The 144,179-nt window shown below is 41.0% G+C and overlaps 6 protein-coding genes and 2 long non-coding RNA genes across 8 annotated transcripts; 6 read left to right on the top strand and 2 right to left on the bottom strand.

The window, feature by feature from the left end:
• Positions 1–736: 736 nt before the first annotated feature.
• On the top strand, positions 737–3,104 carry LOC119898549. The gene is made up of 3 exons (XR_005443590.1): positions 737–1,048; positions 2,189–2,283; positions 2,807–3,104. It is a non-coding gene; the product is annotated as an uncharacterized LOC119898549 (long non-coding RNA).
• A 375-nt stretch (positions 3,105–3,479) lies between these two features.
• Positions 3,480–5,824, bottom strand: LOC119898548. The gene is made up of 3 exons (XR_005443589.1): positions 5,247–5,824; positions 4,360–4,501; positions 3,480–4,253 (listed from the first exon to the last, which is right to left on the bottom strand). It is a non-coding gene; the product is annotated as an uncharacterized LOC119898548 (long non-coding RNA).
• Positions 5,825–34,166: 28,342 nt separating this feature from the next.
• Positions 34,167–38,432, top strand: LOC119899322 (GRIP domain-containing protein RUD3-like). Its single transcript, XM_038713849.1, has 4 exons — positions 34,167–34,347; positions 34,810–34,911; positions 35,004–35,757; positions 36,427–38,432. Exons 1-3 carry the CDS (start codon positions 34,197–34,199, stop codon positions 35,711–35,713), a joined length of 963 nt encoding a protein of 320 aa, XP_038569777.1. The 5' UTR covers positions 34,167–34,196; the 3' UTR covers positions 35,714–35,757; positions 36,427–38,432.
• Positions 38,433–67,845: 29,413 nt separating this feature from the next.
• Positions 67,846–102,485, bottom strand: LOC119899324 (CD209 antigen-like protein E). The gene is made up of 6 exons (XM_038713851.1): positions 102,291–102,485; positions 87,495–87,602; positions 87,220–87,405; positions 69,982–70,121; positions 69,769–69,869; positions 67,846–68,804 (listed from the first exon to the last, which is right to left on the bottom strand). Exons 1-6 carry the CDS (start codon positions 102,436–102,438, stop codon positions 68,663–68,665), a joined length of 825 nt encoding a protein of 274 aa, XP_038569779.1. The 5' UTR covers positions 102,439–102,485; the 3' UTR covers positions 67,846–68,662.
• A 1,199-nt stretch (positions 102,486–103,684) lies between these two features.
• LOC119899323 (asialoglycoprotein receptor 1-like) lies at positions 103,685–106,894 on the top strand. Its single transcript, XM_038713850.1, has 6 exons — positions 103,685–103,908; positions 104,236–104,349; positions 104,432–104,656; positions 105,252–105,397; positions 106,173–106,273; positions 106,686–106,894. Exons 1-6 carry the CDS (start codon positions 103,722–103,724, stop codon positions 106,852–106,854), a joined length of 942 nt encoding a protein of 313 aa, XP_038569778.1. The 5' UTR covers positions 103,685–103,721; the 3' UTR covers positions 106,855–106,894.
• A 5,578-nt stretch (positions 106,895–112,472) lies between these two features.
• On the top strand, positions 112,473–122,782 carry LOC119899318 (probable ATP-dependent RNA helicase DDX5). Its single transcript, XM_038713846.1, has 13 exons — positions 112,473–112,660; positions 114,079–114,259; positions 114,475–114,571; positions 114,719–114,852; positions 115,366–115,431; positions 117,741–117,882; positions 118,025–118,185; positions 118,445–118,617; positions 118,765–118,875; positions 119,003–119,064; positions 119,163–119,222; positions 120,679–120,900; positions 121,951–122,782. Exons 1-13 carry the CDS (start codon positions 112,620–112,622, stop codon positions 122,406–122,408), a joined length of 1,908 nt encoding a protein of 635 aa, XP_038569774.1. The 5' UTR covers positions 112,473–112,619; the 3' UTR covers positions 122,409–122,782.
• Positions 122,783–124,068: 1,286 nt separating this feature from the next.
• On the top strand, positions 124,069–128,939 carry polg2 (polymerase (DNA directed), gamma 2, accessory subunit). Its single transcript, XM_038713848.1, has 8 exons — positions 124,069–124,975; positions 125,578–125,683; positions 126,431–126,536; positions 126,909–127,091; positions 127,472–127,609; positions 127,700–127,780; positions 127,979–128,070; positions 128,188–128,939. The coding sequence occupies exons 1-8, from the start codon at positions 124,480–124,482 to the stop codon at positions 128,351–128,353; spliced, it is 1,368 nt and encodes a 455-aa protein (XP_038569776.1). The 5' UTR covers positions 124,069–124,479; the 3' UTR covers positions 128,354–128,939.
• A 434-nt stretch (positions 128,940–129,373) lies between these two features.
• srp68 (signal recognition particle 68) lies at positions 129,374–143,854 on the top strand. The gene is made up of 16 exons (XM_038713847.1): positions 129,374–129,461; positions 129,902–129,968; positions 130,710–130,823; positions 131,142–131,337; positions 132,220–132,302; positions 132,403–132,512; positions 132,647–132,726; positions 132,832–132,972; positions 135,869–135,967; positions 137,909–137,973; positions 138,301–138,454; positions 138,796–138,890; positions 139,263–139,392; positions 141,464–141,539; positions 141,657–141,709; positions 141,819–143,854. Exons 1-16 carry the CDS (start codon positions 129,374–129,376, stop codon positions 142,044–142,046), a joined length of 1,779 nt encoding a protein of 592 aa, XP_038569775.1. The 3' UTR covers positions 142,047–143,854.
• The last annotated feature ends 325 nt before the right edge of the window (positions 143,855–144,179 follow it).

Here is a 144,179-nt window from a genome sequence, read left to right as displayed (position 1 = left end):
TGATACCTTGGAAATCAATGAGGACACCCCTGTACAGTTAGAGACTGAAAACAACATTGTTGTTCCAGTAAATGACTTTATTATAGATCATACCATGAACAGAATTCAAGAAACAATAGACCCACTAATTGATGACAGTAACCATGGCATACAATTATTTTTAGGCCTGGTAAATTTTATTAGCGAACAGTAAGCTTCTTGAGTGCCAGAACCCTGTTGGATGTTTTGTAAAAGATAAATTGTTAATGTCTGAATTTATATAGCGCTTTTATGAAAAGTGCTAAACAGTTCACAATGGCTAACATTTGAAAACTAACATTTTAATTTGTTTTCATATCATTATCCATGGCATTAATTTTCACAAATAACAAACTAAAAAAACTCCCAACTACTCAGCATTAGTCACGTTATTTTATTTAGTTGAACAAAAAGGAATCTGAAGGATAAAGGAAATTTTATGAATTTTATATGAATGCATTGGTTTGAAAAACAAAACAAAAAAAAGTTCTGGCTTATCACTGAAAAAGCCAATTCAATTTTCAAACTGTAATAGTTAGTTAGTTAAATGCAATATTTTTTTAAACAAACACAAACAAACAGTAGCTCATTTGTTAATATAACTGAAACATCCTCAACAGCATTGTTTCCTCCATTATTCTCTACCAAAACCCTGTGTATTACCTACTGCAAAGTCCATAGTCTCCCTAAAATCCTCATACGTGTCAAGCAGTAGCAACTTAAGGCAGTTGATGCAGGTGTTTGCCATAGGCAAATGACGTCTGGAGCTGACAGACTGATCATGCAGGAAATCAATTGATGGTTGAGGGGAGAAGCCAACTGGAGGGATGACACTTGCACCTGTTACCTGTTAGCTTTGATGGTCCCTCTTTCTCTAACACACACAAAAACAAGCAAGCACACACCAAAGAGAACAATGAGAGTTTACAGCAATTATACCAGTAAAAGGTAAAAGTACCATATAGAAAGCTCCAAAAAAAGGAATGAAAGACAAAGAAACAGAAAAAGGAAAGCACCAGATAAAAAGGAGGTAAGGAGAGACTGAGTGAAAAAAAACAGCGTATAAAATGTTCCAAAAGGTATGTAATGGAAAGACAATTCTATACAGGACAAACTGCAAAAAGAAACTTAGAGTAAAGAAGATAGAGGAAGGGAAGATGAGCAAAATATAAAGAGTAAAAAGTAAAGAGTAAAGAGTAAAGTAAGAATAAATTAAAAAAGGGGAAAAAGGAAAGAAAGGAAACAAGAGAAAATACAGGAAGGAACAGAAGTTGACAAATTAGCCAGAAAGTTGAACTAAAGCAAAGGTTAGTGGAAAAACCAAAATCATTTTTATTCATGTTCTGAGAATAATAAATTTTCATTACAATTAGTACTCCAAGTATTTTCTCCTAACCCAGTATTTGTACACAAAAACAAAAGAGACAGTTCCATATCTACAAGCGGCAATATTTACCTTCAACATCCTGCAGGTAATCTCACCAGAAGGGAACAACACGTTCCTCTGCCCTTCTCTTGTTGCTTCCCACAGCAGACAGCCGGATGTGGAAAAGGTGATCCATTAAGTCAGCAGTGAGTGGGGATGGTTCGTGACACATTAATCTAAAACTGTCCGGATGCATGCAGATTGCATCCAGGACACCAAGGGTCTTTAGTCCCTCCCTGAATCTATGAAAATGAGACACATTAAGAGACATATAATGTTTGACCAAACGCAGAATAAAAGCTATTAAATCAAGATTCCAGCAAAACTTACAATGACATCTAGGATGGCAAAATATGTAATATGTTATGTTTGATTTGAGAAACCAAAATAAATCTTTTAAGACTTGCCAAACTTAATTTTAAATCCAGTTAAGTCCAAAAAAGCTAGCAATCAGAAGAACCAGGAGAAAAACTACATTGAAGTTATTGTTGTTTAACATTTTGCGTAATATGCCTCAATGGTGAAAATTGTTATTGAAATGTGTGCAAATAGCTTATTTTACAGCATACTTCACAATAGTAATGTGTTGTTTGGAACCTGGTTTTCTTTGAGTTGACTTTAGAATACACAGTGGCTTTTAATTAAAAATACAGAGTACATGTGCAAATGTTTTGTTGTACTTTAAATAAAATGCTGCTTATTTGGTTTCTGTATTATTACACAAACCTTTCAAATGCCCCGCAGACTCTGTGGGCCACCTGAAACATGAGAATATCTTGAAGCAGCAGGTCTCTGTATTCAATGGATTTCACTGGCCTGAGACACCCAGCATTTGCCAGGTAATCTTGCAGTGGTTCAGTGGCATGTAACAGTTCATCCAAAGACGTGCATTCGGACACCTTAAAACACCACACAATAGAAACAATTAACTTAAGCATAGTTCAATAAGCAAGAATGCAAACAATGTGTAAAAATTCGGCAGGTTTTACTTGATTTACTTGACTTGTTTTTCTGCTAGAAAACACCACCACAAAACTGTTTAGGTATTGATTCTACTGTATGATCATTCTGAGATCTGCATGTTTTGGTGCTTTTAAACTGTATTGCATTATACAGAGGTGTTTTTGTTATTTAGCTTTCCATCATTGAAATGAATGGGGCCGAAAAAATAATAGAAACAACTATCAGACTAACAATACATTTCAGTAACAGCAGGTGAATGAACGCCTCTAAAACAGATCAAAACCTGAACATTAAAAATGTCATGAACATAGGATTCTTTTAGCCTACATAAGTTTTAGTGAGGTGAAACAGGAACCTGAGTGTATATTTAGATCATATTTACCTTTTTAACCTTCTCAGGTAGGTCTGTATCGCCCTGTCTTCCAAGACAGGCTTTATGGAGGAATTGCACCCAACTAGACGAGAAAACAGCATTGGTGCAATGAATCCTGGTGGAGGACCGCCATGGACAAGACTTATATCAATGGCCCGGCCAGCATCAAAGTATTGAATATTATAATATTTTGCATTCTTAGCTTAAAGACAATGTATTTGCCTATACTTTATTTACTTTATTACCAATTCATGTAGAAAACCAGATAATTCTGAGTTCACTGACTTTCTTACCACTGTATCTGAAATGACTGCACTGATTAAATCAATGTCATATTAACCACCTACTTACACATGACTCTCAAAACTGACCATTATAGTCTTGTTATGACCTGGCTCAGGAGGCCACAACAAAAGGGAGACACACCATGGTAAAAGTTTAACTATACGTTTATTTAAACAAAATTAACCAAATTAAGAAGTATTTCAAACTAGGTATGTAGTCTGTGGTTTCAGTAGTATCTGGCAGGATGATGGTTGCATGGATGTATGTGTGAAGGTGTTGTAGCATGCAAACAAGACAAATACCACAACGCAACAGTCCAACCAAAGAAAACCAAACTAAATAGAAAACCAGAGAGAGAGAGATTTTTAACAAACTTTTATTACAAAATCATTTCACAGTATATTTACATTACAATATGCATAAATATTAAGAGCAGCCCCAACTCACAATAAATGTGCAAAAAACAAGTCACCTTCAAATACAGAGCACAATGCCTCATTGCAACACCAAATACCTTCAAAGGTAATGAGATCATCCATATGCTTGTAAAAAGCAAAATCAATCAATATAATCAGAATTTTGCTCGATTTTCTTTTTTCTACTACACACATTTAAAACCCAAAATAAATAACGCTGTCGAAAAAGTTTCATTACACCTCCGAAAAATACTTTCTAAAGACAAAAATAAAGTCAATAATGTGTGTGTGTGTGTGTGTGTGAGTGTGAGAGAGAGAGAGAGAGAGAGCCCACACCCACTCATGACCATCACAGCCTGGTTTAATTCCTCATCATCAGATGAAAGGTCCGAGATGGAAGTCATGATCGAAAGGTAGGCAGCATAATCGTCATTGCTAGTTGATGGAGTCTGGTCCTCTGTGGTAACACTATCTAAGTGAATGACACTGGATGCTTGCTGTGATGCAGAGGGCTGGTTAGCTATGGTGGTGAGATCACGGGTCGCTTGCTGTGCTGCAGAGGGTTGGTTAGCAGTCATGGTATCACGGGTATCTTGCTGTGATGCAGAGGGCTGGTTAGCTCTGGTCCTTCTTGTGAACTTCTTGTGTGATTTGATTTCTCCTGGCCCTCGTAGTTATACGACCACAGGTCTGACTGGCAGTAGAAGTGTTGTGGTTACTAGATGCTGATGTCAACCTCCACACAACTGTCCTCTGAATCTGTGCTGTCAAACTAAAATTCAACAAAAAAAATATGTATTTAAATGTTAGGGTTAAACCCAAAACTGTATCCTCTAATTGAGACAGAAACTGCATCATATTATTTTTAAATAGCTTACCGGAAATGGAAGATTGCTTGATGGCCGAATGTACACCACCTTTGATCTGAATACCTTGTGAATCATAAAGCCACTCAGGTCCTGACCCTCACGCAACTTTGGTGAAACCAGTTTCTTTCCACATGCCATCAAAAGTTCAATACTGAAGAAAACAAAAACAAACAATAAATCAAATTAAATTATATTCAACTCAAAGCAGGGTCTAATTAATCACCAATTTATAATTTATATATTGGTATGACATTTGCCACCTTCCAACTCAAGGGGATGACTGCCTGCGTGATTGATAAATTAATAAGATGGGTCACAGGCACCAAGATACAAGATTTATAATGCTTCAGAAGATTGGTATCAAATCCATTTGTTAGTCCAAATTTATCTGTAATTTCTTTCAGTTTCTTTCTGTCACTTTTGTTGTCCCAATTTACATTTAAGTATCCCATTAGAATAACCTCATTATTAAAGTCACAAAAACTCAGAAGTGCTTTAAGTTGATCATAAAAATCTACTTTTGCTGAAGGCGGACGATAAAGACATAGAACAGTAAATGACATTTCTGCTGAGAGTGACACTTTAACTCCAACACATTCAATTGGTATTTCATTAGGCCACATTATTTGTGTACATTTTAAAGAGTCCTTCATATACAGTAACACCCCTCACCCCTTTCCTTGATGCCTATCCTTTCAAAAGACATTGTAGCCTTGTAATGATACCACTTTCTGAAAGCCCTAAGAAATCTACATTTGAGTTAATGAGAAGATGCTCTAATTGTTCCCTCTTAGGGGCCATACTGCGTATGTTCAGATGGCCACCTAAGAGCTCTTTGTTTTCACACTGTGGATCCCATATAGTCCTGGCTTGATTAAGAGTCTGGAATAACTTACACGATCGATGTTTTCCTTTCTGTACACATGGGTATGATGGGTTGTGGTGACATACTAAGCTCAGTTGTTATAGGGTCCTGCAGTGGTGGTGTTAGCCCAGAGAGCTGCTGTAGCTCCGTTAGCCTTGGTGGTATTAGTCCAGGGAGCTGCTGCAACCCAGGTAGCAGAGGTGGTATTAACCCAGGGAGCTGATGTAGCCCAGGTAGCAGAGGTGGTATTAACCCAGGGAGCTGATGTAGCCCAGGTAGCAGTGGTGGTATTAGCCCAGAGAGTTGCTGTAGCCCAGGTAGCAGAGGTGGCGTTAGCCCAGGGAACAGCTGTAGCTGTAACACAGGACTTAAAACAGGTCCAGGATTTTGCTCAACATCACCAGCCAGAAGTATTATCATCAAAAGATTCACAACCCCAGGGAATGATCTAGATGCTGTTTGATCTTGGCCTAGCATGTCCACAATCCAGGATTCTTGCATACAGAAGATGTTGGCTCCTCTTTGCTTTGAGTTAAGTTATCCATTTTCCTTGGACATGTTAAACTCAAGAGGAGGTAGAAGGAAAGGAGAAGACCAGACAAGCATGGCAAAATCCAAGGGTTTTTGATATATTTTTGTGGCAGACACACAGGACCTGCAAACACTGTGGCTGCACCCTGGCGGCCATCTTGCCAGAGACAGACTGCTACCAAAGAAAGCTAATCACTGAGTTTGCAGGGTGTGCAGAACTTCACCTGCCTTCCAGCTTCTTTCTATGGCACTATAGCTGCTAAAAACTCTCAGCTTCCACCATATCCTGTTATGTGATATGTGTCAAAACAAAACTCTTCCATAACAAATCTGTGGAGTTGTAAACTTTTTATTTTCCTTTGCTATCTTCGCCAGTGTAAAATACTTATGTTTGTTAAGTAGAGTAAATATTTTTAATGCAGCCTGTAGTTCTCATAAGTTATGTAGGCATACTTATGTGTGAAACCTGGTGAGCATTAATGAGAGTCAAAAATGATCTCTAGCTCTTGGGCTTTCAGATCGTTTAATGCTTTTTTGGGTTTAATTCTGTTTAGTGAACCACCAGGGAAAGGCAGTGCTCTGTACTGTTTGTACTTGTGTAAAGTAAAATAAAAGTGAAGTTCAATCATTTAGTTTTTCTCCCTGGTACTCATCTTAGGACCTCCCAGATTTTCCCCAATACCTGGAAGATGTAAGCCTGTGCAAGGTTTGAGGACTGATGATAGTATCAAGGCCGGTCCTAGTCATCTACCATCCCTCTCTGTTCAAATAAATGCCGGACTGGCAGGAGAAAGCAGAACACCACTCCTGCCTCCGGCACCAGAAAAGGGCCCTGTTGTCACTTTCAGATATTTACATCATGATTTATGGTAAAGCACAGCTTGTAATTGTGGCTCTGCTTTAGTGCATAAGGAAATTGAAATACATGGGTGACCTGTACTACACACAGCTCCAACCTGTCCACCCTACATTTAGTACCAATCATCTGCACCCTCTTTACAGACAACATCTCACGTGTGTAGCCTGATACTTAAGGCTTTCAACGTTAGAAGAAAATAAAGCATTTAAAAGTCTCTTTTTGTATTGCATTGGATGTATTTAAAAAAGTTAGAGACAAAACTTGAGTATTGAGGGGGGGGGTCTGCTATTTACTTGGTCATCATATCTGTTTCTTAGAAGCTGAGTGTAATATGCGATGATAACTGGATCGAGTTAATGTTCCTGATCATTTGGTGGGTTATGTGTTTGTTGCAATTTGTTTTTCAAAAGTATGTACAGCACTGTCGATGTGGTTCTATCTTTATCCTTGCAGAAATGTTGCAACATTAAGACAGTGTGAGGGATGTGTGTGGACAGATTCAATGCTGCGTGTTGCTTGTTTTGTGGGACATGTTTGATATGTTAGGAAGAAGAGAACTCAGTCCTGCTCTGAGTCTGCTGATTTGTATCAGATGTGAGAAAATGTCATTAGAAGTTGCTGTTGGTATTCTGTGATGTGACAGAGGGAATATCCAGAAGGTTTTTCTTCTGAGGTGTTTGTGAATGAAAGGCTTAATGTCCAAATAAAGCTTTGTGTTCATCTGACTGATGACCCCTCAGATTGTTAACTGGCAGTAAAGGCTGCTCTGGAGAAGACTGAACAAGTGTGTTTGGGGATGTGTTTATGTAATGTGTTTAGGGGAGTTTGGCCCCAGTCCCCTTTAGTAAAAGGACAAACAAAAAAACTACCGTGTTTGTGTATTGATAGCTAGCTGCTTAATAACACTGATAAAACTAAATATTAAACGATGGTTCGAGTTTGATAACGAGGCTAGCTGTTTAAATTTAAGCTTGTATATCACTGAATTAGTTAGCCTGTGTGGTTATCCATTTTCTTGTTGTGATGGGTAGACCTTTCGGCCTAGTAATGCCACAATCTAGTTTCACCCTCTCATGGAAGCTCCACCCTGCCTCTCCAGTAGCGGGCACACACCTGGAGACAATTACCTCATTAAGAGTTGATGTTCAGGGAGCATTCAGGATCTCTCTTGATGCATTGTGTTGCAGTGTGATAAACAGTGATAGAATCAAGACAATTGTAGAGGCAGCCATAGAGATACTGGGGATCACGGAAGTTACAGCTGAACTGATTCATGAGATGTTGAACCTGACTAATTATGATGGATTATGATAATTATGATGTCTCAAGGTGATTAGTCTCATTATGGTATTTCATATCCTCCACTGGAATGCCAGAAGTTTAATTGCAAATGGACAAGAGTTCAAGAAGGTTGTAACTGATCTGGAAGTTAGACCTGATGTTATGTGTATACAAGAAACTTGGTTAAGACCACATTTGGATTTTGTCCTGCCAGGCTACAACTCGGTTAGAAGTGACCATACAGACACTAATGGAGAAGTAGTTGAAGAACTAATCGAGGAGAGATCACTTTCGTGCCTTAATGATGGAAGAGGTACCAGGGTTAATGTTACAAGAAATTCAGTTTCTTGTATAGATCTTACTTTAGTCTCAGTAAATATGAATTATTTATGTGAATGGAACGTAAAGAATCATAGCAACATAAGGAGTGATCACTTTCCAATATTGTGTTCCATGAACTTTTATATGTATGATCAGGAAGGTTATGTAATAGAGAGATGGTGTTTTCATAAAGCTAACTGGGAAAAAGTCTGAGAACTTTGTACTGAGTATTCTGAAAGAATATTGATGGAGGGTGATGTAAATAGCTGCGCAGTAGCAGTGACTTCCATGATTATTAATGCTGCAACAACCTGCATCCCTAAGAGCACAGTGAATGAGAAAAAGAAAATAGTTCCATGGTGGAACAATGAATGTAAAAATGCTATAAAAGACAGAAATCATGCATTCAGAATTTTAAGAAAGCATTTGAGCCAAGACAATCTGATTGACTATCAAAGAAAGAGGGCTATGGCATGGAAAATACACTGCTCAAAAAAAATAAAGGGAACACTAAAATAACGCATCCTAGATCTGAATGAATTAAATAATCTCATTAAATACTCCTTTCTTTACATAGTTGAATGTGCTGACAACAAAATCACACAAAATTATTATCAAATCTATCAACCCATGGAGGTCTGGATTTGGAGTCACAGTCAAAATCAAAGTGGAAAACCACACTACAGGCTGATCCAACTTTGATGTAATGTCCTTAAAACAAGTCAAAATGAGGCTCAGTAGTGTGTGTGGCCTCCATGTGCCTGTATGACCTCCCTACAACGCCTGGGCTTGGTCCTGATGAGGTGGCGGATGGTCTCCTGCGGGATCTCCTCCCAGACCTGGACTAAAGCCTAACCCAACTCCTGGACAGTCTGTGGTGCAACGTGGCGTTGGTGGATGGAGCGAGTCATGATGTCCCAGATGTGCTCAATTGGATTCAGGTATGGGGAAGGGATGGGCCAGTCCATAGCATCAATGCCTTTCTCCTGCAGGAACTGCTGACACACTCCAGCCACATGAGGTTTAGCATTGTCTTGCATTAGGAGGAACCCAGGGCCAACCGCATCCATATGACCTCCATATGGTCTCACAAGGGGTCTGAGGATCTCATCTCGGTACCTAATGGCAGTCAGGCTACCTCTGGCGAGCACATGGAGGGCTGTGCAGCCCCCCAAAGAAATGCCACCCCACACCATTACTGATCCACCGCCAAACCGGTCATGCTGGAGGATGTTGCAGGCAGCAGAACGTTCTCCACGGCGTCTCCAGAATCACGTCTGTCATGTCACGTCTGTCACATGTGCTCAGTGTGAACCTGCTTTCATCTGTGAAGAGCACAGGGCGCCAGTTGCAAATTTGCGTATCTTGGTATTCTCTGGAAAATGCCAAACATCCTGCACGGTGTTGGGTTGTAAGCACAACCCCCTCCTGTGGACGTCGGGCTCTCATACCACCCTCATGGAGTCTGTTTTGAGCAGAAACATGCACATTTGTGGCCTGCTGGAGGTCATTTTGCAGGGCTCTGGCAGTGCTCCTCCTGCTCCTCCTTGCACAAAGGCGGAGGTAGTGGTCCTGCTGCTGGGTTGTTGCCCTCCTACGGCCTCCTCCACGTCTCCTGATGTACTGGCCTGTCTCCTGGTAGCGCCTCCATGCTCTGGACACTACGCTGACAGACACAGCAAACCTTCTTGCCACAGCTCGCATTGATGTGCCATGCTGGATGAGCTGCACTACCTGAGCCACTTGTGTGGGTTGTAGACTCCGTCTCATGCTACCACTAGAGTGAAAGCACCGCCAGCATTCAAAAGTGACCTGGAACTGAGAAGTGGTCTGTGGTCACCACCTGCAGAACCACTCCTTTGTTGGGGGTGTCTTGCTAATTGCCTATAATTTCCACCTGTTGTCTCTTCCATTTGCACAACAGCATGTGAAATTGATTGTCAATCAGTGTTGCTTCCTAAGTGGACAGTTTGAATTCACATGAGTGTGAGTGACTTGGAGTTACATTGTGTTGTTTAAGTGTTCCCTTTATTTTTTTGAGCAGTGTAATTAAGTCATCCAAGAAGAATGCATGGAGGCAATTCTGCCCCTCCATTGGTAGAGAAGTTAAATTGGGTGACATTTGGGCAATGATCAAAAAGATGAGTGGGAAAAGGAAATCAGATGAAATTCCAGTGCTGATAGATGGAGTACACCTGGCAATTACAAATAAGGAGAAAGCTGAGCTACTAGGTAAGATGTTTGTAAGTGTACATAGTGGGAGTCATTTAGATGAAATACATAAACAACGGAAAAAGGATATTTTAAGAACAAATAGTGATGTAACTAAGAAAAAAGATAATGATGAATCGGCACTTGACATGGACTTTTCATTAAGAGAGTTAAAAATGGTCCTAGAGGGAAGTGGACATACAGCTCCAGGGGAAGATCAACTATGCTATGCTATGTTTAGACAATTAGCAAAAGAAGTCTTGGAAATTATGAGATGTGTATGCAGGAATCATGTTAAACAGGTTGAAACAAAATGTAAAAAGGTTCTGAATCTCATGAGGTCAGTTTCTGGTTACTAATGGGGAGCAGATAAACAATCACTGCTAGATATTTATAGGGCCTTAATACGATCGTGTATTGATTATGGATGTATGGTATATGGAGCAGCAGCCAAGAGTATTTTAGAAAAATTAGACAGAATACAGTTCAGAGCTCTAAGACTCAGCATAGGTGCAGTGAAAACAACCCCTACTAATGCACTGCTGTTAGAAGCTGATGAATTGCCATTATATTTAAGACGTTCTAAGTTGTATTTAGCATATTGGGTCAAGTTAAAAGGATCTGGAGAGGAACAACCTGCAACAAAGGTTCTGTGTGACTGGAATATACACAATAACTGAAAGATAAAGGATTTGGCTGGAATATTAATGCAGTAGCAGAAGAATACGGATTAAATAACATAGAATACGGACCAATTACTGTATGGGGTAATGTTCCTCCGTAGATATTTCCTATGCCCAATGTGGACTTGAAGCTTCTAGAGAAGAAGAATTAATTAATTAGAATTAGAACCTTCAAAATAAACGTAGCCCATGTGACATGTAATTAGAAAGGTGATTTTAGACTAAAGCTAAACTAAAATAACGTTTTTTTTAGTAAAATTAAAGTAGCACTGGGTGTGAAAAAAACACTTTAGCTAACTGAAATAAAAACAATAACTAATAAAATAATACCTGTTAGGCTGTTGGGGAGAATTAAACATTTGTAAGGCCATTGGTGACCTGTAACTTCAGATTAAGACAAGTGAACTAATTTTATATGTAGCTTAGGACAGCAGTTTGCCTATTTATTTAAGTTTACATCATTTAGTTCATGTTTTAGTTTTTTAACATACAGTCCCTGACAAAAGTCTTGTCGCTTGTGTACAAATTGACCTGAAGTGCCACTGAAATATATTTCTAATCAAGATTTATTTTACAAGAAATGGCTCATTTTAATCCCAACAGCTTTTGTAATAATGTTTCAGTGCAAAACGAAACTGTCAAAAAGTATTCTAATATTCACAGCTTGGTAAAGCCCATTGAGTCAATTTTTGCAAAGACATAAGTGTTGCCGCCTTGTCATATGAGCTTCACCTGTGACTAATAATGGATCAATTAGGTCTCAGGTGTGTATAAAAACAACCCCGGTACACTAGACCTTCACATCAACAGCAACTAGACCTCTGCAAACATGCCTAAGATTCACCCTGAGACTAAAGTTTTGATTATCAAGAGGCTGAAGACCAGATCCACTGCTGATGTGGCAGACACCTTCAATGTGTCTCAGCGTCACATACAGAGGATAAAAAAAACATGAAGACACTGGAGACATTTTTGACAAGCCCAGGTCAGGCAGACCCCGCAAGACAACTGCTCGAGAGGACCGTTTGTTGGCTTGAAAATCCAAGGCCAGCCCATTTTCCACTGCAGCAGAGCTCCACGAGACCTGGTCACCTGAAGTCCCTGTGTCAACCAGAACAGTTTCTTGGATTCTGTCTCGAAATGGCCTCCATGGTCGAATCAGTGCCCAGAAGCCAGCACTAAACAAAAGACAATTGAAAAACCGTGTGGCATTTGCCAAGGCCCACAGCCTGCTAAAAGGATGGACGCTGGAAAAGTGGAAGAAGGTGGATTTTTCAGATGAATCTTCTGTTGAATTACACCACAGTCGCCGCAAATATTGCAGGAGACCTACTGGAGCCCGCATGGATCCGAGACTCACCCAGAAAACAGTGAAGTTTGGTGGCGGAAAAATCATGGTCTGGGGTTACATCCAGTATGGGGGTGTGCGAGAGATCTGCAGGGTGGAAGGCAACATCAATAGTCTAAAATACCAAGAAATCTTAGCTACCTCTTATATTCCCAACCATAAAAGAGGCCAAATTCTGCAGCAGGATGGTGCTCCATCGCATACTTCCATCTCCACATCAAAGTTCCTCAAGGCGAAGAAGATCAGGATGCTCCAGGATTGGCCAGCCCAGTCACCAGACATGAACATCATTGAGCATATGTGGGGTAGGATGAAAGAGGAAGCATGGAAGACGAAACCAAAGAATATTGACGAACTCTGGGAGGCATGCAAGACTGCTTTCTTTGCTATTCCTGATGACTTCATCAATAAATTGTATGCATCCTTGCCAAACCGCATGGATGCAGTCCTTCAAGCTCATGGAAGTCATACAAGATATTAAATTTGGATCTCACAGCACCACTACTTAATTTGCTGACATTTTTGTATTTGCAGTAAATGTGTTCAATTTCTGTATCTGTTTAAATGATAAATCTTTTTTCAGTGAAACTAATTTATTTCAGTGCATTAAATGTCATTTGGGAGGGTTTTAGCTTTTCATATGAGCTATTTCTAACACCAATTGATTAATTAAAAGTCAGGTTAATAGCAGGTGTTTCTACAAAATAGATAAGCAACAAGACTTTTGTCAGGGACTGTATTTATAGGCCTTCTTGCTATGTGGAAGCTCCACCAGCAGAGGTCACTCTGCCCCCTTCTGTGGCGCCAACAGGCAATAAGGTTTTGACCTTTTGACTTGTGTTTATATCAAAGAGAAGGCTGGCACAGCTACCAGAGGAAGCTAATCACTGAGTTTGAAGGGTGTGCAGAACTTCACCTGCCTCCCAGCTGCTCTTTCTATGGTGTTATAGCTGCTAAAAACTCTCAGCTTCCACCATCTACTGTTATGTGTCAAAACAAAACTCTTCCAAAACAAATCTATAAAGTTGAAAAAATTTTCCTTTGCAATTTTCTCCAGTGTAATATACTTGTTAGTTAAGTAGATTAAATATTTTTAATGCAGCCTGTAGTTCTCATTAGTTATGTTGGCCTACTTGTGTGTGTGTGTGTGTGTGTGTGTGAAACCTGCTATCATTAATGTCAAAAAGCATCTCCTCTAGCTCTGGGATCTTTTACTGCCTTTTTAGGGTTTAGTTCTGTTTGATGAACCACCAGGGAAAGGCCGTGCTCTGTACTGTTCATAACCGTGTAAAGTAAAATAAAATGTTGAGTTTTTCTCCTGGTACTCATCTCAGGACCTCCCAGAGTTTCCCCAATACCTGGAGGATGTGAGCCTGTGCAAGGTTTAAGGACTGATGATAGTAACAAGGCTAGCCCCAGTCACCTACTATCACCATCCATCGTCAACAGCTTATCCTGTGTACAGGGTCGCGGGGACCTACTATCACTCTCTCTTCAAATAAATGCTGGACTGTCAGGACAAAGCAGCACACCACTCCTTCCTCCAGCACCATAAAAGGGCCCTGTTGTCACTTTCAGATATTTACATCATGATTTATGGTAACCACACCTTGTAATTGAGGCACTGTCTTTGTAAGTAAGGATGATGTCAACTTATGTCTTTTAATAAACATTTATATCATATACAGTAGGCTTTTATGTACAACAGTACAGTGAAGCAGGGCTCTGCAGTGCAACTCCTTCACTTGCATACACCCTTAAATGATTTACAAGCATAGTGTGTGAGTGAAGACTAAAACCTACTGTAAATGTTGTTATAATGTTAATGTTTTATTATACTAATAATCATTTATACTAGTTCCTCCTTCAGGCTGTGTTTAGAGCCTCTGCAGTGGACAGATGTAGATTTAGCCAGAGCCAGGATGTCATTGTGCCGATACAGCTTCCTCCTGAGAGCAATACATTCTCCTTGTTCTGTTTTGACTCTGCTTTACAGATGTTATTGATATGCTTTAAATAATGTTCACAAATCTAGTTTACATAGTGTGGCGTGGGTTGTGTGTGCATGTGGCAAAATCAGTATGTTAAAAAGCTTTAACATTTGTAGGCCCATGTCGAGCGTTCAGATCCAGTGGTTTTTATTTCCATAGGCCTCCACTGGTTTTTACATCATACAATTGTCATTGCACACAAGGAGATGGAGCTCAGGCATATTATAAATGTATATAATATCATTATAAAATTATTCTGTGCTACTTGAACATTTTTGGACTACTGTCCTCCTTAGAAAGGTTAGCATAGCGCTACAAGCAAATAAGCAAGCTTGGGAACAGATCCATGATATAATGTCTCATTTTAACCTATGGGATTTAATTTTTATAGAGCATTTCTTTACAAGAGACACATGCGTTTCGACTGGAAAGGTGATTTATGAAACATCAAAATTTAAAAGTCAGGTTTTGGGCTTAACAAGATGTTAAGGTCAACTAAAGTATTTTCTGCTTTCTAACTTTGTTTTTTTGTTTGCATTTGTGAGTAAACAGTCTTACAATAACTGCCATAACATTTTAAATATGGCCTCACCAGACTGATGTCCCGAGAACATGTACTCAGCATTGAGTGCCTGTTTTTAGTAATGTAAAGACCCATCCACCTGTAACAGAGTCTCATAAAAAGAATCCACATTTAAAATCAGGACACAAAAATCAGCAGTGGCTATATAACCCTCAACTAATGCAGCAAATCATCCACCCAGGTCTGACTCCACCTCATTCAAAGACTGGACATTTAAGGCAAATCAGGGTATCAACCTCCACGGCCATCTCTGCGGTGAACTCAAAACAGGCCATGCAGTCTACAGGGGTCTTGGCGACAGGTGGCTTAAAATGCCTGTAATAAAACCAATTTAAAAAGTGTTCACAAAAGCAAAAACAGTTCTGCATCAGCCTCGAGACAGATCATCCAAAATCCTAACCTGCTCCCTAACCACACACAACACAATGCATCAAGAGAGATCCTGAATGCTCCCTGAACATAAACTCTTAATGAGGTAATTGTCTCCAGGTGGGTGCCCGCTACTGAAGAGGCAGGGTGGAGCTTCCATGAGAGGGTGAAACTAGATTGTGGCATTACTAGGCCGAAAAGTCTACCCATCACAACAAGAAAATGGATAACCACACAGGCTAACTAATTCACTCATATACAACCTTACATTTAAACAGCTAGCCTTGTTATCAAACTTGAACCATCGGTTAATATTTAGTTTTATCAGAGTTATTAAGCAGCTAGCTATCAATACACAAACACGGTATTTTTTTTGTTTGTCTTTTTACTAAAGGGGACTGGGGCCAAACTCCCCTAAACACATTACATAAACACATCCCCAAACACACTTGTTCAGTCTTCTCCAGAGCAGCCTTTACTGCCAGTTAACAATCTGAGGGGTCATCAGTCAGATGAACACCAAGCTTTATTTGGACATTAAGCCATTCATTCACAAGCACCTATGTTTGTTTGCAACAATTTGTTTGCTGAAAAGTTTACAACTCCACAGATTTGTTTTGGAAGAGTTTTGTTTTGACACATAACAGTAGATGGTGGAAGCTGAGAGTTTTTAGCAGCTATAACACCATAGAAAGAGATGCTGGGAGGAAGTTGACGTTCTGCACACCCTTCAAACTCAGTGATTAGCTTCCTCTGGTAGCAGTGCCAGCCTTCTCTTTGATATAAACACAAGTCAGAAGGTCAAAACCTTATTGCCTGTTGGTGCCACAGAAGGGGGCAGAGTGACCTCTGCTGGTGGAGCTCCCACACAGCATGAAGGCTTAAAAATCTTATATGTGTTCAGAAACTAAAATATGAATTAAATAATATAAACTTAAATAAATAGGCTAACTGCGATCCTAAGCTACATATAATAGTTGTCCTAATCTGAAGTTACAGGTCACCAATGGTCTTACAAATGTTTAATTCTCCCTAACAGCTTAACAGTTATTATTTTATTATTTATTGTTTTTATTTCAGTTAACTAAAGTGTTTTTTTTACACCCAGTGCTACTTTAGTTTTACTAAAAAAAACGTTATTTTAGTTTAGTTTTAGTCTAAAATCACCTTTCTAAGTGCATGGTACATGGGCTACTTTTATTTTGAAGGCTTTACCGGTTACTATCCCTTCCAAAAAAGGAATAGACCACGTGACTTCCGTTTTTGGTTTATAACGAGATACGTCTCGGGTTACGTATGTAACCCTTGTTCCCCGAGAGACACTGTGTCGGTGACAACACTATGGGAACGCCCCTGGGCGTGGCAGGGCTGAACTATGAATGAAACTACTCCAATCCTATTGGTGTTACTAGAACGGTATTGTGTGACGGCGTAACCGGAGGGGGTATATAAGCACGCCGGCACATAGGACACATTAGCCCTTTCTATGAAGCAAGGCACTCCAGGCGGGGTGAGGTGTGGTGGACCGACGCAGTGTCTCGTTCCCCTTCTCGGGGAACAAGGGTTACATACGTAACCCGAGACGTTCCCCTTCGAGGGAACTCGAACTGTGTCGGTGACGACACTATGGGAACGAGATACCCACTTAGGCCACACCGAAACCCCGCCTGCCCCCAGCGTGCAGACTAGGAGGAGAGCGCACGGGTGCCGGGTGCAGAAGGCAGGTCCAGACTGTAAAACCGGATAAAAGTGTGAGGGGTGGCCCAGCCAGCCGCATCACACAAATCCTGGAGTGACGCCCCTGTGAGGAGGGCCCTAGAAGCCGCCATGCCTCGAGTAGAGTGCGCCCTTACGGCCATAGGTGAAGGCAAACTGCGCACCTGATAGGCCAGGGAAATAGTCTGAACGATCCAGTTGCTGATGGTGTGTTTAGAAGCGAGGAGCCCAGCCTTGGGGGACCCAAAACACACCAGCAACTGGTCTGCTTTCCTCCACCGGGAAGACCTCAGTGTGTAAATGACAGGGCAGAGCAGATGAAGTCTCCCGTCCTCCGCCGTCACATGAGGTGGGGGATGAAACGCCTGCAGCACCGTGGACCCTGCCAGTCTGGCCGGAACTTTAGGGACATAACCTGGACAAGGGTGCAGGATGGCCCTGACCCTCCCTGGGGCAAACTCCAGGCATCGGGAAGACACCGAAAGTGCCTGGAGATCCCCCACCCTCCTCAGAGAGGTGATAGCGAGGAGAAAGGTCATCTTAAGGGTCAGGTGCTTGGCCTCAGCCAACTCCAGGGGTTCGAAGGGGGCCTCAGCCAGCGCTTCGAGAACCACTGCCAGGTCCCAGGTGGGAACCCTGGAACAAGTCACGGGTCTCATCCTCCGGGCTCCACGGAGGAAGCGCACGACCAACGGAAGCCTTCCCAAGGGCCCATCACTCAGAGGGGCGTGGAATGCTGCAATGGCAGCCACATATACTCTGCGCGTGGACGGGGAGAGGCCTGCGGAGAAACGGTGCTGGAGGAACTCCAGTATCACAATTACCGAGCAGGTAACTGAGTCCACCGCCCGTTCTCTGCACCAGGTGGTGAACACATTCCACTTTAGGCCGTACATCCTTCTTGTGGACGGGGCTCTGGAGCTGAGCAGCGTTTTGACTGCTCCTGTCGTCAGACCCGCCTCTAAGAACTGCGCCCCCTCAGGGGCCAGACCCATAGCTGCCACAGGGCGGGGTGCAGGTGAAAGATCCGGCCCTCCGCCTGGGACAGCAGGTCTCTCCTCAGAAGGACCTGCCAGGACGGGCCCTCGAGGAGCGATATTAAATCCGAGAACCATACTCGTGCCGGCCAAAACGGGGCTACTAGTAGTAGGCTGACGCCGTCCTGGCGGACCCGCTTCAGAACCCCCGGGAGCAGAGCGACTGGGGGAAACACATACAGACGCAGCCTCGGCCACATCTGTACCATGGCATCCAGCCCTAGCTGGGCTGGGGGTGATAGGGAGAACCACAGGGGACAGTGTGCCGTCTCTCGGGACGCAAACAAGTCCACATCTATGGGGCCGAACTCTTCGCATAATAACTCCACCACCTTGGGGTGGAGTCTCCATTCCCCGGGCCTCAACCCCTGTCTCGACAGCAGGTCTGCTCCTTGATTCTGGGTCCCAGGGATGTACATCGCTCTGAGGGACAGCAGTCTCTCCTGGGACCACAGGAGGATCCGATGTGCCAGTTTGCATAATGGGCGCGAGCGCAGATCCCCCTGGTGATTCAAATAGGCCACCGCTGCCGTATTGTGGGGACCGCGGAGGGAGGGCAGAAAACTCCTCAGAGCTCTGAAAACCGCCAACATTTCCAGGCAATTTATATGCCAAGAGAAATGATGCTCCTCCCAGGAGCCTCTCGCGAAGCGGCCGTCCATGACCGCGCCCCATCCCGTGAGTGAGGCGTCTGTCGAAATAATTGTTCGGCGACAGATCGCTCCCAACATGGGACCTTGGGACAGGAACCAAGGCTTCCTCCATACAGACAGGGAACGAAGGCATCCGCTCGTAACCCGTATCAGACGGAGCGGATTTCCCCTCGGGGAGAATCCCTTGGATTTTAGCCACCACTGCAGGGCTCTCATGTGCAGTAGTCCGTAAGGTATTATACTGGACGCTGCTGCCAGAAGACCCAACAACCTCTGAAAGTGTTTTACAGTGATGGCGCGGCCTAAATGCACTCTGGTCACTGAGGATAAAATGGACTCGATGCGTGCGGGAGACAGGTGGGCCCGCATCGTCGTTGAGTCCCACACCACCCCTAGGAACGCAGTCCGTTGGGCGAGTATCAGCACGCTCTTCTTCGCGTTGAGCCGCAGCCCCAAACGCAGAAGGTGGGCTAGGACGACATCTCGATGCCGAACCGCTAACCCTCGAGACTGGGCCAGGACGAGCCAGTCGTCGATGTAGTTCAGTATGCGGATGCCCTGGAGCCTCAACGGAGCCAGAGCTGCATCCATGCATTTGGTGAACGTGCGGGGAGATAGTGCTAGGCCGAACGGAAGAACCCGATACTGGTAAGCAGTGCCCCCGAAGGCGAACCTCAGGAACTTCCTGTGAGAGGGATGGATGGAGATGTGGAAATAAGCGTCTTGCAGATCTATCGTGACAAACCAATCCTCGGATTGGATGTGACTGATGATGGCTGGGATGGTAAGCATCCTGAACCTGAATCTCCTCAGAGATTGGTTCAGGGACCGCAAATCCAAAATCGGACGCAATCCTCCGTCCTTCTTGGGGACCAGGAAGTATCGGCTGTAAAAGCCGGCTTCTCTGACTGGCAGGGAAATTAATTCTATGGCCCCTTTCTTCAGCAGAGAGCGGACTTCCTGTCCCAACACCTGGCTCTGTTCTGCGTGTACTGTAGTCCCGACCATCCCGCAGAATCTGGAGGGGCGAACCCGGAACTGCAGCCTGTAGCCATCTACTACTGTGCGGAGGACCCACGGGGAAATGTTCGCGAGGCTTCGCCAAGCTTCCGCGAACTTCGCCAAGGGTGTCCCGCGGGAATCCCCGGTGGCGCCCTGAAGCGGAGGACCGCCAGGGAAGGCTCGCCGGTGAACCACGGTTTGTGAGCCCAGTCGTGCCGCCGGCTAGCGCGTATCGCTCAAATGCCTCTCCCTGAGTTTTGGCGTGCTGGAACCTGTTGACGACAGTATCCACTTCCACTGCTTCGCCAAACAGGCCAGAAGGCGAGAGGGGCGCATCCAGGAGAAAAGCCCTCTCCTTCCCCTGGATGCCTGATAGGTTGAGCCACAGATGGCGCTCCGTAGCTACCAAAGCCGCCATGGATCAGCCGATGGAACGGGCCGTTTCCTTGGTCCCACGGAGAGCCAAGTCCGTCGCTCTACGGAGCTCCGTCAGGTCCTCCTCAGAGGGACCTCCCCCTACGTCACAGTCCCGAAGAAGATCGGCCTGGTATGCCTGCAAGACAGCCATCGTATGTAGGCTGGCACCAGCTCGACCCGCTGCCATGTAGGCCTTGCCCACCAAATCGGACGTCATCCGACACTGCTTGGTGGGGAGCACCGGCGTCCGGAGGGATGAGGCGAGGTTGGGAGCGAGGTAGCTAGCCAGTGCCTCCTCACTCGTGGCATCGCTCCATAGCCGTGCTGTCTGATTCCCGTCACGTTGCCGTAGTCCAGCCGGGGGGACGTAGACAGCCGCGCAGAGAAGGGTTTATTCCATGATCTACACAACTCGTTGTGCAGATCCGGAAAAAATGGTTGGGGCCGACGCGGGGGTGGCGCTCGGTGTTGCAGAAACCGCTCATCTAGTTTGCTGCCTGCCGATGGCTGCTGCACCGCCTGTGGCCAATCAATGTGCAGCTTGGCCACGGCCCGCGTCACCACTTCCAACAACTCCTCGTATCCTGGCGAGGGCTGATGACGTTCCGTTTCCTCTATGCTAAGCACATCTAGCTCCTCAGAGCCAGATCGTGTCAGCCTTTCCGGACTCGCCCCTTGAGTGGGAGAAACCGAGAAACGGGCTCCCGATCGGGGACGAGGGGAGGAGGATTCCGCGGACGAGGACCGGAAAAAGGCCTCGGCCGTTCCGGCACCCTCGGCGATCTCGCGTTGTGATCCCCAGGATCGGAACCGCAGGGCCTGTGCCACGAGGGGAGCGCATCCGACCATCCTCTAGGAAGAGAGCTGCTCGAGACCTCAGCACCCTCAGGGGCAGGGCCTCGCAATGGTCGCAGGCAGCCCCCTCGAGAGCCGCCTGAGCATGCGACATCCCCAGGCATGAGACGCACATCCCATGGGTATCACCTTCTGTGATGAAACGCTCACAAGGGAAGATACACTGTCAGAATCGCTTCGACATGATCTGCTGCTTCGTCTCGATGTCAGGTAGGAAAATGGAGCTTCCAAACATAGCCAGAGTGCCTGCTGAATAGAAAGAAGCTAATGTGTCCTATGTGCCGGCGTGCTTATATACCCCCTCCGGTTACGCCGTCACACACTACCGTTCTAGTAACACCAATAGGATTGGAGTAGTTTCATTCATAGTTCAGCCCTGCCACGCCCAGGGGCGTTCCCATAGTGTCGTCACCGACGCAGTTCGAGTTCCCTCGAAGGGGAACGAATTGACTGAAGTTCACAGACTCTCTTCATTATTTGTTCCAAAAGGAATAACGATAAAATGAATCACCAAAAACGAAAAACGGGCCGTTTTAGTTGGTTTTTCGATTTTTGATTCTGACACCAAAAACGGTTATTTGGTTTTTCGTTTTGAAACAAAAAACAGATAAATGGTATTTTCGTTTTAGAATTACAAACGAATTACGGATTATCCAGAGATACCCAGACCCAAAATGTCATTATTCATTTATGAATCTGATCCAAGAAAACAAATAACGGTTTGTTTGTTGTACTTTTGATTTTATGCTCAGATCAAAAATAGGAAATGAAAAGACAGGCCAGTTCTGCCGTAGTTGCCATGTGTGCCAGATAGCAGGAAAGCCAAACCAAACAGTCCCTCCTGCCCCGCTACATCCTATTCCTGTAATGGAAGAGCCATTCGACCGAGTGATAATAGACTGTGTGGGTCCGTTACCCCGCACCAAGAGCGGAAACCAATATATACTCACCATTATGTGCGCGGCAACTCGTTTTCCCGAAGCAATTCCCCTTCGTAATATTACAGCCAAAGCTGTAGTTAAGTCCCTCACCAAGTTCTTCTCTACCTTTGGTCTTCCACGCGTAATACAGTCAGACCAGGGTTCTAACTTTCAGTCCAACCTCTTTAAACAGGTGCTCGGCACATTAAATATTAAGCATGCAGTGTCCTCGGCATATCATCCTGAGTCCCAAGGGGCTCTGGAGCGTTGGCATCAGACTCTCAAGTCCATGCTGCGTAAATATTGTTTAGAAAACCGAACGGATTGGGATGAAGGGGTTCCATTTGTTTTGTTTGCAGCACGTGAAGCCGTTCAGGAGTCTTTGGGCTTCAGCCCTGCTCAGCTCGTGTTTGGGCATACCCCCCGTGGCCCGCTTAAAACGTTGCATGACCAGTTTATGTTGCTCAAATCGTCGCCGGTCAGTAATGTATTGGATTATGTCAGCCACTTCCGTGAGCGGCTACACATCGCGAACACACACGCTAAACGGTCCTTAACTAATTCACAGAGAGTGATGAAGCGCCACTATGACCGTTCTGCTGTGGCTCGCTGTTTTCATCCTGGCGATTGGGTACTGGCGTTGCTGCCCACGCCGACGTCGGTGCTATCTACTAAATTTACGGGTCCATATGAGGTCCGTGAACGCCTCAGTGACACAGACTACATTCTCAGTACTCCCGAGCGAAGGAGGAAAACGCGCGTTTGTCATATCAACATGCTCAAAATATATCAACCTAGAGAGGATAGTAAGCGCTCTGTAGGTGGACCTGGTCCTTCACTCGTTACCTCGCCTCCCCAGACCGCAGCACTGATCGTAACTGATCCTGCGCTCTCCCCCGACTGTGATGACCTGCGGCCGCGTCACCCAGTCCAGTTAGGCACTCGACTCCCTAATTCAGAGGCGATAACAGAGTTGCCGTCCCAGTTATTACATTTACCTGCTGAACATCGACAGGATGTAATCAACCTTGTCGACAACTTCACCTGTTTGTTCAGTGATGTACCGACCAAAACGACTGTAATACAGCATGATATTGAACTGACTGACCCGCGCCCCATAAAGCAACATCCGTACCGGGCAAACCAGACAAAACGGGAACTGATGAAAGGAGAAGTGGAATATCTTCTTCAGAATGGTTTGCTGAACCCAGTTCTAGTTCATGGAGTTCACCCTGCCTTGTTGAGGCTAAATCTGACGGCTCACCTCGCTTCATTACTGATTTTCGTAAGGTGAACTGCGTAACTGTGCGTGATTCGTACCCCTTGCCGAGAATGGAAGACTGCGTTGACAATCTGGGGAATGCCAAGTTTGTGAGCAAACTGGACCTGTTAAAAGGTTACTGGCAAGTACCTTTAACTGACCGTGCTGCAGTTATTTCAGCGTTTGTTACGCCGGACAATTTTGCACAATATTCTGTCATGGCGTTTGGTATGTGTAATGCTCCCGCTACCTTCCAAAGACTAGTGAATACTGTGTTATCTGGAGTGAGTAACTGTAACGCATATTTGGATGACTTGATTGTGTATACAGACACGTGGAAGGAGCACCTACGCGTCTTGGAACAGGTCTTCAGTAGACTCGCCCAGGCCAATCTAACATTGAATTTAGCCAAATGTGAATTTGGAAAGGCGACCGTCACCTATTTGGGTAGACAGGTCGGGCAGGGACAGGTGCGACCTGTTGAAGCAAAGATCTGTGTAATTTCACTGTGCCCGGCCCCCACTACACGTAAAGCGCTGCGTTCGTTCCTGGGAATGGCAGGGTATTACAGAGCTTTCTGCCGTAACTTCTCCACTGTTGCTCAGCCACTAACTCGTTTACTGAGCCCCAAGGTTGATTTTGTGTGGTCTTCAGACTGTCAAGCCGCGTTTGATAGCCTCAAGGCGCTCCTGTGTCATGCACCTGTGCTTGCGGCTCCAGATTTCGCCAGGCCGTTCAAGCTTGAGGTGGATGCCAGTGCGGTAGGGGCAGGCGCTGTTCTCTTACAGGAAGATGTAGAGGGGATCGATCACCCAGTGTGTTACTTTTCCAGGAAATTTAACAAACATCAACTTACCTATTCCACCATTGAAAAAGAGACACTTGCCTTGTTGTTGGCCTTACAACACTTCGAGGTCTATGTTGGGTCCAGCTCCCTGCCGATTGTGATTTACACTGATCATAACCCCCTGGTTTTTCTCTCACGCATGTATAACCACAATCAGCGCCTAATGCGTTGGGCCCTGATCCTTCAGGACTACACCTTAGATGTCCGCCACAAGAAAGGTTCAGAGAATGTGGTGGCTGACGCCTTGTCCAGGTTACAGTGAGTGTTGGCGTGTTGAGTTGTGTGTCACCCAAACATGGAGTTTGTGTTTATGGGAGGGGGTGTTACAGCTGCCGCCGCCCCCCACCTGTATTTGCCTGTGCTTTTAAGTAGGCTATCTGTTATGCTGAGCAGGCTGTGCAAGCCCACGCGGAGGATTGGCTGCACAAGGAGAGAAGGTCCCGCCTACTTTCCAGTTACCATGCCCTCGATTGGTGCGGCATGCTCTACGGGCCAATCAGATGACGACCGTGACGACCACCACCTGCTTAAAAGCCTGCCGGGTCTGCCATTCCAGGCAGCAATCTGACCTGAGTTGCTTGCCTTGGGAACGCCTGTCATAGAGCTTATAGTAGTGTTTTGTAACCCGTGCTAGACTTTGTGTCTTGACTTTGTGTGTTTCACTGTGTGAAGGTAAGAGAGTGGGCCAGGGCTAAGCTTAGCTATCACTGACACCTTTCTTGCACACACCATAGTTGTTTTATGTTAGTTTTCATCAGGCTCAGGGGTGCTGTGCGTTTTGTGTTGTGTTTTTCAAATGCCGTAGGTTAGTGAGCTTTTGGTTTATTCTTGTTTTGTTAGTATCTCTGTAAGCAGTAATCCTCCTTTTGAGGATCTCCTTTTGTTATAATTGTTTGTTGATTTCCACAGCACCCATTGGCCCATCCTCTGTTTGTGCTCCACTTGCATTATTTCAAATAAATATCCTTCCAAACCAACAACATCTGGTTTATGTTTATGTCCCTATATCCCTAGACACCTCGGGACGTAACAATGACCTAAGTTGCTTACATGAACTATAAGCGCAGAGTGTGGTCTAAGAAAATAGTAACAAAGGCAAGCAAAATTAGAAGTGAGACTTAACCACACGCTCACACCTACACTCAACATATCAGCCTAGAGACAGAGAGACAAATAAGTCGCACTAGAAAGGTCAGACTCACATGTAGTTAGTTGTTTTTCTTTGCTTGATGTCTGATGAACACAAATGCATTTGTTATAAACTGAGGCTTCTGACTACAATTGTCTCTGACTGCTTAATAAACCAAAATGTATCAGCCCCCCCTGCATATATATTTTTTTAATTCTTGAGTCGTACTCTGATATATGTTCTTGTGCAGTAAGAACTGTAATATTGTAAGTTAATTTAGGTTACAAGTAATAAGGATCACTCAGGCACTTTGGGCAGAGTATGGGGTCCTTTGGGTCAGGCACAGGACAGTGCACACATCACTCAGAAGACGTAAACAGCCTGCTGTAGCCACAATGTTCTGCTTATGTGCTTGTGTTTCTGTATACAGGTGAGCAAAAGTGGTTAAAAGATGAGTAATGCCAAAATGATATTTTTATAGGGGTTTTGCAGTTAAATGAGACAGCATGTCATGTTAAACAGTAACAGAGCCGGCACATCCTATACGCTCACTACGCACTATGCGGGGCTCGGCCTTTCTGTCTTGTCAAAAGTGAAACCGAGTGTCAATATTTACAATTTAAAGAAAGGATGAACAGGAAGCTATGCCTCTGGGCACGATAAGAGAAAAACTCAATGAATGTGAACTGCAGGACCAGCAGTCAGGTAAACTTTTCTCTCCTCTCAAACTTTGATTACATTTATTAATTTAGGTGACGCTTTTATCCAAAGCAACTTACAATTGCTATACATGTCTGAGGTCGCACGCCTCTGGAGCAACGAGCGGTTAAGTGTCTTGCTCAGGGGCACAATGGTGGATGGGTCACAGTGGGGGATTGAACCCAGGCGTCTTATCCATTGCGCCATCACCACCCCGTAATGTTGGTTAATGTGCAGCTTCAGTGAATTGCTCGTCTGTTTGTCTGTTACCCAGCTGGGCAGCGCATCTCTCGGTCTGTCTGTGTCTTGGTTGTATGCCAGATTTTGTCTCTGAACATTGTTAGAGTGAAACACAACTAGCCTATATGTTACATTGGATAAACGGCGACGGGCAACGGTGTTTATAAACTGTAGCACGGAAAATATAACTGCGTCGCAAGTGAACGTGTTCATATGCGTGTGCACGAAATTAAACTCGTGCATTCTAGCAGCAACATCTATGCCGACCTATACAGCCTATGGTGCAATACAGGGATGTGATGCCACTCCTCACAGGCACACGTCATTTTGGTATTTGTCTCTCAGTCAAGGTTTACAAATCTGGACTAATGCAAGATGGAACGCAGTGACATTGACTATTAAAATGTCGATTAGCAGGGCAGACAGGGCAATATGGATGCACATCTCTTAGTAGTATCATGTATTTAGTAAATCATAGTATAAATAGTATTTTCCCTTTGAAAATGTATTAAAGTAAACCTGGGGAGCTAGTTTGCCTGATAATAATAACAGATGCCTTTAGCAAGTCACACAGACCCAGGTGAAACACAGGCAGCCTCAGCCAGAGATGTACAGCCTGCATCAGATACAAACAGCTCAGACCCTAATGGAACAGTTGCTGCTCCATCAAATGACCCAGCAGATTGGACCCCAGTCTTAACAGACTTAATGAAGACTGAGTTAGTGCACAGAGGTCCATTCAAACCAGCACTGGATTTTCTAGAAGAGGTTTCCATTCAGGCGTAATAAAGAGACAGACTTACGTTTCAAAGGAGGAAAGATTGTAGTGAGAGCACTGAAGTGTCATGTGTGACTGTGTTGCAATGGCAAATTGTTTACACAGCTCACAAGTCAAGTAGGTCTGATCATCGCCAATCCAGGGCTCAACAATAAGGACTGACTGACCTGCAGCCTCTCTCCCTTGTGTCTCTGCAGAGCAGATGTCATCTGCAATTTTGGTTCAGACCAAACTGAAAAGTCAGAAAGTCCGGACCTAACAAGGTAGGTGTGAAAGCCCTCTAAAGTCACTCAGTATGTTGATTTGAGGAATATGATTTACTTACTACATTTTAGATTTGTTTCCAGTAAAATATTAGTGACTTTGCTGTTGTAAGTTACAGCTCTAGAAACAACATTTTGTTAACATTAATTTTATTTAGTTATTTTTTTAATATATATATATATATATATATATTTTTTTTTTTTTTAAAGGCAATTATTTTGTAATGAAAACAAATTATAAGAGTATCGATAAAGAACCAATTAGGAGTATAAATACAAGTGTGTTAATAAAATCCTAATGATACCCATCCCGACTTGTGGGAAAATGTCCAGGCCCATCTCCATGTCCTGCTTTTAAAATCTGGCCCAATTGAATAGCCCTAAATGTAGCCTACTTAATCAGAAGCACAAAAAGCAAGCACTTTACCAAATCAACAAAATCTAAACATGTCAGCAAAATCAGGCAGGCAAAACACTCCCGCTCTGACACTTCCCATGTCACCCTAAAATTCAGCCAGGAGAATGACAAACTGGACAGTGAAAGTGTCCTATGTAGAACTACTACATGGCTACTTGCTTTTGGCACAAGGGTCTACTGCGCATGATTGCGCAGCTGTCACGATCGTGGTGTGGAGGCAGGTTGGAGGACCCAAACGCAGGACACAGAGCGGAGCAGGTATAGTTCAACAAAGGGTTTTAATATAACCAAAAGGGAGCACACTTACAGGTGAGTGGCTGAATAACAGAAATCCAAAAGTACAGGGAGACAAGACATGAGGCTAATGAGGCACAGGGAGGGGGGAGGGAGGGAGAGAGAGAGAGAGAGAGAGAGAGAGAGAGAGAGACTGGGGTAACAGACATGACAAGGGTTACCGAACACTAGACGAAAGACAAGACAGACCCCCAAAACCCAACAGACCAAAATAACACTAACTAAACACAAAAGTGCAACACAAAGGATGGCCAACCGGCAGAGCGTGACAGCAGCATAACAAGCAGTTCAATGACGTAAAGCAACAGTAGAAAAACCTTAATTATTGTTGCTGCATGGCTGCACAAACAAAAAGTCCTTTGGCTCAGTGTGTTAGTCTGACTTGGATTGTGACTCTGACAAAATTAGATTAAACAATTAGCCCACCTACAAGGCTCTCTTGCCGAACACCAACATCACTGATGGCAAAATAGGTGTTTTAGATAGAGCCCGAACGATTTATCGTTTTGCAGATATTAAAGGCTGATATAAGCTATTTGCAGATATATCTGCATCGGCGTTTATAACAGCCAATATGATTAATAAAAAAGAGAAACAGAGAGTCGGATCCTTCCCTCGTGTCATGAGTGTTGCATAGTTTGCCCACCAGAGGGCGCGCTGCAGGTCCTCTGTTAACAACACTGCAGCACCACAGAACACAACATCAGCTGACTGCAGTCTACCCAGCTCAGAGTAGTGATAAAAAAGTCACTCTTTTCACAGACTCGAATCATCAAATCTCGTTTTCATTAAAATGAACTAATCTTTTTTTTGTGTCATTTCGTTCATTTTAACTCTAGTGGGCAATTTACAGGGAAGGCTGCCTGGCTTACTTTAATTGACTAAGTATAACGCCACAATGGCCAGTCCGCCCCTGGTGGTGGAGGCTAATGTTACGCCGACAGACGTGATTGTAGATTTATTCTGAAACAGTACGGCACTTCTAGTGAACGGTCCTCTCATTTCTCCCTAGTTCATTACTTGTAAATACTATTTAACATAACTGACAGCAGATAACACTGCCCGTTGCTAAATTAGCCCCAATGCCGTGTTTATCACTGGAGAAGCAGTAATGTTAATGAACAGTTAAACTATAGTGTTTGACTTACTCTAAATAAATCTGCGAGCTGCTTGTCTGTAGTTACAGTCGGCGTGTCAGAAATTATTAAACCAGAGCGGACTTGTGAATAAACGTGAGCTGTACAAGTATCTAACACGGCTTCCTGCCTAACAAAGTTAGTCTTCTTTTGAATGTGAAACATTAGTGTTGCAGGTCCTCCTTGTAGGCAGTCATTCAGTATTACATTAATTAAACAGCAGCGTTTCCTCTGCGTCACTGTACCATAGACGACATGTTTTAGAAAGTAGTCATTGTGACAGATTACATGTAAGGTAATAACTATTGCATGACAAAAATATCTATATATATAATTATTTGCCTATGTATGTTCTTTTATATTGCATTTTGTCATGGTATCTTGGTATGGTAACAACATTTTAGGGATAATCTTTGTTTATGCGTTTCTTAAAATAAGGGGGAAAAACAATATTGGCCGATACATCGGCTATAAAAATCTCAAATATCGAAATTGGTATCGGACTTAAAAATCCCGTAACGGTCGGGCTCTAGTTTTAGATTCCCTGAAATCTTCTTACCTAAATAATATGGTCACATCTCTCATGTGCAATGGGATGTCGCTGGATCGTAACGTAATTTTTGGGCCTATATGGAACCCTCAATGCAGGCTTTGGTCAGCTTTACTGTTCAAACTCTTGGTGTGTCCATTTGTGGCCAGTTCATTCTGTTTTGGTCTGCAATGGTGCAGACACATGAGACAGGTGAAGCAGTCCAGGGCAAAGCACAGTAACCCGGAAACAAAAAGGTGAGTAATCCATAAGTCCAAACTGAAAGCATAAATCTATACAACAAGAGAGGCACGAGGAACAGTGGTGAAACATGAGACACTGGAAACAACGCTGGGTGAAACAATATTGAGACAGATTAAATTTCTAAGGCTACATTCAGACTGCAGGCCTTAATACTCAATTCCAATTTATTTTCCCCGATTTTTTTGTTTGACAGTTAACATTATTGTTTAAATGTGGCCCATATCAGACTCCAGTGTGAACTGTCCACGGCCTGAAAGTGACCCGCATGTGCAGAAGAATAGCACAACATCACACATACCAGCACAGAGTCTGTCTGTAAAGATCAGATTCCATGTGACTTGGCCTGTTCACACTGTTATAAAAAGATCAGATCTGATTCACATATGAGCAAAGAAATTGGATTTGGTCACTTTGGCCTGCAGTCTGAACGTAGCCTAAGGGGGGTGGACATAACGAGACACATGTGAAACACATTAGGGTAGGTACAAACAATCAACCCAGACACGCAAGGACAAGATGCAAAAGCAGACAATGACACCAGGTACAGAACAATGAATAAAAGAAGAAACACTGAAAACATAAAACACCAAAAGGCCAGAACTGTTACAACAGAACACGTACGAGTCACAGTAAGAGAGCAAGCTGGCAGTCTTTCAAAGGCAGCATGGTTGGAAATGTAAGGCACTACAGTCTCAGGTGGAACATCTCAGCATCCTTCAGACCTCAAACAATCTGCTTAGGGAGAAATGGATGGTGGTGGAACTGAAATGGAAGGACGTCGGTCCTCCTTTAGAAACGCCCCAAAACAGCTTGTTTTGGCCCGCATGTATGGTTCATACACTGAAAAGAATCATAGACCCATTTTGTCATGTCAACTTACTTCTTCTTTTTAACTCAAATAGCTAACAAAGTTTTGGATTTTGAACTCAACTGTATGAGTTTTAGAAAGTTAAACTTGCATTAATTCATTGTGTTGACTATTTGACACTTTTGTCGTGTTGACTGAACTTGCGTATGTAAGTTATCAGAAAACAGGGTTTAGCAAGTACTCGGTTAAAACGAGTATCTGGTACAGATACTTTCTATGAGTATCATCAGAGTAAAATGTGTCAATATCTGTTTTGTTATAAACTATAAATATATGAATATAAAATCAATTACTATTCTCTGAAGCTCAATTCTGAGGCTGTTCTGTAAATGGTTTTCTAATAAATATAGCAAGTTCTGATAGAAATTTCAGGCTTAAATAACTTCCAGTTAATACCACCCACTTATAGATTAAGCCCCGCCAATTCTGAGTACAGATACAGAAAATTTGGTGTTCTTGCTCACCCCTGCTAATTATACACTGCAGATAAGTCATATATTCTAATTCCAACCAAAATATAGACACTTCTGTGGTAAACAAGACTAGTGCCACCGGTGGAAAGGGTTCCAGACAACAGCCTTAAGGCCCTTTCAGAAAGGAAGTGACATCTGCTACTATTTTGAACTTTGACTGCGGCGTGCACAGGCGCACCAGCAAGCTACCCTGCCCCGTCACAAGTCATTGAAGATAATAGCACAGTGGTGCTGTTGTTGTGGTCTGTCTTCAAGGCCCTTTATAGATGTAAACTGAAACAAATTTGGAATTTAAGTCCCTTAACTTGAAATGGAAAGTAGTATTAGTTTGGTTAAGTTGCTTTAACTTGAAACTATGAGTTAGAATAACTCAAAGTTGTTCATTTAACTAACATTGGGACAACTAGAACATTGTAGTTATATCCACTTTATGAACTTAAATTTATGAGCTGAAACAAATCCAATCTTCAAGTTGAGTTATCTGAACTTAAAAATGTGAGTTGAAGGGGTGTAGAATTGTATGTTTGTTAGACAAGTGAAAGCAAGTTTCCTTGAATTGACAATGTAATATAGATAGTTGTTTTAACTCACAGTATTAAGTTCAAACAACAAATTATCATTAATTAAACAAATTGTATAACATAACATCATGAGTTGAAACAAAGCTTTTCTTAAAGTTGAGTTTACTCACATTTTTAAGGCAGCAATTGAACTTAAGTATTTAAGTTGAACCACCTAGATAATTTTTACAGTGTACCCACCCTCACATTAATAATATGCAATCAGAATAGCAGAGATCATTTGTTCAGTTCAGTTATTACCATTAAAAGAAGGACTCCCTCCAGATGTTCAAGGAAAAGTACAATTAAAGGTGTAGCAATGTAGAAATGTGGATGGCACAGTGGAAGTTGCATGTGGAGTGGGGTTGTTCACCTAGCTAGCAGAAGTTATAGCTGGTAAATTGGACCGCTACAGATTAGAAGAGGCTTCAGGCAGGGGCTGGAGGTGGCTGTAACTGGAGGTTTGATCTGCATCTGTCTGTCAATGACCCCCCACCCCTACATACAGGAAATATAATGAGGTTAAATAACAAACGGCAACGGCGCCTGTATGTAAAAGCATAAATAATGTAGGAGGAGGTAATTGTTACAGTAATGATTCACACCACATACTGGACTTTCCCGGCTCCATTAATCAATATAAAAACAACATCGCACATAAAGGAATTACAGTGCACTGTACATAAACACGCCTTTAACCAAGTCATACAATTTTGTACATGTACAACAGTTATTGGTGGGTTTGTAGCTTAGTGTGTTGAATATGTTATGATTCTAGTTCCTTTTAATATAAAAAAGCTGCTGTATGATACTGTGAGAATTGTGAGCATACTGATTGCACTATATTTTATATTTGTAAATGCTTTGTGCTAACTCCAACAGAGGGGGTTCAGTTTCTGTTGGGTACACCAGGGCATGCATTTGGGTAAAAGTGTCCACCAAAAGGTGCAAGCACACCTGGCTTTTAAAAGGGAATGGGAGATAACACTCTCGATTGGTGTATTTTGCATGTTACACCCAAAACACACCCATGACCAATTCACAGACTTATGTACAAACATTTTGAACCATGTGCTTGGTGCACTGACCATTTTTTCTGCCGTTAAACTAGCAAAATTGGAGTTGGACACGCCCCAAACCCAACTGCGCCAAGAACTTTGTGCCGTGTGCTTCTATTGTTAAAATAGGGTCCAGGATGTCTTAAACAGCACTGTTTAATGAAGCTCAGCTGAGGAGACATGGTATCAGCTGGACAGAGTTTGGACACAGCGCAGTGCCAAACCAAGTCTGACGATTGCCTATTATATATATCTTTTGCCTTTGCTATCCCTTATAGTCTATGCTTTATCCCATTCAAGGTCATTCTTAACTAGCCTAAATATGTGTAGCCATAGCAGACTCTTACCTAAGCTCTATTGGAGGCTGGAGTTTACAGTACATCCATCCATCGTCATCCGCATATCCTGCGTACAGGGTCGCGGGGGGCTGGAGCCAGTCCCAGCTGGCATCAGGCAAAAAGCAGGGTACACCCTGGACAGGTCGCCAGTCCATCGCAGGGCCACACACAGGACAATTTAGGGTCACCAATCAATCTAGTCTGCATGTCTTTGGATGGTGGGAGGAAGCTGGAGCACCCGGAGAGAACCCACACAGACATGGGGAGAACATGCAAACTCCACACAGAAAGTCCGGGGCAACCGGGGTTTGAACCCACGCACTGTAAACCCCCAGCTAACCCACTGCTAACCACTGAACCACTGTTCCGCCACTTGAGTTTACATGCATAACATAAATACTATGATATAATACTATCTCAGATCACTACTATTTTGATACTACCTACATTGATTAGACACTGACAGAAATCAGTGGTTAAATGTGCTTTTTTAATCATAATTATTGCTAGGGACAATTCAATAGTCGCAGAATATTTGTAAGACCCTTGTATCTCCCTTTAAGGAGCTATACTTTAAATGATTTTACTGTATTACTTGGAATCTGTATGGAACAGCTTGTCTGTCTTGTTGTGTAAACAAGCAGAAGGTTATTTGCCATTAGATTCTGGTATCATGTTAGAGAATTTGAATAATGAATGATGTTACCAGCACTGTGTCACCTATGTGTAAACAAGGCAGAACATGCTTTTCTAACATCATCAAAAGTGCAACAGACTGCAGTTGTGAACACTGAGACAGACAGACAGAATGAGATTTAAGAGATTTTGCAACATAGCACTAACCAAAATAGAAAACACCATCATGCAGCTGCAACTTGTAGGCCAACAGGTAATGGTGGTCACCTAAAATATTTCACACCACCAGCCCTTAGTTTCCTGTTAAGTAGAGGGTGACATGCACATAGAAAGTAACTTGTAATTTCAAAAGCAGACTCTGCAGACTTCAGACACCACAGGAACACAGCATACTGTCAGAACCGCTGACCATCATGGATCAACCGTTGGATATCTATGTTAATGTACAAAGGCAATCACGTAATCCCAGCGAGACGAAAAGGGAGATACAAAGTTCACAAAACATTTATGAAAATGTGTTAATCCACACTGCGGACACAAAAAGAGCTGGACCTGCACTCTCAGGTAATAAACACACACAAATAAGTTTAAATGTAGCTACACTTCATTTTGTCCACACAGACACACTCAGACAAAATATACTATATTTTCAAAAACAGCTTGTCTAAAGGGATACAAAACCTAAAATGACTTATGTGACAAACAGTAATGTGGAGGAAGACAAACAGCAAGCGACAACTTTCTATTAATGGTTTTAACTAAACAACAGAGGAATGCCACAGTGCATGAAGAAATTACATACAAAGCCATGCAAATGTATGTTTGAATATAAATGTGTCAACTTATACAAAATATATGTTCTATACTTGTGGAGAGTTGCATTTCAATGGGTGACTTTTGCTCATTTGAACATCATCAAATTCACAAACCTCCCTACTTGTGGTAACATTATACAAGTACCCCAAATATTGCTGACTTTTTATTTGACATTGATATTAAAACAAATGACAAATGTTTTACCTTCAGGTGCTAAAGATGGAAGGAAGAGTTCCTGCAGAGTTGCTGCAGTGTGTCTGGGTCTGCTGTGTCTTCTCCTCCTGACCATTCTTGTAACTCTGGTTTTCCTATGTGAGTACTTTGTTAGCATGCTTATAAAGCAGTATGATGATAATACTGGTTGACAGTCTTTTTATATTTGTTTGTTTATGTGTCAAACACAGTTACCGTGAGCAACTCTGAGCAGAAAATGAAGATGGTCCAGTTACAGACAAGTTACAACAACCTGACTAAAGAAAGAGACCAGTTACAGACCAGCTACAACACCCTGACTAAAGAAAGAGACCAGTTACAGACCAGCTACAACACCCTGACTAAAGAAAGAGACCAGTTACAGACCAGCTACAACACCCTGACTAAAGAAAGAGACCAGTTACAGACCAGCTACAACACCCTGACTAAAGAAAGAGACCGGTTACAGACCAGCTACAACAACCTGACTAAAGAAAGAGACCAGTTACAGACCAGCTACAACACCCTGACTAAAGAAAGAGACCGGTTACAGACCAGCTACAACACCCTGACTAAAGAAAGAGACCAGTTACAGACCAGCTACAACACCCTGACTAAAGAAAGAGACCGGTTACAGACCAGCTACAACACCCTGACTAAAGAAAGAGACCAGTTACAGACCAGCTACAACACCCTGACTAAAGAAAGAGACCAGTTACAGACCAGCTACAACAACCTGACTAAAGAAAGAGACCAGTTACAGACCAGCTACAACACCCTGACTAAAGAAAGAGACCAGTTACAGACCAGGTACAACAACGTGACTAAAGAAAGAGATCAGTTACAGGCCAGCTACAACAACCTGGTTAAAGACAGAGACCAGTTACAGACCAACTTGGCTAATGCTGCAAGGAAGATTTGATGCCCTGACAAAAGACAGAAATGTTCTTCAGAGAAAGCTTCAAGGTAACTAGAAATTGTGGTGGGACTGCTTGTTGATGAAAAGCTGACGCTTGCATGTATTGCTGCACAAATAGCTTGGAGCTGCATTGCTGACTTAACTTAAAATGAAAGAGCAGCAGAAGGTGTATGAAGAGTTGCAATAGTAGGAGAAATAAAGGGTGTAAAATATAGTGTAAGCAATTAAAGGTGTTCAAATGAGAGTTTTAGTGAATGTGCTTAAATGATCTCAAGTGTGTGGAGAAGGAGTTGAGGTGTCATACAAGTGTCCTAGTTGGAATAAGGGTAAAAGAGCTTAGATCTAAGTCCTATAAAAGATGCATTAGAGGCCTTCGGTCAATATTTTGTCAAACATGACTTTCCATCAGTTTGTCATTAATAGTAACTGGCTAACCATTTTTGATTTCATGATTATATTTAAAAAATTAACTCAACAACTGACAACAACAAAAAAAAAATGGAAGGACAACAACAACATGCAACACAAATATTTTGTCACATTCTAATGTAGAAACAAGAGAAGTTTGAGATGATACAATAATATCACAATTACAATATTGGTTTTCCTGAGGGGAGATGGCTGAAGGCCTTTTTCACAGTAGACATTTTGACTTGTTGTAGTAGGAAAATCACACGTGTTACTAGCAATGTTAACAATGACTCTGTTCTATTCAGGTGTCCCAGAAAGATGTGACGGTGAGCGGGCGTCCACAATACCAGCACCCTGAAACTGATGGAGCTTAATAGAAGTCAGAAAGTTTAATTGGAATAAGTGAAAAGACCTGCTCCACTTATTTAAATGTCCATCAGGTGGCACTGAATCATTTAAGCCATAAGTGTGAATAATTGCTGGCCTTCCTATAGCACAGTCTGTTTTAAAATGTGATGTTTGATCAAAGTTCAGTGCAGCATTTCTGGAGATATTTCAAGCCCATAGCAATAACAAGAAAAATAATATTTCCTTTTGTTTTCAGTGTGACACTCAAAAATGTACAAACCCTTCTATATCACATCCAGGTCACAGGCACAATGTGGAGCAGTAAACAGACTGCCTACAATACCGTATTTTTTAAATTGTATTATCCAATAAATAAATTTAGGTGTGAACTTTGATTTTCTGCACTGTGTTGAAAAAGAAGGATGCTTGTTGTCTTGAGTGAGAAGATTTATGTTGCAGTATTTTCTGTTTTAGACACCAGTATGTGATTTTAACTGTATGTGTCACACATTGCCTGTCTGATCTGTTTAGTTTCATTATCCGACGTTTTTGTTATCTAGTCCGTTGTAGTTTGGTCTCGTCCTGTTTGTTTGTGTCTTGTTGTGGAGTTTGTCTATGTTGCTGTCTTCTGCTTGTTCTTTGTAGTTGTTCTGGTCTGTCTGTCTGATTGCCTCCACCTGGTCTTGGTCCCGTTCTGCTCGTTACCTGGTGTTAAATGTTTGCTTGTTCTGTTCAGTCTCTTTCTGGTCATTGTAGCTTGTAGTGCTCAGTCTGGTGTTGTGTGTAGCTTGCTGTTGCTCTGTCTCAGTCTCATGTGGTGTGATAGAATTCTTTTGTTCGCCCTGCTTGTTTCCTGTGGATTTTGGATTTCTGTTGGATTAGCTGTTCTGTTGGATTGCCTCATTTTGTTTGGACTTTATTTTTGGAAACCCTCAGCTCAGCCACTCTGCCTGTAAGTGTGCTCACTCTTAGTTGTTTAATAAATATCACTGAACCAGTTACCTGTACCAGTTAGCCTTTGGGTCCTGCATTTGGGTCCTAAAACCTTTCAACTACACTACCACCAAGTATGAAAAAATTTGAGGTTACTACACCTTATGGAGCTTGCAAATGGAAACAGTTGTTTTACCTATTCTAAAAAAACAACGATGTAAAGTTGAGAAGAGGATTATGCTGCAAGGGAGATGTTACAGACTAGTAGTTATTGTTAGGATTTCACTAAAAGGATTTAAGAGCAGACACAAGCCAGATGTCAAAAACACAGGCAGGTTTATTTTCAATGTGCACAGAGAAAAACAGATGGTTGGGGATGGGGCGGAGAACTCGAAATTCTGCGGGGATCAGTGAACCCACTGCTGGACCTGAGAGCGGACAGTATCAGGAACAAACAAACGGTTTGGCCTCACTAACCCTAACATCCCTAACACCCTAACAACTATTGGGATAAGCGGCCACACAAAGCAGGTTATCTATGCAATAAATATAGTCCCAAATGTATTGTAGCTGTGTGGAAAAAGTGTTGTACTTGTACTTTCAAATGTGTGAAAATAACAAATCGATTTAATTTTAGTTACACATCTACAGTATCTGACATGGATGAAAACAATTCAGAGAACTCAATTGTATGCGTAAATGTGTCCAAAAAAGGTTTACAGGTACGAATTTATTCTACCTACAGACCTACAGTTACAAGTAGTTTTGTCCCACATTTGACACATTCCCCTCCAGGGAAGCACAGATTATTAAATAAATTAGAATTTATTTTAAAGGACCATGCACTGATACGGAGCATTTCCTTGTCACTGAACTTGGTCAGGGTGTCTGTCAGATTTGGGATTATATGTGGGAGATAGCATGAACCTTCAATATGTTATGTCTTCCCGGAGAAGCTCCTCTCTGGCAGATCAGAAAAGGATGCACACACCATGTCAAGGAGGTTCACATCTGTCTGCACCCACCCTAGATCACCAGAGTCGTCAAATGACATGACATGCATATCCGAGTGAATTCTTTTCTGTTAAAGTAATTTTAATCAATTCACAACATATATCACTTTATTCCACAAAACCCATTTTGTGTGAATACATTGTCACTACATTATAATGTGGTGTTTTTTTTTTGTTTTTTTTTATGTTTTGGCATCAAAACTCCCAAAATGTCAGGTGGTGCAACTGTCCGTTCAAATAAACAGATGAAGAAAATATTTTAAATTGTGTTTTAAGCATATTAAATTCAAAATAAAATACTGTGGCATGATTTTATGTTTTAAACAATTCAAATAAACCAAATTTTACAAGTTGCTGATATAATTGAAAAACCTCTGTCCAGCAATTTGCATGTTTTCAATTGTCAGGGTGGCACGTTTGACACATGGGACATATATTCCGAAGTGAAAATTTATTAACAGGTTATTGCATTATCCAGAGGACCCCAAGTAAACTTTGTCTGAGTGAAAAGGTTTGTAAATCCCTTTCAAATAATGATAAAAATACCTATGTTTAACTTACAGTCAGACTGGTTCACTTTCCATGTCAGGTGGTACAACCAATGTAATACTTGAAAATGATTAATTTATCATAAAACCTTTTGTTTAATCAAAACAACATATGTATGAACTTGCTAGCAACAGCAAAAGTTAATACAAGTTTCATATTATAAGCCTCTTTCATTTGAAATAAGTTGTAAAGTCAGGTGGTGCAACCTGTATGTCAGGTGGCGCAACTGCAAGGAAAGTTATTCTAAAGTGACTAATGTTTGGATTGATAATAAATTTGTTTCAATTAAGAATGTTTTACACTCTCTAAACTTTTACATGAGAATAGGGTGTTTACTAGCTTCAGAAGAACTGCGTTCAATACTACCAATTTTAATAAGGCACCAAAAGAAAAAAGAACTCTAAACAGAATACAGTGAGTTCACTTGGGTAACTCAATCCAAAGCTCCCACGCTAGGATACTTTTAAGAATAGAGAAGTTTAATTTAACATAGCAATCCTTAAGTGTGTCCACTGTGCAACTGTATTATCTAGTAAAATACAAGTATCGGATCGGGACTCGGAATTGTCAGATACTAAATATTAAATGTTTCTGATCTGGGGCAAAAAAAAAGTGATCGGAACATCCCTATTTATAGTTATCTGAGGAGGAAGATAGAGGGAAAACTGTGAAACTCCCAATTAGCCAGTGGTCCAGAATAGAACAGCAAAAAGTGAGGCAACAGTGGAAGCAAAACCAGTGAAAGCACAGGGAGAGGAACATTAAAAACATTGGTGTTCAATTACAATCTAATATAGTGTATCCATTGCACTGTAGCCTATTCCAGTTGTAATAATACATTTTTAGAAGCTTTATATGTCATTATAAGTCACGTTAGCTCGCAGGCTAACGCCGAGCAGTTGCTAATGTTATCCAATGCAAAGTTGTATCGCTTTCCACATTACTTCACCAACTAACGTGACCCATATTACTATCCTGTGTACCACTGTTGATTTCGCCTGCACGAAAGGAATGTAACACTAAAAAGCAAATGTGGAGCAATTTGTTTACTAACGTTAGCCAGAACCAGCCAGCTAACACTACAGTAGCTCTGACCTGCCGCTGTTTGCTTCATAATATTCAGTTTAGGTTTATTGTGGTTTTACCAATACTCAGGTACATAGCTTCTCCACCTCTCAGTCGCTGTAACTAACCTGACCCACATATTATACAATACTGCAACTTCACAGCGACAACAACCCAGAGGAAGAGCCATGCACTAACACTACAGTAAAGTTACTTACTGCGGTCTTATTATTATAAAGTGTGACACAATCTCGTTATAATATTCAGTCCAGCTCACCAATACATTTAGCTGTGCTGACATTGCTGAGCTTCCGGGGAAAGATACAGATAATAAAGATGGTTACTGAAAGCAGCAGGCGAGCTAACAATGTAGCACGTCGGCTAAATGCAGTAAATGTACAGTGATCATGTAACGAGCATGGATTAGTTCCATAACCTGCAGCAGATAAAACTATTACTGTAATGTTGCTGTAGGGGTTTACCTGAGTTTCCAGCATATTGTGTGAAGCTGTCTCCCTGCCTGTCACTCTGCCTTTTTCCAGGAGGATTGCGCCAATATGCGGCTAGCTGCGCTGAATCAAGTAACTGTTGAGAATTATTTTAGAACATTACTGACTAAATTATTCCACAAAGTCAGATTTTTGGTTAAAATAGCATGATCAGCAGAGGGCATGCCTAGGACACAGAGAGGGGGAGCATTGCAGACAATTAGACATCAGTCAAGAAACAGTCATCAGTGATTATCCTTAATCAATATTAATAATCATTGTTAATCATTTTAATCAGTTTTATAATCTTTAATCAGTATCAATAAGTAATCATTCTTAAATCATCATTCTTAATCATTTTCTTTTTACCTAGATGTGCTTTCGGTTTTTACTTATAAGTAGTGAACTGTAGTCATGAACACAGAAACAAGCTCACTGTGGTTAGATCCTTGAGTGGGAGGAATGACTGCAGGAAGAGGCTGCAGATGGTTTGCCTTATCCAACTGTCATCTACTGTAGATTATGACCATAGGCGAGGCTGCAGGTGTGCAAGATCTGCTGACACTGTGACAGTGCATGCTTTGGTCTACTGTTATCTACTGTTATGATTACATGAGGAACTGCTGATGTGTTAATCTGCTAATATTAAGACTACATGCTTCATTACTGATTAAGGGGTTTGATTGTCAACTTCCAACCTCTGGTTATTATAGCCAGTGTGAGCTTTGAGTGAATTTGCTTATAACCTGTGTGAACTTGCTGAAGGAATTCTTGCTTTGCAAAAAAGCGTCAGACGCTTTGCAGAAAAGCAACAGAGGATGACCAAAAAACCATCAGATACTTGATAAAAACACGACAGAGGGATAATAAGCAGAAAGCAGAAAACAGCCAGCATAACATCAAGATTGCTGTAAGAAACCAAGCATTAATGAAAAATGCAACTTTACTTATGTTATTCTTATATTAATTATTTAAAAAATGTATTTAATTGTGTGTCAAATTAAGCATGCGTAACCTTTAAAAAAATACGGTGAGACTGAAGTTGAAATGTAAATGATGAACTTCTTATCCAAGATGTAGAAAGTCAACAATACAGTAATAAATGACAGCTGGGGAACAGTGTTAATTGGTAAAAAACAACACAATAACAGAGGAAAAGAAGTTCAAGGAGGGGGCAAACCAGCCGAGAGAGCGAGACACAGACAGACAGACTGACTGCCCGCCTTCATCCTCTGGCCTGCTGGGATGTTGTGCGGGTTTATCTGTCCTGTTTTGGAATAAACTCTTTTTGCACCGACTCTTGACCGTCTCCAGAGAAGTTTGATTGCAAATTTATTGACTATAATAGAAAGCTAATGGAGTATTTTTTGACAAAGTTTATGAAGCTGTCGAAGGTGGGGACCAGGCTTAACATCTCGCACATCTGACCCAACATAACGTTACGGAGCCGGTGTTGATCTGCCTCTGAGACGGGAACGTTGAAGTAACAGAGCCTGAACATGTCTGAGTGAAAAGCCACAGCCTGCATGCTGGTGTTCCTGCGTTTATTGCAGGATTTCTGTATGAAAGTGGTTGCGTTTCGGATTATGCGTACGAGCACACGCCTGGTAGCAATCTTAAAAGTGCACCGTTGGTGGCCACTGGAAACTCCATAATGCCCCTTTAACTTTAACACCTGTGTGATTCTCACACCAACGATCTGGCTGACCACTTCAATCATATTTGTTTGTCATCACTATATACTATTGCACCAAGTGCAATAATACAGCTAGTAAGCATCGCTGGATAAACGACAGCATTCGCATGTCCATTAACTCAGTATGAAGGATTTATTATCAAACTACAATAACATGGTTAAGGATGCGAGAACACACATTTTTCTGAACTCATTACTGCACATAAACACAAACCTAGATTTTTATTTAAGACTGTGGATCAGCTGGTATCCCAGCCCCTCCTTGTTCCTCAGTTATAAGATCAGATAAGTTGAAATTGTTGATGTCTGTGAATTGTTTTTATCTTATTTTACTGATTGTGTCAATCAGAGACTCTATTACCCCCTCTGCCTCTTTCTCAAAGGTCCCTCACCAACAACAAGATAGTTTTAACCAGTTTTATCCCATTGACTTGTCTGAGCTTTTAAAAACAGTGTCACAGATGAGTGTCTTCCAGCCCACTTGATGTAATACCAACAAAGTTTTTACTGAAAGTAATGGATTCTGTCGGGCCCCACTTGATTTCTGTTTTTAACAGCTCCCATCTACTGGTTGTGTCCCTCATTATTTAAAAAAGGCTTGTTTGAACCCACTTTTAAAAAAAACCTGATTTAGATCCCCCTCACCCTCAAAATTTTAGACCAATTTCCAAACTACCTTTTTGTAAAAAAGATTTTAGAAAAACTAGTGTCCAAAGTTTCAATCTGGTTTCTGCAAGTGTTTTTCTTGCTTTTCTCATGTATTTGTTTTTGTGTTTTATTTCTTTGCACTTGTTAAAGAACTTTGTAACTTTTTTTTTTTAAATTGCTCTATAAATAATAATAATTATTATTATTATTAATATATTATTATAACTGATGGGGGGTGTTTGCTTGTGGGAATGTCTTGCTGATTTGTTGCCCAGTCCAGCCCTGCAAGTCACAGTAATGAATTATTGCTGAACCACATGCAATTACTGGATATGGAACAAATGTGGATTTAATCATTTGCAAAACTTTATTGAGCTAAGTATTGGAAAAATTGCAAAACATACTTATTTAGAAGTGAATTAGAATAAGTGATGTAGAAATGAAGCATTTTCTATTTTCTTTAATCAGCAGACAAGATTCTTCATGCTGATATATTTGCAACAGAATATAACATCAAAACATCTCTAAAAAACAAAACTGACTGTTAATATAAATGAACTGAAAGCAGTTAATCACAGAAATATATAAATTAAAAAATATAGAAACTTCTATATGGGAAACAAAGAATAAAATGTGACAACTAGATGCACTTTAAAATGAACTGCTTACAGAAATATTCACGCAGTTATAGAAAACCGTCTATTTATTCAGTCATACTTCATGTATAACAAAAAAACATTAAGCAGATGTTTCCCCAGCAGTTTTCAGAACATGCAAACGTGACTACTGCAACTACTCTGTAGTTAAGCAGGTGGTTATACCCAATAAGCTGGTTACGGTTAAAGTTATGAAAAAGGTTGGTGATAAGTTTCCTAAAACTGAGTTAATTGAGTGCCTGGACAGGACGGGACTCTGGTCACCAGCATGAATGTCAGACGCGTTACAACCCATCCACCACCGCGACCTCACCACATACTCACTTTACACCTCACTATCTAAAGAGCACAATGTTTTCTCCATTGGCACTAGATATTGGCATTGGATGTCAATTGTTTACTGCAGAATGGTCCAATTGGATGTAACTTCAGCAGCAGCTCATAGGCACAATTACATATCAGTCTTTACATTCAAAGCAGTGAACCAAGCTGAATATTTCTACAGTTATGTTTGTTAATGAGACACTTTGTTTATACAGCAGCTTGCTTAGCATTGTGTTAGTAGTGTTTGGCAAGTTTAGCTGAATCTGAGAAATACAACACAGAGTAGCTCCCTGCCATTGTCTTGTCGGTTTGGATGTTGAGTTATAAAGTCAGTCTCTTCTCACAGATCCAGAAATTTTGAAAACTGTACCGTTGATCATTCCAGACATTTTCCAAATTGAACTTTATTTCAGCACAGTTTATTTCTTCCACCATTTGGCTCCCAACTGGCCCAGTAGCTGAAAGCAAAACAAAAAATTTAATTTTTTCTGAAAGGAGGACCAATTTTTTAACGCACACCAGGAAGTATTTCATAGACAGCAACACCTTTCAAATTTTAACCCAACATCAACTCAAAATCAGAAAGTTAGTGTTTTACTAAATGTTATATAGATATGTTGTATAAATGTATTAATCTATAAAAAATAAATAAATGTCTAATCCGGTGTGTAATTTCACTGAAAGAAGCTTAGGGTTTGTATCAGTAAAACTATATATCAACAGGATTAAGCCCCTGAGATGTATCATCTCATTTTCAAGGGGGTCCCTAAATGTTATGTTCAGAGAAGATGTAAACACACAACATTTAACTGATTTAATTAGCATATTTATGGTAGGAACGATGTTTATTTTAAAGAGGTGATATTATGTTTTTTGGCTTTTTCCCTCTCCTTTATTGAGTTATCTCTCTTTTTTTGTGCATGTAACAGGTTTGTAAAGTGAAAAAGCCCAAAGTCCAGCCCAAAGGGAGTTCCCATCTCCCACAGAAAGCTCTGCTCTGAACCGCTTGAAAACAGCTCGTTTGTAGTCCAGCCCTTCACTTCCTTTACTTGTGACATCACAATGAAAACGCCTCATAAAGCTTGCCAAGCGGCTAGTGGGGGTCAGGCACGCCCTCAAACCAAGCTAGTCTGAGCGGAGGCCCTTTGGCTCGACTCGCCTTTGTTTGGTTTTCCATTGAGATAAGCTGTACCTGTACCTGCTTCCAGGTACTTTTTTTCGTATCACCTCACCTCCGTCGAGATTCCAAGCGAGCTGAGGGATACTAAAATGTAATGTGAAAACACGACAGACTGCTGACTGGTCAGAGAGAATATTCACCATTCACTGCATCATCAAATGCGTGCACCAGACAGAGGCCAGCAACAAAGTATTATATTTTACAGTTTTCGTATGGAATTTCATCACTAAATCCACTTCTGAGAAGTTTTGAGGTGAGAAATCAGCTGTGTAGATTTCGAATATTGACAGTTTTACGAAGTGATGGCGGAACAAAAATGCTTGAATTGAGTTGAGGAGCTCCGCAAGTGGCTGCGAGGGAAGCCTGTGCCAACCCATGGGAGGAGCGTGTGAGGCCGGCCAGCCGCCCGCTCACAGAGCCCTCTGCTCCCGCCGTCACACAGACCGCTGCAGCAACAACAGCAGAGGAAAACACAGCTGGAAGGTTTTCATACCGCTTATCTGTCTTTACATTCTGAGTAATATTTAAACGTTTTAACTTAAAAAAGAGAAAGCTGTGTGGATCGCTGGTGTGTGTGTCGCATTGAACATTACGTCGCGGCAATTGTGTGTGGCGTCGCTATGACAACAAGCTACGTACTATCTCTGGGTACTGTCTGCAATGGAAAACGGAGCAGGGCCGAGTAGAGTCGAGTCTATCGATTTGCGCTATGGTAGCATTTTTCGGCAAGGCAGCATAGATCGTCAGAACACCGGTAACAGTTCAACGTTTAGTCCTGATGGTAAGATGTGGAACAATGATGTGGACTTGTGAGCAACTTATACCATCTGCTAGGTTACGGTCGCAGTCTGAAGCGGCTTTGATTTGGTCACACTACCTTGTTTCTTACAACCCGCCCTTCTCTGCTTCTGATTGGCTAGTAGTCCTTACCTGGGAACTGCGCATGTGCAACTCTCAACAAAGATTTTGTACGATGCATCACTCTGTAGCTCAAGAGCAGAGCGTACAACACATAGGGTGAAAATAGGAGCTGCAGCAATGTGCAGTATGAGAAAAATGTTGTTTTTTTTTAATTAAACCTGTTCTGGTCCACCCATAATTAAGATTTTGAACCTGAAAATGAGAATAATACCACCTCTTTAATTATGTGAATAAATGCAAGAAACTTCATTCTCTTTTTTTGTACTGTTGCTGAAGAACATCACAGTTTGTCTAAAGACATGTCAGTAATGCTAGTTAATATCAGTGAATTTTGTGTTTTTGGAATAGGCAAATATGCGAAAACATTTTTCTAAATATCTAAGAGAATTACTATTCTGAAAATATTTTTGTAAAGCCACTTCATCAAGGTTTGAAAAATCAAGATACTATTTTGTAGCCAGACTGTAGCTGTACAGTTTTGCTGTATTGAGCTGGGAATGAGCCGTTAACATAACATCCACAAATAAGCTGTTGACATGGACAGATTGTGTTTTCTGTGTCATGTGAGTATATACAGTACACACATATGTGTGTGTGTGTGTGTGTACAATTGACTGTACACTTTCACAGTCAATAACAACTGTTTAGTCAATAAAAGCACAGGTAAAGAAGTAAGAAGCTGTGATAGAGAAAAGCAGCTCCACACAGCATCCATCAAAGGTTGCTGAGTGAGTGAGCAATAGACTACAGATGAAGAATTTTCAACCACAGCGCCAATTATCAAAATAGATGAGGCTGAGGCCGAGATACTCTGGCTCTTAGTTCCAACTATAGGTAATGCTTACAAAATGCTAGATCATAAGGCTCCCATAATGTAGCTGAATACAGCGTGCCATGGCAACAGAAAAGTTAAGTTAGGTGTGAACCTTGTGATCAGCGGTTCCCATCCACCCATTTTCATGTCCCCTCTTGCTCTATGTCAGTCATTCTAATCCGTGTGCGCCTCTGAAAATTTCTTGTGAAATCCTTGTTGACCTCTAGAAACATCAGCATCACTACAATACAAAGAGCTTCATGCAATCCTTCATTTCTGTGCCATTGTATTTGTTCAGTTTTTCACTCTCTCTTTCTCCACCACACACACACACACACACACACACACACACACCCCTGTTCTTCTTTGCTGTTGATAATCACCAGGTCTGTAATTTTTTTCAGACAGTCAGCTACTGTCTTACACCCATCGTAGTCAAATAAATCCCAAGGCATTCCCAAGCCAGATGATATATATAATCTCTCTAGGTGTGCTGGGTCTACCCCGTGGTCTCCAACCAAAACCTCCAAGGGAAGGCAGCATTAAGGCATCTGGGTAAGATGCCCAAACCACCTCAACTGGCTCCTTCTGACACAAAGAACCAGCAGCTCTACTCTGAACTCCCTCCAGATGTCTGAGCTCCTTCCCTTATTTTTTTAAGGAAGAGGCCTGCCACCCTACAAAGGAAAGTCTGCTTGTTTCCGAGATCTCATTCTTTCAGTCATTACACAAAGCTTGTGACCACTGATGAGTGTTGAAATGTAGATCACCCTTTCAGCTCACCTCTTCACCACAACCCATTGATAAAAAGACACTTCTGCACACTGGAAAAGGCAGAAGCAATGCGTGTCGTGGGGCAACCAATAGTAGCCCAATAGTACCATCATAGAACCCCATTCATTTTCAGTGGCATACTCTTCTCCTGTATTTTACCATTCTCTCCCACTGTCCTGTTTAAATATATTCCCATAAATCCCATATTTTTAACCTTTTATTTTTAACGGGGACTGAAAATTTCCCTTATTTTAAAATTCCAATGTAGACAGGTATGCTGGTACGTTGATAAAATGATGAAATGTATAGATAGTGTTGAGTTTTAAAAAGTTACAACAAACTTAATGTATTTCAGTGTTTGTGTTTTTCTTCAAATGTAAAACTGCAGGATTTTAGGCCAGGCAATTGCATTAGAATGTTGATTAAACCATTGTTTGTATCCTCTTTGTAATGTGAAGAAAACTGACACCTCTTTGTTTAGTGCCAGAAGGACTGTTTTGTTTTGACTGTTTCATTGACACTTAAAATGGGATGTCAACCATTTTGGAGACAAGCCCAGTTGTTCTCTATGATTAGTTTAGAGCAAAAGACTGTTTATTCCTGTAGATTGAAGGGGGGTTTCACGTCTGGGATCGGTGCTCTTTTGTTCGACCAAAAGGTAGAACAGTAAGGTACACCCTTCCCAATTGGGTGACGAAGAAGTTAACCAAACGATCAATGGCTATGGACCTAAGCCATTTGGAGGAAAATGGACCCGCCCACATACCTGGAGGATATTAACAATTTATTTTCTGAGAATCAGGACTGTAAGCTGTGGATCTGGGAGGAGAAGCAGCTTTTCAGTCGACTGCTGGAGGCGGCTTTAGCTCAGTCTGTTAGGACTTGACTGAAAGCTGTAAATCTGAAAGGAGGACCAACTTTTCAGTCCACTGCAGTGTTATTTGTTTGTTCTGTAATGCCATCTCTTTATTCACAAATTTTTGGAATTAAATCTTTTTGTTAATTTTCATTGGACTGAGCCTCTCCTTTCTCAAGGAGAAAATCTTCAAAATCTGAAAAAAACACAACAATAGCTTGTATCTTGCAAGTTTGTTCCTTGGTTGATTCAGTCATTACACACATCGTTTGTCACGGACAGGTTATAAGATCAGCAGTATAAATTTGGATCATAGTAAAAAGAAAGCATACCTGCAGGTAGTGTTGGGCAGTAGCGTTGCTACAAGTAGCGCCGTTACTAGTTTAACTAGCGCCGTTACTAGTTTAAGTAGCTACATTTCTCAGTAGCTTTGTGGTAGTGTCGCTATTTTCTGAATCAAACAGCTTTTCAGTAACAGAGTTCTTTTATTGGCCGAGTAGCGCGGTAGCTTCCACACGCGCCACATTTTCCCAAGCATTTCTGAAGGATCAGTAAGTGATGCCACCGCCACACACGGACCTGGATGTGCAGCTGGCATGCGCTTCCGTGTGACGGTGACATCGCGTACTGATTCTTGGGCTGATGTCTGCGACTTTGCTGCAGGAGAATAAAGACACGCGCGATTGAGTTTACTTTCAATTGTGATAGTTATTGTAACACCTCTTGTGAGAAGGATCAGGGTCCAGCCTGGACAGCTCGTCCTCTAGTGAGGAGGAAACTTTGATATGTAGTGGCAGAAACCAGTTTCCATGAGATGAGATCTCTCTCTCTCTCTCTCTCTCTCTCTCTCTCGCCCATTGCCATGAATGTTTAGGTTGCAATGTTGCCAGAGCACAAATTCACATATATAAACAAAATATATATAATTATTAATAATGTGATAATTAAGTTAGCCTACTTTATACAAACAACAATGGTTCTCCGTCTGTTGCATGAGGAAATACATTTAGCTGCAATGATATGGCAGTAAGTAGGAGAGTTTGTGTGTGCCTGATTTAGTTCTCTCTGCACACACACTGTTTGGAGCATGTTTTTAGTATTTCTTCTATTGCTACTGTGGAATGAAGTTAGTTCAATATAAACTAGGCCTTTAGTTGAAGTCGAAGGCTGCGTTCGAAAAGTCTTTTTTACTTAGGAAGGTTCCTGAGTGAAGTGAATTTGAAGTATTTCAGTGGCAGCCATGATAAGAGCTGTTCGAATTCTCTAAAAGCTAAGGAAAGGTGCCTCAATGCTTCCTTTCATATCTCTTTTAGCATAGGGTACACCTGACCATCCTTTACGAAAGGAAAGGAGAGAATGCCTGCCCAAAATTCAAACACACCACAACATTTAAAGCGGCGCATGTTCTCAAACTCAAACGATAAAATCCATCAACCACATTTAGCAAGATCCTTGCAATACAGACGCACATTATGATACTTTAATAAGACTCACAATTACCGTCTTTCTTTCTTTTTGTTTGTTTTCTTTTGGCTATTTTGTAATCTAATACTGTTTCAACACCGATTTATGTTTCAGGTTGTTGAAATAAGCCAAGTCTTTTCTCTCTTATGCCATAACTGTCAACAATAACTGAGACCCATGCGAGTCTTGTAACATGATCAAAGTATGGATAATGTTGCAGCGTGTAGCCTCACGTTATGTACTGCAGCCTTCAGCAAATTAATACTTCAGTCACAGATGCTGACACCCTCGCCTTAATAAAGACAAAGATCAAGCTGGATAACCTCTATAGTAGGCGTTTCCCACACTGATTTATTTGTGGCGGCCCGCTGATTTTCGATTGATTTTTTCTCTCAGCATCTCCTCTCGCCCCACAGCTCGCTCGCTCTCTCTCTCTCAGCACAGTTATGCTGTCATTCTGTGGGAAACACTGTATTTACATACAATTGGGATTCATGTTGATAAATAGGCCTGTGGGTGGGCAGGAGAGGGAGTGTGAGCAAGCATTCTCAATGTGACAACCCTTATTTAGTGACTGGTAGGCTACCTTATCTGCCTTTTTGCTATCTTGGTTATTAAGTAATAAATTTCACTGTGTTGTCCACACAGGAAAAGGCCGCAGGAGACCGAGGCTCCCTTGCCAAGTTGACATGTGTTTGAAGTTAAATAACTTTTTATAGATGACTTACGTCTTTATGGCAAGTCTCGTCACTCTGCAGCCATCTTGGTAATACCTTTATTTCGGACTAACAAGATCGGGGCCCTGTAAATAAATGGTGAGAGTCACTGGGACATAAAATCTGCATGTATAGAATCACCCGTAAAATCTGATAAAACATGCTGTAAAAGTTTGATGATTTTGCCCCAAAATAGGTTTAAAAAGTGTTTTTCTCCACATGCTATACTTTTACTACACATGAACAAGGTTTCACAACACTGACTTCATTAACGGCTCTCTCCAGAGTGCCGTTGACATGGCCATGGCCATGAACTCATCCCTCCGGAGTGCTTGATTAAATGCTATGCTAACTGACGTTATGGATACAGTCAGCATATACCATATACGTTTATAGAAAATAAATTAACAAACACTCACAGCACACTGGAAAAAGGAAGGACGGGACAGGAAACTGTGGGATGAATTATTTTAGGTGGCCACTTACTTATTTGGCCTAAACATTGCAGCTACATGATGGTGCTTTGCATTTTGTTGAGAGCTATGTGATACATTTATAATACACAACTGTGTGTAGTGGCGGTAGAAATACAAGAAAGAAAGAAAAAAGACATATAGTTCCCAGACTTTGACACACTTAGTTTAGCATTGTCTTCTAAAATGTATGAACACATGCAATTTCTGTTGTAACAGTACTGCACTAATAAAAGAGAAAAGAAAATAACCTTCCCAGTATAGATGATGTTGCATTACTCATAGATAGATGGATACTGACTAAAAATCTAACGCCACAATATTAGTAGTAGTTTGTCATAGAGTAAATCTGGTGAATCTTTAGGCTTTTATTATTTTAAATCAATATTTATCACCTTTGTTTCAGCTTCCCTACTTCACTGAATCTTGATCATTTTTTTTGGTTGACTGCAATTCAAATGCAAAAAGTTGCTATTGTGTGAATTTAAAAGGAAGTATTTAGGACTTCCTGTTTTTTGGCTCTTCCCTTTTTTTACATGCCAACATGGAGGTCCAGCCTCTTTCAGAAGAAAGACACAACTATTATATCAAGATTAAAAACAAACTTTGTTATACTGGGAGTACAGCAGTGAAAGCAATTCTTAAGTTGGGTTTTGATGTAATAAATGTCATCAGAAGACCTGTATGCTAAGCCTGGCATCATCATGACAAGGGAGTATGACAAAGAGAGTGTAGTGGACATCTATGTGAGTGCAGAAAGCCTGAGAGTGTATGACAACCCCTGGGTGGAGGGCATGTCACCAAATATACCAGCACATGCAGGGGCTCAGCACACAGGTATGGACATGACCAGCACCAAGCTTCAGTTTGTTAATTTTTCTGTGTGGTTTGGTAGTGTTATTTTGTTGCCTCTGAACACATGTTTACATTTAATGTTCATTATTATATGAATAGACACAAAGTTAAAGAAAGCACAATGTTTAAGATAACAACACAGAAAACATTTCCGACACCACGATGTAAACTATTTGTATCATTGTTAATCCCAAATGGATGTTTATGATACTGGTCGAAGCAGGAAGTAGGGCAAGGTGTGCTCATTGTTCTCTAACGTGTGGTTCCACCTGTGCGTCAGGGATCTGTCACAATAGACTGCATTTGCCTCTGTCGTTTCTGAAATAACGTGAAATTGAGACAATGAGCCTTCATGGTTTTCCATGAAGACACGTGGAAGGGCTGGGAGATCCCAGAATAGAGCCATACCGCCAAACATAACTTACTACAGAGCAAATATAAATTTCTGTGATGGAAGATGTCCTGACTGAACATTTTCATTTCTCTGTCACTGTGTATGGAACCGTGATTCAACTTGTCTTATGTATTGTAGGTGTTGTATCAAATTCTGCATAGCTTACTGTATAAATATGTTGCCCCTGGCTACGTGTCTTCATTTCAGTCATGGTGTTTTGTGGCATTACACAAGAACAGTACCATTTGCAAAACACAAGATGACTGGATTAATGGCCTGCTTTTTTTTATTTTTGGAGGATCTCAAACATGATTTTAATCATCACATATGCCTTTTTTTAAAGAGCTTGCATGTTTTATTTAATCTTTTTGTTTAAATTTTAGGTGTGTGAAATGAAATGCGCTTTTTTCTGTCTGTGTGGGTTCAAGATTGTCACATATGTTTTACATCAACCAAATGAAGACTAGGAAAAATCTTTTGCTCAGAATAGTCATTTCTTTAACTCTTGAGAAAACACTAAGATCTCAGTAGTATATCTTTTTGAGATCACTCCAATCTGAATTGTTGCTCCTAAAACCCCTTAGGAGAAAAGGATGAGATGAGGAGAGATTGAGGTTTTGAGATTTAGGTAAGACAAATGGATACTGAATTGAGATTACAATAGGAGATTGGAAGTCACAGATGAGATCTCATCATTGTATCTTTTTGAGATTATTAATGTCTTGCTTATTGCTCCTAAAAAGCAGTTGGGAGCTCTGGGGAGATGTTTGTGAGCTTAATTGTATTACATTACTGTCTGTGCTTGGAGAACCGTGCTGGATTTGAACCCCGCTCCTCAAAGGGCAACAACACTGCTGCTGTGCCATCCAGCTAAAATTAATATTGAAGGACTGATTGTCTTTAAATAGAGTACAATTTTCCTTTACTTAAAAGAGGAGAAATACCATATCCATAATTAAAGACCTCAAAATTCTACTCAAGTAAAAGGTATAAAAGTATTTCATAGTGAATGTAATCAAGTATTGTGGTGGCAGCCCAGCTGACGGTGAGTGTCCTGTTTATTTCTCCTTTTTTTCGCTTGTTATTCTGTTTTCCCCTGGTGTTTTGTTTTTCCTGTACTCTGCCTGCCTGCCTGTGTCTCCTCCCCTGCGTGTGCTCTCCCTCTCTCTCTCCGCTCCTGAGCCCAGCCAACAACCCACACCTGCACCTCGTCAGCCACCTCCTCTGCCTGCCACACCTGCCAGCAATCAGCCTCATTTCTGACAGTACTTCTACCCCGATTCTCCAGTCAACCCCTGCTTGATCGTCGTTGCTCCTAACCCGGTTCACTCATCCTCGTCCTCTGCCCTGTCAGCTGGGCTTGCCCACCGGTCCTCTCCTCTTGGGCTACCTCCACAGCGCTCCCCCGGCTCCCCTTGCTCCTCGCCAGTCCACCTGTCACCACACCGTTCCCTTCCCTAGTCCCCTGCCTCCCACGGCTCCCTCACCTCTCCTCCTCCGCCTCGCCAGCTCCTCTGTCCTCCATGCCCTCCTTCCCTGGTGTCCGCCTCACCTCCATCTCCTCTTCCCTGGCCCCTCTGTTTCCCCTAAATAAACCACCTTTCAACTGAGTGTTGCATTTGGGTCCGTTCTGTCCTGTTCCTTAACAATTAAGTATCAAATGTAAAATTGCTTATTCTGTATGACAGATACATGTTGTATCTCAGTTCTTGCATGCATTCGGTCCTTAATGAATTAATCTCTAAACATCATGTCAAAGTGTCTGTAAAGATTCTCAGTCATCCAGGTCATAGTTATCCAACGAAGGTTAAAATCAAGGGCATCTGGACTTGGTTGAAGATACTGGAAGACGTTTCGTCCCTCATCCAAAGGACTTCTTCAGTTCTGACTGACTGGCAGGGAAACTCAGCTATTTAACCTCAGTGGGGTCGTTATCCCGGGTCATCGATACCGCTGGTTCGTTAGTGTTCCTTGTTTCTGTGACGACAGTCGTTACAGTCGTTAAGACTACCTGTGGCCAAGACTGAACGACCATCGTTGGTATCTTCACCTGAGGCCAATAGGTTACGTTTGTTAAGTTTCCTGGGAAGTGATGAAAGGACAGCATTGTAAGTGGGGGATAAGTGGTGGCGTAGACCCCCTCCCCTGTTCAATGACGGCTTCTCAACCCTGGTGTAGATGGCTTCCTTGACACCTCTTTCAAACCATCCATCTTCTCTGTCTAAAATGTGCACCTGGTGGTCCTCAAACGAGTGTCCTCTGTCCTTCAGATGTAAGTAGACTGCAGAGTCTTGACCTGAGGAGTTGGCCCTTCTGTGTTGAGCCATGCGTTTGTGTAGTGGTTGTTTAGTCTCTCAAATATCCAGGTCTGTGCATTCCTCACTGCATTGGACTAGATTGCTTTTCTTGTGTTTGGGTGTGCGGTCTTTGGGGTGGACCAGCATCTGTCTTAGTGTGTTCTTGGGTTTAAAAAACACAGGGATGTTATGTTTGTTGAAAATCCTCCTGAGTTTCTCTGATACTCCAGACACGTATGGAATCACAATGTTGTTGCGTTTGACCTTCTTTTCCTCCTCCCCTGTAATTTTGTTCTTCTTGGATCTTGTGGCTGTTTTCACAAAGGTCCATTTAGGGAATCCACAGGCTGTAAGTGCCCCCTTCAGGTGGTTCTGTTCCTTCTCTCTGGCTTGGGCGCTTGTTGGTATGTTTTCCGCTCTGTGGTGCAGTGTTCTCATGACCCCTAGCTTGTGCTCCAGTGGGTGGTGGGAATCGAACAGTAGGTATTGGTCTGTGTGTGTGGGTTTTCTGTAAACACCAATCTGCAGGCTCCTGTCCTCTTCAATGTGTACAGCGCAGTCCAGGAAGGCCAAACTGACTTGATGTTACTGTCCACAGAGTTGATGTGTTCTGTGAAGGCTTGCTCTTCCTGGCTTTTAATTTTGACCCAGGTGTCGTCCACATATCTGTACCAGTGGCTCGGTGCTATTCCTCTGAAGGAGTTGAGGGCTTTATTCTCCACTTCTTCCAACGTAGATGTTTGCCACAATCTGGGATACCGGAGAGCCCATGGCACAGCCAGTCTGTAGAATCCACCGTTGTACTGGAAGTAGGTGGTGTTTAGACAGAGGTCGAGTAATTTGCAGATTTGGTCAGGGCTGAGTCTAGTTCTGTTGTCCAGGGTGTTGTCTTGTGTTAGCCGTTTCCTAACGGTTTCTACTGCCTCTATGGTGGGGATGCAGGTGAACAAAGAAGTCACGTCATAGGATACCATGGTTTCATCTGGATCCAGTTTTAGTCCTCGAACTTTGTTTACAAAGTCAATAGAGTTTTGGACTCAAAATGAGTTGTTTATATCCTCCAGGTATGTGGGCGGGTCCTTTTTCCTCCACATGGTTTAAGTCCATGGTCATTGGTCGTTTGGTTGGTTTCTTCGTCACCCAATTAGGAAGGGTGTACCATTATTGTATTCAGAGATAAGACATAAGAGCGCCGATCCCAGACGTGAAACCCCCTTTAATCTACAGGAATAAACAGTCTTTTGCTCTAAACTAATCATAGAAATCATTGTTTCAAAAACAAGTTACAAAGTGCTTTAACAAGTGTAAAGAATAATACAAAAAAAGATAAGAGCATGAAAATTTAATATAAAATTAGTAAAATACAATAAAAAAAAAGGGATAAAATAAAGTCAAATAAGATCGGGAAAAGCTCTCCTATAAAAGTATGTTTTAAGAAGGGACTTAAAAGAGTTCACTGACTCAGCCGACCTGATTTCCTCGGGCAGGCTGTTCCAGAGCCTCGGGGCCCTGACAGCAAACGCTCTGTCCCCTTTAGTTTTCAGTCGAGACTCTGGAACAGACAACAGACCTCTGCCCGAGGATCTCAAGGTACGTGCTGGTGCGTATGGGACTAAAAGGTCAGAAATATAACAAGGCGAGAGGCCATGAAGAGCTTTAAAAGTGATCAATAGAATTTTAAAGTCAATTCTAAAACATACTGGGAGCCAGTGTAATGAAGCTAAAATAGGAGTAATGTGGTCATATTTCTTTGTTCTGGTTAAAAGCCTGGCAGCTGAGTTCTGGACAGTCTGGAGTCGATCAATAGATTTTTGGGTTAAACAGGTGAAAAGGCTGTTGCAATAATCCAGGCGTGATGAGATGAAGGCGTGTAAAATGGTCTCGGTGTCCTTAAAAGTTAACATAGATCGAATTTTAGCTATATTTCTAAGTTGATAAAAACATGATTGAACAAGCTTTGTGGTGTGCTGCTCGAAATTTAAATTACTACAGGGCTTGTCTACAAAATGGTTGACACCCTATCTTAAGTGTCAATGAAACAGTTAAAACAAAACAGTCCTTTTGGCACTAAACAAAGAAGTGTCAGTTTTCTTCACATTACAAAGAGGATACAAACAATGGTTTAATTAACATTCTGATGCAGTCGTTTGGCCTAAAACCCAGCAGGTTTACATTTGAAGGAAAACACTGAAACACTGGAATACATTAAGTTTTGTTGTAACTTTTTAAAACTCAACAATGTTCATGTTAAACATGGCCAAAGCTTCAAAAAATGAGGTCGAAGTATTTAAAAGAAATCTTGTGTGCAAAAACTTCAGATTTCCTCCTGTTCTGAACACTCTGTCCAAGAGCTCCCTGATGGAGCTGGAGTTCCATATATGGGCATAGTAACGGCCCAGCAACGGCTTAGTCTGCCTGTTCTGCCCAGCAACAACAACAGCCTGGTAACAAGACTCAAAGTACTTTGAGAGGGGGGGGGCTTAAAGAGACAGGAGCATTTGCAGCTTGTATCACACAGAGGCTGAAATGACGCCAGTATAAGAAAATAAAATATTTTTTTGAACTTTGAATCATGCAAAGCTGCCATACAGGAGTCACAGAACTACAATATAGGACTGGAAAAGCAGTTTAATAGGTCTCCTTTAATGTTTTAATGACCTGGTCCGTTTGTTTTGGAGAGGAGACAACCTCTGGTTATTCTCGGTAGAACCGTGTCAGGATTCTGAAGTGGAGTGGACCCAGAACAACTCTCATCAGCTGTTGTATGTAAACAGTAGCAGGACTAAAGTTATGATGTGGCTGTGTTAAAACTATGGCACAACATCACTGCGCTGTAATAACGCTATGCTTTATTAACGTTAAATGTCACGATTAACAAAATAGATATATAATGTCAGTCCAGTGACTGTTACTTGACAACCGACTTGCCTCTCATTCTCTGGCACTGGCAGTAACTCAGCCTTCAAAGTGAACGACAGACTCCAAGGACCCATGTGAGTGGTGAACGATTAGTTCATTCTTGCTCCTGGAGCAGCCAAGATGTCACATGAAAATGAAATACTCAAACCTAGAGACCCACAGTTATGAGTTGTGAACTAATCAATTCTGTTTCCTGTGCTGCCTGCTAACCATATCCCTATAGCCGAGCTGTCACGTGACAAATGAACGACTCAAACCCAGAGACCCACAGTTATGAGTCGTGAACATAGACTGTATATAAAGATGGACGTAGCGTCCATGACGTCACCCATTGGTTTCTGAAGAGCCGTTTTGAAGCTCAAAATTGGCGGAGCTGGCCGGCGCCATCTTGGCAGCGCGTCACCGCGCGTCACTCCTGGATAACCAAAAATGGGCAAAGAGGCGGGTCGTAGGTGGAGCTGAGGTGACGTGTTTCTGAAACCACTCCCACCTAGCTCGACATGACCGAGTTAGCTCATGCTAATGTGGCAGTATGCCCGCATGCCCACTGGTAAGTATACATCACGCACCGGAGCCTTTTGCCCGCCTCTGACGTCACACGCGTGTGGAAGCAGTGCTTGGGAGCGGTGCACACATCCGCCCGGCCTGAGCTGCTCCAAACTCAAACAGATCACTGTGTAGGCCCTAAGCCCGGTGATCTGCACCCATCTTGCGTGTTCCATGAGTACAGAGAAAATAAACCGCACTTTCATTCATCATTTCGTGTGTAATCGTTGCATATTGGTTTGTAGACATCTGGCACATTGGTTCATACACGAGTCAACAGGGGTATCTCCCAGCTCGTGCTGTGAACATTGCAAAACATTCAAACGGTGAGTAACTTAACTGCCTGTCATCGCGTGGTATTTTATTTATAAAATTGTTCCACGCTAATCTATTGATTCTTTTGGACCTCCAGTGCGCAGCGTGCATGCACGGCGCAGGTGCACGGGGTTCAGCATTGTATTCCCCAACATAGTTCATTGTCCATTCTAAAATTGGTAAGCGTTTTTGTTGTTCTTTAATGTGCATTATTGGTTTTCGCAGTTCATAAAGTGTAATTTTTATTACTTGTAGCGTGTGGCGGCTAGGCTGAGGCCTTAGTTGGTGCGCGCTCGCCTCCAGCGCGTGTGCGCATTCATTCTCAACTGCAGTGTGTATTTCTCTTTCTCCTTTCTCTTTCTTGCTACATATGAATGGGACATTCCTTACATTATATTGTTTTCCAATTTATAGGCATTGACGTTGAACTTTTCCTCGCGGGTTTCCCCTTCTTTGATGGTCTTTACAAGTCTGACGGCCTTCTTTCTTCTCGTTATCCACCAAAGTAACTTCACGTCTCAGCCTATCAGCTCATCATCTGGGTGGGATGCATAAACTGAGAATAGACTGGGTAGGACTGATTGTACCCATACTGGAACAGTTTTGCTGCTGCTGTTATTGGGACTGATATAGTCTACTGGTTAATACCTCATGTGCTTTTATGTGAATGGATGAGTGTGTGTGTGAGGCCTATGTTATATGCATTTAAAATAGATGAAGTATATTTTGGCAAACTGAAAATTATAAATAAAGCTTTATATTTGTGGATGCATGTCTCTGTTCATTCAGTTCTAGGACCTGTTACACTGTTCTGTAGGATAGTGTTGGCGTAGTTGTTCTTGCTTATTTGGTTCCCTAATAAAAGGTATTTATAGTTCTTTTCAGTTGTAGGGACCTAATTCTAGTTTTGTTTATATATAACCCCACCCTGGAGTCGCTACACTAAGGAGCATTTGCTACATGCTACTCTGTGGTGCTGTATGGTGGAGGTTGGAACCTGCGGCTGGTTGTTACCAGTTTACCGACATTACCAGCTACAGTCAAGGTAAGACACCGGAAAATATTAAAATAACTCACATATCTGTTATTGACATTATACTTCACAAGGTTTTAAATGCTTTTTAATATATAAATGTGGTAACGTTAACGTTATTTTTCAACATTAAAGTTAGATTTTGTTGAGACCAACCCCAAATAGCAAGACTACATTGAATAAATATTGATTTTCCATCTGAATCATCAGAATGGTTGAGATTGAAATCTCAACCCTAAATAAATGTTGAATCAATATTGCAGTACTGATGAAAAACGACCATGTATGAGCGTGACATTGGAATAATATTGATTTATAGTTGCCCCGATTATACTTGATTAAGCATTGATTTGTAGTTGACTGGGTAACAACAACAATGTTGAAAAATCATCTATTTATAGTTGACCAGAAATGACATGATATTGAAAAGCCATTGATTTATAGTTGACCGGGAAACAGGATTGAAAAGTCATTGAATTATTCATGACCGGGAAACAGGATCGAAAAGTCATTGAATTATAGTTGACCGGGAAACAGGATCGAAAAGTCACTGAATTATTGTTGACCGGGAAACATGATTGAAAAGTCATTGAATTATAGTTGACCGGGAAACATGATTGAGAAATCATTGAATTATAGTTGACCGGGAAATAGGATTGAAAAGTCATTGATTTATAGTTGACCGGGAAACATGATTGAAAAATCATCTATTTATAGTTGACCGGGAAACATGATTGAGAAATCATTGAATTATAGTTGACCGGGAAATAGGATTGAAAAGTCATTGATTTATAGTTGACCGGGAAACATGATTGAAAAATCATCTATTTATAGTTGACCGGGAAATGACGTGATATTGAAAAGCCATGGATTTATAGTTGACCGGGAAATACTGTATGATTGAAAAGTCAATGCAGCATTTTTGAACGTTCCTGAACTCCACACAAGTCCACATCAGGTAAGCACATATTTATTTATCATTATCATTAATGTTTAATTGTACCAAATTTGTAGACATTTACCGTTTATTGACATTGTCTAACATTATATGCAGTCATAGACTATATACAAGTGTTTCAATACCATTTTATACTGACAAATAGCACAATATCCAAGCTCCATCGTATTAGGATAAGTTACTTCGCTAGTGTAAATGCTAACTTTATCACCAGAGGATAATATCCTGTACAGGACTGTAAATTATGTTAAAAACTGTATTTTATCTTTGCTCAGATTTCGACTGCTTTGCGAAATATATGCACACCTTTCTCATGCTCGTAACTGATTCTAGCTAATGCCCCTGTCATTAAACTTTAAATAAGCCAGCTAACTTGATACATCTGTCAGTCTTCTACAACTTTCAGCCTCCAGATTCAATCTATGACTGCATTTAATGTTTGACAATTTAAATAACGTTAAACTATAAACGTCAATGGATTCCACCACAGCCAAGCAGTCTACATCTACAATAAACTGGCAAATTGGTAACATTAGTGAATTCAAGTAAGTTAACTGTTATATATATATATATATAATATAGCGCCAATTCAGCCTGACTGACATTGTTCATCTTCACATCCTTTTCACTACTGAAAGTTGTTTTGTTTGTATGTTTTCTGTTATAGATGCCCTGACTGAACCAATGGGGACAGAAGTCTTTGACTTTGCCCAGGCAGCACAAAAATGGCTTCCTATGCTCCAGATCTGATGGTGGTGGACAGAGCAGAACAGGAGTAGTGAATAATTTTTTTTATTCCATAAATAAACTTATAGTCTTATTTATGTGGTTTAATATTGGTTGAAATAACATTGAAGTCATGTTGATTTTTAGTTAGCTATGACGTTGTTTCAGTATTTAAAAAGGGTGCAAAATGATGATGAATCAACATCACAGTCTGATGTTGATTCAATGAAATTATAGTTGAGAGCAGAATGCTGATTCAACATAGTTTCAACGTCATTTCAATAGTAATATTGGTTGAAATATCATTGAAGTCAAGTTGATTGTTAGTTAGGCTATCATTTCAACGTTGTTTCAATAGTAAAATTGGAGGAAACAACATTGAAGTCACGTAGATTTTTAGTTAGGCTTTGATTTCAACGTTGTTTCAGTAGTAAGATTGGTTGAAATACCATTGAAGTCACATTGATTGTTAGTTAACTATGATTTCAACATTGTTTCAATATTAAAAAATGGTGCAAAATGATGAAAAATCAACATCAGAGTCTGATGTTGATTCAATTAAATTATAGTTGAGAGCAGAATGCTGATTCAACATAGTTTCAATAATGTTTGCTATCTGGGACGTTAACAGTTAAATTAACGATAACGTTAACTATGAATCAGTTATTAATTACCTTAAGTTTACTTAACGTTACAGCTCAAACGAAGAATTTCAAGCAAATCAATTTACATACCGTTGGTTACAAGCAGTTACGTGTCGTTTATTTGGACGTCACCTCAGTATGTTACTTGTAATAAACGTAATAAGCTAGCGGTAGAGTCCTCAGTTACATGATGGAAGCTGTATATCTTGTAAAACGTTAGCCATGCCTGTTATCACGTTAATTAATTCCCCACACCTCTACATTGAGTAACACTGCTGCTGTCGGCAGGGCTGTGTGGGATTATTGTCTGGAACAGGACACTTGAGAGAGAAAGGTACTTTTTATATTTGTCACAAGATTTTTGTTGAGGTTCTGATGCCTCCACATCTGCTACTCAAAGCTTAAACTTTGAGTCTAAAATAACGTTGCTAGTCTTGGCTACTGGACATTTGACAGCTGATATAAAATTGTCTTAAAAGGACAACACAAAAACATTTAAAAAGTCTCCCTTGTTCCATTTTCTCCCACTTATGTGACATAATAGTGCTGACAACATAAAACACTGAGGCATCTTTTAGAGGACCATCTCAAAAAAATTGAATACTGAGCAAAAGTTCATTGTGAGCATCAGAACCAGACTGAGAGAGTTAATTAGCTGATTAGAGAGCTCTTCTCTAGTTATTTCTGTATAATTTATAATACAGAAATGTATTTTTATTCTAAAATGTTCATACATTTTGAGATGGTGGAGTTTTTATTTCCATGAGCTGTAAACCGTAATCATCAAGATGAAAGCAAAAAGCAGATGTCCCACCTGGTGCCAGAGAGCTGCAGAGACCTGGAGTCCTCATTGTGCTGATGGGGTGGACTGACGTGGAAAGGCCTTCTCTCCTTCTGTTTACTTTGACTTTTAAATACTGTCCATATTTGTATCATAGAACCATTTAAAAAAAGATATGGTTTATGGTTCACTTGTAACAAATTCTATATATATTAGCACTCCCTGTCTTTACTACTTACTGAAAAGCTAATCGTATAGCACAGTTAAAACATGAAACATTAAAACTGAACTCTTACACTAAAGAACATCAGTCTAGGATAAGTTAAAAAGTGAAAATACTCCCAACATGTTTCACATGAAATCATGAAAAGTAATTATGCAGTGTATTTCTGTGTGTGCAGGAGTATTTTTACTTTCTACCTTATACTTTAAGATAAATAAGGAGCCATACACCCAGTACCCATATACTGTATTACAGAGCCTGAAGTTTCTGAAGAGTGCCTTGTTATTATTTTATTTATTATTAATTATGAATCCCACTAGGTGGTTTTTATTGTGACCTTGCAAACTCTGAGGTCTCAGAGCTGACCGAATGCACATGTAGTAAATAGGTGAGTCTATACAATGTAAACCAAACAAGAGCTTCTCAGAGGTCGCAATAAATGACACCTCCTACAGGGCTTCAAAACTATGCAGTGTGCAGATAATTCTTTGTTTTTGACTACAGAGTAACTTCTCAGTCAATGTCACATTTGTCTCTTAAAGAAATGTCAAAATAAAACAGTATATAACATCAACCTTTCATTTTTTACTTTCTACTTGTTGTGGAGGCAGCCCGGCTGACGGTGAGTGTCCTGGTTTTTTCTCCTTTTCATCAGTTATTCTGCTTTTTCCTTGGTTTTCTCTATTCTCTGCCTGCCTCCCTGTGTCTCCTCCCCTGTGTGTGCTCTCTCTCTCTCCCTCCGCTCCTGAGCCCAGCCTACAACCTGCACCTGCACCTCAGCCACCTCGTCAGCCTGCCACACCTGCCAGTAGTCAACCTCATCCCTGCCTGTATTTCAACCCCGGTTCTCCACACCATTCTTGCTTGATCGTTGTTGCTCCATACCCGGGTTCACTCACTCTCGTCCTCCGTTCAGTCGGCTGGGCTCATCCTCCGGTCCTCTCCTCCTCGGACTTCCCCCACGGCGTCCTCCCTGTTCTCCCTTGGCCCCAGTTTTCCCTGGCCCTCTGGTCCCAGTCTCCTCGGTTCCCCATGCCTGTGTTTCCCCGGCATCCACCGCTCCCTCGACTCCAGTCCCTCACCCCCTTTTCCCAATAAAACCTGTCAAGCTGAACGTTGCATTTGGGTCCACTCTGTCCCCACACTACACCACCCATAACAGAACGATCAAGCCAACTATGGACCCAGCAACCGCCCTCCAGGAATCAGCTAGTCAGCTTTGCAGGTAGCTGTTGGAGTTGGAGGAAAAGTGGAGGGGCTCAAGTCACGTGGGCTACAAGCTGGCGCTTCTGACATTTGGCCAGGTGAAAGTCTCCCAGAGGCCGTGGCTGAGAGACTCCATACCTGAGTGGCTGGCCAGGTTTTTCCACCTCCCCGCTAGTGCCTCTAGCCCCCGGTGGACTCCTTTCCGACTGGCTAGTTGCAGGCTGGGGAGTGTCCTCCTGTCAGGCCCCTGCCGCTAGCCTGGTCCCATGCCTGCTAGCGCTGCTAGCCCCCAGCCTGTTCCCATGCCTGTGAGCGCCGCTAGCACCCTGCCTGTCCCTTGGTCCCCAGCCGGTTAGCCCCCAGTCTGGCCCTGATCCCCAACCTGCTAGCGCCGCTAGCCCCCAGCCTGTCCCTGATCCCCAGCTGGTTAGCCCCCAGTTCGGCCCCGATCCCCAGCCGGCTAGCACCGCTAGCCCCCAGCTTGTCCCTTGGCCTGCAAGCGCCGCTAGCCTCCAGCCTATCCCTCCTGATCCCCAGCCGGCTAGCCCTCAGTCTGGTCCAGATCCCCAACCTGCTGGCGCAGCTGGCCACCAGCCTGTCCCTTGTGATCCCCGGCCTGCAAGCGCCGCTAACCCTCAGCCGACCCCCGCACCTCGTATCTTGTTGGCAGATCGACCAGCTTCAGCCCCGCCGGTGGTCCGGCCGACCCACGCACCTCGTACCCTGTTGGCGAATCATCCGGCTTCAGCCCTGTCGGTGGCCGGCCTACCCCTGCTCCTCGTGCTCTCTTGGCGGATCGATCGACACCAGCCCCGTCAGTGGTCTTGCATTCATGAAAACATCAATATTAAAAGGCTACAAATGTAAAAGTAGTTTTGTATGACTTGAAATGTGTTGAGAGTTATTATAATGATAGAATCTGTTGATAAGAACCCAGTGTCATAATTTCACATCAGTAGTGTTCAGGTGTTGTGAGGAAAAAGAAATGCAGGAGCTGAAGAGCTGGAAGCTGGAGCTGTTCACATCTGGAGGGTTCTGCAATCAGCTCCTCTGGCACCTGTAAAGACAACAATGGGTAGACAGTTGAGCAGCTTCTTCCAAAGAGCCATAAAGCTACTGAACTCTGAGATCGCCTCAGCATGATAACCTCTCTGGCATGTGGCAGTAATTAGGGGTGGCAATGTGAAATACACCGTTTCCTAATATGTGCAATATCACTGTGCAACAATAACTACTCAAGTCAGATCTTATTGAACGTTTATTGTAAGGATCTTATTTTATATTTCTTATTGAACTGTACTACCTTTTTTGGTAAATTCTAACCCACCAAACAAACTCAACAACAAACTGTGCGGCTCTCACACACCTAATTTCTCGCCTTAACTAAACCATCGCCCTAGTTACAGCCCAGCTACCTGTCTGCAGGCATAACGTGTATTATATGCTGGTAAAAAAGGTGGATGTAAATCTCTGCAGGTAGCCTACAACAGCTGTTCTGCCGAATTATGCATCCACCTCTTAAGATCCTTATCAGAAACATCGCTGATCAAACGCAATTATCACATCAGATTGTTTGCTGAATCTCAAGGATGTAAATCTCTGCAGGTAGCCTACAACAGCTGTTCTGCCAAATTATGCATCCACCTCTTAAGATCCTTATCAGAAACATCGCTGATCAAACGCAATTATCACATCAGATTGTTTGCTGAATCTCAAGGAATGCTACATCTACTAAGTGTAATAACTTATTGATGACTGCCTTTAATATGTACTTAGAATCAATCATCCCCACTGATGAACCCCACAAAGAATAGTATAACGTTATCGTTTTTAAACAGTAATGTTACACAGGGAGGTGCACAGCTCTCCTCGAGAGACAGCTAGCTCAAATAGTGGCATTGGTGCTCCTCAGTGTGACAGTTTCAGGCAGAACTCCGCAGCCGCTCCCCCCTGGGCTCTCTGCCTTTAAACCCTTTGTGTCCATCGGGATCAGGTGCAGCCACTTATAATAGTATCTGACTAGTATCTAACTGATAAATGATTCCGTTACAGGATGTAGCTAAATCTCACATCGCCCATCAGTAAAAGTTACCGTTAACATAACGGCAGCTAACTGAGAGCTGAGCCTTTAATTACAACTTCACACAGACGCCTTTTCTTCAAAGCATTATCACCCTAATGTCTAACACTAAAGTTAATCTAATGCATTTTGGCTTCTCCCTTCTTGCTGACTTGTCTTTGACTCATTAAAAGCTGCGGTTAGAACACACTAACTTACTTAACGTTGCTTACACTAATGGCTAATTAGCGTAACGAGCTAACGTTAAGCTAACAAGCTATATGCCGACAGCGATACCTGTTAAATGTTAACACATAAATAAAATACAGGAATTTGACTCACCAAGTAGGACACGGATTTCCTGGAGGTTCTCTCTCCAATGAACTGCACAGCCTGCCATTATTCCGAGTGCTAACAGTGGCAGCGGCTAATGGCGCCTGTCAATCAAAGCGGTCACGCCCCTAATAATGCAGAACTTGAAGGCTTAATATAATTTAAACAGGTGAGTTATAAAAAAGTTCACCCCCCTCACAGTTGTCACGAAGGGCAAACTTAGCAATATGCACTAAAACCATTTTTTGAACCAGGCTGTAAACATGTTTTATTCTGCTGTAAATTTGGGCTTTTTAACATGGGGGTCAATGGAGATTGACTCCCTTCTGCAGCCAGCCTCAAGTGGCCACTCGATGAATTGCAGTTTCAGATACTTACGCATTGGTATCGGAAGTGAGAGCCGGAGGTTGCCGCTTGGTCGTGAACTAATCAATTCTGTTTCCTTTGCTGCCTGCTAACCACAGCCCTGTAGCCAATCTGTCACGTGACAAATGAACGACTCAAACCCAGACACGCACAGATGAGAGTCATGAACTAATCAATACTGTTTCCTGTGCTGACGGAGCCCATGCTGCTGCCGTGTGATGGGTAAACGTAAGAGTCCAAGACTATACTCGTTCCTCCTGAGTCACATACAAGATTAGGAACGAAACGTTCTTTGAACGACACAACACTACTTGGGATCAAAGAGGACAAGTTAGCAATTAATACTGTGACATAAAAAAGGCCTATTTGTTTTTAATTACAAACTTGATTTGTGATTGCAGTGCAATAAATATGTCTCAAAACCATTTCTTTTTTTTTTGCTTTCATTAAAAACACACAATACCTTCATAATCGCATACCTCTTGTAAGAGCTGCTATTATTTTTTGTTTCTTTTAATCCTCACATTAACACAGAATTACAGTTAAGTTAAACAAAAGGGGGAAAAACAAAAGGTCTAACACCTCAAACATCCCAACGTACACATTCAATGTGTTTTCCTGCTGTTTCATGCAGGCGTGTGTGTGTGTATATATGAATTGACAATGGTCCATTTTGTATTTTAAAATTTCCTCTTCTAATTACAGCAAGAGGTTGAACAGTACCGAAGAAGCAGAGAAGTTAAGTCTCAAAGGCAGAGACTGCCCCAAACCAATTGCAAAATTCCATGAAGCTGCATTTCCAAGTGAGTAGAAATTTATACTCCACCACACAAATAATCCTGAACAGTCCTTTGCCTCTTTGCTGAAATATGGTAATTATTTCAACATACTGTAATAAAAACGTGTTGTTTAATGTCAGTAGTTAGCTATCTAGCATCTTTAATACACTAAACGTTCCTACCTTCAGAGTTTCTTTAATAGCCTTTCTCAAACTTAAAATGAGCTATCTGATGTTGGCTAGCTGAAAGTAATTTCATTCAGTCACTATAAAATGTCATATTTTATCTAATTGTTAGCTAGCTGTAGGCATGAGCAGTGAAACTGAGGATTAGTTATTGTAGAGATAAATTTTGACATCAAAATAAGATATATTATTTTCCAAGTTCCTTTAATGAGCAGACAAGATTCATCAAAACATCTCTAAAAAACAAAACTAAGACTGTTGCGTAACTGACATAAATGAACTGAAAGCAGTTAATCACAGAAAAATCAGTTAAGATCAGAGTTAAAATTGAATATGAATTTGGGAAATAAAGAATAAAATGTGACTACTAGATGCTCTTCAAGATGGACTATTTACAGAAATACTCACACAGTTATAGAAAACACTTTATATTTATACTATCATACTTTATGTTTGACTGTAACAAAGAAAAGCATTAAGCAGATGTTTTCCCATCATTTGTCAGTACATCAGGGAGGCAAGGTTAATGTTATGAAACAAGTTGGTGATTAGTTTTTTAGTGAACATTAATTGAGTGCCTGTGACGGGACAGGACTCTGGTCACCAGCATGAATGTCAGACGCGTTACAACCCATCCACCACCCCGACCTCCCCACATATACTCACTTTACACCTCACTATCTAAAGAGCACAATGTTTTCTGCATTGGCACTAGATATTGGCATTGGATATTAATTGTTTACTGCAGAAGGGTCCAATTGGATGTAACTTCAGCAGCAGCTCATAGGCTTGTGATGAAAAGGTTGCAGATCATGGTGAGGTCACAGGATCACAATAAGGTGAGTCTAGCTCAGCCAGCAACACAAATACATATCAGTCTTTACATTCAAAGCAGTGAACCAAGCTGAATATTTCTACAGTTATGTTTGTTAATGAGACACTTTGTTTATACAGCAGCTTGCTTAGCATTATGTTAGTGTTGTCTTGTAGGTTTGGATGCTGAGTTATACAGGCAGTCTCTTCTCACAGATCCAGAAGTTTTGAAGATTACACGATTCATCATTCCAGTTGTTGTCCAAATTGGAGCTTATTATTTTTGTGCAGTTTCTATCTTTTCCACCACCTGGCTGACCTTTGGCCCAGAAGCTGAAACCCCAAACCAAGAAATTTACACACCAGGAAGCATTTCATAGACAGCAACACTTTTAAATTTCAACCCAACATCAACACAAAATAAAAATGTTTCAGTTTTACAGATTGATATATTTATCTATAAAAATATATATATAAGGTCTAATCAGGTGTGTAATTTGACTGAAAGAAGCTATAAGTCTTAGGGTGTTTATCAGTAAAACTATATAGTCAGATGTCATTAAATCACGATTAGGCCCTTGTGTCATCTTGTTTTCAAAGGGGTCCCAAAATGTTATATTGAGAGGTTAGTGGGTTATTATTACACAAATGAACACAAGATTTAACTAATGTCATTAATCTAACACAAGGCACAATGTTTGATTTCATTATAACGACATTATGCATCATGCTTTTTTGTACCGTGATTGAAAAACATCAGTGTGCTGTTTGGTTCTCTTAAGACAATGCTAGTTAATGTCAGTGAATTTTGTGTTTTTGGAATGAGCAAATATGCAAAAACATTTCTATAAATATTTTAAATAATTATTGTTCCAGTTAGAAAAATCCCTTTGTAAAGCAATTTCATCAAGGTTTAAAACATCAAGATATTTTAGAGCCAGACACAGTTTTACTGTATTGAGCTGGAAATGAGCACACATGAGCCAGTGGCCTGGACAGGTTGTGTTTTGAAGTGGCAGAACTAAAAGGCAACAATTTTCCAGTTTAATTAACTCCTTGTGGAAAATTGAACAAAATGCCATAGTGACAGCAAGACTATCTGTATCAGCACGAATGGTTTTAACTATATGGTAAACATTCACAGTCCTGCTCTGTGTATCTCATGGTAATGACATCCAACATGTGTGAGTGCACAGTTGTAAACTTTCACAGTCAATAACAACTGTCCAGTCAATAAAAACACTGGTAAAAAAATAAGAAGGTGCACTGACAGAGAAAATCAAAGTAATGTGTGAACCTTGTGGTCGGCAAAGTCCCATCCACCCATTTCCATGTCACCTCTTTAACTTTGTTGGTCAGTCCAATCCATGTGAGCCTCTTGAATTGACTTGAAAAATTCTTGTTGACAGAGAAAAACAGTCATCAATTCATGACATATTCATTCAGTTTTTCACTCTCTCTCTCTCTCTCACACAGACAAACACGCACGCACGCGCAGACAGACACATACCTGTTCTTCTTTGCTGTTGATAATCACCAGGTCTGCCCCTCTTTGCAGACAGTCATCTCTACTGTCTTGCCAGGACTTCTTCAGTAAAGAAATGTAATAGAAACTCATGTTGAAATACACCCATCCTAGTTGGTCACAATCTGTGTCAAATAAAAAAAAAACAAAAAAAAAACAATAATCTTAAAAACCTCCAAAATAATTTCTCTTAGGACAACAAAGGGCAGAGATAATCCCCATGTTTATCTCCATCCATCCATCCATCCATCCATTTTCTTCGCCTTATACGGGGCCGGATCATGGTGGCAGCAGGCTAAGCAGGTGGTCCAGACATCCATCTCCCCAGCAAGGATTTCCAGCTCCCCCAGGACGATCCTGAGGCATTCCCGAGCCAGGTAAGATCTAAAATCTCCCCCAGGTGCTCTGGGTCTACGCTGTGGTATTCTACCAGTTGGATGAGCCCGGAAAACCTCCAAAGGAGGACGCCCAGGCAACATCTGGATCAGATGCCCAAACCACCTCAACTGGCTCCTTTTGAAAATTTTTTTAACTTTTCTAAAAAAAATGGTATGCTGATTATTTGGTGACATTTTAATGCATTAGCTGACCTTTCTTGAATCTAGTCAATAGTGATATTTTATGTAGCCACCTTTTAGTTAATGTTTATTGAAAGATAATAGCTAGTTTAATTCTAATTGTAGTTAATTTACAAGGTGACAACGCGAGCTGAGTGGAGGCACACTGGATATAAATCTGTGTCCGGCTTTTCCTTTTTCCGTCCCTCTGGACACTGGATGTGACATTTTTGATTTTAACAATGACAATTTCACGATCATGCTGACTTTATTTGTTTACCTCGCGTTTATGCCGCTGTCATGCCAGTATTGCTGCATACACCGTTCATTTGCAATGGGAGTCTGTGATCTTCCATCGTGGGCAAATCCTGACTAACTTCACCACAGATCAACTTCTCAACGTGCTAATAATTGATCATATTAAGACCGTCTTCCCTCATGCCTTGCTGGTGTTTGAAACAGCTATTTCTTACGGCTGCCCAAGGACTTCCTCCCATCACAAATCTTCTTTTAATGTTAAAAAGTCCCTTTCACGAACATTGATTTTATTGCTTTTATTTGTCTTTGGCAATGTTAATGTAAACCCGGGCCCCCTGTCTGATTCAGTAAACTTACATCATCTCTCAACCTCTCTCCCTACTGAATTTGCTAATAGACATGGAATTGGTTTTCTACATATCAACGCTAGAAGTTTATTACCCAAACTGGATTTATTGAAAACGTGGTTCATGTCAGCTAATCCAGATACTGTTGTGATTTCTGAAACTTAAACCCTCTGTCCCTGATGATGTTATAGGTGTTGATGGTTACAATGTTTACAGAACAGATCGGAAAGGGCATGCAGGTGGTGTAGTTATTTATGTATCTCAAAAATTTCCTATCTGTTGTCTGTTTTACTTTCTCAGTCAATCCCAAGACAGTTTGAACTTATTGCCTTAGACATTAAGGTTGCAAATGCTCCATTTACAATTATTTGTTGCTACAGGCCCCCCTCTACTGTTAATGAAACATTGTCGAAGTGTTGTCTAAATTAAATAATTTGGAAATTATTTTATTTGGTGATTTAAATTGGGATTGGTTCAGTGACAAATCAGAGAATTTCAAGCTGGCTTGTAATTCAATAACTTATTGACAGCCCCACCAGACTCAATCCATCTAAGCTTAACAGTGACACCCTGTTAGATGTCATTCTCACCAACAGGGCTCATAAGTACACAGCAATAGGTGTGTTCACGAATAACTTGAGCGACCATTGTGTAATTGGATGTGTGAGAAACACTAAAATACCTAAACTTACGGGTCTCACTGTTTCAAGACGCTATTTTAAACTCAGAGCAGGCCTTTTTATCTGACTTGGCAAGACTAAATTGGGATTGTGTTGCATTGATTCCTACTGTAGATGAAGCTGTAGCTTTTTTTCAGCAACAGTTTCTATCGATTGCAAATAAACATGCCCCTTTCAAAAAGCTCAGAACAAAGAATAGAGATAATCCTTGGTTTTCTCAGGAACTAGCCCAGTTAATTCAATCAAGAAATAAACAGTGGTCCCTTGCAAGGAGGACCAAAAGTACTGTAGACTGGCAACACTTCAGAACTTTGAGAAATCAATGTACTTCTGCCATTCGGACCTCTAAATCAAATTATTACCTTACCTCAGCTAATGATAATTTTAACAATCCATTCAAATTCTGGAAAACAATCAAATTATTACAGAATAAAAAGGCAGCAGCAATTCAATATTGGAAATGTAACTTTCACAGATAAAAGTGATATATTAAATGTGTAGCATGACTACTTTGATCTATTAAAATTTATGAGAATTAATACAAAATTATGAATTTTAATATTCAGAGAATATTCATTCATAAAGCTCTCGTTTCGCGGGGCACCACTGGAGATTTAATTCACCCAGAGTCTCCGGACCTCTGGGTAGCGTTTTTAATAATTATACAATTATTCACTAGTGATCAGTTAGTTAATAATCGCTCAATTATCTTAAATCAGTCAGTCTCATATTGAAGGGATAAATTCTCGTGGCAGGGACTTGGAGTTAGGCAACATACACACAATTCCTTTGATTACAGTGAAATTTATTAAGGTGAATATAAAAATGCGGTCAAATATACATCAAAGAAATAAACAATGGCTGAGAATGTGGGGTTCTATTGTAGGGAGGATTTGACTCATACGGCGGAAGAGAACTAATGAAAGTAGTTAGATGATACTAACTCGATTAAATTTGTCCAGCACAGAGTTGAACCAACTATGTGTAAGTTCAAAATTAGCCTAGTTTGAACGTAATTTCTAGCTTAAGTCGGAGTTTACGTGCTACTAACGTTTTAAGGGTTGCACCAGCTGAAATACGTCCAACGTAGACATAAGTTACAACTTAAATCTTACACCTAGTCCTTAATAGGTGTAAAGTCCTCCATAAAATAGTCAAGTGTGTTGTCATGGTGCATCATTTTGAAAGGGGGGGGGTGACTGGGATCAGGAGGAGCAAATTATACCGGGCTCTTCTGCGTAAACGAGCACACACAGCCTGGATGACAGCTCATTTCAGGTTAATGAAGCAAAATACAGATTACAGACTGGTTAAGTTATGAATCGAAAATGTAGCGAAATTAAGAGTAGATTACTAGCCCAAAGAAAATATTGAATTAAAGAGTAAAAATATAAATAATAAAGGAACGTGAAAAGGCAATGACTTATTTTTATTTATTTATTTTGCAAATTTGCGTTACTTGTAACAAGTTACTACCCACCCTGCTGCAGGCGCCCTCACTGCTGTCTTCAGGTAGGTTGTTATAACAGCAGCACAGAGGAAAAGTCTGTAATATTGAGGCACTTAGCTGAACCTGCCTCCAGCAAACTCGTATTTTTTAATCCCGTAACTTTTCAGCATCTCCTTTACGTTGTGTCGGATGTTTTCTATAGGCCTAACTTACATGATTTTTGTCCACGTTTCAACCGTTTAATTATGTCTGATGTGGAGTGATTGATTGACTAGCCACTCATAGTAAACCTTATTGCCTAGCCAACTCCGAAATCGCTGGAAAAAAGTGGGGGGGTGGGACAAAACATAGATTTTGAAATATGAGGGGGATAATGGCTCCTACGCGTATATAATTATAATGTTACAATTTCATCTGCCCATTATACTTTACCGTTCGTTACGGGCACCGTTAAATTACGTCTATGTTGTAGTTAACGGTTTTACCACTCGATGTCACTGTGAGACTAGCTGTAGATTAAGGTTTCATAGTTATCACCTAATCATAATTATTTGTCCTTGTATACGTACCTTTTTGTTGGTGTTTTGTTGCTATTTTTAGCCATTAGCCTCTTCAGTATTGCAAAATGTTGAAAGAGAGAGAGACAAACAGGCTGCGCGAGTTTAAGGACTAAAGATAATGGATTAACAGACTATTGGACATCACTGAACGCAGAATGCAGGGTTTTGGTCTTACTGCTTGTCACTTCTCCCAGCCGGGTTGCTGGTAACATTAGGCGGCCTCACGCTGGTGGAGTTCCGTGCGTTCTCGGTTAGGACAGCTTAAAGCCGTCGGCCAATCGCTTTCTCTGCCAGGGAATTGCTCCGGAGGTTCGTCTTTTGTCGGCTTACTGAAGAAACTCGCAGTGGGGGCCTTTCCAACCCTGGTCCGGGTCAGAGGTTTGGTCGTCCTTTGTTACTGCTGGTGGGACCACGTTATTATGCATTTGTAGCGCCTCCTAGTGGTCGATTTGAATGAGACTTGCAGTGTATGTGTGAGGTGCTTATGTAGACATATCCTGGAAGTTCTGTGTTGATTGAACAAACAATATGCATTTTGTAGCCTGTTTTGCGTTTTATCCCCTGCAGTTTGTTTGCATTTATAGCGCCCCCTAGCGGTCGATTTCAATGAAACTTTCAGGGTATGTTTCTGGCAATCATGTGGACATATTCTGTGAGTTTTACGACGATTGGACCAACGGTTGCGGAGTTTTGTCTATTTATGTCCTAAACCAAGCCCCTTTACATGGTTATTGATCAATATCTTGAAAACAAAAGGAGCTATCAACAAGCTTTATAAAACTTTATATGTGTCAAGTCCAGTGATGATCCAGAGAAAGTTTGGTGGCAATCGGAGCAACTGTGTAGGAGGAGATGTAAAAAATGTGTTTTTCAAAAAATTCAAAATGGCGGAAAAATTTTATAGGCGGACCTTAATAGTCCTTGAGGCTTTTTTGTAGAGCACATTGAGCTGCACCTGTGTGAGAAATTTCAAGTCAATTGGACTTCCGGCGCAGCAGACAACAAATAATAATAATAATAATAACTAAAACATGCAAACATACGCGGTATGAACCCTAGTAACTAAAACACACAAACATAGAAGGGTTCTACCGCTACGAGGTATGAACCCTAATAAAAAGCAAGTAAAGTTGCTGGGAACGAGGGAAAGCTGAGGTCGCGGCGCTTCGCACGTGTGGCTGGAAAATGAACAAAATCCTTCGCTGTGCCGAGTCGAACTTCTTAGGGCGTTGCCGGGAGAGAGAGCGCACTGGGCACGTGACGAAGTGCAGTTGGAGAGCCAGACAAGAGCGAACAAGAGAGACCAAGACAGCGTGTGTCGCTGTTTTTGTCTGTTGGGGGGTGGTTCCCAGAGGGCAGTCCTTTGTTCCCCTGAGGGAGGGCTTGTCTTTTCTTTAATTTTAATATGTCTAATCAAAAAAATCTATTTGCGCGTATTGTAATCAAATATCTTCCCACAATCAAACCTTAATTATCAAACGGGTATACCGTTCTTAGTTTTAAGCTTTTGATAAAAGGGAAAACAATTGTTAGTTAAAACTTCGACGTCAGCATTTCCTAGGAATCACATCAGATGAGAGGAACTTAACTAGCTTTCTGGATATATTGGCTGTTCCACGTTCTTAGAGAATATAAGCAAGATACACGAATGGCATCAGATTATGGACAAGATACAGTGAGGAAAATAAGTATTTGAACACCCTGCTATTTTGCAAGTTCTCCCACTTAGAAATCATGGAGGGGTCTGAAATTGTCATCGTAGGTGCATGTCCACTGTGAGAGACATAATCTTAAAAAAAATCCAGAAATCACAATGTATGATTTTTTAACTATTTATTTGTATGATACAGTTGCAAATAAGTATTTGAACACCTGTCTATCAGCTAGAATTCTGACTCAAAGACCTGTTAGTCTGCCTTCAAAATGTCCACCTCCACTCCATTTATTATCCTAAATTAGATGCACCTGTTTGAGGTCGTTAGCTGCATAAAGACACCTGTCCACCCCATACAATCAGTAAGAATCCAACTACTAACATGGCCAAGACCAAAGAGCTGTCCAAAGACACTAGAGACAAAATTGTACACCTCCACAAGGCTGGAAAGGGCTACGGGGAAATTGCCAAGCAACTTGGTGAAAAAAGGTCCACTGTTGGAGCAATCATTAGAAAATGGAAGAAGCTAAACATGACTGTCAATCTCCCTCGGACTGGGGCTCCATGCAAGATCTCACCTCGTGGGGTCTCAATGATCCTAAGAAAGGTGAGAAATCAGCCCAGAACTACACGGGAGGAGCTGGTCAATGACCTGAAAAGAGCTGGGACCACCGTTTCCAAGGTTACCGTTGGTAATACACTAAGACGTCATGGTTTGAAATCACGCATGGCACGGAAGGTTCCCCTGCTTAAACCAGCACATGTCAAGGCCCGTCTTCAGTTTGCCAATGACCATTTGGATGATCCAGAGGAGTCATGGGAGAAAGTCATGTGGTCAGATGAGACCAAAATAGAACTTTTTGGTCATAATTCCACTAACCGTGTTTGGAGGAAGAAGAATGATGAGTACCATCCCAAGAACACCATCCCTACTGTGAAGCATGGGGGTGGTAGCATCATGCTTTTGGGGGGGTTTTTCTGCACATGGGACAGGGCGACTGCACTGTATTAAGGAGAGGATGACCGGGGCCATGTATTGCGAGATTTTGGGGAACAACCTCCTTCCCTCAGTTAGAGCATTAAAGATGGGTCGAGGCTGGGTCTTCCAACATGACAATGACCCGAAGCACACAGCCAGGATAACCAAGGAGTGGCTCTGTAAGAAGCATATCAAGGTTCTGGCGTGGCCTAGCCAGTCTCCAGACCTAAACCCAATAGAGAATCTTTGGAGGGAGCTCAAACTCCGTGTTTCTCAGCGACAGCCCAGAAACCTGACTGATCTAGAGAAGATCTGTGTGGAGGAGTGGGCCAAAATCCCTCCTGCAGTGTGTGCAAACCTGGTGAAAAACTACAGGAAACGTTTGACCTCTGTAATTGCAAACATAGGCTACTGTACCAAATATTAACATTGATTTTCTCAGGTGTTCAAATACTTATTTGCAGCTGTATCATACAAATAAATAGTTAAAAAATCATACATTGTGATTTCTGGATTTTTTTTTTAGATTATGTCTCTCACAGTGGACATGCACCTACGATGACAATTTCAGACCCCTCTATGATTTCTAAGTGGGAGAACTTGCAAAATAGCAGGGTGTTCAAATACTTATTTTCCTCACTGTAAATACAGAGTGACATTTATACATTAAATGGCATTTCAGACGATGGCATGTCATACTTATTTTGTCCACTTGTGGGAGCTCGGGTTACATGAAGATAGCTTTGATTGACCTTAAAACAATCTTCTGCTCAGGAGCTGTGAAATTTTGTTATTTAACCTTTAATTCGAGCTGAAAAATTGCTTGAGTAGTATAGGATGACATTTCTTTATCATATCCTTTCTAAAGGAAGTGTCATAAAGTGTTGTGAACAAAGCATTGGTTACAACATGAAATGAATAAAGGTCAGGGATCATTGCTGAAAATTAAAACACTGCAAAATTAACTTATTTAGATTCTTTTCAACAACAAATAACACCAACATGGTAAGATAAATACTCAAATGGAATGGGGAGACCTAGTCAAGTAACTAAAAGATTTGATTAAACCAGGTAATGCTTTGTTGTGAGGAGACAGAACTCTTTGTTTACACAAAGAAGTTCAGGGCAGTGTCTCTGGTGTCCTGGAGTTTCTCACGCCTGGGCGTGAAGAGGAGAATATCCTTTGATGTGAGGTAATTAAACAAAGAGGAAGGTTGCCATGGTTATGTGTGTGGGGGGCAGTTTAGAGTTTCCTGCCCTCTCTTACGAAGAGTTCCGGCTGTTCAGGAGAAAGCTAATCTCTGGTGAGTGTTTCTTTGTCATTTTAACAGTCAGGCACCGAGGCTTATCTCGGCTGCTGCCAAAGGTGGCCAGTTTTACGATCAACTGCCCAGAAATAGCACTTAGGGAAAGCAACCTTTCAACCCCCCTCCTTTGGGGTCTCTTCAGCCGTCTGTTGAGGGTTGTTATCTCACCCCCTCCTTTTCTTTCTCCCAGGGAGAGAGGAAGAATTTGGAGTAGTCCAAATTTATTTGATATAAAATGCACAAATCCACACTGTTTGTACACTTCAAATGCCTTCAACGGTCATTTTGAGAAGGCAGGTCATTTATTTGATCAGCAGCTCCCATTAATTTCAGTTGATCTTTCAACATGTTTTTTGCTACCTAGTACATCCTCGACCTCTGCGTTCTCATTTGATTTTGAAGCCCTAAAATTTCAAGATGTTCTGCAATCACTGAATTCAATAGACCCCAAAAAGGCGCCTGGACCTGATGGTGTGGATCCCTTTCTGTTAAAGGTGGCTGCACATTTTTAACATGTCAATTAGTTTTAACCAGGTTCTTACATTACACCCCTATTCAAAGCTGGCGATCGATATGACATGAACAATTTTAGGCCAATATCTCCCTCTTTCAAAAATACTGGAATCATTAGTTGCTACCCAACTTAAATCATATTTGCACTTGCATAATATTTTAAATGAAATGCAATCCGGTTTCCGGTCAGGGCACAGTACAGTATCCGCCACTTTAAAAGTTATGGATGACTTTTAAAGAAAGAGGCTATAGATAAGAAATTTACCTGTGTTTCTCTGTTTATAGACCTCACAAAGGCGTTTGATACTGTGGATCATCCATTACTTGTTAATACCCTGTTGAGAGCTGGCATTGGATGCAATGCGGTCAATTGGCTATTGGCTATCCAATAGCTATTGGACCAATCGTTTACAAATGGTCAAACATGGCAATGACATGTCAAACCCAGTCCTTGTCACGAGGGGTGTTCCACAAGGTTCAGTTTTGGGACCCTTGCTTTTCCTAGTTTACGTTTAAATTTTGTAAGTATCATCTGTATGCAGATGACACAGTTCTGTACTCCTGTGCCCCCACAGCTGAGTTGGCCTTTTCAAATGTGCAGGCAGATTTTGATACCCTGCAACATGCTCTATTAGATTTGAAGCTGCTGTTAAACCCACATAAAACTAAATTTATGGTTGAGTACAGGTGAGAGGTCGAACAAAGCTACCACCCCTCTCCATCACAACCCTGGATGGAGTCTGTATCCAGTCTGTTGACAATTACAAATATCTGGGAATCTGGTTGGACAAAAACCTAAATTTTAAATACCATGTTGATTATCTTGCAAAGAAATTAAAATTCACATTGGGTATTCTATACAGGCTAAAGTCCTGTTTCTCCATGGCTTCATGAAAATGCTTAGTTGCTGGCCTTTTTCTGTCACCGATTGACTATGGGGATACTATCTACAGGTTTGCCTCTCTGTCCACTTCCAAATTATTTAAACAGGTCATTTTTAACTTTTCAAAGCCGTCATAATCTCAGGCCACATAACTGGCTACAGTTCAAAGCGCCTGCTATCAGAACAGAGGCTGGAAAGCTAAGCCTGTTCTATTATGACTTGGAATGATGTGCAGACCAAGCTCAAACTTCAATCACTCATCTCTCTAAATGATTTTAAACTAGAATAAAGGAGGTGGTCACTGCTAACTGCAACTGCTTTGCCAATTCTATTACCACTTAACTCCTTATTAAATCTATGATCTAATACTGTTTTTTTGTGAACAGTACTATGTAGGGTATTATGTAATACCTAAATGTTTGTGTTTTTGTGCTGTGTCTTGGCGTTGTACAAAATGTTTTTGTGGAGACTTGTTTTGCTGTGTTTTCTCTTGTACCTAATGATGTTGTTGTGATTGGTTTCTTATTGTTGCTTGGTTATTTGTGTGATCCTGCTATCTGACCCTGTCTTGACTAGGTCTCACTTGTAAAAGAGGGTTTAACCTCAATGTGACTTTCCTAGTTAAATAAAGGTTAAGAAGAAGATAAGATCAGCAGTATAAATGTGGATGATCACAGTAAAAAGAAAGTAAAACTGTAGGTAGTTGATTACTTCACATATTGACCAGCTTGGGGTGAGGGGTAGAAGGCATACAGATTTATTGTCCTAGACCTGAACATACTCCTTATGTTCTTAGGAAAAAACTACAAGAGACCATCCCCCAACACTGCTGGTATTCAACAACTGGCAGACGAGCTGAATGGTTTCTACTGTAGGTTTGAAAAGCCCAGAGTCAGACCTTTCCCCCACTCCAACACCATCTTCAAACAGTCACCTTCCCTCTCTGACCTCTCACCTGTACTCAAGATCTGTGAAGAGGACGTGAGCCACCTCTTCCAAAGGCAGAAGATCAGGAAGGCTCCTGGACCTGACAGTGTCTCACCATCGTGCCTGACAATCTGTGCAGACCAGCTGGCCCCTATCTTCACTCAGATTTTCAACAGATCACTGGAGCTGTGTGAAGTTCCCTCCTGCTTCAAACGCTCCAAGGTCATCCCGGTCCCCAAAAAAACCTCCATCATCTGAATGTCTACAGGCTTGTCGCCCTGACATCTGTAGTCCTTTGAAAGACTGGTGTTGGCCCACCTGAAGGACATTACAGGCCCCCTGCTGGACCCCCTGCAGTTTACCTACAGGGCTAGCAGGTCTGTGGATGATGCTGTCAACTTGGGTCTGCATTACATCCTGCAACACCTCGACTCTCCAGGGACATATGCAAGGATCCTGTTTGTGGACTTCAGCTCGGCGTTCAATACCATCATCCCGGACATCCTCAGCAAGAAACTCACCCAGCTCACTGTGCCAGCCTCCACCTGTCAGTGGATCACAGACTTCCGGACTGACAGGAGTCAGAAGGTGAGGCTGGGAAACATCACATCCAGCACCCGGACTATCAGCACTGGCACCCTCCCCCAGGGGTGTGTGCTTTACCCACTGCCACTCTGCCCCCCATCACCATACTCAACAGCCCTGTGTCTGCTGTGGAATCCTTCAGGTTCCTGGGTTCCATAACAGGGCTTACGGTAAGTAGGTCTTAACTCAGCATTCTAAGTCCGACCTAATAGTTACGACAGTTGCACCATCCAGGCTTAAGTCCTCTTCTCATTAAGACCGGGGGCACAAATCTTATGCCTAGTCAGTAACAGGCGTAAAGTCAAAATCTAGGCAAGTTTCTATAGTAACCACTTGATTACTCAGCAGTAAAGACATGCCGCGCCTTATACACAGACTTTACAATGAGCGGGCTTTTAGACGGGAGAGAGTTATTGGGGACAGAAGCAATCCATTGGCCATTTACAATGATGAGGAGCTGATTCAGAGGTTTCGATTCTGTCGGAGAGATATATATGAACTTATTGAAGAGCTGTCACCCGACTTACAGTTTGTGTCGGATCACAACGCAGCATTGACACCCGCATTACAGCTGTTAATAGCGATATGTTTTTATGCAAATGGTGCGTTTCAAAACACTGTTGGAGACATGATTAATGTCCACAAATCCACCGCATGTCGGGCCATCCGCAGAGTGTCACTGGCACTGAGCCTTTGCCTTCCGCGATCTGCTCACCTCCCCACTGAGGCCGAGTCTGCGGTGATGAAACACCGACTGCAGATTGCTTGTGGGGCCAATTATAACATCTTTAATTTGGTGGCAAGATGGCCTGGATCTACCCATGACGCACGCATCCTCCGAGAGAGTGCGTTATACCAGTATTTCGAGGCTGGAAGAGTGAACAGGCTGCTTCTCGGCGACAGTGGATACCCACTGAAACACTGGCTGATGACGCCTATAATTGCTCCAAGGACTGAGCAAGAACGACAGTGTAACACCATCCACACCACCACTAGGTCACTCGTTGAGCGGTGCATCGGAGTCCTCAAGCGCAAGTAAAATTCTTTTCACAGTGTCTGTGCCACTATCCATGGTGCTGATATAGTGTGGTCACTAGATCACTGAAAACTATATAAATAGACAAGGCATAGGCTATATAAAACTCGCCAAAAGTGACACATTTAGGTTTTACAGTAATCATTAATTCATTTTTCTAGGTTACATTGTCTTCATTGAGAGATGCGGATGCACCCTGAGCGAGTCTGCACTGTAATAGCAGTGTGCACTGTCCTCCACAACATCTGTGTCACCAAGAGGATCCCTCTCCCTAGGCAACACCATCAGCTGGTGCCGGAGGAAGGTGCCGACCCTGTGGACCATGCAGGGCATGAAGATGTCGGTGGACGACTAGTCTGTACACGCATTATTAATGCTTTATAAATGTTATAAACTACTGCTTCACTTAAAATAATTCTGCTAATTATCTCCAGGTTGTAAACCATAAAAAATAAGCCACAAAGAAAGGGTAGGTCTATAATAAACTCTTTTTTAATTTACATATAATTGTCATTGATTCATTGCACACAATTTTCCATTAGGCTTATTTACAGAATTACAAAAGACCGCCCATCCTCTTCAGAAATAGGTGAAGATGACCTGTTGTTGCAGCAACTGTATTTCTAACAATATTTTTAGTTTTTCAAGTTCCAGCTTTTCCTGCTCAGCCTGTAATTTCTTTGTTTCAGCCTCTACTCTAACAATTTCCTTCTCAAGAAGTGTCTGCTGCAGATCATCCAGCCTCCTCCTCCATTTCACCGGCGGTGCACCGCTGCTGCCTTCATAGTCCTACTGTTATGTGACAACTACTAATTATTGTAGGCTACTCTAATATATAGGCTACACACCTTCAAAACTCACACTCTCGCTTGAGTGGTCGACATCCATCTCTGGAGAGACAGCAGTTTCTTCCAGGTCGGTACCGCCACTTTCCGCACCGACCAAACCAATAAAAGCTGGGGAATCCTCTCCAAAGATATCCACAATTATGGTACTGTACACGGAAGTTTTTAGGGGAGGACCCCCGCCGGACGGGTGGTGTTTTTTTGAAGACAAATCTTTTTTTGGCTTTCCACTTTTTCCTCACATTGCTCTCTGTCCGAAGGCAGCCGGAGTCAGAGCAATCGTTAATCCCCTCCGTTATCTGTTTCCATGTTGTTTGTTTCTTCTTGTTCGTTATTGAGTTTGATTGCTTGGGAGTCAGTGTGTGTCTGTGCTGACTGTACAGCTCAATTAACTTTCGTATCTCAATGTCGGTGAAATTTCCTTTCCTTTTTCTTTGACCCTCCATTGAGACAGCTACAAGTTAACAAAACAGCGGAAGATAGTTTAGTGTAACCCAACAACGCACGCTGCTAGGCAACCGCTATAGTTCTGTGGCCATTCACATGAACGTTAAGCCTAGGCTTAAGTTTGGTTGGTGCTACCGACGTTAGGTCAACTCTAAAGACTGGTCTTAACTAAGACTTACTTAGCAGTTAGGACCAGGCTTAGCAAAGCCCTGTTGGTGCAACCGGCTCCAGGACCTAAAGTGAGAGCTCAACACGGACACCATCATCAAGAAGGCCCAGCAGAGGATGTACTTCCTGCGTCAGCTCAGGAAGCTCAACCTGCCTAAGGACCTGCTGATCCAGTTCTACACAGCCATCATCCAGTCTGTTCTCTGCGTCTCCATCACTGTCTGGTTTGGATCTGCCACCAAAAAGGACAAGAGCAGACTACAACGGACAGTCAGGACTGCAGAAAAGATCATCGGTGCTCACCTGCCCTCCATTCAGGACTTATACATTTCCAGAGTCAGGAAACGGGCAGGAAACATCGCTGCAGATCCATCTCACCCCGGACACAACCTGTTCCAGCTCCTCCCCTCTGGTAGGCCAAAACCAACAGACACAGAAGCAGTTTCTTCCCACAAGCCATCACTCTGATGAACAGCTGATTCTGTCTCACAGTGTCAGGAACAATTCCTGTGCAATAACCCAGTAACTCTGTCTCTAATCAGCCACCTGTTTACTGGTTACCACTTATTATTTATTTATTCACCATTCTCTATTTCAGTGTTGTTCATACTATGTCATATTGTATATACTATATACCAATACACCTACCTCAGGTCATAAGGTCATAGGTCTTATTTATTTTTTCCAGCATCCTTTGCACTATGCTCCATCACACTGTGTACATGTGTACATGTATGTGTACCTGTATATCATATCCACCTTCTACATGTACATAATGAGAATAATAGTTTACTCTTGCATCCTTTGCACTCTGATCACTGCACTATTTGTCAATATGTCTATATTGTTTTGTTCATAGTGTGTATATTAGTGTTGTCTATACTGTAGTTTGTGTCTGATTTTATTTTATTATTATTTTATTATTTTTATTATTATTGTGTTATGGTATTTTTGTAGGAGTAAGCACATCATGAGCAATGTACAATTCCTCGTATGTGTACACATACCTGGCAATAAAGGTGATTCTGATTCAGTCCTGCTGCACTGTCGCCACAACACAGCAAGCAGCTGGGGTGAACCGACAGGACACACAACTCACTCATCCTCTTAGCAGAGGTGAGAGCTAGCAGTAAGGCTGTTTGAGACTGCAAGGACTTCATAAGGTGCATCCCTTAGAGCCTCCAGCACAAGTTGCAAGTCCTACTGAAGACACACGACAGCAGTCGCTGCCTTCTCATGCCCTGCAGACAGGGACGGACTGGGAGTAAAAAATGGCCCTGGACTTTGATCCAGATAGGCCCACCAGAACAGTCCACTGTATACTCCACCACGGCCGCCCTGCTAATGCACGCACATATAAACAGGAACAGCCTCTAATAAACCACCTAGCAGCATCACAGCCATTGATCACTATGGCAGTAGGCTACTACTGGTCCGCACCTCCGTAATTATATGTAGACTATAGCCTGTTTCTATTAATAAAACAAATTCAAATAAAAACCATTGATAACAAGCTCAACTTAAATAAAGGCTTTAGGACCATGTGGACGCAGCTGATTACACAAGGGCGTCACTTTGTGTTGAAAAGTGGTGGGGACATTTAAGGCCTCATATTAGGGGTTAGTGATGGGAAAAGTCACTCTTTTGAAAGACTCGAGTCACCAAATCTCGTTCATTAAAATGAACTAATCTTTTTTTGTGTTCATTTCGTTCATTTGGTTATTGCTACGCTGCAGCCCTCTAGTGGGCGATTTTTTTAAAAACAGCGCAGTTCTCAAACACAGAAGGCTGCCTGGCTTGCTCTAATTGACAAAGTATAATGCACAAATTCACCTCTTGATCTTTCTCTATCATGGTTCTATAAAGCCCCATGGAGCCACAACCAAATTCAAACCATGTAAAAACAGAAACACAGAAATATGATGTCAATATTCGATTAAGCCACTAAATCCGTCCATTTTCACAATCCTTCCTGAGTATACAACCAGACCAGTCATATATATATAATTATAATTACTATCACTATATCTCTAAAGTGCTCATTCATACAGTAGCCTAACGCCTATCCATGAGTAAAATCTATATATTAACATCAGATTTACAGGGAATATATTGAAGTAATGAGCTTGACACACTAGATGAATAAAACACATTCTTATTAAAATTTAACAAATTTAATAATAATCTCAAACACTGCAGGTTGTTCACCAGTGAGCAGCGGTGAAACAACAGCACGGCTCTGTCGATAAATAAAAAGTAAAAGTTAAGATGCGTTCTCTGGCGGACCCGGATCAGCTGTTAGCTGTAAACAAACAACAGGGCTAAAGCTAACGTTGCTATTTGGTTGTGTTTTAATGATTTAATGTCCGGGTTTGTTTTGGAGAGGCGACAACCTCTGTGGTAATTTTGCTCTCTGTAGAACTCTGTTAGGGCTCTGAAGTGGAGCGGACCCAGAACAACTCTCATCAGCTGTTGGCTGTAAACACTAGCAGGACTAAAGTTACGGTACGGCTGTGTTAAAACTATAACTTAGCACAACATAACTGCGCTGTAATAACATTATGCTTTATTAAATGTCACAAAATTATCAAAATAGATATTAGATATATGTCAGTCCAGTGACTGTTACCTGACAACAGAATTGCCTCTCATTCCCCAGTGCTGGCAGTAAGTCAGCCTGCCGAGTGAAGACAGACTCCGAGGAGGACCCATTGAAGCGCTGAACGATTAGTTCATTCCTGCTCCACAGTAGTTGAGATGTCACGTGACAAAGGAGCGACTCAAACCCAGAGACCCACAGTTGAGTCCTGAACTAATCAATTCTGTTTCCTGTGCTGCCTGCTTACCACAGCCCTGTAGCCAAGCTGTCACGGGACAAATGAATGACTCAAACCCAGAGACCCACAGTTGAGTCCTGAACTAATCAATTCTGTTTCCTGTGCTGCCTGCTTACCACAGCCCTGTAGCCAAGCTGTCACGGGACAAATGAATGACTCAAACCCAGAGACCCACAGTTGAGAGTCATGAACTAATCAATTCTGTTTCCTGTGCTGACGGAGACCTTTTAGCTGCTGTGTAACGAGTGAACGTAAGAGTCCAAGACTATTCACGCATGTGTAAAAATGAACGAATTACTCACTGAGACAACCCGTTCCTGCTGAGTCACATACAAGATTAGGTCAAATGAACGAAACATTCTTTGAACGACACAACACTAGTGCCGGACGCAACAAAGCTAGCTTTGATGTGAAGGTGTTGTTGGTGGGGAGTTAGCTCTTTGAGGAATGTAATGTGTTTTAATAAATACAGTTTTACATTCACAAAAGAATCACCACAGTGTACACAAGCAACACGTTTTAGAAAAGTGGCTTCTTGAACTTAGCCTTAGCCTCACGTGAGGAGTTAACTCTTTGAGGTGTGGTGTCCGAACAATAATGCTGCGATGATGTGTTGAGAGGAAACCCGCTTGACACTGTTCTTGATCATAAAAGTAAATCAAGGAGTTCAGCATCAATTACAAGCTCTGCAGCAGCTTGGAGAGTGACCCAGCCCAATGGCCACTCTGTCTCTCTGTACATCAAACATAGCTTATATAGGATGTGTTTAGGTATCTGTACCAGGTACTGGTACAGATACCTGTATATCTGTACTGGTACCATAGAAGGGTTTGAGTCTGCAAAATAACGCTCAAACCCATAGAAGGGTACAGTACTATTCTGAGGTAACAAAACAAGGGGTTAGAGGTCAAATTCTATAGAAGGGTTCAGTCCCTACATAACCACCAATCACTGCTCTCCCCTTAGGTCACTGACCCTCTGTCCTGCTGCTACAGTGCTATTTTGAACTGTTATGAGTCAAATACACATATATTGCACACCACAGAGGAATGTAATGTTTTACACCACAATGTGTACACAATGTGTTAGGAGACACACTACTAAGTATGTAAAAATGATAATGAAGTGCAAGAATTTAAATATTACTTTGAGTGATTATAGTCAGCCAGAATAAAGAAAGAAATAATTACCTTGAAGATTTTTCTGAAGATCATTTGTCTCCATGGTTATGTTTTCAACTCTTTGTTGGAGGCGGTCTTGCTCTTTAGTCAGGTTGTTGTAACTGGTCTGAAGCTGGTCTAGTTCTTTGGTCAAGTTGTTGTAACTGGTGTGTAACAGGACCATCTCCATTTCCCACTCAGACTTGCCTTTGGTGACTGTTTGGCACATGAATAATGAATGAACAAACACTGTTCACCAACATCACTGTCTCAGTGCTTCATCAGCATGCTAACAAAGTACTCACACAGGAAAACCAGAGTTATGAGTCCAGTCAGGAGGAGAAGACACAGCAGACCCAGAAACACTGCAGCAGCACTGCAGGAACTCTTATTTACTCTTTTACCTCCAGCACCTGAAATTAGGAGAAAATATTTGTACTGTATGTAAACACTAAGCTGAAGAGGTAAGTCATACAGTTTTTGTTTTTTGGATTCCTCCTCTGACAGGAAGTTCCAGAGGAGAAGATCAAAGACATTAAACATTGAGTCTCCCAAGGTCTAAAGGGGACAGTATGATTCATCAGAACTGCATGTCGGGTGGTTAAAAACCACACCTGTGCACTGTAGGATTTTCGTTTACTTTCCGTTGCCAAAAATCACACCCACTTCATGTTATGAGATGGTTAGGAACAAGGGGTAAGGGGAAGAAAAGTTCCTTACTGATATAGTATGATGGACTGTATAAAAGGCTCTGACATTTGTGGGTGTCAGCCGCTTCTGTGGTTATGGTAGACTAAGTGTGTAGCTAGTGAGTTGACTATAGCGGGAACGGAAACATGTTCAATAAGCATAGTTTAGCCCACTTATCTGTGACAATTAGCATGTTTATTTCCTCCTGAATGATCCCGCTTCCAATATTCCATGTGTTGAGTTAATGACGAAAAGTAAGTGACAGTCACTTAGTTGTGTTTATGTTTCTGTATTGTAGAGTTACCATGTGTTCACATGTGGCCAGCGTGATGAGTGAGATTTCTAATGTTAGCACAATGTTCATGCTGTAAAACACTGCAGGAAATCATAAGTTAACTGGTGTGAGCCTTCTGATGTCTAAGTTACGTAGCGTATATAACAGAGTTAAGAAGAGTTAATATCGTGTTCATGAGACCATGTGCAGACGCTATTCTTTAGCAAGCGGCAACCTCCGTGTCTCACTTCCGATACCAATGCGAAGTATCTGAAACTGCAATTCATCGAGTGGCCACTTGAGGCTGGCTGCAAAAGGGAGTCAATCTCCATTGACCCCCATGTTAAAATTCCCAACTTTACAGCAGAATAAAACATGTTTACAGCCTGGTTCAAAAAATGGTTTTAGTGCAAATCGCTAATTTTGCCCTTCGTGACAACTATAATAATAATAATAATCTTTATTTGTAGAGCACTTTTCAAAAACAAGTTACAAAGTGCTTTTACAAGTGTAAAGACAATAATACCCAAAAGACAATAATACAAAAACTATACAAGATAAAACCAAGAAAACATTGAAAAGACTAAAATACACGTTTAAGATAAATATAAAATTAGTAAAATAGAATAAAATAAAAGGGATAAAATAAAGTCAAATAAGATCGGGAAAGGCTCTCCTATAAAAGTATGTTTTAAGAAGGGACTTAAAAGAATTCACTGACTCAGCCGACCTGATTTCCTCGGGCAGGCTGTTCCAGAGTCTCGTGGCCCTGACAGCAAACGCTCTGTCCCCTTTAGTTTTCAGTCGAGACTCTGGAACAGACAACAGACCTCTGCCCGAGGATCTCAAGGTACGTGCTGGTGTGTATGGGACTAAAAGTTCAGAAATATAACAAGGCGAGAGGCCATGAAGAGCTTTAAAAGTGATCAATACAATTTTAAAGTCAATTCTAAAACATACTGGGAGCCAGTGTAGTGAAGCTAAAATAGGAGTAATGGGGTCATATTTCTTTGTTCTGGTTAAAAGCCAGGCAGCTGATTCTGGACAGTCTGGAGTCGATCAATAGATTTTTGAGTTAAACAGGTGAAAAGGCTGTTGCAATAATCGAGGCGTGATGAGATGAAGGCGTGTAAAATGGTCTCGGTGTCCTTAAAAGTTAACATAGATCGAATTTTTGCTGTATTTCTAAGTTGATAAAAACATGACTGAACAAGTTTTGTGGTGTGCTGCTCGAAATTTAAATTACTATCAAACCAAACACCAAGGTTCTTTGCCACAGGCTTAATGTGATTTACTAGGGAACCAGCAGATGGAAGTATTTGATTTGCCATCTGCTGAGACCCGATGACCACGATTTCTGTTTTGTCTGAGTTCAGCTAGAGGAAATTATTTGACATCCAAAACTTCCTATTTGACAGGTAGGATGAAAACCATTCTAGGGCAGTACCAGAGATCCCCACCCAGTGCCTCAGTCTGTCTAACATTATGTTGTGATCAATGGTGTCAGAAGCAGCGCTAAGGTCCAGGAGTACCAGGACTGAGCACATACCTTCATCAGCAGACATTAAAAGGTCATTGGTGACTTTAAGCAGGGCAGTCTCAGTGCTGTGGTACTTCCTAAAACCAGATTGAAACTTTTCAAATATTTTGTTATTTTCCAGTACAGTGAGTAACTGTTTGGACACAATTCTTTCTAGAATCTTTGCAATAAAAGGCAGTTTAGAAATTGGTCTAAAATTATGTGGGAGGGAGGGATCTAAACCAGGTTTCTTTAAAAGTGGGTTCACGCAAGCCGTTTTAAAATAATCAGGGACACAACCAGTAGATAGGGAGCTGTTGAAAACAGAGATCAAATGGGGCCCAACAGAATCTATTACTTTCAGTAAAAACTTTGTAGCTATTACATCAAGTGGGCTGGAGGACACTCTCATTTGTGATACTGTTTTTAAAAGCTCAGAGAAGTCGATGGGATAAAACTAGTTAAAACTCTCTTGTTGCTGGTGAGGAACCTCTGAGTAAGAGGCCGCGGGGGTAATAGAGGCTCTGATTGACACCACCTTATTGGTAAAATAAGATAAAAACAATTCACAGTCATCATTACTTCCAGCTGAGGCACAAGGAGGGATTGGGTTTACCAGCTGATCCACAGTCTTAAACAGAAACCTGGGATTGTGTTTATGTGTAGTAATGAGTTCAGAAAAATAGTGTGTTCTCGCATCCTTAACCATGTTATTGTAGTTAATTAATAAATCCTCCAGACTGAGGTAATGGACTTGGAGATTGGATTTTTTCCATCTGCGCACTGCTTTCCTGCATTCCCTTTTTAGGCTGCGAATGCTGTCATTTATCCAGGGTTGCTTAATAGCTTTAGACGTAGGCCTAACCTTTAGAGGAGCAGTAATATTTAGTGACAAGCAGATATGATTGAAGTGATCGACCAGATTGTTGGTGTTGGAATCAGACAGGTGTTGGCTTTGGCTCTGAAAGAATGCGCAAAACTTTGAAACACTTTGTTAATTAAAAATGCGAGAACACACGGAGCTTGGTGAGGCAGCATGAGTAACAGGCGAATCGCAGCTAAAAACAATACATCTGTGGTCAGATATGGTCATGACCACTAATTCCACAGAGGAAATGCTGACACCCAGTGTAAAAACCAAGTCCAGTGTATGACCACGGTTATGTGTTTGCCCTTTGACATGTTGTTTGAAGTTAAAAGAAGTGGCCATATTTAAAAAGTCAGTTGCATTAACATTGGTGGGGTCATCAACATGAATATTAAAATCGCCACAAAGAACAATTCTGTCATAATTTAAAACCAGAGTAGATAAAATTCAGGAAGTTCTGATAAAAATCCTCCCGGCAGTTTTGGGGGGCGACAAATATGATAGGTTGCAGCCCTCCAACTTTAAGAGTGAGAACTTCAAAGGAGTTAAATTCATCACAGCGTACTTTATGACATTTTAAATTTTTCCTATACACGCTCACTAGCCCACCACCACGACCACTGACCCTCGGTTGACTAAAACAATCATATTGAGGCGGACACAGTTCAGCTAGCTGGCTATAGTCATTCATTTGCAGCCAGGATTCAGTTAAAAACATAAAATCTAGATTTGCAGACAAGATAAAATCATTTAAGATAAAAGTCTTACTTGACAGAGATCTCACATTAAAGAGAGCCATTTTAAATGAGGTTGTTCTGGGTGCTGGAGTTGGTGCAGTTGTCCTAATCCTTAAGAGATTACTATTATTTCTGTGTGGGATGTGCACATTTCGGTTTACTGGTCTATGCGTGATGATGACAGGAATATAAGTCTTTGGAACAGTGCTGGGAGCAGACATCTTTACATGCCAGCAGGTGGAGACAGTTGTTTGTGTCAGTGAGGCAGAGATCTGTTCAGTGACCGGTGGTGTGTCCAGGTGTGCTGCATGAATGATTAGTCATTCGCGTAAGTCATGTCTGGACCGCACCACATGCTGTATGTGAGCAGCTAACATTTCTGAGCCCCGTTTGTTTGGGTGAAGTCCGTCTGTCTTAAAAAGAGACATTCTTTGCCAGAAAATATTAAAATTATCCACATAAGACACACGGTGAGCCTTGCAGGCAGACTGGAGCCAATCGTGGAGGCCAAGGAGTCTACTGAAGCGGCCAGCACCGCGACCAACAGTGGGAATGGGACAAAGATAAAAACGGACTTTCCACACTGCTTTAAAAAGTTAAAAAGACGGTTAAAATCTGATTTTGTCAGTTCAGACTGCTGAAGAGCTGTGTCATTTGTTCCCACATGGACTATCACTCTTGTGATGGAGGACGGGAGCGATGGCATTAGGTCCTGGAGATTTTTTAAAATGTCAGCCGTGGTGGCACCGGGGAAGCAGTGAGTGGTAGCGTTGAAGAAACTAATGTTTCTGGTTATGGAGTCACCAATTATTAGTGTGGTTGGGGAGAAAAGAGGACGAGGAGATGCCGGTTGTGGGGTTCCAGAGCAGGACTGAGCAGAATCTGCTTCAACACTGCGTGCGGACTGAGGATGGAGTAACATACAGTAACATACCTGAGAGAAGGGCTACCCGACGGTGCAGGGTAGAGACGGCCTCCGGAGCGTCTGAGCACAGCCTCCTTCAGGATCCTACGTCGGGAAGCGGAGGTTTTTGACCGGGATGATGGCTGCCGATCAGGCCCAGTGGCAGACCGGCGGCCCAGTTGATTACCGTTTGCCGCCAGTGCAGGAGATGTAGCCGGTGAAGGAGATGCAACAGTGTCGGCAGGCACTGTCCGCCGAAAGAGATCCGTATCAGGGAGACTCGAAGCCGCAGGTGCATCCTCTGGATGGACCGGAGTGTCGTCAGACAGGGTTCCATAGCGGTTGGAGAGGCTGATGTGCGGAGGAGAGGCAGCCCCATCCAAGCTTCTCTTGCAGCCACGGACCACCACTTCAGACCAGGTTGACCAATGCTTCGGAGTCAAGCAGGAGGAAAGCCTGGGAAGGCGAGAGGGGTCCCATTACACGGTGTCCTGGATGTTAGCGGTTGTGCTAAGGGACACAATCTGTTTGGCTTGTACTGAAGCCACATCCATAAAGCCAGTCAGCAGGGAATCTTTCTCTTTGAGTTCCTCTGAAAGTCGTCGGATGTCTTCCATAAGGTCAGCAATCTTTTTTTCGCTTTCCTAAGGAGTGTGCAGTCCTCATGGGGCAGAGTTATGTCGTCTAGCATAGCCGCCGGAGCTTTGTTGTGGTCAGTAGCGTTGATGGTGTTTTTACAGTCATCTAGCTTAAAATCCATGTCGGATGACTAAAATCCTTGACCCACGTAAAACTTGGGCGCTCGGTCCGCCGTCTGTTAGCCTCACTCATCTACACTGAGCCATGAGGCTCAGCCTGTCGGAGCCTTTTGGACATTTCCTCATGCAGATACCGGACGAATAATGGCAGGCTGTGCAGTTCATTGGAGAGAGAACCTCCAGGAAATCCGTGTTCTACTTGGTGAGTCAAATTCCTGTATTTTATTTATGTGTTAACATTTAACAGGTATCGCTGTCCGCATATAGCTTGTTAGCATAACGTTAGCTTGTTACGCTAATTAGCCAGATACGAGCAGTCCCAAGCTGCTAAGTTAGTGTAAGTAAGTAAGTTAGTGTGTTCTAACCGCAGCTTTTAATGAGTCAAAGACAAGTCAGCAAGAAGAGAGAAGCCAAAATGTAACATTATTAGATTAACCTTAGTTTGTGATAATGCTTTGAAGAAAAGGCGTCTGTGTGAAGTGAGTAAAGGCTCAGCTCTCAGTTAGCTGACGTTATGTCAACGGTAACTTTTACTAACGATGTGAGATTTAGCTACGTCCTGTAACGGAATCATTAATCAGTTAGATACTAGTCAGATACTATTATAAGTGGCTGCACCTGATCCCGATGGACACAAAGGGTTTAAAGGCAGAGAGCCGAGGGAGGAGTGGCTGCGGTGTTCTGCCTGAAACTGTCACACCGAGGAGCACTGATGCCACTATTTGAGCTAGCTGTCTCTCCCGAGAAGAGCCGTGCACCTCCAAGTGTAACGTTACTGTTTAAAAACGATAACGTTATACTATTCTTTGTGGGGTTAATCAGTGGGGATGATTGATTCTAAGTACATATTAAATGCAGTTTAGAGTCATCAATAAGTTATTACACATCCTTGAGATTCAGAAAACAATCTGAGGTGATAACTGCGTTTGATCAGCGACGTTTCTGATAAGCTTAAGATGTGGATGCATAATTCGGCCGAACAGCTGTTGTAGGCTACCTGCAGAGATTTTCATCCACCTTTTTTGTCGCGTTATGCCTGCAGACAGCTGGGCTGGGCTGTAACTAGGGCAATGATTTAGTTAAGGCGAGAATTTAGGTGTGTGAGAGCCGCCTCTGAGTTTGTTTGGTGGGTTAGAATTTGCCTAAAAAGGTAGTAGAGTTCAATAAGAAATATAAAATAAGATTGGACTTCAGTAGTTATTGTTGCACAGTGTCCAGCAGAAACTTGTATATTGCACATATGAGGAAACGGTGTATTTCACATTGCCACCCCTAATTACTGTCACATGCCAGAGAGGTTATCATGCTGAGGCGATCTCAGAGTTCCGTAGCTTTATGGCACTTTGGAAGAAGCTGCTCAACTGTCTACTGTCTATTGTTGTCTTTGCCAGAGGAGCTGATTGCAGAACCCTCCAGATGTGATTAGCTCTGTCCAGCTCTTCAGGAGAGAACAGCTCCAGCTTCTATCTCTACAGCTCCTGCTTTTCTTTTTACTCACAACACCTGAACACTACTGATGTGAAATTATGACACTGGGTTCTTATTAACAGATTCTATCATTATAATAACTCAACACATTTCAAGTCATACAAAACTACTTTTAAATTTGTAACCTTTTAATATTGATGTTTTCATGAATGCAAGACAAGAGTCTAATTTATTCAACTATTGCTTTTGTATTAGGAATACTTTGTTATTAAGTGTATCAAACTAATTATACATAATAAAATCATTCTTCATTCATCATCAGTTTCATATTTTAATTTTAAATAGTGTGATCTAAACTTAATATATTATAGTTAACAGCTGTAAATGAAAATATTAAGATGTTATTTATAGGCTAACATTTTGCATATATGTTAGTAGCAAGTAAAAAATGAAAGGTTGATGTTGTATACTGTTTTATTTTGACATTTCTTTAAGAGACAAATGTGACATTGACTGAGAAGTTACTCTGTAGTCAAAAACAAAGAATTATCTGCACACTGAATAGTTTTGTAGCCCTGTAGGAGGTGCGACCTGAGAAGGTCTTGTGTAGTTTACATTGTATAGACTCACCTATTTACTACATGTGCATTCGGTCAGCTCTGAGACCTCAGAGTTTGCAAGGTCACAATAAAAGAACACCTAGTGGGATTCACAATTACTCTGTGCAGATCATTCTTTGTTTTAGCACTTACCCACAGGATGGTTTGGATGTGCCCACATTATTCTGTGTTTAAACTAGACTTATATCAGAGCCACAAACAAGGCTCTACAGCAGGGGTATTCAATTAGATTTCAAAGAGGACTAGTTAGAGAAAATTTCCTGAAGCAAAGGTCCGGAACATAAAAACGACGAACTTGCGTTATCATTCAGTACTATAACCTATAGTTGTATCAACACATGTTTTTAGTCAACAACGGACTGTCAAATAAAATAATATTTCAGTCAGTTTTCACATCAAACTGGAAGAATAATAAATAATAACTATTCAAATAATAAATTCTAAATTTAAGTAAACTAAATTAAAGTGCCTAATTTTTAGAAAAAATGTAATAAAAAGTGTAGCTTGAAGTGATGAAGTGTAGTCTTAACCAATTTTATAATAAACACTCAACACATCATAACAAATGAACAGCTGTAATGCCTCCCCTTCTCTTTCATTTCCTCTTACAGAGCTACCACTTTCCTACTTTCTGTTGTTCAGTGAGAAACGTGAGCTCCAGCTAGCATATTGGAGATCTATGAGATATTCTGGTTTTGAACTGCCCGTGGGAGGAATGTACATGTAAAAATCTATACATTCTTGATTAAAAGTCATGTGAAATCTCTTTTATCTTTCGTCTCCTCAATTCGGGTGTGTTTCCAAAACATCTCTGGTGAATCTCGCGGACTCAACTCGCAAGCATCGGTATGCACAGATTTGATTGGCCGAGCAGCGTCACATGAGACGATTGGAGCACATGCGATTGGTCTGTGAGTTTCCTGGTCCTCTAAACCAGTAAAGTAAATGCTAGAAAAGCTGCGCGGGTTAAAATAGAAACGCTCCGTCACGAGGTAGTAAGTCTCAATAATAAATGGGCTGTAGGTCGGCGGTCCGGAGAGGACGGCGGCTGGGTCCGGATCCGGACCGCGGTCCGCCTATTAGTGACCTCTGCTCTACAGGAACTTCAGGCTCTGTTAAACAGTCTATGGGTACCGGGTGTATGTCTCCTTATCTATCTTAAAGTATAAGGTAGAAAGTAAAAATACTCCTGCACAGACAGAAATACACTGCATAATTACTTATCAACATTTCATGTGAAACATGTTGGGAGTATTTTCACTTTTTAACTTATACTAGACTGGTGTTCTTTAGCAAGAGTTCAGCTTTAATGTTTCATGTTTTATCTGTGGTATACGATTAGCTTTTCAGTAAGTAGTAAAGACAGGGAGTGCTAATATATATAGAATTTATTAAAAGTGAACCATAAACCATATCTTTTTTTAAATGGATCTATGGTACAAATATGGACAGTATTTAAAAGTCAAAGTAAACAGAAAGAGAGAACCGGAGAGAAGGCCTTTCCACGTCAGTCCACCCCATCAGCACAATGAGGACTCCAGGTCGCTGCAGCTCTCTGGCACCAGGTGGGACATCTGATCCACAGTGTGGCTCTGGGAGGAAAATGTGTAATAAATTCTTCAGGTGATTCTTTAATAAATAGAATAGTGTGGTGAAGTTAATTTTCTAACGTAATTTAATTCAAAAAGTGAATCTTTGATATATTCTAGATTCATTACACAAAGTGAAGCATTTCAAATCCTTTTTGCTTTCATCTTGATGATTATGTTTTACAGCTCATTGGAAATAAAAACTCCACTATCTCAAAATGTATAAACATTTTAGAATAATTATACATTTCTGTATTACAAAATATACAGAAATCACTGGAGAAGAGCTCTCTAATCAGCTAATTAACTCTCTCAGTCTGGTTCTGATGCTCACAATGAACTTTTCCTCAGTATTCTAATTTTTTGAGATGGTCCTCTAAAAGATGCCTCAGTGTTTTAATGTTGACAGCACTATTATGTCACATACGTGGGAGAAAATGGAACAAAGGAGACTCTTTAAACGTTTTTATGTTGTCCTTTTAAGACAATTTTATATCAGCTGTCAAATGTCCAGTAGCCAAGACTAGCAACATTATTTTAGACTCAAAGTTTACGCCTTGAGTAGCAGATGTGGAGGCATCAGAACCTCAAAAACAGTCACAGCTAACTAATAGTGTGGTAGAAAGTGGTAGAAAAATATCCCCTTAAATATAAAAAGTACCTTTCTCTCACAAATGTCCTATTCCAGACAATAATCCCACACAGCCCTGCCGACAGCAGCAACGTTACTCAAAATAGCGGTGTGGGGAATTAATTAACGTGATAGCAGCCATGGCTAACGTTTTACAAGATATATAGCTTCCATCATGTAACTGAGGACTCTACCACTAGCTTATTACGTTTATTACAAGTAACATACTGAGGTGACGTCCAAATAAACGACTCGTAACCGCTCGTAACCAACAGTATGTCAATTGATTTGCTTGAAATTGATCGTTTGAGTTGTAACATTAACGTTAAGTAAACTTAAGATAATTAATAACTGATTCATAGTTAACTGTTAACGTCGGTCTCAACAAAATCCAACTTTAGTGTTGCAAAATAACGTTACCACATTTATATATTAAAAATCATTTAAAACCTTGTGAAGTATAATGTCAATAACAGATATGTGAGTTATTTTAATATTCTCCGGTCTTACCTTGACTGTAGCTGGTAATGTCGGTAAACTGGTATCAACACAGCCGCAGGTTCCAACCTCCACCGTACAGCACCGCAGAGTAGCATGTAGCATTAGCTCCTTAGCATGAGCTAACTCGGTCACGTCGAGCCAGGCGGGAGTGGTTTCAGCAAAAAGTCATCTCAGCTCCACCTACGACCCGCCTCTTTGCCCATTTTTGGTTATCTGGGAGTGACGCGCTGTGACGCGCTGCCAAGATGGCGCCGGCCAACTCCACTAATTTTGAGCTTCATAACAGCTCTTCAGAAACCAATGGGTGACGCCACGGACGCTGCGTCCATTTTTATATACAGTCTATGTTCTGTAGTAGCCTCGGCTAGCCAGAGGGTGTCGCCATTCCTCCTTATGTAAACCCCTTTTAATGCAGTCTATGATGTAAACTGGTTAGTTAGATATGTGAGGCTCCTTATATTTCCAAAGAGTAATATCCTCATTTATGTAATTGTAGATTTATGTTTAAAGGGGCATAGCAATGTTTTTTTGCTGGATATTGGAATGTTCTGATGAGTACTGCTGGAGCTCAATACAGTTAAAGGAAGAAATTAAATCTCCTCGTCTTCATTCCTGTGTCCTGACCGATACACCATCCTGTTTAACGTTACTGTCTGAAAACCTTGACGAACTAGCAGGGGAGCTTGTTCATTAGGGCAACTGGGACACACCGCCATGGCGGCAAAGGCAGGGGATATTTTTCTACCACTTTCTACCACACTAGTAATTAGCTGTGACTGTTTTTGACAGACAGTTAGGCTCTGAATATCGCCCAGATCTCTCTCATATCATGTAAAGGCAGTTTTTTCAATCTGCGGCCGTTGCAATGCAATCTATATGGGTTCTGGGATGGCTCACACTAACGTGTTTACATCATGAGCCCAGCAGCAGAGCTACACTTCTGCTACCTGAAAAGGAATCGGCAGTCCTCCAGCTTGTTGCTCTCACTACAACCAGTTTCTGTACAAAACGAACGTTCAGGCTGAAAATTCAACCGTGGTGTCGGGAGATGCAGCGACTTTAACAGCAGGGAGTAAGACAGTTTAAATAATACATGTAATTTGTTAAGCTATGAGGAGAGGAAAAGTCCGCTAGCCACTAGGCTAATTTATGCTCAGTAAAATGCCATAGGCTAAACTAATAATCTTGATAGTTATTATTAAGCCAAATTTTATGATTATGCTAAATGTGATTGTTATTAAGCCATGTTTTATATGTGTTGGTGAGTCAATTTAAAGTTAGCTGCACTTAACCTGCAACAATTATTTGATGTGTTGTTTTTTTCTTTTATTGCCAGAAACCGAAGAAGAAAGAGGAGGTGGCATGGCCATCACTGGCATCTTGTCAGAGGATGGTAAAAAGAAGAAGGAGAAGTAGCTAGCTGTTGGAAGCTCCGTCTTAAACCTGACTCTTATTCAGTTTTAATCCACACTTTTACGTTACATTTTTTATATATCTTTTATTTAGACCGTCCAGAACAAAGAAATATGACCACATCACCCCTGTTTTAGCTTCATTACATTGGCTCCCAGTATGTTTTAGAATTGAGTTTTGAATTATATTGATCACTTTTAAAGCTCTTCATGGCCTCTCACCTTGTTAAATTTCTGACCTTTTAGTCCCATACACACCAGCACGTACCTTGAGATCCTCGGGCAGAGGTCTGTTGTCTGTTCCAGAGTCTCGACTGAAAACTAAAGGGGGCAGCACGTTCGCTGTCAGGGCCCCGAGGCTCTGGAACAGCCTGGCCGAGGAAATCAGGTCGGCTGAGTCAGTGAACTCTTTTAAGTCCCTTCTTAAAACATACTTTTATAGGAGAACCTTTCCCGATTTTATTTTACTTTATTTTATCCCTTTTATTTTATTCAATTTTACTTTATTTTATATTTATCTTAAATGTGTTTTTTCAATGTTTTCTTGGTTTTATCTTGTATTGTTTTTGTATTATTGTCTTTACACTTGTTAAAGCACTTTGTAATTTGTTTTTGAAAAGTGCTCTACAAATAAATATTATTATTATTATTATTATTATAAGTAGGAAAGCAATACAGAAAATAAACCAAAAACAATAGAATATACCTTTTATATTTCCCCTTACATGCCTTGTTGTTTATGTGTAAATACTGCGCTTTATTCTTGATTTGTTGTTCCTAAATAAAAGGTTTGTCACAGATAAATCAGATGATTGTGAGTCATCCTTTTTTTCATTAATGCTAAAGTACAGTAGTTGCCTTTACATCCAAAGGTCTAAAGATCTGTTGATCTTAACTGAGAACAGTTCATTCATTGTAGATATTGACAATGAACTTCAGTATGTAGCCTAAGGAACAATCCTTGTCTTATAGCAGACTTGGACCATTGAATTGGTCACCTTAGCCATCATCGCAACAATTGACCCCCTGAGAGATTTGGCAGGAGCCACCACTGTGAACTAGCCCTACTTAATTGCCTCAATAACGTGCAGTACATGGTTTCATATAGTGGTTTAACATGCAGAGCTAAAACTTTAACAGAGATAATGTAGTCCTCCTTATTAGGTGCTCACTAAACAGAGTTTTCCGTATTGTGCTGTGTTAAGGCCAGAAAATCCTCCCATTCTTGTAACCACGATCATTATTAAACATCTGCGGACACCACGGATGAGGACTACTTCTGTTTATAGTACCTTATGTCAGCGAAAAAATCGGGAGGCATGCGGATATCTGCACAGATCCTGTGCGTACAGCCTCTGATGACGATTTTTTTGTAACACAGACCCTAGCCGTACTTCGCATATTCGTGGACATGGACTACGTTTATTTATACTACTTTCTGGAGTCAGCTTGGTGGACTTGTTCCACACATGCGCAGTACTTTGTTTGTTGCCCTTGTAGCATAGTGGAACAAGTCGGCAGGATTACAAACAATGGGAGGCACGCAGATGTCCACTCAGAGCCTACGCATAAAGCTTGATTTATACTCCTGCGTAAGGTCTACGTGTGTAGCTACGCCGTAGCCTACGCACGTATGCATTTATACTTGTGCGTCGGTGTGTCCGTCATTCTGCAATTACACCCCCAAACGCTAGTCGGCGCTACCACTATAGCGTCCACTGTATTAACTTTTGCTGGGCGAGCAGGTTAACTTCCGGTTTAGCCCTCCGCTAACGTGAATGAGGGGAAAATTGTAAACGTGCGGCTGGTATAGCCTTTTTATCTTTTATCAACCGACTGGATCACATTCTGATAGTGAAACGAGTCATTCCGCTCAGGTTGTGACAGTCAAATGTATTGATCCACCGTGTTACAGCCGCTGTTTTGGCCGCTAGTAAAAGTTACTTCAAAGTGCGGGACACTTCCTGTCGGCTCTGAGGCATTGCGAGGCTTCCCAGCCGACCAATCACAGTGCTTACGGTCCGCATTGCTTCGACGTGTAGTTACATTTTTGAGGAGGTGCATGTCAGGCTTTGCCGTAGGTTACGGCGTAGGGTAGGGGGTTAAGTGCAATTTTAACCCTACACAGAGGCTACACCATCGATTTGACGCATAAGTAACCCCTCTGATGACACGGAAAGTATAAACAACTTTTTTGTATTTAATTTCTCATTAAGAGTTATGTGCAGTCACCAACAGTAAAGTCAAATGTCCTCAAAAGCCAACTGAATAATGTCCAACAAAAAAGAAGTGTTACGTTATGTTTCTAAAAGTCGGTGTTCAAAGCTCCAGATCCTTGTTCATACAAACACAGCAATGTACAATAGAAACAATAAAGTTGCACTGCAGAAACAAACCCAACAAAAAATCTGCTGAAATCTCGTGAGAGGCGAATTGCAGGAAGACAACGGTGGAAACGTGCGTCAGAGTTGGAGAGAGGAGTCTGTTGTGTTGGAGTAACATTAGGGCAAAAAGTCTTGGTAGCAGTTCCTCTATGTACACAACAAACTTTGCTCGTTCGTTTCCACACGGCATCTTCCTGCAGCAACTTGCCTCTCCAATTCTCCAGGAGCGAGAATTGAGACTAGTTTCTTGTTAAAAACTAAACAAAGGGTGTCATCAGGAATCACTCATATGGATTCTTTCTATGATGTCAGACTCCTTACATAACAGTCTAAGCCTGTCAACGGCAAAAAGAAGCACGTTTTGTGGACTTAATTTTGACAGGCACAATTAACCTGATGGAATATATTGCAGCCAGTGCAGTTGGTTCGCAGCTGCAAGTTGAAGCCTGTTTCATGGCCAAACATGTTTTGTACCTACAAGTCATTTAATTTGACACCAATTTACATGAAAATATTTTCATGTAAATTAAAATAATAATTAATAATCAAAATTTTAATTAATTAAATTTAAATACAGAAATTATCCCTTAACGTCTTTGCACTCTACCTTCTTTACCCACACAAGCCATTTAAGTCTTTGTTTTCCTGTAGAAAAGTTATTTTAGAAAATAGTCTATTGTTTGTGTGTGCTGAAGTATAAAGATTATTTACATATTTTCATGTACCTGCAGTCAACATGCTATTATAGTGTGTACACATGTTAACCTGTTTGTATGTGTTCATTACCTGAGATTGCAGGTCCAGTTCTGTTTGGCTGAGTGTGGATGTTGTCTTTATTTGAATAAATACTTTCTGAAAAAATTTCTAAACTCTTCTTTTTGCCAGGATTTGCTGATGGTCTCTCTACATTAGCATAGATATCCAGTTGATCCATGATGTTCAGCTGTACTGACAGTTCAGTTTGGTCCTAAGTCTGGAGAGTGTGCTTCTGAAATGATAGACTACTAGTTCTGGACTGTCCTAAATAGACAGTGGCAGGAAGACAGCAGTACATTCACACATGTGACTGTACTTAAAAGGAAACTGAGCTGATGAGATGACCTTTCCAGTCTTTTGTTGCATGTGTATGGAGGTGCTTTCCATTTTGGTTAGTTCTGTAAACTCATTACTGCTCAAACGTGTGCACACATAAATATACAGCAGGTTCCAAAAGTCTAAAAAGTCTGCAGTGTCTAGTCTGAACAACTACTGCCCTGTGGCTCTCACCTCTATTCTGAAGTGCTTTGAGAAAGTGGTTCTTCAGCACATAAAGAACAACATCCCAGCCATCCAGCCCCTCACCATTTTACTTTCAGAACCAGCAGATCCACAGAGGTCTTGTTCACACTTTCCAATGGACAATGGTCTTTTTGGGATACTTGAAAATCTACCCATTTTGTCGTTTAGGTGTGAGGAAGTTGGCAGCCATCAATAGTCTTACTTTATAATTTTCAGGTACTATCAAACAATAAACTAACAACCATTGTAAAACAGAGCACAGCACATTGTTCACATGTGATTCTCTACTCAACAGGAAACTGTGGGATTAATTATTTTATTCGCTGCAGCTGCATGATTGTGCTTTACATTTTGTTTAGAGTGGCAAAATCTCTGAAATCTTATACTTCAGCTGTCATTGCTCAGAATGAATAAATTAATACTGAAATACATGTAGTGGTGGTAGAATAGCAAGAAAGAAAGAAAAAAGACAGGTACTTCCCAAACTTTGGCACACTTACCATGTGTCAAGTTTATCATTGTCCTGTGTAAATTGAATGACCACAGTTTCTGTTGTAACAGTACTGCTTAAATAAAACAGAAAAGGAAACAACCTTCACAGTATAGATAATGATGCATTACTCATAGATAGATGGATACTGACTAAGAAATGTACTACCACAATATAAGTAGTAGTTAGAGTAAATATAAGTGTAAATCTGGTGAAACTGTGGGGCTTTAAATTACGATGATTTATGACAGGACATCTTCTCTTCCAAGTTTACTTCAGTTATTTTCTTCCTCCTCTATTTTCTTCCCTTTTTATTTAAACCTGATGCAAAGTGACCTCTAATTACTTCCCTATTCCCTAGGGCTGCAGTTTGCTGATATAAATGCCAACATACTGTGATCCAAGCAAAACAGAGAACAGAGAACAATTAGGTAAAGTAAGAAAGCAGTATGGCTGAGGGTCTCTATACCAAGCCAGACCTCATCAGAAAAGTTAGATTTCAGACAGGTGAGAAGGAAGACAGAAACACAGAACTCTATGATAACAGCAGTAATGTGAGGATTAATCACAACAACTGGGCAGAGGGCAGTACGCCGCTGGAATCACAGGACAACACTACCGGGAACCAACAGAAAAGTCTGTCTGTCTGCATCTATCTGCCTGTCTCATATGTCCTATATGTCCTACATAGACGGGATACTGTATTTAAGATTACTTATATATGTTGGGGAAAACATTACATTACATTTTACATAGAGGCTTTTTGTTTTCGTATGAATTACAATTTTAAAAAATCAGACATTGTCATCATATTCATATTTGTTACATCAAAACTGTGAATGTACAATCACAGACTGCTTTAAGTCAAATGCAACGTTAATAGAATGTAGCATACTTTTAATGAAGCAGAACTTTTATTTTTATTAACTCTATTAAATCAGCAGTGTTTATTTGTGTCCTCAGCCACTTCAGTCAATGTAAGTTCAGGACAAAGGAATCTTTTCAGAGCTGTTGCAGTGTTTCTGCTGCTGCTGTGTCTTCTCCTCCAGATTGCAGTGATTGTCCTGATGGTCCAATGTAAGTCTTCCAAATTCATAGAGATTATATACAGTATGTGATACAAGTGACCTTTGAGCTTTTATGTTTGATTCTGTGGCAGTGATTCAAGACAAAAGCAACTGGAACATGGAGAGAAATCAACTGTGGATGGACAATGCCAACCTGACAAGCGAAAGACACAAACTACAGCGGCGTTACAGTGAAATGGAAAGTCTTAATCACTTCCTGACCCAAAATATAAGCCAGTTAGAGAATGAGAAAAAGCTTCTGCAGGCCATTAACACCAACCTCACCAAAGAGAGAGCTGAATTACAAACAAAGCTTGGTGAGTGATGTTTAATTAAAAGAATAGACATTTTGGAAATTACACTTATTCACTTTTTAGAATTAAGAATGAGGTGAGAGGATCGATGCCATTCTCATGGATGTACGGTAAATATATAGCTGTGCTGGATAGCTTATCACTGGAAACTGGAAAGCCCAGAACTGGGGAAACAGCTAGCCCATCTCTGAGTAACGCTTAAGCTCACTAATTTAAATACAATAGCATTTGTTTGATTTGTACAAAAATCAAATTGTAAATTGAGGTGTTATGTAATGCACTATTTCTTGACTGGGAGCAGTTGCTAGGCAACCATAGCTTCCCTAAAACGGCTGACATTTTTACTCTTGGACTTTTGCACAACCTATCATCTAACTCTCAGAATTAAAGTCAATCAGCATATTTCCCAGGTTTTTCTTTTAAGCCGCTGTTTAGATATTGATAGTTTTTTTAACTAATTTGGAAAGACGCGCTGGTCTGCAACATCGAGTAGCCTACAGCATATAGGCTACAAGTGGTATTTCTGCTTGATGTTCTGGATTGTGTTGTGTCTTTTATGTTGTCATGGGGATATATGCCATTTTGTGTCATTAAACAGAGACTCCATGCTGTCCTAACAACTGGGAAAAGTTTGGAAATAGTTGTTATCTAATTTCCACCGAAAAGAAAAACTGGAATGACAGCAGAAAGATCTGTAAAAATGTTAATGCAGAACTGGTGATCATATCCAGTATTGAGGAACAGGTGAGTGGACAATTTTTTTTTCTATCTCTTGAACCAATTGTTGTTGACTGAGTAGCCTACTATTTTAATATCTTCAGACATGTTTTCAAACACAGGAGTAAAGTAAACCTATTTTTTCAATAATGGATTAAGAAACATATGTTCAGTTCCTGTGATTTTAAACATGGTTGAAAAAAATTAAAAAATGGAAGAGGAAAATGAAAGCAGCAAGCAGTAATGAACGAGGCCGACTTTGTGATGTGCCGTATCCGTGGTGCAGTTACCAGTACCAGTATGTCAAGTGTGGACCACAGCATGAACATCTCCATGTACACTCTAGTTACAACAATTTCCTGTTTCATGGCAAAACATCAAAATTCAGCGCCATGGACACTGCCCTCAAAAAACTCACAGTTAGCATGCATTTTCATCAGTGTTTTCTGTGAAAGTCAATCCAAATAATTCTCAAGGAGGAGATTGTTAAAATACAGAGCCTATAAATGGCGGAAAATGGCCTACAATTGCACCTACTAACCCCAAAATGGCGGAATTCCTCTTGGGTTATTGTAGGAAACAAGTGAGCAAATAAGCCGAGAAAGTGTGACAGCATGATCAATACTAGGACCCTAAAACTGAAGCAGCCATCATTCATTTCATTATTTACACCTGTGTTTTTTTCCTGTGACATGTCCGAAGGGTTGGGGGGGCTCTTTTGGTGTACCTAATCTCTTTGAAAGGACAGAAAAGAAAAAGTGAGATATAACTGACTATAACTGCCACAAATGTCTCTTTGTAGAGATTTATGAGCTCATTTGGCCTGGAGACCTGGATTGGTCTGACTGATGAAGAGACCGAAGGAGATTGGAAATGGGTAAATGGAACAAGAGTCACCGAAACGTAAGACATTTTGTAAAATCTGATTTATTGACTGTCTCTGTGTTATATTCAAAATGCGCCTTCTTAATTAATTGATCAATTTACAATAAAGCCCACAGTTCCCAACAACGGCTCAGGAGACAAAGTCTGAATTCAAAGATTAAAGAACACAGATGATGAAGATATTAGATCTGTGTTTTATATACTGACAACGAAGAATTGATGTGTATGCAAGTTCTGCCCACAGTGAAACTGTGTGATATTGAGCATATTGTGCAGACACCTGAGCTTTCTGTGGTTGTTTCCATTCAATGTTCTGTTGATTATGTGGGCCATCAGAATAGCATGCTCTCAATTGGAAGTAAAACTCATAGATGTCAACAGTTTTGATGTCTAATTTTTAGCAATGGTTAAAGTTGTTGTTCATCCCCAGGTACTGGAGAACTGGACAGCCGGATAATAAAGGAGAAAAAACAAGTGAAAACTGTGCTGAGATTTCCATACAACAAGATTTAAAAAACTGGAATGATTTAAGTTGCACCAAATCATTATTCTTTATCTGTGAGACAACGCTTTTTAAAAAAATAAATAAAATAAAATAATTATGGTACACTCTTGGCTGATTCCATATCTTTTTGCTTTCACCGTGTAAAATACCAATAACATACTGCACATTCTCCTCCTTCTCTATGCATAAATAAACTTCTGTACTTGATTGATATTATATTAATTAATGATTTGTTGTGTTTGTGATGTAATAAAAAACAAACCACAAAATAAATACATTTTTCTCTTAAGAACTTATTCTAATTGTATGACTGAGTGATTTATTACATACAACATTACCACTATCAAGATTGACTAACCGATAAAAATGCTGATATACATCATTTATAATTTGCGTGTATATCAATCAATTTGATATTTACTTTAGTATTGTGAATGTATGTAGCTGAGACTCATTAGCTTGCTCATTTCCAATCAAATATGTGGCTGCAAATAACAAATCAGACGCTTTGTTTACACATTTTGTTTCATTAAAATACAGAATCTTGATTTGGGTCAGAAGGCTGTAAAATACAAATTTGTGGGTGAGTAATAAAATGGGTTGTTTCCTTTATTTTGTAACAACCATTGTATTTCTTTCTGGAGAAATTGCGGTGTGAATGCTGGCTGTTGAAGGCTGGCTGTTGAAGGCTGATGCTAAACTGGATTGCTAAACTTGCTAATCCCCCCCCCCCAAAAAAGCTCACTGTGTTCTGATTGGCCAAGATCCTGAAGCAGGATGATTATGCCGCTCAGCGGTAGAGACAAACTAAGCATAGGAGCTGCCAGTTGTTATTGAGGCTGCAGGCCTATTACCATATATGGAAAACGAGCTCTGTATGACATCAGTAAGAGCCAAGAGTAGAGCTTTGGCCACGTTTAACATAAACATCTGACATTGTAACATTATAGATAAGACAGAAAATATAAGAAGCCTAATAAGTCTCCTTTAATGCGTGTGTGTGTGTGTGTGTGTGTGTGTGTGTGGGTGTGTGTGTGTTCAGTGAAGAGGACACAAACAGGTGTTCAGAAAATAGCTTAACTTCAGAACAGAGGACCCAGTCCTGTGATCTTTAATCAACTAACTTACGTCACCAAGGTAACCATCTCTTCAATAGAGACAGATAGAAAAATAGAGACAATAGAGACAGATAGAGACTTTCTGTCAAACAAACCTCCACTGTGGCAAAACTATAGGTTGTATTGGTAAATTTACCCGACCAGCAGCAGCAGAAGGCATTTGTGAACAATGTGATATGTTTTTTGTGTGGATAAAGTAAAAAAAGTGAGCTCTTCTGCGAGTTAAAAAACTGGTACGTTCTGCTCTGCTCCAGAAATTTTGACACAAATTTATAATGGCTTCCAATGGAGGACTTGGCTGTCACTCTTGTCCTTTTTAAGGGCGCTGAGCCAAATCTATAAGTCCCAGGGATTTAAAAAGCCCACGTAAGGAACCACAACAAAATTTACTACACTTCTGGTGTAAAATTATGCATGAAGAGTTCAAATTTTGAGTTAAAGAGAAAAGTTTAATGTATTCATTATCCATATTAAAAAGTGAATTATTATCAGTTGAATCCAGTTTTATCCACTGTTGAGGAAATGATTATTTCAGCTGCATATCACAGTGCGTCTTTTTAATTGCTAGTGCATATGCATCAATACCAAAGTCATAGGTGCTTTTTATTGCTGCAGTTTAAGATTTAGGACAGGTTCTAACCTGTGTTGTCTGGGTCAAAGTCACCTGATCACTTAAACTCCTTTGCTGTATCTTCAGAAGCTACGGTTAAACTGAGGCATCAAGAGTGATATACAAGTGAAAACACTTGTATATATGGACTATGGATGTGCAGGGCTTTAATGTTGGAGTAGTATATGAGAGGAAATGTACTACAAAGTATGCCAATAAATCCACCAAACATGACTTTTGAAGAGAAACCTTCAAATATAGTTTTCTCTGTGGAAGAGGAAGAGGTTTGTAAAGCACTGTTCATTTCATTTATCTAAACGGTGTTGTTTTAAATCTATATTTATCATGTCCTTTGTTTCAGCTTCCCTACAGTTGCATTTTCAGTAACAATAAGTGGTCACTCAATCGTGATAATTTTTTGTAGTTGACTGCAAATCAAATATCAAAAAGTAGCTATCATGCAAATTTAAAAGGAACAAGCAGAAGCCCAAACAATAAGTATTTATGACTTCCTATTTTTTCAGCTCTTCCCTTTTTTTATATGCCAACATGGAGGTCCAGCCTCTTTCAGAAGAAAGACACAACTATTATATCAGGATTAAAAACAAACTTTGTTATACTGGGAGTACAGCAGTGAAAGCAATTCTTAAGTTGGGTCTTTGATGTCTGAAATGTCGTCGGATGACCTGTACGCTAAGCCTGGCATCATCATGACAAGGGAGTATGACAAGGAGAGTGTAGTGGACATCTATGTGAGTGCAGAAAGCCTGAGAGTGTATGACAACCCCTGGGTGGAGGGCATGTCACCAAATATACCAGCACCTACAGGGGCTCAGCACACAGGTATGGACATGACCAGCACCAAGCTTCAGTTTGTGGATTTTTCTGTGTGGTTTGGTAGTGTTATTTTGTTGCCTCTGAACACGTGTTTACATTTAATGTTCTTGTGTTTTTTGAATAGACACTTAGAGTTATCTACAGCTATACATACTATTTCATGTATTTAGTGTATTTTCATAGATGTCAGTATCCTAAAAGTTCTGAGCCTGATGTTGATTATTTATTTAAGTGTCTGTGGTCAGTGGGCGGAGGAATCATGTCAGAACTTCTTTAATGTTTCTGCGAGTGTTGTGTGTTCTCCTCCTGGCTGGGATCCTGGTCCTCATTTGTCTCGAGGTCCAAAGTGAGTTTTTCCTAATTCAGTTTGGTGTAAAGAAAATAGTTGATTACATAAAGACTGTAATATTCTGATATTACATGGGAATATTTAGTTGCTGTTTTGTTGTTCCTCTTGCTGCAATAGTGAAAAAAGACGGAGCCACTTGGAGTACAGAGAAAACCCAATTATTGGCAGAAATCGCCAATCTCAGTAAAATCATCGACCAGTTAAAAGCCAGTTACAGTGAATTCAATGAGTGTTGTGGTAAGTGAAATATTACCACTTCTATTGTATCATCTTTATTCATTGATGAGATGCTGTGTCTACAATCAATTATCACACAAGATCCTCTATGTTTCTGTTACAACAACGACAACGACAACGTATTTTTGTTTTTAAAGGAAACAATTTAGTAGTTTGGGAAACTCTTATGAAAAGTGAGCCAAAGCAATTGTAAAATACTGTAGTACCTAGCAAGAATTTCTGCTTTGTAAAAGGGCTGTCTCTCCCTTTGAAACACAGATCTGAAGCATGGGAAATGTAAAGACCAGGTCCGATCTGAATGTCCCTGATAAAGATCTGGGAATGGGTGGACAGGACACCGCTGACCACGGAGCAGTACGTGTTGGAAACATTATTGAGGATATTTTTCGAAGGATTTCTTTTGCTGGACTGTATCACGTCAGAGCAGGCATCCTGAATGAAGGACTTTTGATGACATTGGACAGTAAACAAGCATGCACTGACTGACGCTTTCAGATCAATCAAACTTTATTTATAAAGGACAAGTCATTCAACAAATGCATCTCAAAGTGCTGAACAGAGTTAAAAAGAACATATGTTTAAATCACAGCAACACAAGCGGAAAAGTAACTTTTATAAAATGCATGTACATCGTAGACATAAACTCATGTATTATAAAGTACACAAAAGATCAAAATAGGGGATTCTTAAGGATCTTGGGTTATACCTAAATCCTTTTAAAAATAACCATTCATTGAGCACAGTGTTAGTTCAGGCAGGCAACAAAGTCAAGCTTCACCTACAATCATAGCACATTAGCTGATGGCAGCCCATCTCAAAGCAGCTGACAGCTCAGCAAATTCCGTACAAGGCGCCTTATTTCAGATGCTTTAGCCTGCCTACTCTAGTTGCTTCCTCTGCAAGCAGCTTGTAACCCGCCACCACTCCAGCGCCTCCTTCCAGGCTGTGTCTGATTAATCAGTTTCTGTTATTATTGATCCTGCTCTGGTCTGTACTCCAGGCAGTCTTTGCTGCTGCTCTCTCTGCTCCATGGCTTTCCATGTAGGCACGTGGAAGGGCAGGGAGATCCCAGAACAGAGCCATACCGCCAAACATAACTTACTACAGAGTAAATATCAGCTTCTCTGATGGAATATGTCCTGATTGAAAATTTTCATTCCTCTGCCACTATGGAACGGTGATTCAACTTATTTTTACATTTTCTCCATCAGGTGCACAGGAGGCAATGTTTCACGTATTGCACACGTTTTATCAAATTCTGCATAGCTTACTGTATAAATATGTTCCCTCTGGCTATGTGTCCTCATTTTAGTCATGGTGTTTTTTGGTATTACACAAGAACAGTACCATTTACATAAGACGACTAGATTAATGGCCTGCTTTGTAAAATAAATGGATTTTTATTTTTGGAGGATCTCAAACTGCTTGCATGTTTTATTTAATCTTTTTTTGTCATTTTAGTTGTGTGAAATGAAATGCACTTTTTTCTGTCTGTGTGGGTTCAAGAGTGTCACACATGTTTTACATCAACCAAATGAAGACTGTGTTGTGATATAAAAGCCACAAGTTGAAGATGGAGATCATTGGGAAGTTTAAACATTTTGTGCCAGAAGAATTTACCGAATACAACAGAATATTGTGTACCCTGGTTACTACCTGATCTTGTGACTGCTTGCCCAACTGGACTTATTTCGAATGTTTTGTTCCCTCATTCAGCAATAGTATTATATTTCTATGTTAATTGTACATTGTGTTTGTTGAAGCAGTGGGTTGTCAGTGAAAGTTTGTGAAAAGGCTCAATGAATGTTAGTGCACAGCTTTTGTCAGAATGGTTTTGCGGCAACCACAAAACAAAAAACAGTTTCAGCAGATGCTCCTCTCCCCATGATTTTTGGAAAGTAGCTAATACTACTATATATAGTATATACAGTAATATATAATTTATTAATACAATTTGTGCAAGACAGAATTCTAAACAGTTTAAATTAACATGGTCACAGAGTTATGGCCATTTAAACTGAGTTTCTGTTGAACCACTTTTGCAGGATTTCACAGTGGTGATCATAATTTGTTTAATTTTTTTTTTTTTTTTTTTTGGTGTTCTAGAAGAATCTGGCAACCAGTTACAGGGCCACAGTATGGGATATTAAAAAATATATAATATCTTAAAATCTGTCAGTCTCATCCATATCACTTTTCTTTTGACTGGAGTTATACATTTTAGAATCCCTTTCTGTAAGTGCAAGTAAATTGAATATGATTTAAAGAAATAAAAATGTAATAAAACTATTGTTAAAAAAAATCATCTTAATCTGTTATGTATTATTCTCAGGATTTAATACAAAAGCCTAATTTCCCTTTTATTTGTTTTAACTCTTTCTTGACCTGTCCATATTGTGTATCATTATTATCTTTATACAACTTGAAACGTGAAACATATGAAATGTGTACACATTAAACACACATGAGGCTTTTAACTGGCTGTCAGAATCACCATATGTGCGGAGATTAAATAGTGCCACCGGGGTGCGCATTGATACAACGTTATCCGCGTCGTCTAACCTCATTTCCGTCTCTGCAAACAGACTTCTGACTGCCGGCATTTTCTTTTTGTTTTCACTGTGCTGACTTGGATTGATCTTCAGTTTTGTTGACCGACACACCGGATTTACACGAAGTCCACTTTCACCGCAGTAGTCTGCTACACAATGCCTGGATTTTCAGACAGAGATCGTGGCAGAGATAGAGGGTAAGTCAAGTGTCCGGGTTTCTTGACGTTAGCCAAGACGAACGGCTTAGCATACGGTTGCTAACGGCAGAGCTGTCATGGCTGGATTCTCAAAACAAGACACTTCTAACGTTAGTTTATGTCGCCACTTGTTGGTATCTAGCTACATGTCTCTATTAAATTGTGAAAAGTCGTGTTTTTACACGCTCTAGCGGCCCTGCGTTGACATGTTTGTATTTTTTTCCGTTCCCCTGCCGAATAGAGGTAAAATGGCAGCTAACGACGGCTCTGCTGGCTGAGCAGTTTGCACTTGTTATCTGATCATGTGACGCAGTGGTGTCTCCTGTTGTGGATGCACATCTGAGACGAGGATTTGTGTCGCAGTGACCCAATTTATTTTAAATGACTCATTTTCCATTAGTATTGTGACCTAGACACTCTCTAACTCTGACAGTTTAATGTTAACGTTACTTTGCAACATGACAGGTCAGTATCTATGTATTAGTACGGCAATTTCCAAGTGCTAGACATTTAAATTTGACTCGGTCTAAGTGTTTGTTTTGGGTTGTTAACTAACAATTTGTAGAAAACTATTGACTGTGTGAGTTGTAGTGGAAAAACGCCAGATATGCTCAGTGTTTGTAAAACAAATAAGTCCACAAATTCATTTCCACGTTTTGCCTGTAGGTTATAAACTTTCTCTGTGTAGAAGATTGTGTCTTCCTTCACAAATGTTGATTTAAGGATTTTTACTGCTGTTTACAAATGTAAAGCCACTGTTCCTTTTGTGTAGTTTATTTATATTGTGCTTTCAAATATAAAACAGGGAAGAGAGGATTTTAGTCCAGAAACGTTTGCAAGGCAGTGTTAAGGGGACAAGGTTCACTTGTTTGTTGTTTTACAACACAGGGTTGCAAAATGCAAGTTGTAGCTCCTTCATGCTACACACATTGAATGTTTAACATATATTTAAATTAGAGTAAAATAAAACAATAAATATACAGTTACAAATACAGATACACACAAAAATTACATACAGTTCCATGTTATTTATTTATAGTGGAGTGCATAGGATGACGAGTGATTTAGTACTGCATGTCAATAAAGTTGGGGGCTGACAAGTGACAGACTGTACAAAGGAAAAGTCAAAATCAGTATGCAGTGGCTGAGATATTCTCACTTTTACCTAGTACAAGTCAAGAGACAAAAACGCAGAACCTTAGACTTCATATTATACAAGTAATAGTTTTTCAAACCCCACCAAGTCCAACCTGAGATGGCCAAGATGATATCACCATGTATCATCAGGGGTATTTGTTAAACTTAACAGTTTCCTCTACTGGCTGAGTAGTACTAATCAGAACTACTTCATTGACTTTTTTATGGGTGCCCCTTTTTTGGCCGTGCTTTCTGTTATGTGTCCCTCTCTTTTATTTAAGGTATGGTGGAGGACCCCCTCGTTTTGGTGGTGGCGGAGGCGGCAATAGGGGCGGACCTCCTCCAGGAAAGTTTGGCAACCCCGGAGAGAGGCTGCGAAAGAAGCACTGGAACCTCGACGAGCTTCCAAAGTTTCAAAAGAACTTCTACCAGGAACATCCAGATGCCACTCGCAGACCACTTGTAAGAGCTGCGCTTTTCTACGTTTTAATTTTCACATTAACACAAAATTACAGTTAAGTAAAACAAAAGGGAAAAGGTCTAACACCCAAAACAAACATTCCCACTTACAGATTTAATGTGTTTTCCTGCTGTTTCATGCAGGCGTTTGTGTATATGTGTAATGACAATGGTTTATTTTAATTTTAAAATTTCCACTTCTTCTAATTTAATTACAGCAAGAGGTTGAACAGTACCGAAGAAGCAAAGAAGTTACGGTCAAAGGCAGAGATTGCCCCAAACCTATTGCAAAATTCCATGAAGCTGCATTTCCAAGTGAGTAGAAATTCATACTCCACCACACAAATAATCCTGAACAGTCCTTTGCCTCTTTGCTGAAATATGTTAATTATTTCAGCATACTGCGTCATTATCAGAAGCTTTTACATTAAGCAATTTAACATGCATATCTTTCTACTTCAGGCTATGTCATGGATGTTATTGGCAAACTGAACTGGACTGAACCAACTCCAATTCAGGCTCAGGGGTGGCCCGTTGCCCTTAGTGGCAAAGACATGGTTGGCATCGCTCAAACTGGGTCTGGGAAAACCCTTGCAGTAAGTGAAATATTCTGCAATTCTGATTCAGACCCTTTCTGCTCAGCAGCCTTATTAGATATATCTGTTGCTACCTAATTGAGAAGAAGAGCCAGCTAGATACTGTAAACGTGGTGCATCGCAATTCTGGCAATGTGCTGTACATTTAGCCAATTTATTTATTCTATATTGTTCATTCAGTTATTCAGATTCGTTATAACAATTTACTTACTTTTCTTACTTATTACAGAAGTAATCTTAACCGCTTAGTTGGTTCATTATACTGTTGCCCAGAGTGATTGGCTCAAGATTGAAAAAAATTAATTAAATATAAAAATAGCCATTTAAGATAAGATGTTAAAACAATAACTTGAAACAATGTTAATATTGTGGACTATGTATGTTTTTTTTCCTTTGTCTACTTTAGTGTTTGTCTGTTTTAAGTTTTTCATTGCATGTCTTTTGGACCGGGTGTGTGTCCTTAATAAATCAGGATTTTTTTATAATGTGGTATGTTTGGTTTGTTTTTTTTAGTACCTTCTGCCTGCAATTGTGCACATCCAACATCAGCCATTCTTGGAGCATGGAGATGGACCTATAGTAAGTACACCTAAAATTTCATTGTATTAGATGTGTGATTCTGTCTTTGTTAGCACAAAAGGATATTGGCAATTTTTGTTATATTTTTGAAGAACAGGAAATTATTTTTAAGCCATCACAATAATAATAATAATATGTTAACATTACCCAGATGATGCTTAGTCTTCCAATCATACTGATCGATGTGTTGCTTCGCATATGACTGAATATGCACTTTTTGCTGTACTTGGTGTGCCAAACAAATAAGAAACCAGCAAGGCTACTATCTTTTTGTGTGTTAAGTTTGTACATCTTTTGTTTTTAACATGGTTGCTTGAATAATTTACTCTTTGATGACAAAGCTCTCCAAGCAGTACCATAATATTATGCTATCAGCTTTTAGGGGGCAGATTAATTGTTTACAATTACTGCTTCGCCTGCCATGGCACAACTAAATCCTATCCTAAACTGAGCGCGTTTTGGGGCAGTCGTGGTGCTGTGGCCTGTACTACAAAGCGAGGTAACTGGCTTATCCAGGTAACTTCAGCAGTAACTTTGTGATGCCGGGTGTAACTTCCTGATTAACCCGTACTATCAAAGGTTGATAGGTGTTAACCGAGGTCTGTTTCTATGGCAGTTTACGCTGCATCTCTAAACTGCTCCGAGCAGGTTTTGTTCATGGTTAACTCGAGGTGATCCTGCAAGTGGACTACACACCACATCTGTACTTAGTGTTAATGATAAGAAGTAGGATATTATTACACACCATTTCATCCTGATTTGTTCCACTGCGGTTGCAATGAAGTTCTGAACACAACAGCATTACGTTCAGACAGCGAGCCCTGCAGCCTCTGTGATTTTAGAGAGGAATCTTAATTAATTGACGGGATAGTTTCTTAGATGTAGCCCATCTCTGGGCTATAATTGAATCCTCCTAGATTAAAGTGTGAAATTTACAATAAGAAAAATTGTAAATTCCCTGAAATTAATGTCGTAAAAAATCAAAAATCACTCCGGTCTTTTCTTTTGAATACGCCCAATCCAAGGCAAAGTCTCTAAGGTGCATGATAGTGATTGTGAGCTAAACTCAGGAGTATTTCCTCACTGCTAAATCTGATTGCAAAGTTTAATATAACTTTCCAGTGCGTGCATAATACACGGCAGACGTGTGTGTGTGTGCACGATGTTGCAGCCTTGCAAAGTGAAGTTTCTCTCATAAATGTGTGACCATAATTGAGAGAATATTCAAGTTTTTTTACTTGTAGATTAATCTTAATAATCAGAGACAATAATTAATTTTTTATTTTTTTTCTAATACAATGGACCTTATGTGCAGTCGTACTTTACATCTTAATCATATTACACATTAAAGAAGAGCCCATAAAATACATGAGATTTGAACTATAATGAGAACACTGTGTGTGTGTGTTTTTGTTTTTTTTTGTTTTTTGTTTTTTTATAATTAGGCTAGAAATTTAGTCAATGCGATGCCAACAAGCCGCCCTGGCTTTGCCACAATATTAGATTTAGCTGTTAACTTGTCTTCATATTCATAATTTCTTGACACTACCAATGTGCATTCCTCTGGAGAAATACGGAGCATGCGCTGTGGTGAAAAAACTTTGCCTGCACAGCCGAACACGCCCCATTTATGCAAACACACACCAACTCAACAATTAAGTTAACACGGACTCAACTAACCAACATCTAATCCACCATCGTAGTACTGTTTAACTCCAGTGAAAGGCGCTCAGAGTTTGTCAACCCTGAGTTTGACTGATAACCCCGAGTTAACTCTGAGTAGGCTGAACTCCCTTCGTAGTACAGGCCACTGGTCTGCAGGGATTAGTATTAAACAATTAATCAAAACAGTATCAAAATTGCAATGAGGCCAAGTGCACTATCCAAACTGCAGGAGTTAAATTTTTATTTTTATTTTTTTTTATTTGATTTTCTTTTTTAAATGAAGCATTGTGGTGCTACAGAGACGCCCCAGCCTACAAATCCTATTCTCCAGACCTAAGGGAACAGTCAAAATGAAATGCAAACATTACCATTCCCACTGAAATTTTGACTTACGCTGGAGCCGTAATTATTATTGTGATTTTATTTTTATTTTTTTACTTTTTGTATATCCTTCATTTTTTGCAGGGATTATTCTTTCTTGGTTGTGGTGAAGTTGCTTGGCCCTGTATAAATATTTTCCTATGTGAATAGATAAACACACAAGGTGTTGTAACTGTGCAATATACATAGATCATGTTTATTTGATGTTCAATAAGCAAATCAATACAATTTGTTAAATCTGTACTGTATCAATCTTTCTTTAGTGCTTAGTGCTGGCACCAACCCGTGAGCTGGCTCAGCAGGTGCAACAAGTGGCTGCTGAATATGGCAGGGCCTCCCGTCTCAAGAGCACCTGCATCTACGGTGGGGCGCCCAAAGGACCTCAAATCAGGGACCTTGAGAGGGGTATGCTTACTTTGTTACTCTCACTATGTTAATATTATTGAACATAATCAACTTCTTTGCTGTTAGGCATGTGTTTTATGATTAAGGTTTGATTGGTTTTAAATGTATGTTGTTGTGTTTTTTTTTTTTTTTTTTTTTTAAGGTGTTGAGATTTGCATTGCTACCCCAGGTCGTCTCATTGACTTCCTGGAGTGTGGTAAGACTAATTTGCGTCGTTGCACTTATCTGGTGCTGGATGAAGCTGACCGCATGCTGGACATGGGATTTGAACCTCAGATCCGCAAGATAGTGGAACAAATTCGGGTTAGTTAAGTTTTCTTTCACAACTGATGGGTGACATTATTTATAAAATAAACTGTCACACCACAACATGATTACTACCCAGCTGCTTTGTTTATAACATTTTGCTCAGCACACAAATGACATAAAAGCTTGGCTGGCAAGATACAAAATGCAAACTTCAACCAATAGCTGCTACTAGAGATTCAACTTTAAATCTGAGTGTTAAATTTACTTTGAAGCTGCAAAATTGTGTTGAACTCCTCCTTTTTGTCTTTAACAGCCAGACCGTCAGACCCTGATGTGGAGTGCGACCTGGCCTAAGGAAGTTCGCCAGCTGGCTGAGGACTTCCTGAAGGACTACGTCCAGATCAATATCGGTGCGCTACAGCTCAGTGCCAACCACAACATCCTGCAGATAGTTGATGTTTGCAATGACATGGAGAAGGAGGACAAGTGAGTAGACTCTTCATTTGCATCAGTCAGTCATTGGATTATCTTAAACCAGTCTATTACTGCACTTATGTCAGGGTAGAGTCAGTAGAAACATAATGTCTGTTGTAGTGACAGACTAAATTTTAAGTTTTGTCTCTTTTCTGTCAGACTGATCCGCTTGCTGGAGGAGATAATGAGCGAAAAGGAGAACAAGACCATTATTTTTGTGGAGACCAAAAGGCGTTGTGACGAGCTCACCAGGAGGATGAGAAGAGATGGGTATGGATCTCCTCTTCTTTCTTCCTTATTTTAATTATTCTGTTCATCTGAAAAGTTAATATTTAGCCTATGCCAGATGATAACTACTTGTTGCATCAGTGTTTAATGTTCACTCTGTCTGTCCCAGGTGGCCAGCAATGGGAATTCATGGAGACAAGAGCCAGCAGGAGAGGGACTGGGTCCTTAATGGTGAGATTTACTAAATAACATTGCAAGTTACTGGTAAACAAAAATCTGTGTCACAGCCTGCCCTGTAATTGAATTAAATACTGCCTCTCTCCCTTCAGAGTTCAGATATGGCAAAGCTCCAATCCTCATCGCTACAGATGTGGCCTCCCGTGGCTTAGGTCAGTATGCCATTGAGTATCATCACTTTCTTATCAGTGTTACACTTACTTTAAAGAAAGTGGTTTTGCTTTCTTTAACTTTTCTATGCATTTTCTGAGTTTTTCTCACCTTAAGGTGGAGTCTTTGTGGCAGGCGCTAGGCATGACAGTCCCAGGCCTCGAGAGGGAGAAGGATGACATATTGGAAGTGCTCCACTGGCTTGCCACCCAGTGGGCCTAGAGAGGTGAAGCTCTTGTGTGCCAGTGATCTTCAAAAGGCTGTGTGGCTAAGCCTTTGTCTCTGATATGTGGTTGAAATACACACACATCTGTTCTCTGTCCATGGATTTCACCTGACAAATGCCATCCAGCTGTTTCCAACTCAAACGTTAAAAAAAAAAAAAAAAAAAGATATGCTTGATGTTGTGACTTTTGCCTTGCATGCTGTTGTGTTAGAGAGCGCTGTATTGCAAGTCACTTGTTTGAGATTTGGAACATTTGTTACCTTTCGGAGCTTGTATCACATGGCATGGGTGCTTGTGAGCCTGTCTAAGCTTTTGTTTTCTTTTCCCGTCAAAGTGCTGGATTTCCTGAAATGGAGAGAGTAATTTGAAATCTTTTGTCTCTGAAAATTGATGAGACCTGGCACATGTGTTTAGGGGGTAGTGGGAACATCTAGTGAGAGGAGAAAGAGAGTGAGACAGCTCAAACCAAAGTTCCTCCCTCGCCTGCGTTTTATAGTCATGTCGAGACCTGCCAACGAGAGACATTTTCTCAAGTGAACACTGGCTTCTTGGAAGATCTTGCCTTGATGAGACTGATGAAGGGAGTGGGGGGGGGGAATCATTCTGTGCTCGGAGAGGGGTCCCACAGGGATCAAGGCTTGGGCCTTTTTCATTTTTTTGAACGGGGCCCCTGTTCAAATTAGTACTTGATCTATTTTGTCTTGGCAAGACATGCAGTGTGGCCCTTTAATATCAAGCTTCTTTTGAGAGTACTGGGAAAAATGGACCTGCAAAAATGTACCACTGAATGGTCCTATATTGGCTCATGAGGAGGCCCCAGTGCATATCGTGGCCCAACTGCGTAGAAGCTCCTGGATGTCACTTGACAATTTGTGGGGGATTTCGCTGCATTGGGAAAGGACTAGTGAATGCATACTCCTTTATGGTAAGACTTAAATCCATTTCCTTTTCTCCCTTGGTTAACAAAAGGGAGAGTGAATGTCCTTTTTTTTTTATTATGGTAAGCAAATGGAGTGTGCATCGTTTCTCTCTTCCCACAGTAGTATTCCCATGGAGTAGATATGTACACAATCTTGTGTTGTTTTTTAACACATTTTCTCCACAGCCCTAATGACCATTTTCTTCCCCAGCCTTCAGAGTTGCTAACTTTTCCCTTTGATCTGGCTGTTGTGGTGTGCAAAATCCTGTGTGGCCCCCATGTTTTGTTTTGCCACACTGCAACACTTTCACAGATGTGGAGGATGTGAAATTTGTCATCAATTATGACTACCCTAACTCCTCCGAGGATTATATCCACCGCATTGGACGCACAGCCCGAAGTCAAAAAACGGGCACGGCCTACACCTTCTTCACCCCCAACAACATGAAACAAGCCAGTGACCTGATCTCTGTGCTCCGCGAGGCCAACCAGGCCATTAACCCCAAGCTGATCCAGATGGCAGAGGACAGAGGAGGTAAAATGTGAACTTGTTTGCAATAATAAGGATTTTCAAGGAAGATGCAGTGTATGTGTAAAGTGTTTATGATTATGATCTTTTAGTAGATATGAGAATTCATTCTGAGGCTCGGCTTCATGAGCTAATTTTAATTATTTGTCTGTTTTATTTCAGTGATTCATATTCTACATCTCTTGTTAGAAACTTGTATCTTAGATGGTTTGGACAAAATAGTGTAATCTTTGTCATTGTCTTAAAAGCCACTTTCAGACATGCACCTTGTAGCGTAAATGTGACCGCAATTCAACACGTTGGTCTCGCATCTCAATACATTGAAAAGCTCCAGTCCTCATCACTTTCAACACAGCAGCAAACTAAATAGCATGATGTCAGATTAACACCATATCTTTGTCCGCCTACGTTCTTATAAGCACTATGATAAATCTATCACTTATTATCTCTCATGCACATTGATAAGTAAACCAGGACACGCGGATTGAGTCACTTTTTTAAGCTGTTGAAGAGACTCAGACTCATCAAAGATGTTTTTTATGTGTTTAATGTTTTTTGGGGTCCCTCGCAGTGCCTGGTAAAAGAAAGAAACTCTACTTTAGTCACAATAATGATCAAGGCAGCACTCCTACCACTTACTTTTCATTCTCAATTATGCCAACTCAATTATGCCAACTGCATAGAGGAAGAATGAAAGGAGATTCCAAACTTAACAACTTCTCATTCAATATTTGGAAAATTTAAAATGGGCAGCAGAGTTATCTAATGAATTATGAACCTGATGAGGATATTTATTTGGAGATTTGTTGGTAAAAGCAGGGGCCAGCATCCATAGCACTCAGGTTGGTTGTTAAGGCTTCAGAGCCAAAATCATTTTTTAAAAATCACATCTGTATCACTTTAACAGATCGAGGAAGCCAACAATGTGGCGCATTCCATGTCTGAGAAGGGCTTTTTTTTGTTAGTTTTGCTGCCATGTTGTAGGTTCCTTGTATTGATAGTCTGAACCCACTCCACTCTCCTCTTTCGTCCCTCTCTTGTCATTATCTCATCCAGGTCGTGGAAGAGGTGGAAGAGGCGGCTACAAGGATGACCGTCGGGATAGGTATTCTGGGGGTGGGAGGAGCAGCTTTGGTGGGAGTAGTTACAGGGACAGGGACAGTGACAGGGGGTTTGGAAATGGGCCGAAGAGTGCCTTTGGTGGCAATAAGGCCCAAAATGGTGGCAGCTATGGAGGCAACAGTGGCAACTCTAGTGGTAGCTATGGCAGCAACAATTACAACAACAGCAATGGACAGGGTAATTTTGGTGCTCCGGCAAACCAGGTGGGTGCCTTTGGTAACCAAAGCTTTCAGGGCCCCCCTCAGTTTGGGGCCATGCAGAGGGCCGCTCAGAATGGCATGAACCACCCGCCATTCCCATTCAACTCCCAGCCGCCCCCACCACAGGCCCAACAGCCACCACCCCCACCACCAATGGTGCCCTACCCCATGCCACCACCCTTCCCACAGTAGATATGATATACGCACAATATATGGAACCAACATGATTTTTGGTTTAGTCTTGAAATCTTGCAGTATGATTATTATTATTATTTTTATTATTATTATTATCCTTTGTACTGTTTAACATTTGTTTTGCTTACAGCAGGGTTGGAATTATTCAGTAAACCCAGAGCATTAAATGGAGTCATAGACATGTCTCCTATAGTGCAACTATGATCGCTGCACTTTTCCTTGACTGTTTTTTGTTACATTCCTCAGTAATTTATTTTTACTAGGTAATGCAGTGTTTTCAGTTTGTGGTATGTTTAAAGTGATGTTACGAAGATCATAATAGAAAGGGTGCGTGTGACCCTTTCAAATAAAAAAAAAATAAGAAAATGGGACTTTGGTGTTGTATTGTTTGAGTTTGATGAATTATTAAAACTGGACATAGATCCTGAACCACATGTGTGTCTTACAATATCAGGAATGCTGATTATAAACCACAGGCCTGAACACGTTTTTCACGTAGAGGTTACAAAGTGAGTATGTTTGAAGACACGATGAAAAGAAAGAAGGAAGACTCACTTGACATTGATATACTAATATTAACATTAACTTTCTGTTGCTCGTTAAGTTTTGGTTAGGGCTGTAGTTCCCACAGAGGTCATGTCCTGTATGTCTTCTAGCATTTTCAGGAGTTCACAATTTAAAAATACCCATTGGATATTTTGTAGGCTGAGTTGATATCTTTAAATATGACTACTTTTAAAAGCCAACAAAGAATTAAGTAAACCACTCCACTAAGTGCAGTAAGAACTTTCTTTTGCATGGGACATAGAGAGGTATACATAACAGTATACAAATATATATATTAAAAGAGGAAGTTTTTGCAACCTTTGTTGTTGGAATTAGAATTCAGTTTTATTTTTTTTATTTAAGAAGGGCAGTGCATATTAATGGACATCCTAGCTTGCAATGTAAATATACAAGAATTAGCCCGAAAGCTATTTGACATCTGTAGTAATTTGACATTATGCACAGCCTCATGGAGAAAAAGTACGTGCAAAATCTCTAAATATGGTCAATGATGAATGTGCTGAAGTTTTGGCACACTTTTCTGGTGTGTAAACAATGCCAAAAGAGGTGCAGTTTCTGAGTGGTCTTCACCGAACAGTTTGTATTGATGTCTCTTAAATTTAACCATGTAGTGATTAACAGGGAAATATCTGAATTATTCTAAATGACACTTCCTTCACCTTGTTTACAATCAGGTATTTTTGAGGAATCATTCAAACTTTTTTCCAGTCAATGTTATTTACAAATCGGTTCCAATATGATTTAACATGTTTCTTTCTGAAACAAGGCACAAATGTTCTTATTTCGAGGATGTTGAGAGAAATACATTTTTCCAACTTGTGATTCAGCCACACTGAGGAGGGAGACTGAAGAAAGTATATATAATATAAGTATAGTTCTGCCTGTATTTCTAAAAAGCATTATGGAAAAAGTCGCCCCTCTCCATTGGTATGGATTGGTTCACCAGCAGTGCACTAGAGCAGTAGAGCCTTTCACGTGTGGCACCCAAAGAATATAAAAAGCATAGACTTTATATAAAATTTTAAAAAAGTCACCAGCGGTGACGTAAAGTCACGCCTTCTTTTTTTAAACCCGGATGTGAAGCTATCAGTTCCGGATCATTTAGGCAATCACGCGTAGATGCAGCGAACCTGAAACTGTTTTCGTCCAGCGGTTATTGAACGTTAATTGTGCGAAAACAGTTACGTAAGTGAACACGTGTCAGGTGAGCGCGTGTGCGATATGTAGTTATTGCGGTCAGCTAGCTAAAGGATGCTATCAGTCACCTCTCACTGAACCTGTATTTTTGAAACACTTAACGTTAACTCACTTTTTTTGCTCTGTTACTTGCTAGATAAAGGCCTATCTTATCTTTTAACTTAAATAATGTATTTTACATTTGCATGTAAGGTTTTTCAACTGTTAAAATGATCTGTTTAACACATGATGATTCATCATTTAAGTAGACAATCTTTGGATTTACCGACATTTGGACCACTTCTTCTGTGAGGCGTCATTCATCATGTTATCTTACTGTGTCAGAACCGTCCAATCAAGGCCTCTGTCCATACTGAAAACCTCAGAGTACAGTCCAACGCTGGCCCTGCAACGCACCAGAGGACGCTGCAGTGCATCACCGAGTCAGGATTTGGATCAGGTCAGGGCTCTGCTGCAGCTCTGTGTGGACAGATACTATATTTCACCTGGTCAGACTAACGTAGAGCTGTTTCAGCGGGGGGTGAGCTGCAGTTATGGACCTCTGGGCATGGAGCTGAGAAGAAACCTGCTGGAGCAGTGGTGGCACTCTGTGACCAGGTGTACGGCTCAGGTGTTTGGCATAAACACTCTGAGCAGCAGCAGGGGCGCAGCAGCAGATGGATGGGGACACCTGAGGATTGTTGAGTCTGAAAATTTAAAACAAATTCTTGAATGGCAAGAACTGAGCAAGGAGCAGCTCATCCAGAAGGTGCAGACACTCCTTCAGAAGTCCCCATCAGTGAGAGGAAACTTCCTTCAAGGTAGAGCGCTAACATATTCCAGACAGACTCAAAGTTTGATAGTTATTATTGGTATGATTTTATATTAGTATATGCTGTGTACTGATTATTTATAGCAAGGTGATGGCAAGATAGACCATCCTTGGCCCAGCAAACCATAGCAGTGCTTCAGTGAAATGACACTGAGCAAATCCTTTTCAGCTCTGCAGAATACTGGAGTGATAACTGGTAGTTTAAAAGGACTTTCTTGGCCTTGGTTGAGCCCAGTACAAGTCAACCATTCAAATATTAGGTTTAGATTTACAGTCATGGTCGTTATGGTTAGGATTTGTACCCATCCTCAGAGGAAGGCGTGAAAGTCCTCCCCATCCTGTGGTGGAAAAAATAAATATTAGTTCAGATGATATCAGTACCTAAACCAGTCATTAGAAGCTAATATTGCACCAGTCAAATTCTGTAAAGGGACAAAAGCATAGCGCATCACTCTTGGAAACACAATGTCTATCCTCAACAACAAAACCATTAAATTAAAATGTAAATCATATGTTTTCCACCCATCTGTGTTGGAGGGCAAAATTACTTGATTACAAAAACAACAGCAATGAAGTCTGGGTTGTTCTCAGGTGCCTTGGAGCAGTTTGTCCCCTTGTTGGAGCTGGTGAACAGGAAACTGCCTTTCGGCCTGGCTGAGATGGGTCTGTGTTTCCAGCACTCAGATGGCTCTGGTTGGTGAGGCTTCATCTGCTGTCTGTCGATGGGGGTATAGATACAGATGTGAAGAAGTTCATTTTTGCACTACGGATTTTCTGCTCCTTTATACTTTTATATAATAATGTTTTGTGAGTTTATGTTAATACCACTTGTATGTTATATGAAGACGAGTGTGTTGATGTAATCAGAGTAACTTATGTCCTTGTTAGGAACTTATGTCCTTGTTAGGAAAAATTCGGTATCTTTAATAAATTTGTTAAATGTTTTACACACACTGTTGCAACGCTAGCAATATGTACATCTCAATCAATATTAATATGAATGTGTAATGAGTATCGATAGATTAGACTCATTGTTTTAGTTATTCTAGCTATTTCCAAAAACAGTGCCTTGTAAAATAATCCAGGTACAATGCAGGGCAGAGTAGACGGCTCAAACTGAAGAGTGTTTAAATTCATGTTTCTTATTACACTTGGTAAACATTTCACTTTATAGATTTGACAGCAGCACATAGCCTACAGTCAACCAAACAAGCCCTTGCTATCATATAATTATTGATTTCAATAATTGTTGCATTTTTGTTTCTGCACACTGTTCATTATTTGACCACTAGAGGGCAAAGTATCCCACTTTTTCTGAGGGGTAAAAAGAGTGGCTGTATTTCACAACAGCGTAGTACTATACTATACTACAACTACAGTTAACATCTAAAACAAGTATGTGTGGTGCTGCTGTAATTATAATGTAAAGGTTATTTTCTGCCAGCCCGGCCGAGGTCACCCAGACATCTCTGGTGTGGTTCTGCTCTCCTCGGACCTCCTCCCAGTGGCTGGATCACTGGACACGACAGAGACTAAAGTGGTGGAGGAAAGTGAGTATTTGAGACAGTGTCTCCCTCACAACATGTTTTTGTTGCTGCAGTAATAACACCTCAGCAAAGAGTTTCCTTGTACATATTTTTAGCTACTGCTTTAGGTGAACTGGCATAGTTGAAGAGGCGTATTTTTGTTACTTAAAGCTACACTCCCTGAACTTCCTTCAAGGCCACCCAAACACCACATTTTCCACCAGAAAGCGGCTGATGTTTTGAAATTTAAGACTTAAGTTTCAAAAATCAACATCTGAGGTGGGAGGTGATTTGGGTGTTTGGTGCAATGACAAAGTCAAAGAGTGTATCTTTAAACTATTACTACATTAAGATAACTTCAGTTACATGAAATCAAGTGAACCCATGTCTTTCCAGTTCGCCCTGTCTCCATCCAACTTCAGCAGTAGTGACGTTCCAGAGGAGGAACTCGAGGGGGCGGCGTCTCGTGGAGTGAGGATCATCTACAGCTTCCCGTGGGGACAGGAGCCCCTGGAGACGCTGTGGAGCAGAGGAGACGCCGAGCTGCTACAAACACACGGAGTCCATTCCAAAATACAGGTCAGCCTGCTGCTTTTATGTAGTGTCTTAATGTGGCTGTTTTCGGATGTGTGCTTTCTGTCTGCTTCCAGTTTCTTCTTTGTCAAACTGCCATTGCTGAAAAATCTCACAGAGGGTATAGAAGCATTGCAGTGGTAATAACAATCTTGCTTGACAGCATCATGATGACACTTTAAGAGAAACTGCATGTGTTAAATGTGAATAAATAAATAAAATCTAGTCAGAAGTGAACATAAATAATGGCTGCATCCTATTTAGTTTTACCACATCCATGGCTCTGCTGTTGTGCAGGATGAGATATATGATGAGAAACATAAGCAGCTATTCACTACTATTGTTGCCTTTCTTCAGTGTTAATTGTCTTTCTAAACATGCTTCAGTGTCAAGATGGCCATAAGGCAGTTCCTCACGTTGTTTCTGTGATTGGGAACATGGACCGTGGTATGATGGCCTTTCTGTCCAACTCGCTTCAGCAGCTCAACAAAGACAACGGCAAGCAGAAGCTGCAGCAGAGAAAGGTGATGACCCACAGCTGTAAAGTAAAGAACAAACTGTCATCAGGAGGGTTATGACTTGATTTTTATTTTCTGGTTCATCGTTGATTTCAGGTTCTGAAGTTACATCCAGTGTTGGCTCCAGTCAAAGTGGCGTTAGACATTGGCAGAGGAGCCACCATGGAGCTGAAGCAGGTAAGAAAGACGTGTATTAACAGTACACATCAATGATTAATCCCCCCCCCCCTTATTAAATCTGTATGAATACACATCTAAAGTCAAGTGCTGTGTAGAAAGGATCTTTCATGTGACTGTGATAGGATTAGCACTACAGTATTTAACTTGTGTAGGCATTAGTCACAGTAGATTAATGAGTATATAAATATTTTGTAGGTTTGTGAAGGGCTGCTGCAGGAGTTCATGGAGTCTAAGATCTCTGCTTGGCCTGGATATCTCGAAACTGCGCAAACATCAATGAATGAAAAGTAAAGCACAATTCTGTGATATGTCTTTGTATTGGGAAGCAGAATTGCTCATTGGGCGCACATTAGTAGTGTTTCTCATGCTGTGGACTGATGTGTCTCTGTGTCGATGAATTGTAGGTATGATGAGATGGGAGTGCTTTTCACTGTGGTGATCAGTGAGAAGACGCTGGAGAGCGGCCTCCTTCAAGTCCGCAGCAGAGACACCACCATCAATGAGACAATGCACATCTCTGAGATCAAGAACTTTCTCTCCAGATACGTTTCTGCTGCAGACAACATCTGAATGGACTTTTTGGTTGGGGAACTAAAAAGGACAGTCTGCCTGTTGTGCTGCCTCAGTTTTGCATCCCTTCCAGATACAAAACTACTATACATCTACAAGTCATGGACTTCCTTTTAAGGAAAATTTCTTGAACAGAGCATTTCATGGAAATTGATCTTTTCCTGAATGACTTTTGGCTGAATGTGACATTATTAATAATTGGATCTTTTATGTGTCGTCTTAAAGGCTAAGAAAGTACTTGTCAATATTTTGGAAGCAGATGTGCATAAGGTTTATGTGCACTTAAAGACTCTCGCTCATCCTACAGCCTCCTCTCAGTACTTCCAAAGCAAAGAGGTGGATAACGCGTCATGTTTTTAGTGCTTGTGATTTAACCTGGTGGTATTTACATTGGAGGAGGATTGGGATAAATGTTTAGTAAATGATTTCTGTCTCAGGTTCTATTAAAATATACAGTCTCCATTGTTTTTGTCACGGTGAGCCTTGTGCTCCATGTAAGTTGTCATAGATTAGTTGACTACTAATGACATGTGTGAATAAGTAAAATATAAATAATAAATAAAAAATATTCTTGACTATGGAAAAACATGTGAGAAAATGAGTTTACCTCCATTAGGCCATTTCCATCATATTTCACATATATATCTTAACTGTATACAACAGGGATTTTGTATTGGAGGGAAATCAGGTAAAATATGCATTTGTAGTTGCACTAGACCAGACATGGTTCCCATAGTAATATTCGGAATATATAATCCTGCATATGGGCTTATTATTGATTTATAGTGGACTGTAATATAAAGCTTTTTGTGGGTTTTGTTCAGTCGATCGCAGTTAATTACAAGTAATGTATTTCTCAGCGGGAATTGTATCAGAGATTTTCCTGCACAGTTCAGTGGAAACGAGAACCTATGAGCTAAATCTCGCGAGGATTGCATGTAGCCTCTCCCTGCGCCGTCATTGGTCCCTAACTGTACTTCGGACTGAGCATGTGTGTCGCTTAGCTGTTAGCATTTACAGATGGCCGCAGACAAGCAAAACGAAGCTAAAGTTTCTGTCATGGACGAAAATAAAGAAAATTCACCGGATGGAGGACTCGGACTGGAAAGTATCCTTCACAGCATTAAGATGTGTAGTAGCGGTTTTGTCTTTGACCCAGTGAATCTGTGTCAGGCTCAGAAGCTACCGTTAGCCTGCTAGCTCAGCTCGGTTAAAGGATAACGTTAGCGTTATTAGGCTACGTGTCATACTCTAGCAGGCTGTCACTGGTTACCGTGAAAAGATTTATTGGCTTGTCACACACTATGTTTTCAAGTCTAAGGAAGTTAAATCAACTAAGACTGTCAGTAAATATGTGTTGATGTAGACATCTTGTTTTGCAGCTATTTTCACAGCTCTACAGTTCAGACCTTCTGGGTCAGTAAAGTTGCATCCACTGCTAACGTGACTGACGTATTCATGCTTGAATTATATGAATGACAAATATTTTCCTGGACTACCATGTTTGTGATGGTATAGATACGTTTATCCCTTAACACTGAGTCGCAGTTTTGCAAATAATCAAGGAGTCCCAGCAGCAGCATGGCCTCAGGCACGGAGACTACCAGAGATACAGGTGAGCTGTGTCCTGTAAAACTGCACCATAGCTGCAGAGATGAGTGATGTTGGACTGTGTTTCTAGGTGTCCATGAGGAGTAACTGTAACCTATTTGTGTAAATTGACACTGAACTTATAAATGTGACGTTTTTTTCCACATTCCTAAAGTATTTACTGTAATGTACTATTACAGTACTTACAGAATTTCCCCTCGGGTATCAAAGTATTTCAGATACTGATTTCTGATTATTTATTTTGGACACCAAATTGTTTTATACATTGAGAAGAAGCTGTAGGCATGGAAACGTCTGATGCCATATGGTTCACATGAGACTGGGCTGGTGTACAAATAACGCTTTGAGCTTTGGAGGGTGAAATACTTTAGTAGGCACACTTGAACAATCTAATGCAATCAAATGCAACACATTTGCCATAAATTTTACCCTAAAGAGACTTATAAGCCTCAGTTTTGTTCACCCCATTGACATACATGAGAGAAAAAATGGCCTCCCAGTATGTTTTACACACATCATTGTCACTACTTCACTGATCTCAAAAGTTTCTCAAATAACAAAACTAAAAGGAGAATAACAGATGTTCCTTAGACAACTTATGACGAGTATTTATTTTTTTACATGTGTGGTGTTATGCTGGAAATGACTTGACTGTGTGGTTGTCAGAGAGAAACCAAGATGAAAATGTACATCTAAGCGTTACTCATTTGCTGCAATGTAACTATCTCTGTGTAACTGTGATTAGGGGCTACTGCTCCCGCAGACTGCGTCGCCTGCGCAAGACTCTTGGCTTCAGGATGGGCAACCGACACAAGTTCATTGGGAAGAAAATAACTGTCGAAATGCTTTCAGACAGCAGGTGAGGAACGGATCATCTGAGCCGGACATTAATGTGCAGTGAACTGGCCAATGTTATAGAACAGCTATATATGCAGCAAATACCAGTTGATTCAGAATAATAAACACATCAAAGAGGAGTTCGAGGTGTGGTGTTCTCTATGTAAGACATGAGACTGCAAATGGTTTGGGTCACGTCACTGCTAAACCACAAACAGATCTTCAAAGATAATTCCTGACTGTGTCGACTTTAGATAGGAATTAAATTATTAAATGTGTCCTCTAAAAATAGTGAAAATATGCAACCAAACAACTGATGCAATGACCTCCCCCTCTTCAGGTATCTGTTGCTGGTTTTGATGGAGGCAGAGCGTGCATGGAGCTACGCCATGCAGCTGAAGCAGGAGGCCAATACAGAGCCACGTAAGCGCTTCCACCTGCTGGCACGACTCCGCAAGGCTGCCAAGCATAGCGAGAAGCTGGAGAAGCTGTGCGAGAGCCCCCGTGTCGACGCCAAGACCAAACTTGAGGCGCAGGTACGCAGACCAGAGTGACCTTCAGCCTGCTTTTAGTGCAGCAATGCGGGTGTAGAGAATAAAGGCCCATTTATACTCCTGCGTAGGGTCTATGTGCATACCTACGCCGTAGACTACGCACGTAGCCGTGCCTTTATACTTGTGCATAGGTGTGTCCGTCATTCTGCAATTACACCCCCAAACGCTAGTCGGCAGTAGCGCTACAGCGTCCACTGTGTTGACTTTTGCCGGCCGAGCAGGCTAACTTCCGGTTTAGCCCTCCGCTAACATAAATGGGGGTAAAATGTATACGTGCGGCTGGTGTAGCCTTTTCCAGTGTTACTGACCGAATGGATGACATTCTGATAGCATGGGTTGCGACGGTCAAATATATTGATTCACTGTGTTACAGCCGCCATTTTGGACGCTATTAAATGTTACTTCAAAGCGCGGGGTGCTTCCGGTCGGCTTGGAGGCATTGCGAGGCTACCCAGCCGACCAATCACAGAGCTTACGGTCCACGTCGACTCGACGTGTAGTTACATTTTTGAGGAGGTGCACGTCAGGCGACGGCGTAGCCTCTGCGTAGTCCCGTAGCCCACGCTGTCGATTTGACTCAGAAGTATAAATTGCACTTAAGGGGTATCATGTACAATGAGATTGCAACCTCAAATGTCCAAAATTTGTTCTGAACCATACTCACATTGTCCCTCAACTCTGTACCATTTGTTGATGGTCGCTTGTTACCACATGTCAACCAAAATAACTCACATTGTTGATACAGAATTTATTATTTAAAGTTGTGTCACTATAAATATAATAAATCATATGTGTGTTGAGGAACACACATATGATTTATTCTTCTTTTAACAACAGCTTTTAATCAATGTGTTTTTATTTCAGGCCTACACTGCATACCTGACTGGTATGGTGGAGTTCGAACTGCAGGAGTGGAAGCTTGCCATGGAGGCCTTCAACAAGTGCAAGTGAGTTTTAACATCACTGCAGTTTCTTAATACATTGGCACAATAAGTGGAAGCATTTTTATAAACGTTGGGAAATATTAAATGATTTTTGTCCTGTAAGGACCATCTATGAGAAGCTGGCCAGTGCATTCACTGAAGAGCTAGCAGTTCTGTATCGCCAGCGTGTGGATGAGATATCACCAAACATCCGCTACTGTGCTTACAACATTGGTGAGTAGCACGCACACATACACATGAGGGAAAACCGTTCCCTTCAACATAATTGACAGCCATCTTAGACCTGTGTAGGCATCCTGACATATTGTTCTCAAACTGCACCCCCCACCCCCCAAATGTGATTGCAGGCGACCAGAACGCCATTAATGACTTGATGCAGATGAGACTGACTGGTGGAGGTGGAGGCATGATGGCTGAGAAACTTGAGGTGAACATATAGGAGTTAGACATTCGTTTATATGCTTGCATCCTAAAATGAAATCCGAAAATGTCTTTGCTCATCAGGAAATTAACAATTTTTTTTCCTCCTTAGGCCCTGATCACTCAGGCAAGAACGAAGCAGGCAGCCACCATGAGTGAGGTAGAGTGGCGAGGACGGACTGTGCCCGTCAAGATCGACAAGGCCCGCATCTTCCTGTTGGGTTTGGCAGACAATGAGGCCGCGATCGCTCAGGTCAATATTTTGTCAGTTTCTGCTCTGTAACAGATAAAAACAAACTTCACCGCCGTTGTTGTTAGCTGCTCTTGAAAGCGTTAAGTGCCAGCGCTTGGTGTCCCTGTTGCCTAGTGGTCTTTCTCTCCAGATGCTGCCCAAAACACGTGACTGTGCAGACCACACGTGTGAACACGTCCGTCAATACAGACACCCAGTTTAGTATAAAGAGGACCTGTACGCTTCCCCTCTGTGCCTGAACATCCGTGTAATCGCAACCGCCCCGGTTCAGTTGTTGCATGTCACTCGCTCTCACCCCTCTGGTCACATTTCCTGTCTGTGTCTCTACTGCCAAAGTATTTATTTAAATTCTTGCTACACAGTTTACTAAGGTTTTTTATTTCCACTACACATTGTGGTCTCAGAATGCTTCATTCTTACCTAATTAGTCTCAGTGTAGTCTTAAACTCTAGCCGCATCAGAAGGCAAACCAGTGACAAATTATATATCAATCCCAGCACTCAACACTATGATGGGATATCTGGGGATGACAGTATTTTATTTCTTGTTCTGAATCACAAAAATGATCCCTGTGTTCAAATGTCCCATTTTAACTGGATGTTTGTAAATGCAGTGCCCTTTTTAAAGCTTGTTGTTTTTATTTAAAGCAAGTGTTATACTTCCTGTGTCGAGGGGCCGCTAGCGTCTGTGTAATTGGGGGGGGGGGGGGGGGTGTCATCAGAGGGTGTACGCCTAGGCTCTGCGTGTGCCTCCTCTTTTTTGTGACTGCGTGGACAAGTTCACTACTCAAACAGGGTACCAACTGATCCACTGCGCGTGGAACGAGTCCGCCAAGCTGACACCAGAATATAGTATAAACAGAAGTAGTTTGCATCTGTTGTGTACGCAGCGGTCCTTGTATGCGTCCACTTTGAAGTATATTCGAGTGATTAAGGCACTTGTTCCTCAGTTCATCACAGCTCCATGTGCTACCCCATGTCCTTAGCTACTCTACGTGTGTGTGTGTGTGTGTGTGTGTGTACACCTTTCTGGCATTAGGTGTCACTTACACTCTGCAAGAGTGATTCAGATGAAAACAGTCAAAATGGCCATATGGCCTAAGTTTGAGAAAAGCAAATCTTCCTTACGAAAGTCTATGCAGTTCTTTAAACTTCCGGTAGGTTGCACTGTCCTCTTTACAGTGTTGCATGTCCCTGCACAGCCACCACATCTCATTCCTCCTGCTTTCTGATGCCCAAGAAAGCCAGAAGGCTTAGCACACCCTGCAGACACACCTGTCACACCCACAGCCACTCTGGTATCTGGCATGCAGCCTCTGTCATCGTACGACTGCATTCTGTGCATTTCAGCCCACACATGAACACAGGACTACACCCTGCAGGGCACTGTGGACAGATGAGTATTATCATATCTAAACACCTTTCAGTGAGTACTCAGAGAGTCGGAGTATGTCGCACCAACACCTTAAGATTTGCTGTGTGTTACAGTACACCTGTTCTCAGCTCTTGGCCTCTGGGGACAGGAAATACTGTATTGGGGCATCCATTCATAGTGCTAGTAGAAGAACTGATTCCTCCTCTAATCAGTTTATCGGTGCAGCCCTCCCTTTGAACAACAGAAAGATGCTCGACAGGTTGAGCCAGTCGTGCTAGGCGTTGCCACAGTGTTGGCACACGTGTGTCACAAAATAACATCAGTCTTGTAGGTGTATGAGCTGTTTATTCTCAGTAGTTACTAACATTTCTCCACTGTGTCGCTAATTAAGGGGTTTTTTCCCCCTTTTTTAAAGGTGAAGATGTGACGTCCTCAAAGGAGTGTAAAACAAAACACACTGTATCAACGTTTCTTCTGCTGTTAATCGCTTACACTTTGCCGCTTATAGTAATCAAGCACGGCCTCTTTCTTTAAATATGAACATAATGTGTCCTGTAGACCTATATATTATTATTATAGAGTATATTGTAGTAACGCATACCTATTGGATGAGTGTGTCGATGACGGATAGGTGAGGTGGAGAACAATCCTGTCATTCACAAAGATTTGGACCGTGAAACTCCACAGTGTCAGATTGCTGATGAGTTGTGTGCAGGAATGCATCCACATCTTGCTGTGCCACATACCTTCACCTCGCCCCCAGTTTGTCACACTCACGTCCATTCTCAAACTGTTACTCTTTGTAACAAAGTTATTACATTTTTGTGTTCGCATGATTGAGCTTTGTAAGTGCAACTGTAGCTTTTAATTTGGTGGACTGTATGTGTCTGAGTTTGGATGTTGAAGCCAGTGTTTCTACATTTTGTTTTCTTGTAGTTTTATGTTCTTTTTAAAGATGGTTCACAATAGGGGTGTACAAACCAAATTTGTACAGGCTACAGCTCAGGTTTTCCAAGTTTACAACGAGCTCTCAAGTCTTCCCCTTCCAAATTCCTCTTTGTCAAGCCCTTTGACATAGTTTCATGATTAAGTTTTCTTCCTTTAATCTTTCTTCCCCTATTATCGTTTTATATCTGTGCTATAATTCCAAGTAGACGAAAAATAGGGCACTAATTTTACCATACGTTTTATTAGACCACATGTGGATTAGTATCCGTGATGATACAGACCTACAGTTTTCTGTTCTGCTTAGTTTGTTTGCTGTATCTACTGCTGGTGCATAAACCAACTTTTACTGCTGATACTACACCATTACTTCCTGCATGTGCTTCATAATGGATACTTTTTAGTGTACAGGCAATATCGTCCTTTTACTATTAAGTGTTAACAGTGATATTCATGGTTAGTGGCTAACGCAGACTGATGTTTCAAGTTTAAAAGCTCAGTGCTACTGGTAAATGTTGCAGTTCGAAATAGTCACTGTGTCCCTCTGTAGATCTTAATTAGTGTTTTTATTGTGCAGGCATCAAACGAGGAGACCAAAGAGCATCTGTATGAAACCCTGCTGGCCGAGTGCAGAGACACCATCCAGGCTGTCAGAGAGGAACTCAAGAGTGAGGCGGTAAGATATGACTGGTTTAAAAAGTTCACGCATGTCGGTGAAGGAGAACAAAGTGAGTTTAGCCAAGGCCGGAAGCTTTTTGTGTTGTTTTTGTGTTGTCCGTCGCACAGTAGAATGCAGTACCTCAGGAATGCCTTGAGAGAATTTCTTCAAATGTGGCACAAACATCCACTTGGACTCAAGGATGAACTGATTAGAATTTGGTCACAAACCACATTTATAGCCATAACTTAAGAACTGATGATCATATTACACAGCTTTTCGAACACTGAAAAGGTGACACGTTGGATTCAAAGGTCTTTGTGAAAATAGGTTCTGAATTTTGAGCTTCATCAGAATTTCAAGTTTCATCGGAATCGCTTCACTGCAAACAATGTGTCAGAGTGCATAGCTAATTGTGAGTGAGTATCGCCTACAGCTCATAGAGAGGCTTTGCTTCTATATATATCTAATACCAGGAGAAAACAGAAGCACCACATTTAGTGTAACTATACTCTATAAGCTTGTATCTTAAGTAATGAAGTACATGTCTACCTGTTTAGCCAATGCACCTATGATAATCCTTCATTAATCAGTTCAACAGTATATATTCACTGGAATCATTCATCATCAGTATAGTGTTTTATTTGCTGCATGTATTATGAGTAGGGTTGGGTATCGTTTAAAATTTACAACACCAGTACTAAAACCAGTACCCTTAAAGTCATCCGATACCAATAGAGTACTTCATTTGATACCTTGCATAAAATGGCACCTGTGGAAGCCATAGTAGTTGATTGGTTGCCTATTATTATTTTTATTGATGTTATGGACAAGCAAGGTTATCTGTTTTATTTTTTTATTGTTTCAAATAACTGTAATAAAATTGGAAATTGTATGAGATCGCTCCTCAACCTAATTAATTCATCCTCACAGGTATAAGACTACAGCTTGCGATTTTTTTTATATTTGAATGAGAGAGGAGTGAAATAGTTTAGTGATAAGAAGAATTTAAAGTATTTTTTGATACGTGTTGAAAGTAAACAACAGAAAATTATTTTAACTTTCGATCAATAAACTGAAGTGAAAGATCTCCGAGTGCTTTTTCCTTTATGGGTGAGTCGTAAACCTCCAAAAATTACAGTCACAAGTATAAAACGAGTAAGGAGTCTGTTTAAACAAGTCACTTAACTACACTAAAGAAGCAAACAGAGGAAAACGGAGCACGTCCAGCCGATCAAACCAGCAACACCTGAAGCAGCTGCAGCCGGAGGCTCTCTGAGTAAATCAGCTGATCGCTGCTGTGCCACAAAAGCGCTGTAATGGAACGCAGCGATCGATCAGTGACAAGTGATGTAAATGGCAAAAAATGTACAGAGAAGTGTTGAATGATACCAGAAAAAGAAACCAACGGAAAGACAAGCTCGTGGTGGTAAACTTGCAACAGTGACGAACGCATGGACACGATGCATGCAGGCTCCTTTTTTTTTTTTTTTTTTTTTTTTTTTTTTTTTTTTAAATACAGTCTATGGTGCTGGCGTAGAAGAGGGGAAAAAAGGCGTGATCTTCTTTCTTTCGGTGTGTAGCTTGCGTGTTTGGCTGTAAGAAAAACCATACATTTTATTTATTTATTTTTGACGCAATCTGGCTACAAAATATCAAATGAAGTCTTGTTTTGACTGGAGACGTTTCGATTCTACTCGATACTGGGCTGTTTCTGTTGATATCATAAAGGTATTGAGTAGCGATACACATCCCTAATTATGAGTCTGGATAAACATGGATTTAAAGTACAACTTGACAGGCATACAGCAGCAGGGCAGTAAACCTAGTTATTTATGACCTAGATGTTTGGTATTGGGTCTGTCATCACTTGAAGTTACAGCTTACTTACTAAGAGTGTGTGTGACGTTAAAACAGGAATTTGAAAACATTTCTGTTAAATATTGCTTGTCTTTGTAGAAGCAACGAGACAGGAGCTCTGATGGCGACAATGGCAAGGTGTCAAACATGCAGTTCCTGCACAGGTAAAAGAAACAGTCAAGACAGTTACTTGTGCTTGTAAATGCCTGAATCAGACGTAACATATCTTTCTCTTTATGTGTCAGATTAGACTGTCATTATCTGTGGCTGCAACTAATGAGTGTTTTCATTATTGATTTTTTCCGTCAATTATTTTCTTGTTTTGTCTGTAAGTTATCAGAAAATTGATTTCCCAGAGCCGAGGTGGCCTCTTCAGATTCCTTGTTGTTTGTTCCGACCAAGTATCATATTTTACAAAGAAAAGCCACAAATCCCCACAGTTAGAAGCTGAAATGTTACATTGTGAAAAAAATGTGCTGTTCCTCCCCCAGTTACCTGACCTACATCAAGCTGTGCACACTGGTGAAGAGGAACGAGAGCATGGCCGACACTCTGCAGGCTAAACTGAAGGAACCCGAAGCCGACGAGAACAAGAGGGGACCCCGTCCACAGGACCTCATCCGCCTCTACGACATCATCTTGCAGGTAAATGTCTTAACATCAAATATATCTTTTTAATCGTAAGGTTCCGTATGTGTGGAGGGGTTGTTGATGGAAATGTTTTCTAAGCTCAAAACATGATAAAGCAAAGTTCACTGCTTTATTTTCCTATAAAGAATTGTCCATAATAGCAGCATGTATTTCAGTTGGTGTAATCAATTAAATCAGTTCTTAGTTTTTACTCACTGAAGCTGTGTGATGTTTGTTATGTGTTGTCATAAGTGAAGGGATGTGTACTTGGCCTTATTGGACTGTCACTTCCTTCTCACAGTGCAGTTCGCCATCTGTCTCTCCCATCACCTCCCTATCCTCCCTCTGTTCTTTAGAGTCTGGCTGAGCTCTCCACCCTGCAGGGTCTGGAGGACGACCACACTTTCCAGAAGGAGGTGTCCCTCAAGACGTTGGTCTACAAGGCCTACAGGTCAGACGTCTTTGGTTTAAATGCTTTACCTGCACCTCCTACTCAAAAATCCAACTTAGAAAAAGTTGAAACTGAGAAATGCAATTGTTGTTTGAGACTTATATTCCCATTTTGAATTTGATGCCAGCCAACCTTTTTAAATACAGTGTTGTAAATTCAAAAAGTGTCTTCTGGATATATTTGCCAATGTTCAACACTGCCATATTGATAGCATGACATCAAGTGTATTCGCTCTTTCAGTTGCTGACTTTAGACTTATCTGAAAACAGAGTGTCTTCATGTCTTATTTCTAATAATAAAAACAGTTTCATGAATACATTTATTTTTTTATACATAAACGCACACGCTTATCTTTCCCTCTGTGCTCCTCAGGTGTTTCTTCATAGCCCAGTCTTATGTGCTGGTGAAGAAGTGGAGTGAGGCGCTGGTGCTGTATGAGAGGGTGCTGAAATACGCCAAGGAGGTCCAGTCTAAGGCCAAGAGCCTCAACAACATTCTCAAGGTTGGTCACAACAAAAAAATTTATTAATAAATTGACTACTTGGGGCTGGAATCTCTCAGTAACACAAAGATTTAATGTACAATCCATCATGAAAAGGTCTCCTTACACACATGTTGAGCAACAAAAAGGAAACGCACTCCATAGAGTAGGGAGGGGTACCTAAACCCGGTATTAAATGGACTCTGGGGCTAAATTATTTAAGGCCATGGTGTGGATAAGGTCCGACGTTACCAGTTCTCTGTACTCTCGTTTTGGGGTAATATCACACTGCAGCATCTGACCAGAGGGGGCTGTACTACAAAGGAAGATTAATGACTTAGCAAAGTATGTTTGAGCCTAAAGCCAGATATTTTAATTTCACAAAGGTGGCTTTCTGTTAACCTGGCTAGATCGCCATGGTGCGCACCTAACCTGCTCCAGAGGAGCTTATGTGCAGAGTTTTGGGGTTTAAATCAAATTAGGCTTAAAAAGCACTAATTCTGAGCAATATACAGTCGCAGGAAAAACTATGTGAACCCTTAGAATTACCTGCATTTCTGCATAAATTGGTCATAAAAAGTGACTTGATTTTCTTCTAAGTCACAACAATAGACAGTCTGCTTAAACTAATACCGCACAATTATGTTTTATTGAATTTTATTTTATTGCCACTCCAGAAGGTGTATTTTCTTCTGCTGAAGCCATTCTGTTCATTTACTTCTGTGTTTGTGTCGTCATCCTGTTGCATCACCCATCTTCTGTGGAGCTTCAATTAATGGACAGATGGCCTTACAATCTCCTGCAAAATTTCTTGATAAACTTTGGAATTCATTTTTACATCAATGATTGCAGCCCTTCCAGGACTTAACTACACTAAAGAAGCTTCCAAGCAGCAAAGAAGCCCCAAACCATGATTACCCTCCACCATACCTCACAGTTGGGGTGAGGTTTTGCCTCATCAACCTCCATTGAGTATTCTGCTCTGTGCTGGTGCAGTCATCTTTGCAGGACAGCCACTCATAAGGAGAGTAGCAACAGTGCTTAACTTTTTCGATTTTATAGAAGTTTTTCTTACTGTGGACTGATGGACATCAAGGCTTTTAGAGATACTTTTGTAACCCTTTCCAGCTTCATGCAAGTCAACAATGCTTAATCCTAGGTCTTCTGGAAGCTCTTTTGTTCGAGGCATGGTTCACATCAGGCAATGCTTCATGGGAATAGCAAAATTAAGATTGATGCTTTTTTTTATATATCTAACCAACACCTCTAATCTTGTCTCATTGATTGGACTTCTGACCAGTTAGTTTTTGGAGAAGTCAGTAGCCTTGAGGTTAACATACTTTTTCCACCCTGAGCTGTGACTGTTTACGCAGTGTGTTCAATAAAAACATTAAAACATATAATTGTTTGTGTAGTATTAGTTGTAAGCCGACTGTGTTTGTCTATTGTTGTGACTTAGATAAAAATCAGATAACATTTTACGACCAATTTATGCATAAACGCAGGTAATTCCAAAGGATTCACATACTTTTTCCTGCAACTGTAGATTTTTCACTTAACTAAGCCGTGTAATTACAGTAGCGCAAACAGTATGCGATGCATTGCCAAGGGAATCTTGCGTGCATTGTTAGAAATGCAGAAAATATTTTTTTCTGTTTGCTTTCAATTTTACACAGCAATATTATCCATACACTAAAGAATAATGAAGGCCCAGCAACTACTGAGACACTTTGCTGCTAATGGATCACAGATTGGAAAATTCATTAGTCTATGTGGATTTATCACAGATAATATTAAATAAATAAAATTAATTTCACTTTTGTTTGGCCAAATATTAAAGTGACTTCCGTGTATTCTTCATTATGGGAAGTTAAAATTCATCTGTCTGAAACAACATTTAGTTCTTTTTAAAATATTCAGTTCTACTCCTGTTCAGAATTTATTCTTTTTCTAAAAAACATTTTTATTTATTAATGAAAAGCATCTGATTCAGAGTATCAGTAAGAGTAGCCCTGAATGATTTTGCAGTCAGTCGTCTTTTTGACAGTTTACCAACATCGGTACATCACTGTTGTGTGTCCTGTTTCTGCAGGATCTGCCTGACGTTCAGGAGCTCATTGCTGAGGTCAACGCTGAAAAATATTCTCTTCAAGCTGCTGCCATTTTAGGTGAGAGCCCTTTTTGAACTGACTGCTTTCTAGCCAGCTCAAGAACCCATTTAGTCCCATTTTGTTCTGTTCTGCCTGGATCTGGGTTCAACCCTTAGCAAATGTTTTGTATTTCAGACACTGACGAGACCGCTGAAGTTCCTTCTCAGCAGCAGGTGAAAGATAACACGGTGAGTCAGCTTACAGAGAAAACAACTCTTAAACTGGATGGAGTTATTGTAAACATGCAGTAATCTGTGATTAAATAATGCTCACTTTTTTTATTTCTTCCTCATGTAGCCCCTCTGCAACCGCCTGGAGACCTTCCGCCTTGACCCCGCCCTCGTGGGAAAGCAGCCCAATCTGGTCCAGTTCCCTCCTGACTTCCAGCCAATCCCCTGCAAACCCCTGTTCTTTGACCTTGCTCTCAACCATGTGGCCTTCCCGCCGCTGGATGACAAGGTGGAGCAGAAGGGCAAGGGCGGTCTTACCGGCTATATCAAGGGCATCTTTGGCTTTGGCAGCTAAATCGGTCCACAGGTTTTGGTCTCCACAGGGTAGCCACGAGACCCCGGGTTTACCATGAAAAACCAGGCTTGGGTCGGTTGTTAATTAGAATAATTTCAGTTGCTTTTTTGTTTTGGTTTTTAGTGCCTAAGTGCAAGATGGATATGTTTGCAGTTCTGAGGAAGCCAGTTGGAGTCTAATCTTCCATGGAAGACTATGAAAGAGTCAATCAATTGAATCAATTTCAAGTAGCAATATGACCCAAGTCGACCTGCCACCTTTTAGTAATCACCCGTTTGCATGGGTTTGAGCTTTGGCGGTGTCTTTCAAGTTTTGCAGGTTACAATGCTATGGTCTTAAGTACAGCCAAGTTGTCAATCTCTCTATCCTGTGAGAGTAGCCACTTAGCACCAGTAGTAGTTAGTCATTTTTATTTTAGTGTTATATAAGCGCCTTGACAAATGTTTTCAGGATCGTTTCTAAAACATAAAATTTACAAAGTGCAGTTTTGTTTTGACAACTTCTTTGACTTAAAAAAGCTGGTGGTACTCATCCGATACCACAAATTTCCTGTCACCTGTAGTCGGACAAACTGAAGCTGTTCGATCAATCATCATAAAAAAAGATGTAAGCTCTGTCCCATTTCTTGCAGTAACCTTTGCTCTGGTTGTTCCTCCAATTGACTGTGTATTAAGACACCAATTCAGAACTTCACATGTTGACCGATCAGGCCACCACTGCACCCATAAGGCCTTGCAGACAACTCTCCAGGCTGGCAACGCAGCATTAAACTGCATTAAACCTTTTTGTTGCCCGTCTTTTGTAAGTGGCTTGTGATGTGTACAAGTTATGTGAACAGGGATGTAACCGAATGGAGGAAGGCTGAATTAAGAATCGGGATAAAGCTTGAAAGTTTTAGGTGCATAAGTCTGTGTCAGCTGCAGTCTACACAGGTCATATTGCATATGTTGCCGCATATGAAGTTTGGCACTACACTTACCATCACGATGGAGACGAGTCCCACAGCGTCAGCTCGTCTAGATGGAAGCGCAATCCTGAGGTGGGAAATAATTGCAAGTGCAGCTAATGAGACTAATTAATTCCTGTAATGTTTTTATTAACAATTTTGTTTAATTTTTCAAATCAAAGTCAGATTGCAGTAGCCACTAAGGACTTAAGAGTTTTTAGCACCTTTCATTCATCATACCACCACACGTGATTGTCCGTCATGAGCTAGACTAAAATGTTTTCATCACCGGTGACGTGTAACTGTAATGCTAAAAAAAAATCTTTTATCAGCTGCTGTTTACCAGTCATAATGTCCACACCAAAGCCGCTCCTTTCCTCTGATCCTTAAGGGACCTGGTTTGCCTGTGATACCTGATGTCTGTGTCACCCACCTTCTCGTATATTTAACTGTTTTGCTCAATAATTTTTATCCATGTCTTTTTGTTTTTAATTTTCTTTTTTTCATTTGCTCTTCAATATTTTATGTTAAAGAATTAAGATGGACGTGCTGGAATAGCCCCAGCACTTTACCTTGATTAGCCTGGAAAACCATTAGTCCTGATCAGTAATTGTTGGAAAAATCAACAGAGAGAGAGAGAAAATGAAATGAGAATGTATAATTTGATTTAATTTCCAGGCCTTTAATTAAATATGTTTGAACCAAACGCTGTTTTCTTTTTCTGTGGAAAATCCTGTGACATTAATTTAAACTGATTCAAAGATTCCTGTGATTGGGTATTATTGTTATGTAACCTTTAGAATTACTATAAACTCAAACCCCTCGTGTTTTAATGTAAGTAAAAGGTAAAATTCTGAACGAACGAAAGGTGTGCGATTGTATTGTTTTGGGTGTGTCAGGGGTGCGTAGGATGCCTTAGCAGGGTGTGAATGTGTTTAGGTTTGGTTTGTGTATGCCCATTTTCACAAATAATTACATAGGTGTGTTTGTTCCTCAAACACATCTGGCCTTGCAAACTTTTCCCCTACATTTTAACATTAGTCACATGTATATTTATTTAAATTAATCAGTTCAGTTTTTATTGCCAGGTATGTGTACACATACAAGTTATTTGACTCAGGATTGTACAATGCTCATGATGTGCTTACTTGTACAATAATACCACAACACAATAATAATAATAATAA

Source organism: Micropterus salmoides, unplaced genomic scaffold (assembly GCF_014851395.1).
Source record: "Micropterus salmoides isolate LMB-PRFRI ecotype aquatic unplaced genomic scaffold, ASM1485139v1 Ms_hic_scaffold_12, whole genome shotgun sequence".
Lineage (NCBI taxonomy): Eukaryota > Metazoa > Chordata > Actinopteri > Centrarchiformes > Centrarchidae > Micropterus > Micropterus salmoides.
The sequence above is the reverse complement of the archived record's forward strand: the minus strand, read 5'-3'. Positions and strand labels throughout refer to the sequence as shown.

Bases quoted from the DNA above. Each gene is read 5' to 3' on its own strand.
- LOC119899322 (XM_038713849.1), top strand. From the start codon at position 34,197: ATGGATCAACCGTTGGATATCTATGTTAATGTACAAAGGCAATCACGT. The intron at 34,348-34,809 runs GTAATAAACACA...TTTTACCTTCAG, and splicing joins AGCTGGACCTGCACTCTCAG to GTGCTAAAGATGGAAGGAAG. The intron at 34,912-35,003 runs GTGAGTACTTTG...TGTCAAACACAG, and splicing joins TGTAACTCTGGTTTTCCTAT to TTACCGTGAGCAACTCTGAG.
- LOC119899324 (XM_038713851.1), bottom strand. From the start codon at position 102,438: ATGGATCAACTGGATATCTATGCTAATGTAGAGAGACCATCAGCAAAT. The intron at 69,870-69,981 runs GTATGTGTCTGT...TCTGTCAACAAG, and splicing joins TCAACAGCAAAGAAGAACAG to AATTTTTCAAGTCAATTCAA. The intron at 68,805-69,768 runs GTTCACACATTA...TTGGGGTTTCAG, and splicing joins GGGACTTTGCCGACCACAAG to CTTCTGGGCCAAAGGTCAGC.
- LOC119899323 (XM_038713850.1), top strand. From the start codon at position 103,722: ATGGCTGAGGGTCTCTATACCAAGCCAGACCTCATCAGAAAAGTTAGA. The intron at 104,350-104,431 runs GTAAGTCTTCCA...ATTCTGTGGCAG, and splicing joins GATTGTCCTGATGGTCCAAT to TGATTCAAGACAAAAGCAAC. The intron at 105,398-106,172 runs GTGAGTGGACAA...GTCTCTTTGTAG, and splicing joins TATCCAGTATTGAGGAACAG to AGATTTATGAGCTCATTTGG.
- LOC119899318 (XM_038713846.1), top strand. From the start codon at position 112,620: ATGCCTGGATTTTCAGACAGAGATCGTGGCAGAGATAGAGG. The intron at 115,432-117,740 runs GTAAGTACACCT...ATCTTTCTTTAG, and splicing joins AGCATGGAGATGGACCTATA to TGCTTAGTGCTGGCACCAAC. The intron at 118,618-118,764 runs GTGAGTAGACTC...CTTTTCTGTCAG, and splicing joins GACATGGAGAAGGAGGACAA to ACTGATCCGCTTGCTGGAGG.
- polg2 (XM_038713848.1), top strand. From the start codon at position 124,480: ATGTTATCTTACTGTGTCAGAACCGTCCAATCAAGGCCTCTGTCCATA. The intron at 126,537-126,908 runs GTGAGTATTTGA...ATGTCTTTCCAG, and splicing joins GACTAAAGTGGTGGAGGAAA to TTCGCCCTGTCTCCATCCAA. The intron at 127,781-127,978 runs GTAAGAAAGACG...AATATTTTGTAG, and splicing joins CCACCATGGAGCTGAAGCAG to GTTTGTGAAGGGCTGCTGCA.
- srp68 (XM_038713847.1), top strand. From the start codon at position 129,374: ATGGCCGCAGACAAGCAAAACGAAGCTAAAGTTTCTGTCATGGACGAA. The intron at 135,968-137,908 runs GTAAGATATGAC...TTGTCTTTGTAG, and splicing joins AGGAACTCAAGAGTGAGGCG to AAGCAACGAGACAGGAGCTC. The intron at 141,540-141,656 runs GTGAGAGCCCTT...TTTGTATTTCAG, and splicing joins TCAAGCTGCTGCCATTTTAG to ACACTGACGAGACCGCTGAA.